We start from the raw sequence: 121,896 nt of genomic DNA on the forward strand, positions 1-121,896 counted from the left end.
CCAAAACCAAACTAAGAGAGCATTTCACACAGAAGCTTGTCAGCGATTGTTTGCTGATGAAATCACATGGAAGGAATTCAGGGCCTATGGACTATTCGTTTCATGAAATGCCTGTGAAGATTGCTTTTTAAACCAAACTAAGAGAGCATTTCACAAAGAACCTTGTCAGCAATTTTTTTTGCTGACTAGTTTACTATTGGCCAATGAGATGCAAGGATTTCAGTGGTTTTTAATAGATGTCATTGCATTGTAACTTGGTCTGGGTGCTAACCTTTGTGATAAAGTGTCCTGAGAATGTTTGTTTCTATGCCGGGGTTTCTAATCTTGGGCCTGTTTCATCAATCTTTAAAACTACAGTAATTTTGCCTTAATGATAACTACCATGGAAACCTTGATTGTGATTGGCTGCGGAGTCCTGTTACCATGGTATTTGCCATCGGTTTTAAGTTATGATAGTCGCAAGTCTTTGTGAAATATGTCCGTGCAGGCAGGTTTTACACGCCAATGTCAAGTTCTAAACGTCTGTCTTGCGATTTCTCAGAGCATCAAGATTTTGTGTTAGCTCCTTATTACACCGATTCCTTATAATGTACTTAGTGATTTTGCCTTGCAATGCATTGACTGTATATTCTCATGGAAAAAAAGGGCAATGCACAGGGTCTGTTCACTTTTATAAACATCAATGCGTTCTCACTGGGTTTTCCTGCTTGCAGGTCTGCATAGCAAGTACAGGATTTGAAAGGACCCAGGACATCAGGATGCAATAACTTTCACGTTTTTAAAACGTTAAGATTGGCTTGGCTTGAACAAGCCTGGAAAACAAGAGGAACATGCTAGCCTACCTCCTTGAAATTATTCAGACTTCATGTTGCATTTCTTTTCCAAATTATTTTCGATATTCGGTGAACAGATGGTTTGAAAGTTACCTTTGTCCTAAACTATTTATATACATGTAAAATAGGACTTGTGAATAAAGTACATAAAGTTATAAACTATGACTGTGATGTGAAAGAAGTGTATATTTCTTACTCATTGATTAAACCAAACTAAGTTTGGCAAAGTACTGTAAAAGAATTGAACAATTTGTTATATTATGATGATGCATGTGTGAACTAGGTTATTGTGCGAATATTGTCGATATCTTGTTCCGGGACAGGATTATGTTATGTTTTCTTTGTGTTTATGTTACTTTTTGAAAGTCTTGGGAGTAAGTTTATTGGAAAATGACTCTGTCATGGAGTGACATGCTGACGGTGGTTACCTATTGTCTTCACAGAAAGATGTTTATTTTCTTGTTAAATCTCAAATGTCTTATGGCAAAAGGTACGTTTCATTGTAAACGCAGAGAAATATGCATTTTGTTGATTTAACAACGATTTCAAGAATGAATTGCCATTGCAGTAATGTTCAATTTTCCCAAAGTTGTTGCAATATTTATCATAGAATAAACAAACACAACAGATGAAGGCCATGAGGTTTTTTTGTCTCAGCTGCAAAGCAAAACGAGACTATAGGTGCTGTTTTCCCCGATAATGGTGGTGTTGTCATCATTGAAATCTGCCTGAGTTTCAGGTCACATGACCAAGGTCAAAGGTCATTAAGAGTCAATGGGCCTAAACCATATTGGGGGTATTTGACATGTCATCATAACTTAAAAAGTTTATGGATTTAGTTCATGAAATTTGGACATTTCATTGTCACATGATCAAGGTGTGAAATGTCATATAGGGTCAATGAACTTATTATTTTTTATCACATGAATGGTGGTTTTTGTCTCACTGCTTCGCAGGTGAGACTATAGGCGCCGCTTTTCGACGGCGACGGCGGCGGCGTCAACATCAAATCTTACCTGAGGTTAAGTTTTTGAAATGACATCATAACTTAGAAAGTATATGGACCTAGTTAATAAAACTTGGCCATAAGGTTAATCAAGTATTACTGAACATCCTATTAGAGTTTCATGTCACATGACCAAGGTCAAAGGTCATTTAGGGTCAATGAACTTAGACCATGTTGGAGGAATCAACATCGAAATCTTAACTGAGGTTAAGTTTTTGAAATGTCATCATAACTTAGAAAATATATGGACCTAGTTCATGAAACTTGGACATAAGGTTAATCAAGTATCACTGAACATCCTGCATGAGTTTCACGTCACATGACCAAGGTCAAAGGTCATTTAGGGTCAATGAACTTTGGCCGAATTGGGGATATCGGTTGAATTCCCATCATAACTTTGAAAGTTTATGGATCTGATTCATGAAACTTGGACATAATAGTAATCAAGCATCACTGAACATTTTGTGCAAGTTTCAGGTCACATGATCAAGGTCAAAGGTCATTTAGGGTCAATGAACTTTGGCCGAATTGGGGATATCTGTTGAATTCCCATCATAACTTTGAAAGTTTATGGATCTGATTCATGAAACTTGGACATAATAGTAATCAAGCATCACTGAACATTTTGTGCAAGTTTCAGGTCTCATGATTAAGGTCAAAGGTCATTTAGGGTCAATGAACTTTGGCCGAATCGGGGTATCTGTTGAATTACCATCATAACTTTGAAAGTTTATTGGTCTAGTTCATTAAACTTGGACATTAGAGTAATCAAGTATCACTGAACATCCTGTGCGTGTTTCAGGTCACATGTCCAAGGTCAAAGGTCAATGAACTTTAGCCGAATTGGGTGTATCTGTTGAATTACCATCATAACTTTGAAAGTTTATGGATCTGATTCATGAAAACTTGTACATAAGAGTAATCAAGTATCACTGAACATCCTGTTCGAGTTTCAGGTCACATGATCAAGGTCAAAGGTCATGTAAGGTCAATGAACTTTGGCCATGTTGGGGTTTTTTGTTGAATAACCATCATATCTCTGTAAGTTTATTGGTCTAGTTCATAAAAAGAGGACATAAGAGTAACCATGTATCACTGAACATCTTGTGCGAGTTAGAGTAGTTTTCAAAGTCAGCACTGCTGCTATATTGAACCGCGTGATGCAGGTGAGACGGCCAGAGGCATTCCACTTGTTGTGAATAATTATTTTATAGAAGTTTTCAAAGTCATCACTGCTGTTACTTGTATATTGAATGGCGTAATGCAGGTGAGACTGCCAGAGGCGTTCCACTTGTTTTATGTTGGTCATATGTACATGTGATACTGTCAAGACCAGGGCGGGGGTAAATAAATTAGAGTAAGCAAGCCATCATTACCTTGTAAATACAAATGAGACTTCTACATAAAAACTCTTTAATATATTCATACTACTCTCCTTTTTGTATTTGTTACGAACAGATACTACAGGTATATGGTATAGCGTTCTTAGGAAAAGAGAAAACTTACCAATTTTCAGACTGTAAATGTAGATAATTGATACATGTATTTACATGGAGCTTGTGGGTAAAGACGCAGAAACTGCTTGCCCCTGTTTCATCAAATTTATAATAAAAAAACAAATGACATGAATAAATCAGTAATTTGTTTGCAGCCAATAAATTGCAAGATTTCAATAGCTTGTAACAACTTTTAATGTTCTAAATTTTGTGAAATAGTGGTTCAGTAACACAAAGGTCTGTGATGGACTGCAAATTGTGTGAATGAATACTTTTGATTGGTTCCTGGTCCGCCAGAATCACATGACTGGGGTGATGTATGAAGTGCTATTTTAAAGCTGAATATTCTTTTTTTTTTAGAATATGAAAAGTTTGGGCCTCCAAATAATTGTAAATTTTTGGTTACATCGAATGTATTGGCTTATTATTAAATGATTGAAAATGATAAGATTTCATGAATATATGTGTGTGATGGACATCCTAAATCTGTCATTTTCAGATTTCATTCATGATTACTGGTACTAAATTGAAACAATGATGAATTGTCTTCATAATTATTTAAAAATATATATTTTCGGCTGAAATTTCAGCTGAAAAAATTTCCATTGTTGACTTGCAAGCTGTTATTGTACAGTTGTAAAAGTAATTTTCCAAATGTTTTTTTTTCCTCAGATTATGATTTTTCTACCGAGTTAATGATATATTTTGTTCAAATTGATTTAATACCAAACTTGAATTTGTTATGCTGATTTTTTTTCCTGTGATGTTCTATTTTCTTTCATATGCTTTTTCCTTATATCTGTGTTTGCTGGTGTATATTATGGAACCTTCCTCGTGTGAAAGGAGAACAATAGAAATAGAAGGGTGGGATTTTTAAAAAGATATTTGCCCAATTCAAAGAAATTTTTCCCACCAGATTATTCAAAGCATATTTATATACCTCTTAAAGTTGAACAGAATTATGTAATCCAAAAAAAAATCGACTTAGGCAAAGTTACCCATCCCTGCTGCCATATATACGTGAAATGAACTAGTTAAAAATAACTGAATTAAAGGGTAATTTTGGCACAAGTACTATTTTTGTCACATTGACTAGTAGTATTTTCTTGTCATATGAATGACAGTCGGTTGTCCCTAACGACTGCTGGAGTTATAGGCTCGTATTCTGAACTCTGGTTTAACTATGGATAGCTAATTGGGGCACAAATCCTTACAGTACACATTCAAATTATTAACTTATTTGACACTCAAAATGTTCATAATTGTCTGGGAATGATAACTGAAGTATTTTGAAGTATTTTTCTTCATTATGAAAGCAAACAGCAAACAAAATAGTAAACATGAGAAATATACGATATAAACAGAATTTTTGAATTTTTGGCTCCCCGTAAATTTAGCACAGAGTTAGACCATGGTCTAAGATAAACCTGACTTCAGAATACAGGCCCTAGGCCTACAGTTTGTCTGACAGTCGGCATGGGGACTGCTTCTCAGCCAGTTAAAATCAAGGAAAGTTGTCAGATCTGAAAAGTTATTGGACAAAAAAAAGTTGATGAAACGCTCCACAGATCTTGTTATCTACTAAATTTTATGTTTAGAGTGTATTTCCTTTTGAAATTGTGACTCTGTATTGAGTCATTTTGACCACTTTTTTATCCAAACCAACCTCTGATGAATGCAGAGAAGCCTGAATTCAAGAGCTAAGACACATGCAATGTTGATGGGTCATTATTTATATGCGTTCATTAACAATATGATGCGAACACAATTTTGTAGAACTCTCCGAGTCTAACAATATCCTACCATTTCATTTGATTAGTCATATTAACAGGGCATTTTGGATATTTTGTACAAAACATACTTTGTTTACATCATATTGTTTTCAAATGAGAGATAATTTGTGGACTTGTTGCTATAGTATGATTAATGAGGTTATGGTTATCGGATCATGTTAATGCGTGTGGAGAGCGGATGTGCGGCACGGAGGAAATAAAGAATTATTGAAAACGTTTACAAGAAAATGTCTTGAATTTATTAATTAAAAGTCTCGTTTTTCCCTGCAACATTATTTTATTGATTGCAATAATCATTATTGATCTAGACTAGCAATTCAATTCAACATTTATTGTCCAATAATTGGAAAAGTGTTTGATTTACAAAAACTTCATATTACAAACATGAAATGAATACAAAAACGGATACAAAAAATCTACAATCATTAGTTACACAATCTGAGTTGAATTGAATTTAATTTATTGTCCAATTAAATGGAAATTAGTTGCTCGCTGGTTAACAACAAATACACAAACGATAATTGACAATATATATCCAATATTTAATAGCAAAATGGTGTAATGACTAAATAAATACTTGAATGGTTATTGAACACATTATGAATTAAATTATAAATAATAATAGTATCATGTTGTTCCCAGGAGACTAATTCCCATCTAAGATACATCAGCCTACAAGGAACTGATAATTCAGTTCACACTTTATATTTGAATGATTAAATCCAAAATATGGTGCAAAAGTTTTGAAATTGGGGAATCTTCAAATCATAAGATAAATATTTTTGTTTTTATCTTGAAAAATACATGCATCAGATCTTGATTCAGATGACACAATCGAGCAGCTCCCGTTTGCTGTGTGAGATATATTCCCAAAATGCCAATTTTCTCAGAAATTTGAAATTGGTTTTATTCATGTGAAGGATTTATATCCAGACAAATCATTTCACACCCATTTTGTTATAAAAACATTTGTATTCATCATATTTTAGTAAAAAATTATATTACATGTATAGGCCTATAACAAGGGGAGATGCTACACTGTTAGAAAATTTTATCCTTAAAATATAAGAAATTGCTGCAGCAGATTCTAGAGAACTTCTTTAATCTTAACAGATTGCATAATCTTAGTGGAAATTGGTATTTGGTGTATGGAACCTTACAAATTTCTTGTAAGAAAACACAATTTTCCCCTTTTTAAACAGACCTGTTCTGCATGTTAAATTGCAGAAAACTCCCTTTTTTTATTAATTTACAGAATGAATCTGTTATTGCTTTCTGCAAAATCTTCTGTTTTTTCTGTAACATCAAGGGTTTTTTTAACAGTGTAGCATAATTATGACGTCACAAAATAAAAACTAATAAAAAGATCAACACTTTCTTATTCTTTGATGGATATTCATCAACCTTCACCGATATTAATCTCTTATTTTCTGCTTTTGGTTAAAACCAACTTAATGTCAGGGTGAACTTACCCTGTAAACAATTGCTTTACAAGCACGCCCTCTAGGACATAATCACTAAATATTATTTGACTAGTCAATAAAAGTATTCACATCGTCACCAAATGGTTCGGCGGTAGATGGGACTTCCTTAAAGTAATTCTTACAATTCCTGACAGTTACAGTGACTGAAGAGTATTACCTGCAGTGATTGAAGATTGCCATCATATTCAACTACATGTACTACTATTAAATTAAATAATAAGTTATGTTTAATTACATGTATTTGATTTATCTCCAGATATTTACATCGAATATTTGAAAAAAGTACCATCAATATAAAATGTATCAAACAAATAACTATTTGGAGACTTGACGCTCTACACTCTACATGATAAAAAAACATCCAAGATTTGTTATGCTGAAAATTTCAAGAATTTTGAACAAATTCAATGAGCAGCCGATTTCAATGCATTAAATCTTTTTAAAAATATAATTTAAATTCAAATCCACGATGTATAAATCAAAATCTCACGTTGAGCTTATCGCTACTCAAAATCGATCTGAATTTATTATAAATCCTTGAAAATTATAGTACACGAATTAACATATTATTAAACATTGTAAACCCCCTAGTATACAAGTTATTCAAGAAGGTCTTCAGTACTTTTGTCTAGTAATTTGATACTTTCTAGTTTCAATACAGAGAGTTTTCTTTATCACTTTTCTCGGAAAATATTCCTTTCTATGATATAGAAATGGGGATTTCATTAATTATTGTTTAATTATTAATGCTCCCAACTTACCATTGTAAAATGATTCTAAAACAATGAAGGAATTCCTCAATTTGTGTTTGCAATAAACTCTCAAGAGTATGAAGCATCCGACAAGTCCTTTAATATAGAATTGTAAAATGATTCTATAACAATGAAGGAATTCCTCAATTTGTACATGTGTTTACAATAAACTCTCAAGAGTATGAAGCATCCGACAAGCCCTTTAATAGAACAGCCAGGAGCGGATGTACCAAGATAATTCTATGATGGTGGTGAGGGGGGGGGGGGGGACAAATCAACCTACAAGTGACATTCTCAATTCATTAAAGAGATATGGAAAAGCGCGTTTCACGGCGCAGACCCCTCCCCCCTTATATTCTTCTCCCTCTTCTCCTCATCCTTTTCTTTCCATACCTTTCTTTTTTCCACTACTTTAAAAAATTATCGGGAGTACTCGACCCTGCCCCCGTGGCACCGCCCCTGATATTTTGCCTGGTTTTGAATATTGATCATACAGGCCCAGGCCTTGTATACTCTTCTTTCTGCTATCCTGGTTTTTTTTTATAACTTATTAATTTATTATAGTTCTTTTCTTCTCTATATTTTTATTCATTACTTTTTTGGTTTAAAAACTATTTTCATTACTTCTTCCAGTAAATATAAACATAAACTGGACCCATAAATTTCATTACTTCGTGAATGATACATCATAATGGCTTCATGAATAATACAACATGGTACCAGTAAAATAAGCAATTCATAAAACATATACATAGATTCATAGGTTAATCCATTCATATTCTAATTAACTGAAATAAATTAGGAAATGAAATGCAGAAAATGGAAATAAAAGAACAACACGCCCGCACATCCCACAAAAAATTGAAAAATCATAGAAAAGTTGTCACCCCTATATACCCCCCCCCCCCCCTCTCCCATGGAGCCGCCTCTGATCATCTTCCTCTGGTTTTGAATATGGAATATCCCATAATATCAAAGACTTCAACTAAGGTTAGAATGCTTCCGCCAATCCACATCCCGAGGGAGCCTCCTATATCACCTAGAAAAAACAGAATGGATTTAACGAAAAATAGAAATAAAATGTATAAACCAAGAGTTAATTATATGTACTTTTCTATACCGTCAGGAAATTAATACTTGGTAATTGTGTTACATAAATGCATTATTATATCAACTTCTCCAGCAGACGGTCTAGAAAGTTTTGCCCGTAAGACCGAGAGTAGATAACTAATCTGAAAGTCATGGAATTCATTGTCGTTAAATGTGCTTTTATATCATTAGATTACGCAACCAGGCGTGATATCTTTATGCAAAACAATAAAAATGCATCGTTATGATAATATCAACTTCCCATCAGTCTACTGCAGAGGAAGGTGATTATATAACGAAGATAAACGATGTGGAAAAGTATAGTTTGCAACATTTTTTTCTCATTGAAATCAATTTGAGCACACATGTACAGAGACAATAAATCCGGTTCAAATTAAAATTCAAGCCAACGAAATCAGATTTGTATAATTGTGAATTAACACCGTCAGATTTATAATATTGTAGCAAGACCGTTTAACATTAATTTTGATATTTCCCTTGTTGATTAATTTCGCATTGGGCATTTTCAGTGTGCTGCCAGCTGCGGTCAAAATGATATTCATTTACAAGTTTTCGTTTTGTCAGATAACACGGGGGGGGGGGGTTGAGACTTACTGAGGAGGCTAACAAATGAATAAGCCTCTTGTTGTGTTGTCTTGTGTCGGATGAGCTCGGTGAAAAATATATTGATCAGACATAAGCTGTCTCTGCCAATGAAACAAAAAAAAAGAGATTGAATCATATCAATTAGAAGTCATTTGTGCATTTTTTCCTCCAATACTAATTTTATTCACAGGCAGAGGCCTATACACTCTATAGATATTGGGTAAAAGTGCTCCATGAGGGTAATTATGTGTCAAACCAACATTTTTATTCATCCAGTGTGGAAAAAAATGCCCATTCTAAAGTAATTGTTGCTTATTTTCTTAACCTTACTGGGTAATATGTTCTCACGTTGGGTAAAATACTGCCCCAAATTGGTTAGACACATAATTGCCCTCGTGGTGGTGAGACTTTTACCCAATATTTTTTATAAGATGAAAAATGATCAGCAAAATGTTTAACATCATGCTCCTAACGCGATAGAAAATACCAACAAATAATGACAATGGATAATCAGCAATTATCATTCAAAGGATTGCTATATAATATATCTCATATAACATTTGCAAAAAATTAAGTCGAAGAGACAGTCAAGTAAACGTTATCATGGCAATTCAGTTTTAGAGAGCAGATATTTACCAAACTACATGATAAAATATTAAATAGCAAGAACGTTATAATGATTAAGATGATAAGCAAAAACGCGATAACACAGAGCTCACATCCCATACATGTGCATGTGTTTATCTAAGATTAGTGAAAAGAGAACGTCACACTCAGGTTTCCCAGCCCATCAGGGAAAAATATTTTACTTTTTTCCAGTCAGGGAAAAATCAGAGTATTTGGTTTAAAAACACCTAAAATGAGGAAAATCAGGGAATTTTGATCAGCCAAGAAGTCGAAAGCATGGTAGTCACTCAGGCTCTGTTATATTTTGTTGCATATCAACAACCATTGAATGATTGGTATGGTGGTAATATTTAGTTTTACATTATTGTTTAGTGAAAATACTTGTAATTAACTGCAACAACTCAGAAAACATGCGAAACTGGGAACGGGTTTAAATAATTATCAGGGAATTTCTAAACTTCGATCATCAGGGAAAAAATCAGGGAATTTTGTTTTCTTGAAAAGCTGGAAACACTGAAGCCTTATTTCCTTACCTGAAGTTTTCTTCAGTCAAATTTAAATTCCGTGCAGCTGAAATCTGGTCCGCTAGGTATTTGCTGTAAAAATCGGAGGGATATTTGGTTTGCGAGACAGTGGCCGCGTATCTGACTTGGCGACAGGGGATAGGGCACTCACAGCGGAGGGCTGTGTCTTTGTTGAAAGTTTCTGGCAGAAATTCGATCAAAAAGTAATATATGGACAATTTAGATCAATCAAATACAATGAGATTTAACAATCCTATCACTTAACTCATTACTCCTACAAAGTTAAGAGCTTCTTCTGTATTCTTGTCTTACTTCTTCCCTTTCACGTTAATTTTTTTTTTCTGAATCACAATATGTAGCACAAAATAAAATAAAAATTCTCTCGATTTTAGCTTATTATACGCCACTTAATAACGTTTATTGTTTTGACGTCAGTGAAGATCCACCGCAATAATAGTAAAAAATAATAACGAATATGAATCATATCAACTCTATAACTGAATAAAATTTAAGAAAAGTAAATGGGCAATAGTCTTTAGAAAGTAAATGCGCTAAAGAAATAATAGCCGAACTAAATCACTATAATAATCCCGGTCTTAGCCTGCTACTTACGGAGCCTTTAAAGTGCCATCGACTTGACGACTTGGCGAGATAGTTTATCTTGCCATGTCGACATAATAACCTTATTATGTCGACATGGCGTTATCTCGCCAAGTTGACTTTTGAAAAGTTATATGTCAACATGGTGAGATGTTTTATCTTGCCAAGTCGACTGATATAAAATTTTATATGTCAACTTGGCGAGATATTTGGACTTTCGCCGGGCCTTGGACTATGGAAGCTTAAAAGTGCCACCGAGATGTTGAGATACTTATCTCGGGAAGTCGACATCTTGATAGCAAAGGATAAGATGACGAGATCCCAGATCTCATCATGTCGACATCTTTAAGAAGAGATGATGAGATGACAAGATCCTGGATCTCATCATGTCAACATCTTTAAGAAGAGATGATGAGATGACAAGATCCCGGATCTCATCATGTTGACATCTTGTAGAAGAGATGATGAGATGACAAGATCCTGGATCTCATCATGTCAACATCTTTTAGAAGAGATGTTGAGATGACAAGATCCCGGATCTCATCATGTCAACATCTTTTAGAAGAGATGATGAGATGACAAGATCTCGGATCTCATCATGTTGACATCTTTTAGAAGAGATGTTGAGATGACAAGATCCCGGGATCTCGTCATGTCGTCATCTTTTAGTAGAGATGATGAGATGACAAGATCTCGGATCTCGTCATGTCGACATCTTTTAGAAGAAATGGTCAGATGGCAAGATCTTCGATCCATGATCATGTCATCTAATCATCTCTTCTACAAGATGTCGACATGACGAGATCCGAGATCTTGTCATCTCATCATCTTACTAAAAGATGACGACATGACGAGATCCGGGATCTTGTCATCTCAACATCTCTTCTAAAAGATGTTGACATGATGAGATCCGGGATCTTGTCATCTCATCATCTCTTCTAAAAGATGTTGACATGATGAGATCCGGGATCTTGTCATCTCATCATCTCTTCTAAAAGATGTTGACATGATGAGATCCGGGATCTTGTCATCTCATCATCTCTTCTACAAGATGTCAACATGATGAGATCCGGGATCTTGTCATCTCATCATCTCTTCTACAAGATGTCAACATGATGAGATCCGGGATCTTGTCATCTCATCATCTCTTCTACAAGATGTCAACATGATGAGATCCGGGATCTTGTCATCTCATCATCTCTTCTACAAGATGTCAACATGATGAGATAGTTATCTCAACATCTCGGTGGCACTTTTAAGCTTCCATATTGGACACTTCATATCTTGCCATGTCGACATATGTGTTATAAGTCGACCTGGCAAGATAAAATATCTCGCTATGTTGACATGTTGCGTTTTATAAGTCAACTTGCCAAGATACCGTATCTCGTCATGTCGACATATATATTTTTTATAAGTCCAATTGGCGAGATAACCAGATCAATACGTATCTCGTCATGTCGACATATATTTTTTTATAAGTCGACTAGGCGAGATACCATATCTCGCCATGTCGACATAATACAGTTATTATGTCGACATGGCATGATAAAGTATCTCGCCATGTCGTCAAGTCGATGGCACTTTAATGTTCCGTAGTTACTGGTATATATTTTGATGATTAAATCACTCACTGGCAGCATCTCGAACACATATCATTTCTGGCGGATTGCACTCCCTGTCTGTTCCTATAAGCAGAAAAATGGAGGAAACATTGGAATAAGAAAAAAAATTATAAATGGGGGAGGGGTGGACGGGGCGGCACGAGGGATTCAGTGTTGTAGTTTTTTTTCTGATCGGGAAAGAACATTCTTTTTGTGTGATTGTTATTTTTAATATCATCTTAAATTAAACCTATAGTTCCCATGCACTTCACCGTCGTACAATCCGTTGCGAACGCCACAATTGGCCTTTCGTATCTGATCGCAGATATTTCTAGACAATTCATAATGTTTTACGATCAATTGCCGCCATGGTTTTGATACGAGCAGCATTGCGATAGCGTATAATCTATAGGCGGAGGCTGCATGCAGTTATTGTCTTTGCTGTTATGCTGAACGTATAAGCGATACGTCTGATCTGGCGAAGACTACGCATCATTGTGGCTGCTACAATGTATAGTCTTTGCCGGATCAGACGTATCGCTTGCGTTCAGCTTAGACACTGCAGCCTCTGCATAGATTATGGGCTAGCATTGCGAGTACTCAAGACCACCATTTTATTCGTAGAGCAAATCGTGAGAGAGAGAACTCGGTGCAAGGATCTGGTGTAACCAGTGTAGACAACGAGGTAATAATAATAATATGCATTTATATAGCGCCATCTATCTAGAAATATTCTATTCCGAGGAGCGTTGTTATTATTATTATTACCCCGGCTTTAGCTCGAGCTGCCTTTCAGCGCTCATGCATTCAAGGAATTAATCATGCCGGGTACCCATTCACCTCACCTGGGTCGAGTGCAGCACAATGTGGTAAAGGATTGTTGTGTTGTCGACGTCGTACGACATTCCCACGGTATCCCACCATTTTGTTTATGGAACAGAAGGTTCGCAACCCGGTGTGGGTTGTTAAACCCGCACTGGGCCAGACCGGGGTAGGGGTACGTGTTGCTTACCTGGCATAAAATGTGCACGACATCCGCACGATGCGATCACGAAGTCTGTTTGACACTCGAGCCGACACGAGCTTACTCGGTATACGTCGTAGTACTTGAGTGTTTTCTCTCCGCACTTACCACCGAGAGTAGGTGGTAAGTTATGGCTCTGAGAAGATATCGAAGAAACTTTTCTTAGGAGTTGTTGAAGTCTTTTCGTCTGCCGATTCATAATCATTTATGGCATCATCGGTAAATATATTCTTATTGTCATCTTCGTCATCGCAATGATCTATCATAAATCTATATTTATCTGATTATCTCAAATACCAGTCATCACATCTTCATCATCACATCATCTGCGGCAGCAGCAGCACAATGGCCATAATCATAACCACCAACATTATCATCACCACCACCACCACCACCATCATCATCACCATCATCATCACCATCATCATTACCATCATCATCGCCACCACACACCATCATCATCATCATCATCATCACATCATCATCATCACCATCATCATTACCATCATCATCATCATCATCATAACCATCATCACCATCATCATCACCATCATCATCAACAACATCACCACACCACAACACCATCATATATTTGTCATCACCAGCATCATCACCATCATCATCACCATCATCACCATCATCACCCATGGCCAACACACAAATAGGCTACCTCATAAAGACTAAGACCAATAAGGGTTCGCGTTCCTGGTCCTACAGCTATCCCGTATTCGTTGACCCGTGGGGTAGTAGTGTTACTATCAAAGACCTGGATCTGGAACCCAGATGAACCAGGAATACCTAGACCGGGTGAGTAGAAATAGTCCCACTCTCTAACATCCAACATTACTTGTAGCCCATGGGAAATCCCTAAAACGATATTTGTTTTCAACAAAAGGGAGACAAAAAAAAATGTAAATACCATGTATCTAAATTACCCTGTTATTAATACATTTCTTGACACAACATTACCTTTCATTACAATGTAAAACGCTGTTTAAAATTTAAGCGCGTTGTTTAACCCTAAAAGGACTGTGGCCATGTTGCCCCCCCCCCCACAACGTTTGGTGCGAAATTTCCAAAACGCAAAAAAAAGATAGAGCCGCAAAATTTTTATGAATTTTTTTTAAAGGTCTCGCGCAACTTTTGAGACCAATTTCACGACATACGGACGTGGCATCGCGACGCCACGTGACTTTTTATGAGACCATGTAATGCCGAAAATGACTAATTTTTATACTTATTAAAGGGCCTAATTTCATTTTTTTTCTCCAATATAATTGTATGTATTATCAAATCAATCAATGTAAAATCACAAAAATATTTAAAAGTTATCATGACATTCACGTTGATCTTAATCCCCTCCCATTCGTAACAATAATCATTACACTCATCACGCTGAATAATCGTTGAACTTGTGGATATAATGATAATACACAGCAAAATCTGTGGTGTTAACCGATGTACATAGAGGACCACACGTTATTTCACACCGGTGTTAAATTGGTGGTGTTAGTTTTACACCTATAGGTGTTATTACAACACCTATGGTTGTTACATTTACACTCTTTGGTGGTATGTTCAATCTCTAGGGTGTTATTTTAACACCTCCGGGTGTTGTCCTCTATTAACACCAATTGGTGTCAGTTTTAACACCACAGCTTTTACAGTGTAGGTAATATTTATATAGAGCTTTATAAAATGTTTCTAAGCACTGTATACCACTACTTGAGCCCGGCTACCCTGATCAGGCTCGAGCATTCAAGGAACTCTTACCGGGTACCCATTTATTACTACACATGGGTGGAAAGTGGCAAATGTAGATAAATGCCTTGCCAAAGGACGTGTGTGCCATGGTGGGATTCGAACCCCGGACCTTGTGGCTCAAGGTCCGTTGACTTATCCACTTAGCCACAAAACCTCTAAAATAGAAATTAAAACTGAGCCAGTCGAATAAGTGAAATGCTATAAACATTATACTGTACATACAACATACCGGGCGCCTGAGCTCTCAAACGATCGATCGTGTTGTAGTTAAAAGTAAAACACACCCCAAATTCAAGAAGCGAAAGAGAAAAATTTGCACTCGAAATGGCTTCATTGTCGAACGTTGCTCTGGAATTGAAATAGATAAAATAGATTATGATGTCATATTATTCTCGTCACACAGGGGCATGTAGCGACACAAAAATGCTCTGATTTGGGCGACCTAAAACTTTTTTTTTCTTACAGAAAAGGGGTAATGGGTGATTTCAAGTCGGTGTTGGTCTTGGTGTTGAAATTTGGATTCCTTCCGCTAGCTCTAAAACTTATTCAGAGTTTGTAAAACTATACTCCAGATCACATTATTGCACATCTCAACAACTAGTGAGTGACTTTTCAGGACCATCTTCATTCTGTTTGATGTTATTACCGTGTAAAAATTGACCTAACACCAACACCAAAAGGTCAACACTGAACTTGAAATCACCCATTGTATTATAGTTTTCACAAGACGAAGTAGACTCTTCTCAATATTCATCTATCTTCTTTATTCATCTTTCCACTTTTCTTTGTTTTAGTCATTTTAATCACTCAATCGCAAGGGTCCAGGTACCGCCCTGATTTAAAAATATTTTTAGCATGGTCAAGAAACGGTTCAATGTACAGGGTCGCAAATTCGGGGATGGGGTCATTTGACCCCCCCCCCTTAAAAAAGTTGCAATGAAAAAAAATGTATACAATAATGTCTACACCGGGTAAGGGTACGATTACCATATTCATTTATTTTAAATGCTTGCGAGATTTTGGGGGAGGAAAATGTCATCCAGAATCAAAATTTGAAAATGGGAGCCCCCCCCCCCCCCCCTCCAAGCATAAGAAAAATCTTGTCACGGGTTTGATGTATACCTTTGCGTGCAGCTATACGTTTCTGCTGGTTTATTCATTATACTCGGTATAAACATTTCGCATGCGATTGGATACCAAAATCATCGTTTTCTTAGTTTTAAACAGTATTACAATTTTTGAATGTTTAGTGAAAGCAAATTTTTGAAAGTTTAGTGAAAGCAAAGACCCTCTGCAAAGGTGTATAATTATTGATATGCAGGGGTAAGTGCAAATTCATCACAAAAACAAAAATGTGAATATAACCATTTACTAACAGTAATATACTGTCGAGTTGATGGGCCGCGCTCAAACTCAAGTTTGTGAAGTTCCTTGTGGTTAAGTTGCCTCTGTATGTTGAGTAATCGAACGATTGATGTCTTGCCGACAGATCTGCTACGTATTTCAGGAAATCGGCAAACTCTTTCTCATTCTTTTCCAAGTATGATTTTCTAATGATGAGATTTAAAAGGAAATAACGAATCAATGTCTATGATTTGTGATTACGATGTAAATGCACAGCATGTCCCATAAACCAACAAGAAATCTCCGAGTGGATACGGCACGCGTGCGATAACAATTTCTCTGACTGCGACTCGATTTGCGCCGATTGATGTGACATCACATCAGTACTGCCGTCTGATTGGTTAGAAGTTCGATTGATCTCCCCACGATGACCATGGGTGGTTCGGGCGAGTTGTTTCTAGTCTGCAGGCACAGACATTTGTTTTTCGCAATTCACACAGTGCATAATGCAGGGTCTGAGGTAGTGAGACTAGATTCACTATGTACTGTGGCTGGCTGTACTAAGGAAAGAGAGAGTTTGGAGTCTCGTCTTCACTCTCGACATGGTTTGGGTTAAAGTGTCAAATTTGTCGAGTCTTCACTTCTTGCAGACTACGTTGTTACTATTCATTCCACCTGTGCATGTGTGTGGAGAGGGGGGGGGGGGGGTGAGGAGGAGGGGGGGGGGATATATCAGATTAAAGTTTCCTCTCCCATCCATGCACATGGAACTGTTAATATAAGCAAAAAAAAATGCAGGACATATCCACCATTCAGCAATAATTTTTCCTTTTTTTTTTGGGGGGGGGGGGTGCATCAAATTTTAAATAGATTGTTACTAGTATATTGTTTCAATAAATAAAGTGCGCTTTTTTACACTGTTAGAAAATCTATCCTAAATAAAAGCAGTTCCTGCGGTAGAGTATCGAGAACACCTGCAATCTTACCAGATTTGTAATCTTACAGGAAACTAGTATTTGGTGTATGGAATTCTACAAATTTCCTTGAAGAAAAAACACCCTTTTCCCTTTTTTAACAGACTTGTTCTGTTAAATTGCATAAAAATTCCCGTTTTATGAATTTACAGAATGATTCTGTTATTGCTTTCTGCAAAATCTTCTTTTTTCTGTAAATTCAGGGGTTTTTAACAGTGTATGTTACCATTTAATCATAGGTGATTTTTCTGTTAGTGTGATTAATCCTACCTGTATAAATTGTAGTTACAGATTACAACAGATGGAAACACGCGATACTCGGCAAACTCGACGTCAACACGTGTGTTGATCGGTGATTTAGAGTAAATTATGCCTTGATAAATGATCTGATATAGCATAATGGCAACAGCGGTAACGAGAACCAAGCCCCATATTATCCTGAAAGAGAGTAAGAAAAAAAAGACAATGGTGATTACTATTACTACTTTACTACTACTACTACTACTACTACTACTACTATACTACTTACTACTCTGCTACTACTATACTATACTACTACTACTACTGCTACTACTTCTACTACTACTACTTCTACTACTACTACTTCTACTACTACTACTACTACTACTACTACTACTACTCTACTACTACTACTACTACTACTACTACTTCTACTACTTCTACTACTATACTATGCTACTACTACTACTACTATATACTACTACTACTACTACTATTACTACCACCACCACTACCACTACTTCTACTGAACTGAACTATTACCACTACTACTACTACTACTACTACTTCTTCTTCTACTACTACAACTACTACTAATTCTACTACTTTTACTGCTGCTTCTGCTACTACTGCAACTGCTGCTACTATACTACTACTCCTACAACAACTACTTCTACTACTACGACTAACACTACCACCACACCACCAACACCACCTACCATTACTACCACCATGGACAATGTGGAAATCTGAAAATGAATAATAATCTTGTAAATATCAACCCCAGTTTGGCGATGAAATAGTCTTTTTTTGCACATGGCAATTGCCCTATGATCTTCATTCTCAATCAGAGTAGTTCAAACCATCGGACAGTAAATAAACAATAAATTCTTAAAATAAATAACCTTGCACAAAATGGCTTCACCATTTATCAATAGAACAGATTTATCTTGTTTGCACGTGGTAATTGCCTTCTCTCCAAGATGACCCCATCAATAGTTCAAAAATATTATTGTCACCATACTTGTCCAGGGGGTGTAGGGCTGTCTCCTCTCATTCGCGCATAATTTTAATTGTACATCCCTTTTCATGACTTTCTTTCTTGCTTCGAAAGTTCGATCTTTTTCCATTTGTTTGATTTGGGGAGACAATGCGTCCCTGGCCTTTGGGGACGCAAACATTTTTCATTTTCTTATCACGTTTTAATTCATGTTTTTCTAAATGTTTAGTCTTTGTTGGGGATAAAACCGCGGTAGAAACACCTTAATTTTCTGTGCTTGCCATTTAAAAAAAAATCATTCCTGTTTTTGTTTATGTTTTTGGGGGGGGGTGGGGCGGAGGTATTTATGCTTAGGGACCGAGACCCTTTTCATCATGTTTCTTGTGAAAAAAATATATCTTCGAACTGTATCATTTTATACAAGATGAATTCAAATAAAAACACAATACAATTCAAAATACTATTATAGTTTCGGTATACCTTTATCAAATTTACATAAATTGCTCCCAAATTTCGCTACTCCAACTTTTACGAATTCCCGAATCCTCCCTTAGTATATGTTATATGGTCAAGTGGCTTTTACTATCTCAATACATATATACTCCCATTGATAATAATGATCGAAGGGCGGAGTTGTATCGGCCTAGGTAGGGGAATATATAAGGCTGGTGCGGCGCTATAGGGACAGGCGCAACCCTTATATCCTATTATTTTTCAGGTTATGAGAAGAAAGAGGAAGAGAGGAGAAACGGACGAAGAAGATACTATTATGCAATTCCCTAGTATTGGGTCACCTCACGTCCCAAGGGTTTTTTTGGTGGGGGGAGGGGAATCGCACAAGAGTTCGCCGACCCTTCCTCTATTTGCCAAGATTTTTTTTTGAATTAACATCAATTGCTTTTGAACTTTGAATCGTTTAGAAGCACTACTGACTAAACAAACTCACAGCTCGGGCCGACTGAATACCACTATGCGATCATGTAACCGCGACGTGCAAATCAGACTTTGGGGGAAAGGAGCACGATATTGGGTGAACTCCAAGTTTGACCTAAAAAATTGCAGACTGTTATAAAGTTCCAATATGGCGGGCTTATACTCGAAGTTGGGTAGAGTATCTGCGGTGTGTGCATCGTTGAGTGGTCTTTCGCTCATCGGTGCTTACTGCGTTTGTCTTCCGATATGGATGCGTCTTATAGCAGGTCAGTATTTTGTTTGAGGTATTACCTTTTTGGGTTTTTTCATCTCCAGGTTAAACAACTTAATAAGATTTACCCAATTAATAACTGGATAAAGAGGGAACGTGTGTGTTTGGGGTAAAAACATTTGGAATTACTGTGCAAAGTTTACTCCATGTTGTGTAATTTTGTTGCAATGAAACAGGTTTTTAACCACATATCCCGAATGAACATATATAATTCCTTTTAACCAGCATTGTATAGTTTTCTTTCAATCTTTCAACAGTATAATTACATAGTACATTTCACGTTTTCATGGTTTTAGGATAAGTGCACTGAGGAAGGTATAGATGGGACACTTGGTAGCTACTGTATTTCATTTTTACAGTGAGCTTTTCTATCGTGTGTCATGGGGCATTTGGGGTGCAAAATATGCAGGCAAAGACCCCGATTGAAACTTTGAACAACAAGTGGGACCTCATGCAAGACTAGCACAGTTACAACTTGCTGTTTCAAGCGACATTGCCTCCAGTGCCCAAGTCATTCAGGACCCTTAACTGGAGTGCAGGGGCCACGGAAGCGGGGGGGGGGGGCTTCAATCCCCACTTTTTTTTCCCAAAACGTGTACATAAATGTAAAAATGACCGTATGATTGTGATTTTTTTTGCATTGTCATCCCCCCCCCCACTTTGAAAACCGTTCAACTGCCCCTGGTGTGAAGGGGTTTGCACAGCAGAGTATTGTGAAATGTTGTGATACCCACTGTACTATTCAAGGTGCACGTATTTTATAGGTGGCTATAGACACAGTTATCATTACAACGTTTGTTTGTTTTGTCTTTAGAATATTTTTTGCAAAACCTTTTGCTTAATTTCAATCATAAATATGGCAACCCTTTATCTCCTTTGCATCATTAAAGTAATGATGCATTTTATCAGTCTTGTCTGCGATAATGGTAGTATCTTTACTTTTGTTGCGAATGGCAGTAAAACATGTTTGCTCCTTGTTTATTTTCATCGAATTTCGCAGGTATTTTGGGTGGAATCCTTCTCGTCCTGTCACTGGTATATGGTTGGATCTTGATCCAACGTCCCTACCCGAACCAAAGTCTCCTCGAGGTATCCATTCTTCTATTCATCTACGTCTTCATGGGTCTGAAAGGAAAGTCGGAACATGCGGAAATCATGAAGACATGCAAGAACCCGATGCGACATCAGCGGAACCTCTGGCAAGAGATACTGAACCTCAACAAGCGTACCGCGTATGCCGATGACCACGGTCTTCGGGGGATGCAGACGCTTGGGGACCTACGGAAGCGGCATCCCTTGACGAGCTACGAACGGTACCGACCGTACGTCGATCGCATGACGGAAGGCGAGGAAAACATCCTGGTGGATGGACTGCCAGACTCCTACATCCGAACAACGGGCACGACGGGGAAGCCTAAGTACATCCCGCAAAAGCAGAAGAGCAAGATGTTAATGAGAATGGGCGCGATGATGGCTTATATCTCTGATCATCATTATTCTGTCAACCCCCTGGCAAAGAGTCTCTACTTGTACGTCGCACCGAAAGTCCTCAAGACAAAATGTGGGACCGTTGTAGAGACGGCGGCCACTATGTCGGAAGATCAGGACTGGGTTTTCGCCATGTATCCTTCGCCAGCGAGCGCGTATAAGCTCGGGACGATGCACGAAGCGTTTTATCTCCAGCTTCTCTTTGCTCTCAAAGACCGCAACCTTGGTCGTGTGATCGTCGGGTTTATCCACTTCCTGGAGAGCGCTATGAAGCTTCTGGAGAAAGAATGGGAGAACCTCACCAGGGACATTGAGCAGGGCGCCCTCAACGATGACCTCAACATCCCACAAGCCATCAGGGAAGGTGCTGTCAAGGAACTAAAGACGTACGGTCCTGATCCTGATAGAGCTGCCGAGCTGCGTGCAGAGTTTCAGAAAGGCTTCGTAGGTATAATCAGAAGGATCTGGCCAAACGTACAGTGTGTTATGGGTATAGATTCGAATGGAAGCTGGCCGAGACTCTCTAAAACCTACAGCAAAGGTAAGCCCCCCCCCCCTCCGCCCGAACCTTATCGAGTTATAGCAAAAATACATTATATTACACTCTTTTGTTTAGTTTGCGAGTAAGCAAAGCGAGCGAGCAAATAGGTTGACCTATTTAAAAATGAAAATTTAATTTTGTTATGGATTTTGACATAATTTTAAAAAGGAAATACGTTTCAACTCTTTTTACTTTTTTTCTTTTTTTTCATTTCTCTTTTTTTTTCGGGGGGGGGGGGTGCCTTAAGCACCCCATCCCACTTCACACCAGTGCATTTCCTAATGCGAATGTTTGTGGAAAGAAATCGCTGACCGCCCTTAACTTCAGATTATTCTCCTGGATCCCGTTTCACAAAGGCTTTTTGTAATAAAAAAATGCACAATTTCTGTAATAAGTTTACTATCAGACTTCAGTAACGTTCAGTTATAGTATTATGACAAATTTTATGAAAACGGGTCCCTGTTTTGTATCAAAACGCAGGTTTAACCTTGCTGACTCCGTTCTACGGCTGCTCTGAATCGTGCCTTGCTATTAACCCGGGCCCGGATTTCATCAAAACGAAAGGATACATACCATTGGTCAAGTGGGCTGTCATGGAATTCATCAAGGAGCAAGAAATGTAAGCTGGTACACTTTTGAAGACGACGATGATGATGATGACCATATTTATGTAAATGGTTTTGAGGATGAGGATGTCACTCAGCTAAGATGGTGATCTTGATGGCTATTAACTAAAGTGATTATCATGGGGATGGTGACAGTAATGAACGATGATGATGATGGTGGTGGTGATGATGATGATTGTGTTGGTGGTGATGATGATGATGATGATGACGACAATCAGACGATGATGACATTTTTATGACGACGATTATGTTTATGATATTGACGACGGTGTTGACGAAAGAGAAGAAGAAGAATAATGATGATGATGATGACGGAATTGCTGATGATTACATCGATGATGATGGTGATGTTTACATATCTTTATACTGTTCATGATATATTTTCTGTGCTGTAATACATATGTATCACTTTAATTTTGTGCGTTTATGGGTCGATGTACAATATATACCTAAATAAAATTAGGATAATGGAAATAGTCAAATTATCATAATATTTGATGATAATAATTCAACAAAATAGTATCACAAATACTATCCGAGGTGATAATAAATTTTATCTGAGGAATGTAGCCCTAACAAAAACTCACTATTAAAGAGTCATTCAACATTACTGGTTAAGATGATATCAGAACATAAGACACAGGTTTTAGATTTTATATTATCTTAATGCCTGACTAAGAGGAACTTGAGAGGGAGGAAATTATAGGGGGATCCAATGGGATCCAAGGGGATATTCCAAGGGGGATCCACACTTTACAAGCTTTGCTTTTTAGTGGACCCCCTCATTTCCATTTATGTTCAATATTATAGTGTTTCTTGTTTGTTTTACGAAGTAAGAATGCTCGTCTGAAAAATTGTACTTGATTTGTATTACTTTATATTACTTTGTATTATGTTTTGAATGGAAATGGAATAAAGAATTGAATATAATTCTTATTCGAGACCCCATCGATTGTATATCCCCCTTGAAACACAGGTCTTCGTCAAACCCACAAACTTTCTTTCTACACGAACTGGAACTTGGAGAGAAATACGAGATAGTCATCACCCAGCCGTTTGGTCTTTATCGATATCGGATGGGAGATGTAATCGAGGTCATAGACTTCCATCAAGACATGCCCATCATTAATTTCTTGTACAGGTAATTATCATTGCCTACTTTTTTTATTGGAGAAGTCTTTTTTTTTGTATGACTAGCAGCGTCAATGAGCTTTTTTTTTAATTCAATTAAAAAGACGAGCTTCTGTGAGTCGCAATTTGTTTGACTGAATTTATTCATGCGGTCGACACATGATACAATATTGAACTCTGCTGCCATGCCCCTGAAGATCGTTCACAGGGGCGGCATCGGCGCTGACGCGATCACCCCTATCATGCATATGAACTTTGTAGTAGTTAAAAATGAAAATGAGAAAATGATGAAACGTTAAGAAAAGGAAGGAGGAAAAATTAAGAGTAAAAAACCCACAAATAGATAGGTATGGGTCGGACGTGTATCATGTATGTAGTCATGACAATACAGTATTCAGTTCATAAAAAAACGAAGTCATATTTCTTTTGTCATTTTCCCCATTGTTCATGGATTTTATCCGTTTGTTTGCTGTTGTTTTTAATGGATTTTTATTTGGGGGAGGAGGTGGGTGGTCAAGTACCACAAGCGCTCCCATCTACTATATATGCCAGAGAGCCTGATGGGAACGTTAAAAAACACGTTTTTGGGGTAGAATTTGGTTTTCAATTGTGATTGTATAATGTTCGAAATGTGAATGAGGGCTCTCTTACAAAGCAGGCCTCCGACTTGAATAGAACTACCACTTTTTTTTAAGAAAGCGTGAATAAATAAATGATAATTGAATAATAAATAAAAACGACAAAACCCTAATCATAGCCTATAAATAGAATGAAACGAACTTTTTTAAACAGAACAAACATGTACCTTTAATCAATTATTTGGTAAGCGTTATTTTTTCAACAACGTCATTATATTTTGATGAAAACCAAGCCTAGTTTAGGACACTAATGAAAAATAATTACCACATTTTTCTTAAAACTATCTTAGGACAGGACAGATGCTTAATGTCCGGTATGAGAAGTTAGACCAGCGGATTGTCTCTGACAGCGTACTGGCAGCTACGGCGAAGTGGGCAGACAGAACACTGGTGGAGTTTTCGGTAGCTGAGAGCACCATGATCGATGAGAACTGCTCAAGTAGGATAAACACCGGTTTTCTTTTTCACTGAAATGATGATGATGGCGGGGGAATGCTATCGTAAATAATGGTGTCGTTATAATGATGATGACGATGGCGGTAATGGTGGTGATGATGAGGATGATGATGATGTTAATGATGATGATGTTGATGACGGTAATGGTGATGATGATGTTTTTCTTGTTGTTGTTGATGATGATGATGGTGATGATGACGATGACGTGATAATGATGATGATGATGGCGATGATGACGATAATAATGTTGATGATTATTTTGGTAATGATGATGACGGTGATGATGATGTTGATGATGATAATGATGATGAAGATGATAATGATGATAATCATGATGATGGTAATGATGACGACGATGATGGTGATGATGGTAATGATTTTATGGCCATGTTAATGATAATGATGATGATGATGGCAGTACCTTTGAATCCAGATTTGAGATCTATTCCCACACAAATGAAAAACAATGTACACTCTAAAAAATGAAGTGCTAATTCAGCTCTTAAAGAGCGTGTATAGTGACTGCACTTCGGAGTGCTGATTTGTCTTGTTCAAATTTGAACGAGAAAAATCAGCACTCCGAAGTGCAGTCACTATACACGCTCTTTAAGAGCTGAATTAGCACTTCATTTTTTAGAGTGTATACAATTAGTTAACTTGACCTCTATCAAAATGATGGCAATTCTGGATTTTTCGCACTAATACAACATCGTTATCGCTTTTTCCTGTGGATACTCAGAAAGTAGCGTATTGCTCAGTGAACAATATTTGTAAATCTATCTTTCAAATTAAAAATGATTAAACAAATGATGGCAGGGCCTTGATTTGTTTGTTTATATTACCAGTCTACGAGCCGAAGGAAATGATGCCCTACTACATCTTCTTTCTTGAGATGAAAGATTCTTCTTCTGAACCGCTCTCCGAGGAGCAGAAGTCAATGGTGAGATTGAAATCTTTTAACCGTCTCCCTGCCTTATGTATAAAGCATTGATCTACACCTATTACAATAATCTCCATCCAAACGCAAACAATTACGTTGTTACACATTTAAACATGTTTAAATGTGACACCAGACTTAAATTTGAAATCTCAGTCACTGGCGTATAAAATGATAGGGGGCGCTTGTGGGCACTGGACCCTCATAACTTTCACGGGAAGGAAAATAAAAGAAAAAGAAATAAAATGAAATAAATATTACTAAAAATATATAGTCTTACTTCGATATTATCTGATGATCTATCAAAAATTAGAAATTTCATTAAAATAGTATAAATCTTTGCTCCCTCTCTTCGCTCACCCCTATTTTTTCTCAATTTTTTTTCCGTCCATCATGTTTTGCCCCTCATAATTATGGGCTTATCACGCCACTGGTCTATGTACAAATCAATGAAATCATTTTTTTCTGTATATATCACCCCCCCCTCCCCTTTAAACAATCTCCTCAGATCGACAAGGAGCTGCAGGATCGAAACAGCGATGTGAAGCGCCTTCGAGGGGAGGGGGCCATATCACACCCCCGTGTTCACCTAGTCCGTCCAGGGGCGTTTGCAGAGCTGCAACACTACATCATTACCAACACAGGGGCAACTGCTAACCAGTACAAACCACCTCGAAAACTCCGAACCCCCGCAATACTCGAGGTGATGGTTAAGAACATTGTCCAATAAAAGTCAAATAGTTCACTTTTGCATATCCTTTATTGATATAGGCCTATATACGTAACCATTCACTTTGAAAAAAAAATCATTGAAATATAGGCCTCCAGGCGGATATCCATTAGTCCGTCCTTTTGTTGAAAAAAATGTAATGATGATAATAAGGACCTTTTTTTGTTTTTATTGGTTTTCATAAAATAACAGTTACAAACAATATAGGCTGACAATAAGTTCAAGGCTATTTAAACACATTAACAAGCTAAATTATCTCAAATTAACTTAATAATCAGCCACAATGATAATAAGGACTTGATGATACTGATGGATGACGATGGTGGTGATGGTGGTAGTGGTGGTGGTGGTGATGATGATTATGGTGGTAGTTGTGATGATGATGATGATGGTGGTGGTGATGATGATGATGGCGATAGTGATGATATAGATGATGATGGTGATGACGATGACGATGATGATGATGGTGGTGGTGGTTGTGATTGGGAAAATGGTAAACTAATACCATAAAGGAAGATTTTTTTCGTAGATGGTTTAGGCCTACTATTATGCTCACCGATGAATTGTGATCATCACGATCATTTCCATTTCAGTGTCAATATCATTACTCTAATTGAAATTGGTATCCAAATAATTATGTTACTCGCTGCTCCTGCTGCGTGGTCGTATATTATCACCAGTCGAATAGTATTCGAAAAATGGACTATTGAAACGTTATACCGCTGAATATGAAGATTGAGGTCCGGAACTGCGGTGGGAAAAATATTTTTACGTACTGCACTGCTCAACTTGCGCTTGTATAATTTGATAAAAGGCTCTATCCATCCTGCTATTATTGTTATTGGCAACAGCACCAGTTAGGTAGCATCAATATGCCTCATGTTCTCTTAAAAATTATTTTCATTTAAGCTGAATGCGATGAACTAATCTCTCAAAATAACAAAGTCAAAAATTCAAAACCAGCTTTTTTATTCTCTTGTAATCAATCGGAAATCAAAGAAAGTTGATGATGCAGTGTAAATTTATTTGAGTGAGTGACAGATTATTTTTACATAATTATGTTATTTCTGAATATATTATGTAAAGTTTATAATTAATTTCTCTCATTTTGTTACTCATGTATATTTTGAAACAACTAAAGAGCATGTTTCGGCTCTTTTTAAAAATAAATTTGTTGTAGAGCTCTATGTAGTTGCTTTATATTAGTAACTTGTATCCGAATCATTGAAGCCCACGGACGTTAATAAATACGATAAGCTCATCTTAAATTTTCAGACAATCTTATTTGTTCTATGAGTTTCTGTCAAGTTTCAACCCCTCCTTCGCCCCCCGGCCCCCTCCTCATCTCTCTCTCTCTCTCTTCCCGGAACGATTTCGAAGGAAATCTAAATTATAACATGAATCAAATAACAATTTGATGGTCATTTCATGGCCCTGAGATGCATGGGTGCTGAGGAGAGTGAAACATTCCAAGATTTACCTGGGGCCCGTTGCGTAAAACTTTTTACCAGAGAAAACTCAGGTTGTTTTCACCGGAGTTTTTGCCCTGTGTTAAAGTCAATGGCAAAAATCAGATTACCCTTAGTTTTCATTTTTTTACCAGAGTTTTCTCAGGTAAAAAGTTTTATGCAACAGGCCCCAGGGGTGCTGCGTGTGTCATTTACTGTAGGCAGCACCCTCTGTAAATCTGGTGGAAAAGTGGAAATTATATTTTGCTGATAAAATTTCTCGTGACAAATATTATCTTCATTTTGTTGTGAAAACCTTTTTCTTCTTCTTCTTCATTTCATTTCATTTTCAAATTCAAGCCAGCACCCCGCCGTGTTCTTACGGTCCTGGTTTATTTTCACGCTTTATTTTTTGTTACTGAAAAGATGGGGGCTATCCTGGCAACTCGTCTTGCTACTCACCTTCTGATCTTTGCTTCCTTGCCACTGAAGACAAACTTGATTCCAGAGACACCAACGGCACCCCCGAATGACTTCGACAGGACGTTCCACCAGCTAGGTTTCTCGAGGTCGTGTCCCTGGTCTCTTGCTTGATGCGTCCATCCATCGAGGTCAGACTGTCCAGTGGCTACAGCGCCTCCTGGATCACAGGGAGACATCGAAAAGACACGGTTGTCGCACGAGGCCCCTAGAGCCATGTTCAGCTTCTTCATAGAAGTTCTAGAAGAAGGTGAAACTCGAGCCAGTTGCCTCTTGCAGTGGAGCTTTTCGTGGAAGGATTTGTCGGATGTTTTATCCGACGATTACTAAAGGTACTGTGCTTCTTAGTTAATCAACATCAAGGAAGGTGCCAGAGTCTACAACCTGGCTGTCAGACTAAATGTGTTGGAGACACGATCCTTTGCGGGCCGTTGCAGAAGAATGCCAACCCCCAAAGTCAAATGCATACAAGTTCCGAATGTGTGTTTTTATTGAGTGAAAATTAAGATGCCTTTGCTTACAACTGTCTCTTTAGACTCAAAGTAAAAATGATTGGAAAAATATTAACTTCTGCATGCTCTAAAAAAAAACATCACAAAGTTCTTGGTGTAAAAAGCGATCCTATAGCGGTGCACTTACGAACTAAAAATTCGCCTATAAAATCCGAAGGTAGATCTGTGCAGAACGTTTAAACATGTTTAAATGAAAAAGGGGCATATATCAAAATAAAGACGTTTCTAAATTTAATGTAGAAATCACTCAGATATTTGATGATAGCGTTTCGAATAACCTGTATACAGATGTAGGTGATCTGTTGGTGGGAAATTATAGCATGGGTCTATCGATCTCTTGTTTAAAGGTTTGAACAGCGTCCGATGAAAATCGCTTGGAACGAAGTCGTCAAACTTCAGGAGACTATGGAATTTTCACTTAGTTTGTGATTTTTTTACTTCAAGAGATAGTTTCTTCTCAGTTCTGTCTTAGATGGTCGGGTCCAGCACAAACTTATCTGAAGTTCGGTCTATTAACGGATGTGATGAACTCAATCCCTCCAATGATTTATTAATTTCTGCAGATATTATACTCGTCCTTACACGGGCGGAATGTTGAAGAAAAAATATCAAAGTCGGATCAAGGAAGATCATTATCATCGCGGGATACTGTTGCACTTCTATAAATCAAAATAAAAATCTTTAAAGATGGCAAACGACGAAAGCTTGCGCTGTGTTTTCTGATCTTCAAATCAGTTTACTCATTTTCAATTTACAGGAGTAGGCCTAATGACCATGATTCCCTTCCGCGACTCTGCCATCTAAGAGAAAGCAAACACTGTCGTTTTTAATTTGGCTCCACCGGTAAAGATTCGAGTTCAAAATTGGTTCAGCATGAAAAACTTTAAAAGGCCTCCGCTTTCACCGATTCCCATTAAAGTCGCGAGGATGCAGTCACACCTACAAAACAGGCCTATGACCGATCAAAATAACAACCTTATATTTTCAATGACAATATCATCGACGAATTGGTATCGGTTATCTGGGTGTGACTGCTTCATGATACTAGTGTAGAAATGTATCTCGAGTACTGTTTGCGAAAATGAATTGAGCGTTGCGTTTTCTCATTAATTAACAATAATGGGTTTCCATTGTGCTGGGCATGAAGAGTGCATCGAAATGAGACAGAGGGAGCAAATAATGTCACATGTTGTGTGCGGCCGATAGGGAAAGGGTGTGGTTGTTGTGTGAATATTTTGTGTGTGTGTGTGGAGGGGGGGGGGGGGTGCCGAGGTCATGTGCTCCAATGCCCCGTCTAAAGGCGACCGCACACCTTACGATTGGTCTGCGACCCGATTTCAGAATAAAATGTAGTAGACTTTGATGCTAATTGAGACTTGGAATATCTTTACTGCGTAATGTTCTAAACCATCGTACGAATACCTTTGTTCAAATCTGCGACTATATGCTATTATCCTTCTTAGAATAAAAGCGAATGTAATATCTAGTCGTAATGACGTCATAGCAGTCGTAAGATTGGCTACGATTTGAAACTAATTTGACCTTTACTCGAAAAAAAGGCTTGCTATCTTTCAAAATGGTTATATTAGTATACTTTCAATTAATTTCAACCTCAAATAAAATGATATGTTCCATTCACATATTCAGAAAATGAGAAAAATGCGATTTGTTCCAAAATCCGATCGCGAACAGTCGTAAGGTGTGCGGTGGCCTTTTAATGCACAAAATAAAAGTCAGAGGTTTGATTCCCTACGTAGAAATGCTAAAGGCAATGTTGATAGCAATCTTTTCGTTTAAATTTATGTGTGTGTATATGTGCGTGTGTGTATGGGAAAGAGAGGGAGAGAGAGATAGAGAGAACAGAGGAGGGGTCGAGATGAGGGTAAGAGAGCGCGAGAGAAGGAAAGAGAGAGAGAGATCGAGCGGGGGAGGGGGTGGATGTGGTAGGACTCCAACAGATGAATATAATGAAGAATTATAGTGATGGATGGAAAACGAAGAGAAGGATGGAGGATTCAGAAGAAAATTAAAAGGTGAGACGGAGGAGGAAGAAGAGGAGGAGGAGAAAATACATCAGGGTCCCACTTCATTAAAGGACAAGTCCACCCCAACAAAAAGTTGATTTGAAAAAAGAAAAGGAGAAAAATCCAACAAGCAAAACACTGAAAATTAAATCAAACTCGGATGTAAAATAAGAAAGTTAAATATGACATTTTAAAGTTTAGCTTAATTTCACAAACAGTTGTATGCACATCCCGGTCGGTATGCAAATTGGCAGACTGATGACGTCACCCACTCACTATTTCTTTGTATTTTATTATATGAAATATTCTAATTTTCTCCCCCTTGTCAAGTGAAACAAAGTTTCATTTCTCCCTGAACATGTGGAATTACCATTGTTTTAACAGTTTATGGTTAAGTTAAGTTGGTCCTTCTTGTCAAGTCTGTAAAAATTGAAAAATTGTATTATTCAAACAATAAAAAACAAAAGAAATAGTGAGTGATGAACATCATCGACTCTCTTATTTGCATATCGCTGAGTTGTGCATTTAACTATTTTGTGAAAAATAAGCGAAACTTAAAAATGTCATAACTTTCTTATTTTACATCCGATTTCGATGAACTTTGCAGCGTTATGTTTGTTTGATTTTTCTCTATCGATTCAAATCTACACTTTTCTTGGGTGGACTTGACCTTTAAGACTTGTATATAGTAACAAAATAATGAACGGTTGCTATGACAAATGTTAAAATCGGCCGATCAGATTGGAGGATTTCAGTAGCTTTTAACTGTTATTGCAAATGTGTTATTGTAACAAGTGCTCATGGCGCGAGTGCATGTAAGACTACACCAACAATTATTTTGCAATTAAAATGCATGTACACACTAATTACAAGATTACAAAAGTACACAAAATTAATACTGTTTGTCTGCATGTGCACTAGAATAACCTTCTGCCACTAATATTAATGCTTCTACATAATTATGCCTCTCACAATAGGCAACATGACAACAGAGGATCAGAAGGGCTTAACTAAAGATCATCGTCTCTGCTCGGCTAGACACACCGGAGTCAACATTAATTAATTACAAACTCCTAATTCACATTCGGCCAGTGCAACAATTAAGCGATTATTTATCCGATGATAATTAAAGCAAGTATTATGGGAATGAACATTCAGTTTATGGATTACTGTGAAGGCATGCACATGGATCACATTTTATTATTTTTTTATTTTGATTTTTTTTAATTCATTTATTTTTTACTTTACATTCCTAATGCGATCTGATCATGCTGATAGACCGAACATTCCTCTCCTCGTTCATTGGCCTCTAACTCAATCAGAGGCGACGTCACGTGTGAAACAAACAGAAAATTGCGGAGAAAAAAATATGAAAAAGGTGATGGAGAAAAAGAAGAAGGGAGGATATTACAAAAAAAAACGAGAGAAGGGTATGAGGCTATGAGCCATGAATAAGTACTCTAATTATAATTGAGGAAATTTATTATGTAGTATTTGGGTCGTATTGCCCCCGCCCAAATCCAAATATCCTCTGACCCCGCCCCTGACTATCGATTGCAAGGCCCGACAATGTAAAATATTACAAAACCAAAAATAATTGTTTGATATTTTTTAGTGGAGTAATAAGATGGCTTCTTTTTTTCAAAATTTAAAAAGTGAATTGTATTTCCATTATATTTGTAATATGCTTTCTTTCTTTCTCTACGTATTTTTATTTCGAAACAATTAATTTAGGGGACCAGATATGGCGCATCGGGCAAAATTCCAATACTGTGATAGATTTTGACAATATTCAGAAAACAATATTCACCCTTTCCTTTTTCCTTCCTTTCCTCCTTTTTTCTTGGCCGTGAAAATTTGGGGTCAATGGAACTCAGGCACTTCCTTTATAGGCCTACGAAAGTGCATGCCTTTAGTGAGCGACGATCATGAGGGGGAGGGCATGTCCACCTCAAATTTCGACTTGGAGAGAGGATCCCCGGACCCCCCCCCCCCCCGATCGAGGGGCAAAATCGAATTCTCACAATACATCGCCGCACACGATCCCCTTTATTATTTTTTTTCATATCGTCTGTACAGGGGTCGACGGTCTTTCCTTTTCCTCGTATCCCCGAGTCGGTCATCAACCGAGAGACAATTCATCACAATAACTTATTCGATTTTGACCCGGGGATTTTTACTATATTTGTTCGGTCTAATACATATCACCAGTGGGCCGGCGTAGCTAGGATTTTTTTCCTGGGGGGGGGGGGCACCGGCCATTTTTCCGGTGTGTGTTTACGTGTCACAAGGGCGGATCCGACTTTCGCCAATAAGGGACGGGGCCCGAAATTATCTTCACCTATATTTTCCCTAAACAGTCATTTCTTAGTTTTATTCTTATAAAACAAAATAAACATGAAATAATCTCAAAAGCCTCATAAAAAGTGCGAGCGCGAAGCGCGAGCCATTTTTTTTTACTTTCATGTATTTTGTCCTGAAAATTTCAATTCCAGGCAATGTTATGTGTGATCCTGAAAAAGATTTGTATGTAACTAGATGGTTAAACGAGCAGAACTTTGTATTGATTGTTCTAGCATTATCGAAAATGGACCTGTTAAGGACTGCTTACAGTTACCCACGAAGACGATATATGTTTCAATAATGCGAGCGCGAAGCGCGAGCAATTTTTTTTTGACATTCCAACCTAAGAAAATGGTTATTCTAAGCACTTTTTGTATTAATAAATGGGATAGGTATGTAACTAAACAATTGATGCAAGCGCGAAGCGCGAGAGAAAGAAAATTGAGATTTTAGACCTAAAAACAGGACACTCTATTCATATTTTGTAAATCATAAATAGGATATAGTTAATTGGGTATCATTAATAATGCGATCGTGAAGCGTGAGCAGACAATTATTGATATTCTGATGTGAAACTGGATAATTTAAGTACATTTTAAATAAAGAACATGCATGTTTTAGATTTAGACCTAGAATCTAGGCATTCTGAATACATTCGTTTAATGGAACAGTTATGGAATTCACGTAGACAATATGAACTTGGCAAATCAAACGATGTGATCACGCAGCATGAGCTTAAAATGCTGATATGTAGACCATAAAACGGACATTTTACAGAGCACTTAAATTTGTAATGAAAAAAAAAATAATGAAAGCTCGATGTCCGAGCTAAAATATGTTTTGTATATTGACTTCAAAACTTGAAGATATGAATCTCATCGAACAGGCATTTCTGGCGCGAAGTGCAAGCAAAAATTGTATATAGTAACATGAAAGATTTTTTTTAATGCAAATCTTCCCCTCACATTATTTCATTCACTCGTCTCCTCTTATTTTCCTCTTCTGTCTTTCTTCTTCTTTTCCTTTTTTCTTTTCCTCTTCTCCTTTTTTTTTGCTCTGCCAATTTTTTTCTGGGGGGGACACACCAAATCTCCGGGGGGGGGGGGGCAGGCCCCCCCTCCCCGTAGCTACGCCACTGAGTATCACAGCCGGCTAATTGTCATTTCTGCTTGTCCTTTTGATCAATCCATTTTTTTTTTATTAAGTGCAAAAAACATCAGAATTACAAAATAATATAAAACACTGCACAGAATCGAGGAAATAAAGCAATAATTGGCGATGATTATGATGATGTTGTTTTTTATGATGATGATGATGTTGTGGATGATGATGGTAATGATAATGATTGATGTTGACGATGATGATGGCGAAGACTATACGATAATTTTGATAGTGATAATGATGACAACGACGCCTGGTGATGGAGATGATGATGATGATAGGTGGTGGTGGTGATGATGACGATGGTATTGATAATGATATGATGTTGATGGTGATTATCATGAAGATTAGGAGATGATGATGAGGATGAGGACGGGATGGTGTATGATGATGATGATGATAATGTTAATTAAAATAAAAATTATGACGATAATAATTATGACAAAATAATGAATTATAATATATCAATAACATCACATCAACATCAGACAGCAAGAACATTATTTCAAGACAGTCAAGCAAAAATAACACTCCTATTACAACGCACATGGCCTGCCATACAATTTTCATGTTGCAAGATGGCATCTGACACGGACAGTAGTCTGCTCAATGAAAGTGACATAAAACTGATGAAAATCGAAGCTGATGCAGCTGTTCAGGAAGTAGCATTTGCCGTAAAACATGTGGAAATATCTTCCAAGTTACCCGCTTCAGACGATGTCGTGTACCTCAACATAGTCACCAAGGAAAATGACACGTTTTGCATCGAACTCACAGTGCAAGGCTTTCGGGTAAGTGGACTGAAGGAGTGAAGCGAGTGACAGGAATAGCCGGGCCGCTCAAGACCGCGGCAGTCGTCTGTCGAGTTCCGCTATTCGGCTTGAATTGATCGTGATTCGTTGACGTCGCGTCGTTGAGTCATCTGCACTGATCAGTAACAGTTTCAATTGCCGAATAGTAGAACTGTACAGACCCTGGTACAATTTCTGGTTTTGATTATCTCTTGTCATTTTTGTTACTTAATTATTGATGTCATGATCATCATCATGTTGTTGATTAATGATTGTCTTATTTCAACTTTCAAGATTGTTAATTATTTTAATTGATGAATTAATTAGAAAAAATTAACTTGTGTGAGTTTACGTTGGTCATTGGTGCAAGTTTATTGTGAAATTGAGGGGGTTGGGGGCTGGGGATGAACTTCAGGATTAAATATTCTCAGTTACAATTTTTTACATCCAAACTAAGTAAAAGGTAAACACAGACTGACAGAGGTCAGAAATCAGATGCAGACCTTCTTTATCAATTAGAGATCTAATTCATATCTTTACCTCTTTTTTCTTTCAAAATTTCTTTTCTTTTCCTTTTCCTCTGATTCTGTATATTTGGAAAAGTCATCCTTTCCAAAAGTTGGTCTGTAATTTTACAGCTACATGTACATACATGTAGCTATGTGACAATGCTAGATTTTGTATTTTTTAATGTGATCTCACTGTTGAAATAGGCAAATATATTTGCTCCATGACAGTAGAGGCCACTAGACTAGACTGCCTCCCCCCCCCACCGCCACTCATCGTCGAAGGTGAGTTCCCAACTAAGTCTCAAATGAATCATTTGAGACCTCATTCTCCATCACAGACAATATAGTTCCCCCAGCGGGGGTTGGGGGGATGGCATTTACATTGACGAACGGATACCATGCACGACCCAAAGAACATGTAAAAAGGATGTTGTTGTCAAGATTGGGCATGTTACGTATATAACGTAATAAGGGTATCAAAAACAATAAAATAATGAAAAAAGGGTATCTATTTTGCGAAAAAAGAAAACAAAATTGTGCAAGCCCATTCTTGCTTCCACCAACAGAGGACCATACATGTACAAGACTGCGATTGGGCAAATATTACTCTTTAAAGGGATAGTCCAGGATGAAAAGATTTATATCTAAATAAATAAGAGTAAAATTCACAGAGCAAAATGCTGAAAATTTCATCAAAATCGGATAACAAATAACAAAGTTTTTGAATTTTAAAGTTTATCAATATTTTGTGAAAATAGTTATATGCACATCATCATGAATATTCATTATGTGAGCTGATGATGTTCTGTCCCCACTTTCCATTTCCCTAATGTTATTACATAAAATCACAATTTTTTTTATTTTTTCTTTGTAGATGTTGTGTCTCCATTATGATGAAAAAAGTTGTGGCAGAAAAAAAGTAATGCACTTAATCAGTTGTCGATCCAATTTTTTCAGTTCTCGGTAGAAAAATTTTGAATAAAACTTAAAATACAAAAGAACAAGTGGAGATATGACATCTTCAGCCCAGTTAATGAATATTCATAAAGACATACCTAGCACTGTTTCACCTGAATAATGCAAATCTTTGAAATAACTTTGTTATAAATGTGTTATCCGATTTTGATCAAATTTTCTGCATTTTGCTCTGTGAATTACACTCTATTTATTGAGATATAAATATCTCCAGCCTGGACTGGTATAGAAGTCCTTGCTACGGTTAAATTGTAGCCCTGGGAGACAGGTACATGTATTTCGTGAATTTTCTGCTTATTGATGCCTCGGTCACATTTGATCTACGGTGGCCGTACAGCGAGTCGAAAACAGCCGTTTTATTGATATTAATTCAAACCACCTATATGTAGGCTACAAACATGTATACAGTCCGACCTCTCTTATCCGGACATCACTCACTCACTATTTCTTTTGTATTTTATTATATGAAATATGAAATATTTTTATTTTCTCGTCATTGTCATGTGAAATGAAGTTTCATTCCTCCCTGAACACCTGTGCTTCAGGCAAGGAGGTCCTAATCGTCAAATTCGTAAAAATTGAAATATTGTATAATTCAAACAATAAAAAAACAAAAGAAGTAGTGAGAGAGTGACATCATCGACTCTCTCATTTGGATGTAACTGGCTCGTTCATATAAATATTTTGTTGAAAATTAGCAAAACTGGTCCTACTTTGAAATGTCATAACTTTCTTACTTTACATCCGATTTTGATGAAATTTTCAGTGTTATGCTTGTTGAATTTTTCTCTTTTTATTCATATCAAGTTTTTGTTGGGGTGGACTTGTCCTTTAAGTGTTGAAATTTCAATGTGGGTGGCAAAATTGTTACAAAATGCTTAAATATATCCCTTTTATTTCCATTGACTAAAAGTGCAAGGGAAATGTATGAGAAATGATTCACAGGGTACATGTAAGTTTGATTTTGCCCTTTCCCCTTGACACAGCGTGAAAACCAGCATTTTTACGCAAACAGATTTCTGCGAGCTTTACAAAAATGGACCGTACTCACTCAAGTGCAACATTCTGTCAAAACTTTTATACTTTCATTGGATAGGTGAGACCCATCCCCAAGATTATTTGTGAAAAAATTACCCACATGTTGTATATTTTTCAATTCCCAGGGCTTTTTCAAAGTGTAAAATTTTTTTTGATATGCACTGTAGATTGAATTGAAAAAAAAATCTTGGCAAGTTTGCGTCCGGATGATAGAGAGATCCGGATAAGTGGAGGCCGGATAAAAGAGGTCGGACTGTATATGGTTTGAATTGAAATTAATAAAATGGCTGTTTTCGAATTACAGTAGAGCAAATGTCATGTGACCGAGGTATAATAAACCAACTAGTTAAATCCAAGGGTAGCGTTCCCCTCTTTGTGTGTAACTGTATGATACTATGATTGAAGTTTTATCAGTGTACAGTTCCATTGATTCACGGGCATACATATGGGGGAGGGGGGGGGGTGCTCCCCTCTCCCCCATTAAAGTTTCATGACCAAGAAAGAAAGGAGGAAAGGAAAGAAAAAGAAAGGGAGAGAGTGAGTGAAATTCTGAATATTACCTGTAATTTTAAAATCTATCAAAAAATTATATTTAATCTATTTTTGGTTCCCTTGCTTTGTTCACTCGCATCCATGTCTTCAGAACTGTAGCTCCAAATTATATTATATTTTTGTATTAAAAGAGTTCAAATTTATTTATTGATTCACTTGCTTTGCTCACTCGCATTATTTGCATGTCCTTAGTAGAACTGTTGTTCCATCCGCCATACTTGGCCCCTTAAAGTTTTTGGCTCAATTATGACACTAGTTCTATTGTACATGATTGTTACTTTAACCATCATTAGGAAAAAAAATTCTTCCCATTTGGAAGGTGAGTAATGATGACTGATGTACTTGAGAACGGTGATCAATGACTAATAGTAGAAATGAGATCATTTTATGAGCTCCGGTAATCAAGCATTTGGAGAAATGAGAACAAGTCACACATCTACCATCTGTTATGGCTTGGCCTATCCTAAAGATGGTTCCCCTGAATGGGGATGTTCATGTACATGTACACATGCTTTTGGTTTCTTTCTTGTTTTAAACTTGGTTTATGGATTATTCAATGAATTTTCTAATTGATTGATTAATTGATTGATTGATCAAATCAATTTGTATTATGTACAATGTATATTTTATTCATAAATTTCATTCATAATATTCTAGTTACAACTGTACATAATCATTGATTATAAACTGTAATTCATTTATTTAATCGATATCAAAATTTATTCATAATGAATTAATAATGCATTCATTTGTTCATTTTGAATTATATTTTTTACGCAGTTGTTTGACTTTGCAACCAAATGGCATGGTTTATACCTTGGTCACATTTGCCCTACGGCGGCCGTACGGCGAGTCGAAAACAGCCGTTTTCACATTTTACGAGCTGCATAGAGTTGGTTTGTATTAAATGAATAAAACGGCTGTTTTCGACTCGCCTTACGGCCGCCGTAGAGTAAATGTGACCATGGTATTAGTTAGCAAAGGAGATACATTAGGGAGGATAACAATTTTTTTTTTTTTGCAAATTGATTTGGATGATGCACTACTTTAGGGTTTTCTTTTTTGGTGAAAACAACTAAATATAAAGAAAATTTATTTGAGAATAGTACAATGACTCAAACATGGGTTATGGCAGAATTATTTTCTTCCCTCTTTCTACAAAATTTCTACATTCATTGTTATTCCTTTTTTTCGATAAAGAAATGGAGTATTCAGTCTGTATTGGGCTATATACCTAGCATTGTAACACAGCTTTTCATTTTCAGTCTACTGAAGTCCATGACTTGATGGGCCTCAATTCACCTTTCACTGGCCTTATAGAGTTTTCATGCCTTTAAAAAATTTATCCCATTTGTGTTGTAATATGAATGTGCCTTTATGAAAGAGGTCCTGTCCAAAGAATCATTCAAAATTGAAAGTCTTGTAAAATGCACACATGTAGTACCCAAGTTGCTATCAATAATTGCACTCACTTGGTGGTTTCAAACCACCTCGATCATAAGAATCCCTGTTAAATTACGAGATCTTTTTTAGGCTGAAAAATACCCATTAATTATTCCTGCATTCACACCGCCCCGAAACATACCCTTTGGGATAAGTTCCTGAAGTTACGAGCATGCACAGTATGGTCTGATAAGCAGGCAAGACGCGAGATTCAAAATCACTAGCCCAGCAGCCACCCACGGCACCCGCGCCCAATGACACGCTGGGCTAAAAGTTCCCGTAAATTGCTGTCACTTTGCCAAAATACCTGCGACCTTGGAAACATCCCCGCGAAAGTTCTCGTAATTTCGCCAAGTACCTACTATTTTGCGGGTACATGTATTTTCTTTCGGGGAAATTACGCATAGTTTGCTTTCACATTCCCAAAATACCTGGTATTTTCTGATCGGGGTAAATTTCCTGATCAGAGAATACCTGGAACTGACGAACTTCGAGGTGGTCTGAAACCACCCACTGATATGTATGGCATGTACATGCATGCATACTATTTTAGTTTTGCATACCGTTTTTAGTTTCACCTTTGAAGCATAAATCAAAGGGCAGTTTTGACAGTTAATGAAGCAGTAAATGCTAATGGTTGTTTTAATGAGATCTTCCAAAGCAAATATGTGTACTTACAAAACATACATACTAGTATACAGTGTATTTACATGTACACATAGAGAAAAGATCTAAGTAATGTATGAGGAGATTCAATTCAATTTCAATTCAGTTAAATACATTTTTTTTACTCTATTCTCTCAGTCTTCTCGTTGAAGGGAATCACCTGCACAAAATAAGACGTAAAATTAGAAGCATTTTCCCCATATTTCATTCTTTTTTCCCCACTTTCTAAATTACCTTATCACCTTTCACTGTTACTGGAATCTTCACACCAAAATACATAGTATTTGATTTGAATGAGAGTACTGTAGTAGGCCTACATGCTAGACAGTATCAGGAAACTGTTTTTGCCCATTGCAATTTTAATTGGAACAGCCAATGGTGCAGTCAACTCTTTCTGACAACACCATGATGTATGTCTATTGGCCCTGTTCACATTTGATTGTGGTTTGACCTACTGATCAATGCAGGAACATTTCTTTTAAATTGATAAATTGTGTGTAAATTGCAAAACAGTGAAAATTGATACTAGGTTTCCCAATCTAGACCTATGCTCAATATCAGCCAGTCAAAGCCAGAGATTTGATGGAAATCGTCAGCTGATAATTTTTATTTACTGTTGACAATTTTAAAGAAACACCCCCAGATCATAATTTGAATCTTCATCCTGAATTAATTATTGGTGACATAACATTTACTCCTGCGACAGGTGTTATTTTGTCTAGATAATAGGGTTAGGGTTGCGATAGGGTTTTATGTTAGGATTAGGGTAACGAAGGTTTAGGATAGGGTATATAGTGTTAAAACCAGGATTCAAATTAGTCATCCATTAGTGTAATTTACAGCGGAGCAATTGTCTTGGAAACTAATTATTTGGTCTGAACAGGTTGCTCATTAACAATTTTGAATGCAACTCATTTTAAAATTGATATTGGATCTCAAATGTAGTACAGTTCACTCTTCAGTCAAAAGAAAAAAAAATCATTGAAATCATCAGTGCTGGCAATTTTCATGAAATGCCTCCTTCAATTGAATCTTGATCCTATTTGGTGTGAACAGAGTACACATTTTGGTTTGCAATATATTTGAATGTAAGACATTTGAAAATTGATATTGGGTTTCTTATTACAGAGACTAATGTGGTGATGTCTTTTAAATCCTGATTGCTAAGAAAGCATGAATGCTTGTAAGCAAGCAACCATATGACCGACAGCTTAAGGTCCTCTCTGAGGGACCTGGTAATGAGGACAAATGCCTTACCACAGGACACTAGCGCACCAAGTGGGAATTGATCCTGGGTCGCCGGAATCCCCAAACCCCCCTCTACAACTGAGCTTTCCAGCCAATTAAAAAAATCGAAAGAAATGTTGATACCGAATTAATTATTTGATGTGAATAGGGTCTCATCATTCAGTGCCTGTATCTCATTACTAGAGTTGCTCCACACTACGATCTTCATCCAAACGAAAGACTACAGTACAGTGTAGATACCATGCATTGATTGGCTTTTTCATACTGGGAGGAAAGGGGGACCCTAATCACTCGGCGAATGTATCTCATTATCAGCCTCATGCTAGCTGAGTTTACATACCATACCATGCCTAGCTACAGTGGGTGTGTTCACACGAGATGATATTGTGTAATTAGAAACTTAACATGAATTTCTCTCTTTCTGTGTGTTTGTGGGTGATTGACCATTGATCGTTTCTTTTCGTTTTTACTGAGAGACTAACGGGACCCCAATCACTCAGTGAATGTACCTCATTATCAGCCTCATCCTTGAGTTTACATACCATGCCAATGTAGCTACAGTGGGTGTTTTCACGCGAGATGAAATTGTGTAATTAGAAACTTAGCATGAATTACTCTCTTTCTGTGTGTTTGTGTGTGTGATTGACCATTGATCATTTCTTTTCTTCATTTTTTTTACTGAGAGAGAAATGGGACCCCAATCACTCAGTGAACAAGGGTAGGAAATGTGTCATTAAAAATGAAAAATGAGGATTGTTATTTTGTTAATAAGGATTGTTATTTTGTTATTTAATTGAATCTCTCTTTCTTTTTGTGTTTACACGTAATTGGCCATTGGTTGTTTCTTTTTCATACCGAGAGTAAACAGGGACCCCAGTCACTCGATGATTGCATCTCATAATATGAGCCTCATGCCGTCAGAGTGGACATACCAAGTCTAGCTGTACTGAGCTCTTTCACACGAGATGAAATTGTTTCATTCAAAATGTAAAGCAGTGTGATAGTCATTACCCTCTGTACTGTGTGTATGTGTTTTGCCTCTACTTCTATTTTTTCCTCCATTTCTCTTGTCTCTGTTTTACCCCCCCCCCATATTTTCAAATCAATACAGCATAGTGAGCATACTATCTAAAGTAGATTGGAAGATATTCACTTGCTACTACTAGTACTTTGGAGACTTAAAGGACAAGTCCACCCCAACAAAACTTGATTTGAATAAAAAGAGAAAAATTCAACAAGCATAACACTGAAAATTTCATCAAAATCAGATGTAAAATAAGAAAGTTATGGCATTTTAAAGTTTCGCTTATTTTCAACAAAATAGTTATATGAACGAGCCAGTTACATCCAAATGAGAGAGTTGATGACATCACTCACTCACTATTTCTTTTGTATTTTATTATATGAAATATGAAATATTTTCATTTTCTCATCATTGTCATGTGAAATGAAGTTTCATTCCTCCCTGAACACGTGGAATTCCATTATTTTAACATTTTGTGATTCAGGCAATGAGGTCCTAATCATCAAATTCGTAAAAATTGAAATATTGTATAATTCAAACAATAAAAAACAAAAGAAATAGTGAGTGAGTGACGTCATCGACTCTCTCATTTGGATGTAACTGGCTCGTTCATATAACTATTTTGTTGAAAATAAGCGAAACTTTGAAATGTCATAACTTTCTTATTTTACATCCAATTTTGATGAAATTTTCAGCATTGTGCTTGTCTGATTTTTCTCTATTGATTTAAATCAACATTTTTCTGAGGTGGACTTGACCTTTAATATCTCCATGAGATTTTTTGCACATGTACTTTTTGGCTACTAACCCAATTTGCTACTACGCTATGTAATAGCTCATATTGAACTTATGGAATTTTTTTTCAGGGGGACGTGCTCAACACTAGTAAAGACAGGCCTGAGTATAGAGAGCATTTTCCCTTTATAATTAGAATGACAAGAAAGACAATAGGTGAATAGGCCATAGAAAATGGTACACAGTATGCTCTATTTGCCCCAATCAGTGGCATATAGATTAGGGGGTGCTTGGTGGCATTTGCCCCCCCCCCAAAAAAAAAAAAAAAAAATCCGACCAAGAATAATAGAAATAAAAGGAAAGAGACTAGAGTGAAGTATATTTTTTCTAAATATGTCAAAATATATCACAAATAAGAATTTTTATGATGAAAAAATACAATTTTTTTTCTAGCTTGCTTGCAACTTTTTATAAATTTTGCCTGATACGCCATATCTGGCCCCCTCAACATTTTTGGCTCATTACGCCACTTCCCTCCATGATCAAATAGCAGTACAATAAACTTCCCCTTGAACATGGGTCATATTTGTGTCATAAGAGGGTACAGTGTCCTGCTGTGAAAAATTATTTCAACATCATTCTTCAAATACTATGTCACCCGTATGGGACAACAGCTGACTGTGAGGAGGTGACTGTACTCTTTTGAGCACTTGGGAAACTTTAAAATATAAAAGGATTGTGTTTTGTGAGAACTTTTTATGTAATTACATGTACATGTATGTTTATGAAACTTTGCTGTTATAAAATGCCAATGATGCCTTGGTTTTTTGTTGGTTGTATAGTCATGTTACCATGGTAACTTCCAATACAGTAGAAACTGTATATCGGACCAACAGCTTTCGCCTAATACAGAAATGTTGTTAATCTGGTCATCGATTTTTGGCTTGCCTGCATTCAATGTATGCACTTTCTCCACTCCCTGGGGGACATTTCCTGCAAGTCTTTCCGTCTCAAGTTTAATGACCTCTTAAGTTGGCTTTATGTTTGATCTGTTAGGTTTCAATTTCAATGAACATTTTTTGTTGTTGTGGCAAGCTTGTGCGTTGGCTCAGTTGGTACTTTTGGTAGAGCGTCCGTCTCACTACCAGGAGGTCGGGGGTTCAAACCCCAGCTGTGTAAGACCTAAAGACGTTAAAAGATGGGAGTGGCTGCTACCCTGTTTGCCGTTCAACGATTAAAGGGATAGAGCCTTGTTGGTCTGGTGCTGCACAACGGCTGCCGGGCCCATGAATCATTGGGCAAAGCAGATTTTCACAGTAGTTTATTTCATGTTTATTTCGAACAATATAATATGGATTTTCATCATTTTCATCATGATGTATTTCAAACCATCGGCGTTATCAGCATCACAGACTGTAAAAAGAATCCCACAATCTGAAAAGTTGTTTTTCATCTCTCATTTCTTTTCCAGATTATGCAATGAATGCATGCACTTTCTCCATTCCCTGGATAGCATACCAACAAGAGTTACAATTACATGTACTTGTACATGTATGAACCCCTCTGAAATTAAAGTGTTTTGATTAATGGCAATCCCTTGTTCTCAAAATCATTTCTCATTTCTCAATTTCTCTTTCAGTTCATTGGACGTGAATTCATAAAAAAAAATTCATGTGATTTTATATGAAATACAGATGTATTTGAAGTGAATTAAATTTGTGAACCTTTTGTGACATCTGGAGTCTTAAGTAATTACAATGTGGAGTATTGTGGCCCAGTTGATAAGTCTTCTGACTTTGAAACACAGGGTCGTGGGTTCAAATCCCAGCATTGTTCTGCACTCAACGCAGGTGAGGTGAATGGCTGTTCTGGAAGGAATTTATTCCCTGAAATGCCACCACATTGTAAAAGGCTGTGGGGCTAAAGCCAGGGTAATGATATTAAATGGAGCGCATAGGGACGCACTTGGCAGTGATATGCGCTATATGTTGTTATCATTATTACAGTTATTACAATTCCATGTATCACATTTTCTTTCTATCTCATTTCTCATTTTTCCTAGATTATTGGACATGAATACGACACCATCTCCAAGGACATCACAGCCCCATACTTTGAGACCATCTATTCCCTCTTGGACCATTACAGCCCCAAGTATAGACTGACGTTTGGACAGGCTTTAGCCGATAAGCTCTCAGAACTCCAGGAAACGGACATAGATAACCATGAGAAGGAGGAGAATTAAAGATGGAACATTCTATTCAATACTTCCAAGAGGAAGGCACAGACAATCTTGAATTTCACGGAAGCCAAAGAGAAATAAAATTAGTCCTCAATTCCGGGCTTAGAGAGGAGAAAGAAACTGGTGATGAGGCAACGGAGAGGACAAGAAGGTTCAAGTTCATTAAAGAATTTCAGGATCTGGAGGGTTTAAGCAAATTTTGATAAAAGCTAGGAAGAGAAATTTTCCCATTCCAGAAAACTCGTGAGGTGAATGCATGCTCCAATTCAAGAAGGTCAAGGTTTAGAGGATTGCCAGATATATTCTGAGAATACTGAGATGGGTTGTGTGTAGGACAAGAAGTCTCCCATTCCAGGATTTGAAGAGAGATGGAGATGATTAGAACAAGGCAAGTCATGAGAAGGATGTTCCAGTTCAAGAAGATCAAGGTTCAGAAATTGCAGGAGATATACAGAGAATTTAGAGGAGCTGTGTGTAGGACAAGAAGTCTCCCATTCCCGGATTTGAAGAGGGATGGAGAGGGTTAATAGTACAAGGAAAGTCGTGAGGACGTTCTTGTTCAAGAAGATCAAGGTTCAAAAATTGCAGGAGATATACAGAGAATTTAGAGGAGCTGTGTGTAGGATGAGAAGTCTCCCGTTTCAGGATTTGAAAAGAGATTGACAGGATAAGGAGAACTCCAAGAGACAGAGGATTCTGAGATAAGCTAGGGAGGGAATCCTGTTTCTAGCATATATACATGTTCATCATGTGGATGTGATTGCATTTACCAATATTCCAGTTTCAGCAAAGATAAATTATGCAGTAAGAGAAAGTTCTTTTTAAATGTGAATGATAATTATCCGGTAAAAAAAAATAATTTCATTATTTTCGAGGGCTACTTTTCACAACTTATTGCCTAATTCTGAGGTAAATGCTCTTTTGAGCATTTCGGGGCAAAATTGCCCCCAGCCTCATGTATTTTTTTACTGATATTTTTTTGTTATTCTTTCTATATCAAGTCTTCCAGTGGATCTTCCAATGAAAGAAAGGCTACCGGTACAAGACTATGTAACACAAACCTTTGCGATTGTTTAGAGAGCAAATTTTTAGGAATGATTGCATTGACCATGATGTCATAGAAATCAATCACATGATCAGTTCTTAAACTGTAGTCATCCCAGTTTAGATTGGAAGAACTGGGGTCTGTTGCAGAAAGAGTTGTGTGTTTAAACGCAAGTCAAATAATCAATCCCAAGTCCCAAATGCACGCTGTTGATTGGTTGAAAATCAAGTTGCGCATGATTTTTAATGTTGCAATTGATTGCAACTCTTTCTGCAATGGGCCCCTGCTTAAAGGGATTACTTCTTCAAGGTTCAAGGTTATGGGACCCTGGACTGAGAGGAGATAATGATTCAATGAAAAACCCTGGTGAGGAATGATATTGGAAACCTGACTCCTAGATAGGGGCTAAACATAGGTGACGGAAGCGGGGGGACGGGGGGTTCTGTCCCCCCTAAATTTGAGGTCGCCCCCTAAATTTTTTGGCTTCTGCCGTCAATGGGCTAATAGGTATTTTCCTGGTTTTTCTCTGAAAGTTAAAGAGAGAAAAGTAACACCATTCCCAGTATTAAGCTAGATTATATTTTGGCCCAAATACAGATAAGTTTATTAATGATTCGTTACACACCTGCGTATTTCAAGTCAAACCTAAAAAAAAAATAGTTTAAAGTAAAAACTAATGTGAACCCAAAATGGCATGCCATACTCCTCCCCACTTTTATTTCATTTTACAAACAGCTTTATTAAACACCCTGCATTAGTCTTTAGGAAGGAGAGTTGGGAAATCAAAAAGTGCATATAAGATGGAAAAAAATGTATGTATTCGTGGATTATTTTACATGAATATTGCCAAGTATTGGATTTGTATGAACAATTGCGTGCATGCCTTCTGATAGTAGTACTATCAGTCTGTGTAAATATTTTTCTTGTAAAGATTGAAGTTTGTAAATTACCATGGTGACGAGTATGTGATGATGGCAATGTTACATGCATGTTTGAGATGATGATGATGATGATGATGGCAGCCCTGGATGATGGTGATGATGATGGTGATGATGATGAGGATGATGATGATGATGGTGATGATAATGATGATGATGACATTGATGGTGATGTTGATGTTAATCGTTTTTATGACGATGATAAAGATGATTATCGTGACAATGACGATGACAGCAACTACATGTGTGACATTGATGATGGTAATGATGATGAAGAACATTAAGCAGAAAGCAGCATTTATTTGTCTGAAGCATTCACAGGCATTCACGATCACGATGATATTGTTAATTAGGTTGTGTTTTCAGAAATTCATTCAGATGCATAGTGTGTACACATATACATATGTGTATGATATGAATGAGATAGTCGATTTTGATACAAATACTTCTCTCTAGAATGTTCAACTCAGTTTTTATGTGAATTCAATTAAATGACATTCATGTTCTCTGATTCAAACATTTCAAAGTGGCTTTTCATTATACATGCATGTTCAATCAACCATGTCTTCTCTAAAAGTATTGATGACTATTGCTGCATTAATGTTGACACATTTTGTACTAGTAAATGGTCACATTTGTAGATATGTATTTCATTTTTGTATGATGCATACATGTATGAAGAAAGGAAAAGCATCTTCCCGTACATATGCAACCACATATTTCTTGAATCTTGATTTGTATTTTGTGGTATTTATAGTTTGTCGAATCAGTACTGATCTTCCATTTGATACAGTACACTTATCCAGGCTGAATATATGTCAATTTTTTTTTGTTTGCTTATCCCATTTCTTGCCTCCAAGTCCAGCTTGAGTTTTCTGGTCGAACAACGGATCAAAATTGTTTCACAGTACATTAGTACAGTATACGTTTGTTAATTTGTAATTATGAAATGATCGTGTGGACAATCTGTTGGAACCTTATTGTTGTTATAAAATATGATGAATACATAATTATCAAAGAAAGACATATAATTAAGCATTCATGTAGTTCAAAGTTAAAGTTTACTAGTCCACCCCAACCAAAACTTGATTTGAATAAAAAGAGAAAAATTCAACAAGCATAACACTGAAAATTTCATCAAAATCGGATGTAAAATAAGAAAGTTATGGCATTTTAAAGTTTCGCTTCATTTCACAAAACAGTTAAATGCACATCTCGGTCGGTATGCAAATGAGGAACTGATGACATCACTCACTATTTCTTTTGTATTTTATTATATGAAATATGAAATATTCTTATTTTCTCGTCATTGTCATGTGAAATGAAGTTTCATTCCTCCCTAAACGTGGAATTCCATTATTTTAACATTTTGTGCTTCAGGCAAGGAGGTCCTAATCGTCAAATTCGTAAAAATTGAAATATTGTATAATTCAAACAATAAAAAACAAAAGAAATAGTGAGTGACATCATCGACTCTCTCATTTGGATGTAACTGGCTCGTTCATATAACTATTTTGTTGAAAATAAGCGAAACTTTGAAATGTCATAACTTTCTTATTTTACATCCAATTTTGATGAAATTTTCAGCATTGTGCTTGTCTGATTTTTCTCTATTGATTCAAATCAACATTTTTCTGAGGTGGACTTGGCCTTTAAAGTTTACTATTAAGCCTTCTAATGTCAAGATATAGCCTATGTAATTTTCCTTTCAATCATCAAATACAACTATATTGCTGTGATGTTTTTGCTCTTGTTTATAGTGAATAAATAATGATAAATATGAATTTTATGATAATAATAATAATATAGGTGTATTTACCCAGGGTAGCCACTTAAGTTTTGAAAACTGTTCTACCAGCGGGCCCTGCTATTATTATTACCCCGGCTTTAGCTTTTGCACATTTATGAAAATGCCTGTACATGCACTGCATTGAACAGTTAAATTTCTCATATAATCAGGAAAAAAAACATTTAAAATATTGCATTGAAAGAATAAGAAAAATTATTTAACATTTGTACCGCTCCCCCTATTTTTTGTTATCTAAATACACGGGATTCCTAGCACTTGAATAGATTTTCAGTCATAATGTAATCATACTTGATCAATTCATCTTTAACCCTTGGGTCGATTTAGGGGATGTTATTAGAGAATGATTTACAATCGATTGTTAGAGTATGATTGATTATCTGATCTAAGATCGATCTACATTTAATTGTAAACTTCTTGCCACACCCCCATAATCTTTACATGTTGTTTAGCAAGTTAAAGGCAATATGGCTGTTATTGAAAAAATGCATTTATAAAAAAAATTTCTGACAGGTTATTGAAAGCCCTTTTTAGTGATGTCTTCAAAATTAACAGAATCACATTATTTTTTGTAGGAATTTGAATATGTAACAAAGATAGGGCAAATTGACTCAAATGCTAATTTTGGCTAAAGGAAGGGCAGTATAACTATAAATTGCACCTGTCATTATTGATTTTTGATAAATAATATCTTATCCATTTTTTTTGCAAATGATTGTTTTATGCTTCATGATAGATGATGTATCAATGTAGACAATGGCTTGAAATTGGACAGTCAAAATATGGATTCAAAATGTGTCTTCAATTGTCTTCTATCAATGAATGTCAGTACTGTGATATTTAAATGTATGAACAGGGAATGTCTTCATAATTATGCACTTGTTTTCATTTCTGTGTCAGGAACATTCAATAATTAAAAGTACTCTTTCATGCAAATTGATATTAGCATTGGAGTTTGCCTACTTTGTACATATGGAATGGTGTGTGTTGACTATGGTGACACGACAATTGCTCCTGCGACAATTACTCTGGTCTTGAGACCTCAGAGGGCATAGATTTATAGGATTATAATAGAGTTATAGAGGATTGTAATAGAATTGGGCGCGTCGTGGTCTAGTGTTTCTGACTCTCGTCTTTAAAACAGAGGGTCGTGGGTTCGAATCCTAGCCATGGCGTTTTTTCCTTCAAGAAATTCATCCACACTGTGCTGCACTCGACCCAGATGAGGCTAATGGGTACCCGGCAGGATTAATTCCTTGAATACACCAAGCCGCGGCGCCTTTAGCAGCTGGAGCCACAGCCGGGGTAATATATAGTGTGCCACTGAATAGACAACTAGATAGATCGGCGCCTCATAAATGCTATATATTAATAGTTTTTGGTTCAGAATAATGTAAATTTAAGGATTATGGTTTAAATTTTGGAGGTTCAGTTTTATGTTTGGCTTCATGTGCAGACTTTCCATCAGAGCAATTGTCGCCAGAGCAAATGTCATGGAACCGTTGACTATTGTAGGGTAGCCATGAATAGAAAGAATGAAAATCTCTGCAGAGATAATTGTTTAGCCAAGTAGAGCCAAAGAATGCTGAAAAGGAATGAATTGTACCTTTTCTGAACAATAGCGAATGAAAAACATGAAGAGAGGAGAGAGAGACTAGACTTTTAACCCGGCTCACACTGCGATTCGTTGCAATCCAAGTTTCAAACAAATTGCAATAAAATTTGATCTAGACATACCGACCAATAAAATCTTAGTGATCAATATCTTAGAAATCGAAATTGAGTCTAGTTAAAGTTCCAACCTCCCTGTATGATAAAAAACAAATTCAAATCCAAATAATGACGTCATCATTGGCTGCGACTTGAAGCCGATTTGGACTTTACTCTGACCACAGGGCATGCTGCGAAGCAAAATTATGTTTTGATTATTCCTAATATGCCGAACTTAAAATGAAATAATCTTACTTCTTGGAACTTTCGCATTTAATGCAAAAATCATTAAATCGCTTCGTGTTGCATAGCATGCACTGGCCATTAGAAGGGAAGTGGGAGGGGGGGGGTAATCAGTATAGAGGAGTAGAATGAGAGAGTAGAAGGGAGAGAAAAAGGAAGAGTGGAGGGTATATATAGCAATTCAACATAATTTACACATGTCCAATGTGACACAAAAAATGTGTAAAGACAAAGAAAGACTTGAGTACATTGTAGAAAAGGAGAGAGTGAGAGAAAGAGGGGGGGGGCAATTATGATCAGAATGAGTGATGGGTTGCAATCAAATGAGGACAAGGTCCATATTCTCAAAAGAGTCTTCACTTGTACCATGGTACAACACCAAGAACAAAGCACATTTCTGCTACATAATTACGCTTATTTCATTGTGTCCGCTATTAAAGAAAAATCCAATTACACAAGCATGTTTTTTGTAAAGCGCACTAAAATACACGACTGAATGGAGCTGATAGTAACAAAAAATTTGCATGGTACAATTGAAATTTTTATTGAGAATATGGGTCTAAGAGATCAAAACACCAATAATTCAGACAGTTACAGTGCACTGTGAAGTATTCTCTTTATATTTACAGATATATTTCATACCTCCTGAAACACATAATATGCACTGATCAAGTGCATATACCAGTACGCACATGCATGTATCATAGATTCATATATTAGTTTCTCCCTTTCCTTTATCCTTTTATACAATAATTTCAAATTCATGTCAGTCGATACTGAAAATATTCTTTAATAATTTATATTGTTTATAGGCTGATGCTACAATATCTCCAACAATAATCAAGAGTAAAAATAAATGATAAAACTAAACTGATGTGTGTTTTGATTCATCATGGAAGAAAGTCAAATTACGAAAGAGAAAATAAACCTATTCATCTGGACTTACTTTCATGAAGCAGAGAAAAGTTTCATATTGGATCCTGGACCCTTCTTTAGCTTGTCTGAATTGGCGGGAAATTGTCGCTGACATTATTCCCGCCAATTCAGATGAGCTGAAGAAGCGTCCCAATGGGACGTAAAACTGTTCTCTGTTTCATAAAAGTCCAGGTAAGTGTTTCTTAAAGCTGTAAAATTACCCACAACTTTACGCCAGACTGGAACATATTTTAAGGTCATAAATCAATTCTGTAGGGATATCACTTAGCCCAAGAAAGGATCACCAGTCATGCCTAAAGTCATTTGTATCTTACAAACTGCTTTATGAAACACCCACAGATGGAGTATCTATTTTCTACTTCGTAAATAATACTAAAAAACATATGTAACCTTCAGATGTATATTCAATCAAAGGACAAGTTTACAGAATATTAACCATCATATTAAAATTAACATTTTAAAAACAGAAAAAATGCTAAACGTGCTAGCATCACTGCATACATTTGCATAAATAAAATGAGTTGCTTTATCCATGGACGTATCAAACTGCTCCAGAACCCCCCCCCCCTTCCTAAAACAAAATCCCCATTCGAAGTAGATTGCATTTTGAATGAATTCAAAGTACTCTTACAAAATTCCTACAGCATTCTAAACATATTGAACACATTGTGAGAGCTGAATAGCGGGGGGAAACTTGACCAGCTGATGATTGTACAACAGTCATTCCAATTTTGCTTGATTCAGAATAAATGTGATGGGGCCTTAAGTATTTTTTTTCATAACTATTATAATTCTGTTCTAACCAACTAGCTCCAAATAGTAAACATCAACCCCATAGAGATGCGATTCATTTGGCACATCAAGAGTTAAAGGTAAATGCCAGTTTTGGTAACGATATCAAAATGAGTTTGTACAAAATCCAATGAAATGACCACCAAAGTGTCTGTTTGTATAAATAAAGAATATGTGCCAAAGGATTCTGGAAGAAATTGTGTAATTGCTGAGAAATTAGCGAACAAGCACGGGATTCGGGTCAAGTGTCGGGCACGACATTCAAAGCAATAATAATACACTGTCCCACGTGCGCTTATCTGTGTCGCTGATCTTCAGTGTGAATATTTTGCAGCGTAGATTTCAAGATTTCACAAAGTTCAGTTTATGTGACTGTACCAGATCTAGATCCTCGATGATATACTGACAATTAAGACTTCAACTTTTGCTTCAACCATCCCAATGTTTTTTAAAATAATTTGAAACATCAACAAAATTCATGTTACAACGCTGAATCCTTTATTCTTATTTTCCTAAGTGTACCAAAGCTGTGAAAAAACAGAGTTTCCATTTTCAGGCAACCTTAAATAAATATCACATCTAAAATGACAGGATTTGAACATATTCATCACCCCTACACACTTATAGTATTTCATATTGCATAATAAGTACACATTTATAAGACGGGGGAGCATTTCATGGGGTGAAGTTTGCTTTCTGCCGATCAGATGCAAGGTTTTCCATAGCTTTTAACAGCATCAGACAAAATCAAAAACCTATCACTTCATGAAATGCTCCCCATTTCTGACATCCAACGACAAAAAGGAAATAAGAGCAGATCATGAAACTCCATAGTTATTTTGGTCTTGATTTTAAATAAAAAAATATTTTTCGTTACTCCTGTAACACAATGCTTATCAACATGGAATTCTCAATTAGAGTAGGCATGGGCGCCTTTGGGTGGTGTATCGTCAAATTTCGAAAATTTAACAGTCATAAGGGAGAGGGTTTTGTCAAGCTAGAGAGACGGAGAGTGTTATATCACTGCTGCCTATGATAGCAAGGTGATTGGTCTTCACTGAGGAAATAGTGAAAGTCTATTCTTGTAATTTTTGGACTTTCATTTGGATGATATATTGTAATGAACCTATCAAATAAAAGGCATGGTCACACCGCCCGAGCATTGTTGGAGCGGTCGTGGAGTGGAGAGAAAAAAATCATCACCGCTCGCTACCGTTCACCATTTTCGATTTCGATTGTTTTTTTCATTTTTGTTTTCGATTTTTTTCCCCAAATTTTATGACCGAAATTCGACCCTCTCTTCCTACTGCTCCAACAACTCTCGGGCGGTGTGACCAGGCCTTAATGACCCTTGCACAAAACTCTCTACAAATATGGTACTACATGGATTAAATTTTTACCACAAAATAGATCAATGTCACTTATCAATTACTGTGCATCTCTTTGGTATCATTGTATTTGAATGATTTCAATATCATTGGGGATTTACATCATAACTTAATCTAGTTTGGACATGCTCCTAGAGTCAGTAGCATGTCCGAATCCTTTACCCAGCGACCACTGTGGACTCAGAAAAGTTCCCCCATATTCGCCTCTCAATAAATAGATTTGGAAATGACTTCTACCTTCCCTTGTAACAAATAAAATTTTAAAAGAATTATTTTTGATGAACCTATCCAGTGGAATAGCATACCAGCAATCATCAAAAAATTATAAATCTCTGCAACATCTACTGTCTGGCTCTGTGCTGTCTTGTGCTGTACGTGTAAGTTACTTGAGATGTAATGTGTTGTATTGTGACCCTGTGTTGTCTCATAAGATACATATACCTTTTCATGGAGATGTATGATACTATAGGACTATTATTAATATGTTATATTCAATACATAAATACAAAATAAAAATCTCTCTGCAACATCTTGAAGGTTTATTCAAGGCTCATTTTCGTGACCATTGCAATGTTTCCTAATTCAACATAATCTTCCCAAATATTTTTCCTTCCTAATCTTTTCTTGTGTCCTATCTATAGCTTTCATTATTCTCTACTCAATAGCACCTTGTGTGTATCACTTATGTAGTGTAAATGTTAAGTATTTTAGGGGGTGTCATCACTGAACAGCAAAGAGCATATTGGGACGACCCTACATCCTCAATAATCATGTTGATGTCGATACAATGTCAACATATACAATGTCAACATATTTGTTTTTCAAATGTGAACAAAAAATCAAAATGTCCCTCTTCACAGGCTCAAAAACAAACTCTGACAAGGGCATTTGAGGAACTGCGAGGGAATACTCAGACTATTTGTTAAGTGGCGACCCCATGCCAGAAATCAGCATCAGAATAGGCAGGTGGGATCATATGCTACAGCTCTGGAGGAATTCTGTGCAAGACAGAGGAAAGGACATGGTGGCGTTATGGTAAAAATACATGGATGCGAAACTGACTCATCAGTTAATGTGAGGATTCAGTGACGACGAAGTCTGTTCCCGTCTAACCCGTATGAGGCCAAGGAAAATGGCCTTCAGTGCACTTAAGAAGTGAGGATAATGGACCGAGCAGTGTGAAACCTTGGTGGTGAAGCTAGACGATTGGTCCTTAATGACCCTCCTCATAAGCAAACACGAAAAAGAGCATTAAAGGAATTGCAGTAGGAATACTCAGACCACTATTAAAGCGGCGACCCCAAGGCAGAATTCAATGCCACATCTCAGCATCAGCATGAGCAGGTGGGTCCATATGCCATTGCATGCTCTGGAAGGCATTCTGTGCACGATAGAGGAAAGGACTTATAGAGGCATTATGGTAAAAGACATTCTTCCAATAAAGTATTGTCGCAATCACATACCTGACCTGTGTTTGACCTGACATGTCATATAGTTAGGCAGATGTAACATTTTGACCACCAGATAATAAGTAGGGCCTCTATTTCCACTGACCAGAGGAAGTGGTCCGATACATAAATTTGTCTGGGAAATGACAGGCCCAAGGTACATGAATGTCTTACATTGTATGTGATGACAAAAACATGTTTCCAGGGGTGGTCGAGTTTTGACCATCACCAGGGTATATAATGGGGTGACATTGATTGGAAGAGAGAGTTATTCTTCGATATGAGAAACTTCTCTGGATAGTTTGATCTGATTAAAATGAACCAAATGAACCTGCACATACGCCTGTAGTCTACATTTTGTATGAGTTCGTAGCAGACTTAACAGTGTAGTAGCGGCTGCCTTGGGGGCCGGGGTTCAGATATTCTCGGAGGACTTCGTGAAGACTCGGCGGGGTTTCCGACCTGTGACCCGAGGTCGCGGGTCGTATACTCTCCATGGCTCACATGTGTCGGGACCTTTGAACTGAAAGCATAATTTTGCCGAAACTCCTGAAAGAGCTGTTTCTTGTTTTGATACCAAGCTGGGCAGACTTAAGTACAGGTAAGTGGATTCTTTATTTGAACTTAGGACCTGCGCGGCTTCATTGGCGTCACGGATTGGACCTGTGAAATTTTGGGCCAAACCTAGCTCAAGAAAATTAGGTTAGGTTATGCACCAATTTGTATAGTACCCGTTTATATTTGAATTGCTTTTCTGCGATAGTGCTGTGATTTATTATTGATTTGTTGTTCCGATTATTGTGTTAATTGCATTGTGTAGCGTGTGGACCCACCTACTCATTTTAGTGGGGAGTCCGTTGATCTTTAATAATTGCTAGTCTGTGTGCCAGACTCGGTTTGACAAATTTTGCCGGTTAGTCTGGGTTTCAGACTTATTGTTGTTTATACTGCTTTAATCAGCGATTAACGTTTGGATAATACTGGATATATCTATATAGGAATATAGAAGCCATATACATACATTCAGCTGCAATTGTAGCTGTGTATAATTAATTTGCTACCCTTTCTTTTTAAGGGTGATAAGTATTGGCTTATTTCCAGTACATTGATGAGAATAATTCCGATCAGTTTGTTATTGAAATTAGGGGGAGGTTACGTCTTCTGCGATTTCTCGTTAGCATACTGTGCAGGAGCCATCACAAGGGCGGTGGTGGATCGACTACCGGGCACTTAATTCGGTGACCCGGAAAGATGTATATCCTCTGCCTAATATAGAGTAGTGCCTGGATACTTTGGCTGGGAATTCGTGGTTCTCCAAACTCGATGCCAATTCGGCATATTATCAAGTTAAGATCAAGCCGGAGGACTGTAATAATATAATTAGAGAATAATCAGAGACGGGAGCTGCTATTGGAACAACTCAAAGGCAGTACGAGACTACCTCTTAGTCGATCTTTTCGATTTTGGAATAATTTACCGTATTTTATTAAAACATGCCAAACCCTCAATTCTTTCAAACGTTACTACAAATTACATCTTCCAAGTTTGTATTCTTCATTTGCTTGTATAACTACGCTATATATTTTGAAATTGTGTGTTAATATCTGTTTTCATTTATGTTATCTGTTTTTGTAATATTTATCGATTTTGTCTTATCGTTGTTGGCTCAAGAAGGCTGCTCCTTTTTGTTGGCCCCTCATTCTCATTAATATGTTTTTTGTATGTTGTGACAATGTTTTACTTATGAACCTTAGGTATGTTTTTAATGTTTTTATTTGAAGTATTAATAAATTGAATTGAATTGAATACACAAACTTCCATTTGCTACAGCAATACATGAAACCAGTATTTCTTCTGGAGATTCTTCTTCTTCAGCAGAGGCTCATTCAGAGAGTGAGACATCAGCCATCCTTGGCAGTTTCACTTCAAATTCGTATAGTTCTGCTGTGTCTTCTTCTGCTTACATGTCTACCTCTGCTTCACCTTCTGCTTCAACTTCTGCTGTGCCTTTTACTTCCTCTTCAAGTCCTGCTGTGATTTCTTCTACTAGGTCTATTTCGGCTGGCACTGAGCCAAGTTCTTCAAGAAGAGTGGTAACTACCTCGACAGAAACAGTTGGTGACTATTATAACTACTGTCGAGAAAATTGTGATTGGGTCATCACCAACAAATTGGACTGCATTCCCCCCTTTGGTGGACTTGGTCTGACTGTTGAGATCGACATATCAAAGTTTGGTAAACGCAAGTACCATCGAGGGCGTGCCGTTGAAGGGCAGTGGGTGTTTGGAGGCATCTGCAGAGAGACGAGGGACATTTTCTTGGTTCCTTTAAAAGATAACAAGAGGGACAGAACAACTCTTGAACCACTCACTTTACAGCACATCAAAGCTGGTAGTACCATAATCAGTGACTGCTGGAAGGCATACGACCAACTTGGACTTCAAGGATTTAATCATTCCACAGTCAACTATTCGTTACATTTCGTCGACCCGCAGACAAACGAACACACAAGGTCTATGGTGTGAGGTGAAGAGGCAGTTGAGCGAAATGTACGCAAGACAAGGAAATTGGCATCTTCATCTGTTACAATATATGTGAAGGCAGCACAACCGAGACAAAGATTTTTTTGAAAAGTTTCTGAAGGATGCAGCAGAACTGTACAACCCCAACAAGTAAATAAATGGTAAGTGAACTCGATTACATTAATTATCTTGATATATAGTACACGGTTCAAATGTAATGAAACATTTTGTCCATGCTTCTGCTTCAACTTCTGCTGTATCTTCTATTTTTTCTTCAAGTCATGCTATGCCTTCTACTTATACTAGTTCTACTTCTGCTGGTTCTGAGCCAAGTTCTTCAAGAAGAGTGGTAACTACCTTGACAGAAACAGTCAGTGACTACTATAATTACTGTTGAGAAGTTTGTGAGTGGGTTATCACCAACAAATTGAACTGGAATCACCCCCATTGGTGGACCTGGTCTGACTGTTGAGATCGACGAATCGAAGTTTGGTAAACGCAAGTACCATCGAGGGCTTGTCGTTGAAGGGCAGTGGGTGTTTGGAGTCATCTGCAGAGACATTAGGGACATTTTCTTGGTTCCTTTAAAAGATAACAAGAGGGACAGAACAACTCTTAAACCACTCATTTTACAGCACATCAAATCTGGTAGCACCATAATCAGCGACTGCTGGAAGGCATACGATCAACTTGGACTTCAAGGATTTAATCATTTCACAGTCGACCATTCCTTATGTTTCGTCGACCCGCAAACGAACGAACACACAAACAACATTGAAGGCCTATCTATGGTGGCAGGTGAAGAACACAGGACGAGGAAATTGGCATCTTCACCTGGTGGAATATATGTGGAGGCAGGTTCTGGTGGAAGATGTCGGGGGTGCACCCGCATGCCCTGTTGGCCCGTTGGCTTGTGGAATGGGCTCAGTCACGACAACTGTTACACCCCAACTTCCTGGTGAAAGCTGGGAAACTCCATTCCTTGGAGTTTTGTCTAGAACTGGCTGATAGCCAGTATATGCTGGCACGCGAAGCTGGCGACGCTATCTGGGTGGAGTGTCTCCAGGACAGGGACAGGGAACCAAATTGGCAGAAATGCGAGAAGAATTATTTAATTGAAGTAATAGCAGACAGGATCCACATAATCAATAACAAGGCTACAAATCACACTACAAATTCAAGGAAAATCAATGCATGGAAAGAGATTTATCAACAATTTGTTAATAAGTATGGACAGAAGTGGAGTCTGACTCAAATGAAAGAGCAGTGGAAGAGGTGCAGTGTCACTGCGAAAAAGGAGTATGGGGCATACACCAGGGTGACAAGAAAAACTGGGGGTGGGCCTCCACCATAGGCCCCCTCCCAGATGACCTAGTTCATAAAGGACATTCGTCCCAATAATTTCATCCAATTGAACAATCGTTTTGATGACGACGCCGATCAGGACAACGACGCAATATCGGCGTCGGAGTTTATCTAATTTTCTAATTTTGTAATTCAGTTTTTAATGTGGGCTACACACAAAATGCATGTGAAAGTGCGAATTCTGCAATATGGACACGTCTTCCAAAAGAAACCTTTGTTTCCAACACTGTATTCAAGAAAGGAGTTGCAATGGGTGTGGTGACTTTCAACGATGGACAGTGAGGAATAGCATCTATTCTGCTGGAACTGGGCATCAAAGCAGGAGCACACTCAATACAAGCCTACCACGCAATGGACTGGAAACGCGTACAACAGAGTGAAAAACGTGCCAAAGAAGAAGAGAATAGCGGTAAGACAAGCACATAAATCAAGGGAAGAAACGTTTATTGAGGAAGGGGGAGTTACTTATGAGGCTGGTGCCTTCTAAGATAGTAAATTAACCACTTTAAACTGTATGAATGAAGTCCAAATTTCACTTGAATTGTAATTTTTCCCAAATATCTCCTGTCTAATTTTCGTCATATTTGAACTACTTGACTTATATTGCGATTTTCTCAAAATACATATTTAAACACAAAAATTCAAATTTCTCAGTAACTGTTTACACAAATCCAAATTACTTCATATTTGGCACTTTGGTTCATTTTGACATGACCTATGTCTCTACAGAGCCATTTTTGCATTATGTTCCCCTTAATTTGAGAAAATGAATTAGGCATTTACTGCCAAAACTGATTGTGGAGGGTCAAAAAGAGTACTAGATGGGTAAAAAAAGATGAAAAATGGCTCTGTACGGACATTCGGGATGCTTTTACCTTCAGATTACAAAAAAAATTGCAGCAAAACAAAGTTTAGTTTTCTCTAGATTTGTGTTTTTCTAGGTATCTATGTATTCTATTGTTTTGCGGTTGCCATGGTAACCGCGAAAGTGAATGCGGAAAAAAACAGTGTTAAGTTACAATGCCTCTGAGAGACCATTTTATAGTGGTTTTGAGTGTAAAAAAAATCAGGATTAAGAAAATAGCTTTCTTAGAAATGAGTCCCCTTAATAATCATGGAGGATACAGGAATTAAGAAGGACAGAAAACCAAATTGGCAGAATTGTGAGAAGAATTATTTAATTGAATTAATTGCAGATAGGATCCACATAATCAATAATAAGGCTACAAATCATACAACAAATTCAAGGAAAATCAGTGCATGGAAGGAGATTAATCAACAATTCGTAACTAAGTATGGAGAGAAATGGAGCTTGGCTCACATGAAAGATCAATGGAAGAGGTGCAGAGTCGCTGCAAAAAAGGAGTATGGCCTTTACACTAGAGAAATCAGGAAAACTGGAGGTGGGCCTCCACCAAAGACCCCCTCCCAGATGACTCAATTGATAAAGGACATTTGATTTCACTCAATTATCCAATCCCTTCGATGACGACGCCGATCAGGACAATGACGCAATATCGGCGTTGGAGTTTATCTAATTTTCTAATTTTGTAATTCTGATAGTTTTTAATGTGGAATATGAAATGAAATAAAATGAAAGTACAATTCCTGGAATGAAGTTGGCCTAGCTCAAGTGGTAAAAGCTGCAACTCAATTTGAGTCAATTGAAAAACAGTAAAGAGGCATATTTGCGCTTGATACAGTTCAAGTCTGTCAACACTGCATGACAAGGATCAATTTTCTACCAGAGAGGGGTGATGTAATGGCCAATGTGGACACACCCATTTCTTCAGTCGGGCACAAGAATCACACGTCTAGTCAAAAACAGAGTCTCTTCTAACTTCATTTTCTAAAAGGAAACCAGATCAGACAGAATCTGAAATTCCAGTTGGGGGGATACAAATCATCATATCTGTCATGGATATTTCAACACAAAAGTCACATACGGTAATGCATATGATATTGGATACATGTACTATGACACCCAGCTGTTGATACAAATAATTTGCCATTATGGTGTGTGGAACCAAACAGACAGATTCCAGATCTGCATCTATCAAGGTAGAAAATAATTTTCACTTTTAGGAAACCAAATCATGACCCTCATCAGTTGGAACGTTGAGAAGCGTGGACTGCACATTTGCCACCCACAATAATGACATGCAAGAACTTTGCGAAGTGTTCACTGCACATTTGCCGACAATGATGACAACATATGTGCAGAGTGTAGAACTCCAACCATCCAAAGTCTACGAAATAGAATAACTTGACATCAAGAAGAACAGCATCATGAGCTTACTGCCACCCTCTAAAAAAAACGCAGGTACATGGGACTAACAGAGAGCACTTTTTGTAAGATGGGGCCCTGAAACTCTTTCAAGGCACTCATCAGTTGGAATGTTGACAAGTGTGCACTGCAAATTTGTCACACACAATAATGACAACATATGAGCACAGTGTCGTACAATTCCAACCATCCAAATTCTACAAAAAAGAATAACATCGCTTTCTGCCACCCTCTTAAAAAAAATGCAGATTTATGGGACTAACAGAGAGCACTTTTTGTTAGACGGGGTCCTGAAATCAATTCATGGCCTTCATCAGTTGGAACGTTGAGAAGCGTGGACTGCACATTTGCGGCACACACTGATGACGGCATGCAAGAGGTGTTAACATCATTACCAAAATAATTGTTGAAGCACAAGGTCTACTAAAAAAAAGGAACCACCTGTTGTGGTAGAACAAGCCTAGGAGGGGATGTGCAACTGGACAATGAAAAGGCTTACTCAATCAAGGACCACACGGTCAACAGCAAGAGAAAGGGATAAAGGAATAAAAATCATCCCAATGATCGAGACGGATTGAGTGTTCCCATGGTGTTGAGGTCAAAATTTTGATATGACCTAGAATTGAAGAGAGTGGGACCAGAACGGAATCAATGTTGTGCCAGTATTGACTGGAATATAAAATGCATGTGGACAGAAGCAAGTGCAAATAAAATACTATGTAAAGTAAGGTATGAAAAGTAAATGGCCCCAATGCTAATATTTTGTTTAAACACAGTTAATTTCAAGGCAGAAATAAACAACACGGTGTATATGTTAACTTTTCAGATTTAGTCACCAACGATATTTACTCTACATACAGCAACCCATTTCTCTTAAAAATAATCTCAGCCGCACTTTTTCTTTTCTTCTTTCCTGTCCTTTCTTATGCCATTTGTATTTTTAAGATGTATTATGTTTTATGCATTACGTACTCTTCTGAATGTTATTTTAGGCTATCCAAACAAGCCTGATGAGCTTTCGCTTGGTCCACTCCTATTTTAAAATATATTTGTATATTGCTTTGTATATATTTAATTTTGCGAAAATAAATGAAATGAGATATGTTAGATGTTGATTAAAACGTTGCAAAAGTGAGTTGTCTATGGTTCTTTGATTAATTTTCTCATAAATATTGGAAACCGATATACAAGCCAAGGCATGGCAGAGTTTCAGGAAAGAAAATTTGACAGTGTTACATTGATGTCAGTGTATAGATCAAAGATATATTTAACACTTTTGCAGGAAATTTCATATTTGACTCTTTGTTTCCTTTTACCGTTGGATGTATTAGAGTTGAAATGCTATCACTGAAAAGCATGTTTAGGTGGGATACTACATTGACCTTACTGAACATGTATGTAGATGAAAGGCGCATTTTACAGTTTCGCAGGAATTCTACACTTTTGCTTCCATTCATCGTTGGATGTAGTTGAGACACCATCATTGACAGCATCTCTTATAAAAGAAAGAGGGCGCTCTGAGTTGTTATGCCCCTCTATACTTCCTCAGCCAAATCAGATTTAAATCTTCAGAAATAAGAAATCACACGTAATATCTCTGTATCACATTGAATGATTTTTTCCAAAAAATGTCAAGGAACATTTTTGCAGGAGATTTTACATTTGTCTCTTGTTCTTTTTGTCGTTGGATGTAGATAACATGGAAATGCCGTCACTGACAACATTGCATCACATTGATGTCGGTGAATATAGATTACAGATACATTCTATCGTTTAATGTAGCTGAGATGCAGTCATTGATAACATGGCATCACATAGCCTTTTGACAAGGTCTTGTGACTTGGATATATTCCTCGTCAAGTATTTGCCGAAATGAGATCAGCAGTCGACGAAGAGAGTTAGCGGGACCCGGGTGAGCGCTTCGTCGAGCGACCCAAAGCTTTGAGCGACTAGTCACTTGGTCTCTGATACACGAGTCACATCAGACACAAGGTCTTGTCTAAAGGCTTGACATCAGCGCACATAAATTACAGATACATTTTATCGTTGGATGTAGTTCAGATGCCGTCAATGACAAACATAGCATCACATTGATGTCAGTGTATATAGATTACAAATACATTATATCATTGGATGCCGTTGGGATACCGTCATTGAAGGAAGTCTACCACTTCATCAAGTTCTCTCCTTCTGGCTTCCTGGTGAGCCCATCTCTCCTCCGCTACCTTCGGGGTGATGTTCCACTTGTCGTGATAGATTCGTTTCCCACAAGATGGACACTTCTTGCCTCCTGTTAGAAACAATAAGAGATTGTCATTCATAAAATAAGAAGCTATCTCATGTTATAGGTAACACTACATAAGTGGAATTTCTTGGAACCCAAGAAATATGTTAGATTTCGTGTGACCTTGAGGTTGATAACTCATAAGGCATGTCTTGAATAATTTGGTCTGAAATTGTTTTGAATATACAGATGATTATTTGCAGACTTACGAAGACTTTTGCAGACTTATCTCTACTTTCGAGAAATTATCATCCGTAATGCAGGATTATGAATCATTGAATGTGATAAAGCAAATCTTTCAGACCTTTCTGTGATCATTCAAAAGTAATGTGCAATGCTTCAAAGGTCAGGACATATTTTTAATTTTTTGAGAGATGAGATGACATCTTTTCATTTGATATGAAATTCTTATACTTTCCATTGATTTATCAATTTTCACACGAAATGAAATGCCAAATATGAACCTAATTGCAACCCTTGTACAAAAGTCAATGAGGAAACATCATCAGTCCAAAACTGTTTGTGAAATAAATAATAGCAATTGAAATATTCAGAATTATAAATAAAATGACAGGATATCATTTACTTTCTCATATTTCTTAATTCACGCAATTGGGTGGGTAATACAACACTTGATCCTGCGACAATTCCTCCAGGCTTTATTTACCATTGGGTGATCCATGCCTGGAATTTCACATTACGTCAAAACCTCGTTACAGAACGACCGCACTAGCTCATGGAATTTATTGCTGTCGTATACCCCGATAATAAAATCCTCATTGGAGGAACCAAGATATTTCATTTCCAAGCGCTATCAACTCTGAATCGCCCGATAATCCCTCTTATGTAACACTTCTCCGCAGCAGGCGCAAGCCCAAGGGTTAGACCATAAATATCAGCTGTGATATTATGTAAGAGCAGCTCTGCCTCTCGTAGGCCTTTCGGAATTAAATCATTGTATTTGATATTTAATCAAGTTTTCAAAGGCATGTATTTTAAAATTCAATGTTAATTTGTTTTCAATTTCGAATGAAGAAAATTGGCCCCGAAATAAGGAAACTATTAAAGAGAAATAAAAATGAATGCATGCGATGGCGAGCGATTTTGCTCGAATCGGGGCACTGCATATGTAATTGCGGTTTAGTTTTTTTCGGACCCATTAAGGTCAAGAAACACATGTCTAGATACTGAAATAACTGGCGCGGGGTGATTTAGGTTTTTCATGGTTCGTAACGATGGTTTTGCCTTATGAGCAGAAAAAGCATGATAGTATGAGAAGAAATAGCCTGATAGTATGAGAATAAATCTTTCAAAGCTCTCCAGTGTTAGACTCACCTGTAAATGGAGGCGTCTTGAAGAATTCATCGAGACATCCTTTATGGAATATATGACCACAATACACCCACACTACAAACCGCCCATGCGTCTCATCTTTGACGGCATGCTGGGAAAAGAAAGGAAAGTGTTCAAGGTCAGTGTTTGTATACATAAACAGAGTTGTCAACTTAATGGACAAGTCCACCCCAACAAAAAGTTGATTGAACAAATACAGAGAAATTCCAAGTAGCATTACACTGAAAATTTCATCAAAATTAGATGTAAAATAGGAAAGTTATGACATTTAAAGATTTGCTAAATTTCGCATTTTTTCATTTGATATGAAATTCTTATACCTTTTATTCATTTATCAATATTTACAGGAAATGAAGTGCAAACCCTTGAAAAAGTCAATGGGGCAACAGTAGTCAGATATTCATTTGTCAAAAATATTTGTGAAATTTCTATATTGATTCAAATCAACATTTTTCTGGGGTGGACTTGACCTTTAAATATTTCATTCAGGTGTTGGGCACGTCGCAGTCTAGTGGTTCTGACTCTCGCCTTTCAAACAGAGGGTTGTGGGTTCGATTCCCAGCTGTGTTTTTCTTCAGCAAGAAATTTATCCACACTATACTGCACTCAACCCAGGTGAGGTGAATGGGTACCCAGCAGGATTAATTGCTTGAATGAACTGAGCACCGGTGATGTATATACACAAACTTAACTGTTGCAAGAGCAAAGGTCCTTGTTTTACTACCTTGTAACATGACTATTGTAGTATAAACAGTATTGAGTAGTGGATTGGTGTGTTGCCATTCAAGTGGGTCTATATAACAAGACTATACAGGTCAGAATGTTGCATTATGGGTAACAAACCTGGCCAGATGCAAGTATCTGAGGACTTGAGATGGTGCTATATAAACATGGCTGCTAGTTCGTATGCCCTTTAAAGGGGGAAGTTCACCCTGAAGAAAAGCTTGTTGTAAATTAGCAGAATACCATAAAATATTGGTGAAAGTTTGAGGAAAATCCATTAAAGATTAAGAAATTTATTCGATTTTTTAGTTTGGGATTTGTAACGTTATAAACAAGCAGCTGCCCCATATTCATTTAATATAAAATGCATAAATTTCAATTTTTTACGGTTCTTGATGTCTTGTATTTCTTTTTAGGAAAGGGAGCGAAATGATTGACTATTGATATACTAAATGTACAGTAAATCCATTTTCTATCTTCTGATAAAATGACAAAAGGTAGAGTAAAAACTATTTTCAATTTTTTGAGAAAATGACATTTCTATGATTTTCAAAAATGCAATATGTAGGAAAGCTGCTCGCATGTGGTACCACAAATCGAATAATTAAAATTCTAATAACTTTTTTAGTCTTGGATAGAAGGGTTTTTCTCAAACCTAAGTCAGCAATATTTTTTATCATTTTTTTCCCTCCTATTTCAACAATAAACTTTTTGCCAGGGTGGAATTCCCCTTTAACTTTATTCAGACTAAATTACCTCAGGATTGGGTGTAAATGCTCTTTCTCTACAGATAGGGCAGATGGATCCTGGGTACGTCCGTAAACAGTCAATTAGATAGACCGCTACTTTCTTCAGGGAAGGTGATGGCTCAAATGGAGGATCCCTGAAAATAAAATAATAATACACAGCAATAAATCTAAATGATTTCTGCAGGTTTCATATATTAACACATTTTATTTGGAAATTGCCTTTTGTAAGATACAAAACGCATAACAATTATGATAATATAGGATTTGTATAGCTCAAGGCACTCCTATATTACCCCGGCTAAGCTAGTCTACCGATTCTGGTGCGCACAGCTTTTTGAGGAATTACTTCCTGCCAGTACCCATTTACCTCACCTGGGTCGAACATAAAACAAGAAAATGGGGGGGGGGTCTACAAAAATCGAAAAACTAATGAAATATAACAGTCAAGTTACAATAAGTAAAAGACAGGATTCTCTGTAATAAGCTAGGATAGCAATTTGGGCTTCATAGGACAAAACTTACGACTTGACTTAATTTATCTGAAAGAGTCCACAGTTTTAAATCCGTTTTGACTAGGGGTGACCGGATCCACCTAACAATCGCATCAAACATTCTCACCCCTCCTCCACCTTGCACAATTCAGTACATCCTCAATTCAACACTCCTACATACTCTCTGCCTCCAATTGCTTCTTCTATGTCTTCTTTAGCCATCCCCTCCTCTTCGTACTATCAACCCCAAAAATACAAACCCTTTCTTATTTGGAAAAACGACGCCTTGTGGCATTTTTCTAACCAAATTGACAACATGGCCTTTATTGTGAAATTTGGTTTAACTTAAGCTATGGTCTAACTGTGCTAAAATCAGTGTTGTAGTGCCTTGATGCTCGGCCTTGGCCTTAAGGCGCCTTAAGGCCTATTTTTTCAAAGCCTTGGCCTTGAACATTCAGGCCTTGGCCTTGAGAGGGCCTTGGCCTTGAGGATTTTGAGCCTTGAAATTTCAAGGCATTTTCAAGGCTTTTTCAAGGCATTTTGTATTTTGTACTTTCATTTGTTTTATACAAGTAATTATAAATGTTTCAATTGTTCTGTACATCTAATGACACTAAATACTACCAGTCAGCAGCAGCAGAAGCAGTAAGTGTACTTAGCAGTGCCATCAATTGCAATTATCATCACATAATTATGTAACAAAGAGAAGTGATGAAAATTAATATTATTTATTGGTAATATGATGTAATCATGACTAATAAGGATAATGACAATATCAATAATAATGATAATAATTATGATTAGGATTATAGTCAGTGGCGTAACTACAGGGGGGAATGGGGGCACGTGCCCCCCCCCCCCCATCGGCTGACTAAAAAAAAAGGAGGAAAAGAGGGAGAAAGGAAGAGAAATGTAGTGGGAAAGAAGACATTTATGTTCATTATAATGTTATAATTATGTTATGTTACATTACATAAGAAACTTTTTTTTCATATAAATGAAACATAATTTGCTCAGGGCATATGTCTTCATTGTTCCTGGTGCTCCCATTGTCTGTTTACCGAGATATATAATCCTGTTATACTAAAACCTCCTGTTTTCAAGTCAATAATAATAATAATAATAGAGGATACTTATTAAGCGCATAATAACTGGTCTAGTTCTCTATGCGCTTACCACCAAACAAATATACACAAATAAACTACCAAATATATTTGCTCGCACTTCGAGTTATTCTTTTACATGTACAATAGTATGCTTCTTTTTCATGAATACTTTAAGTGATTGTCCCATTTTAAGGTCTTAATATAAAACATTTCCTGTCCGTGCTTACGTTCGCAGTAGTGGATTTCTGAAAGATGTCTGCTCTCCATCAATTCCTAGAATGAGTCCTTAAAATGTCCCTTTTCTGTTTTCTGATCTGAATATCAAAAATTTTCAGCTCGCGCTTTGCGCTCGCATCATTTGGTTAGTGAACTACGTAATGTCTTCTTGAATTCCTACAAACAAGCCTTAAAATGCCCCTCTTCAGATCTGAATTTCCTAAATTTTCAGCTCGCGCTTCGCGCTCGCAAGATTTGATTAGTGAGATGGGTATGTTAATCATGATTACAAGCGCTTTATGTGCATGTTTAGATGTAATTCTAACAAAATCAGCAAGCGCTTATTGGCACTCCCATTAGATGACTATGGTGAGATGTGTATAATCTTAATAGATAAAAGATTCCTAAAATATAGTCCTTAAAATCTTCCTGTTTGGGGTCAATATTTACAAAAATTTATTATTTAGCGAGACAGGTACGTATCATGATTACAAAAGATTGATTGTAATGTCCCTTTTTAGGTTTGAATATCAAAAATTTTAAGCTCGCGCTTCGCGTTCGCATTATTTGACAAGTGAGATACACTGTACATGTCCGTTTATTGGCACTGTCCTTATAAAAATATCTCTATTAGGTCAGTATACCTGGCAACTGGGCGCGCTTCGCGCGCTCATAGGCAATTCCAAGTTTTTGCTGGTGCCCCCCAATGCCGTGACCCACGGTACGCCACTGATTATAGTGATTTTATGACAGGAATAATTCTGACAGATTTGACTGCAATTTTGACAACAATTTTCATACTTTAAAAATAGCTTACTCTAAAGAATGATAACAAGGTTGATTTCTATTCCATTAGGTTTTCCTTGTATTATTTTCTTTGACCAACAAGAATGTTTAAGTCTTAAATTCTGAAAAGATTCGGTAAACTTAAACACAAACTTCAATTTCGTCATTTCCAAATGGGCTATGGCATCAATGGCATGATGAGCCCAACAATTTTGAGGGCCAAGCATGGCATACAGAGCAAAATTTTAGGTTTCAAAATCAACAAATTTTGGATTGTGCTTGCATAAATTATTGTAAAGTAAGGTTCGCATTCAATTTACAAAAAAAAAATGCTTAGAATGTCTAGTTTTAAGGTCGGAATATTACAAATTTTTGAGCTCGCGCTTTGCGCTCGCATTATTTGATTGGTGAGTTATGTATCCTATTTATGAGTCACTAAATGCAGTCCAGAACAGCCTCCTCTTCTGGTCAGTAAAAATTTCAGCTTGTGTTTTGTGCTCGCGTTAATTTGTTTAGTAAGATGCACACCTTTTTCATGATTACAAAAACAGCTCGAAATATTCAAATTTCATTTCTTATTACATCTTATTACAACATCTCGCAAGGATGCCCTTTTAACAGTGATTAGCACCATAATTGACCCAAAATCGAGTTTTACAACTTCAAAATTGATTTTTTTTTCAAAACCACTTGCTCGCTATGCTTTCTATAGCGGGAAATTAAAGCCTAAATCAAAATATATGTCTTATCAATTAGAAATCACTTAAAAAAGCTTTGCTGAACTGCACCAAAATTCTCATTTTGACTTATACTGTAAGTGCATTTTTGGCTTTGACCTCCCCCCCCCAAAAAAAAAAAATACATTCTGCCTCCCCTGTCCCAGGTAGAGGAGAAAGACATATGTTGAGAATGGGCATGCCAGGATCAGATCACCTTGGTAATAATTATTGCAATGTGAATCGCCTAGAACAATAATTAAATGTACAAAGGTAACTACATATTTATCTTAATTTTATGGCTAAATCTACATGATCTATCATGAAATTATTTTCGTTTTAAATGTACAAGGGTAAAAAATTTTGCTCGCTCACACCTTTTATACATTTGGTCCTGTGTGTCATGTATGCCGCCTAAGCATTGTTGTCTAATTTTTTTTCTCCATATATTGTACAATTGAAATGCCTTGGCCTTGGCCTTGAGGTTTTCAGGCCTTGGCCTTGGCCTTGGGTTTCCATGCCTTGGCCTCAGCCTTGGTTATTGAAGCCTTGGCCTTGGGTATTAAAGCCTTGGCCTTGGCCTTGGCCTTGGAGGTTTGAGCCTTGACTACAACACTGGCTAAAATTATGGGAAGCAAAAATAAATCTTTTTTTTAGATTGTATGTTTTTTTGTATTCACTATACTCTTTCAACATGCTATAATGAAAAAATAGACTTATTGATCCCGGACAGTTATGAATGATCTGAGTAACAGACGAGTTGATAAAATAGAATTTATATTAATCTCTATTTGTTTCACAAATGGCTGTCCATAGTTAAACCAAAACTTTAAACCAGAGTTACAATCAAACCCGAATTGAGAATAGGGGTCCCAAGTCTTACTTAGGTTTCCTTTTTAGTGGAGGTTGAACGCATCGTCTTGCCATCTCCTCCGTCTGAGCTAAGAACATCTTGTGAAATAATTCAGGAAAGTTGTTTTCCACGTTCTCTAGCCTAAAGAAAAAAAAATCATCAAAAATGGACATAAAATTTGGAAAGTTTTAACACTTACAGTTTTGCTGATGTGGTTTACGGTACACCATGTGGAGTGTTATAGAAACAGTGGATAGAAGAAGTGGATAGGCGAGAAAGTGGAGAAGACGGACAGTCAACCCGTCCGAAACGTCGAGTCTCTCTACTACTCATCATCTCTACTCGCCGACTCAAGCCAGCATCTCCTCATCAGCTCTACTACTCAAGCTGTTCTCACTCAACATTCCTTCTGGTTTACAGTCCTTTTCAGGACTATTTTCAAGAAAGAATACTCTACTCTCAAATCTCCACTTTCTCGCCTATCCACTTCTTCTCTTCTTCTATCCACTGTTTCTATAACACTCCACATGGTGTACCGTAAGCCACATCAGTAATTGTACATGCCACCATGCAAACCTTCAAACAACAACTTACAGTTTTGTTTGGGTTCTCAAAACAGTAATATGCACAACACAATATACAAAAGGGAGCTTAGATGCTGTCACATACTATTTCTTTTTGCATCTTAATCACACATTGTCTCACTTGTTTGTACATTTGATAACAAGAGATGCCCTTACAAAATGTTCTACCATGACACATACCAGATTTATCAACTTCTTTATCAAATGAAGTAAAATATATAATTCAATTATTTAATATGAAATTAACTACAGTATAACATTCAGCATTACAATGTACGGTTCCACAACATTAGCTCCAGCGACAATTGCTCCACTGTAAATTCCACACACTATCAGAATGATCAACTTCAACCCTAAATATATACGATACCCTCTCCTAAATCTAGCCCTAAACCTAACAAAACCCTTTTGCAACCCCAACCATATATGTATATCTTACATGAAATAAAGCCAGGAGCAATTGTTTCTGAAGCAAATATTGTGTCACCCAAAAATACCATAAATTTACCTTTTACATGGGGGCGGGGTGGGGGTACTCTTTACCATTATTACTTTTTTGCCCGGGGGGGCCACTTACATTGACGAGTGGATACCATGCGCGACCAAAAAACACGTAAAAAGGATGTCCTTTTCATGATAGGGCACGTTACGTACGTAACGTGATAAGGGTGTCAAAAACACAAAAATAATGAAAAAAGGGTATCTATTTCGCTAGGAAAATTACGTGTTTAGGGTCGAATATGCGGGGATGATAAAACAAAATTAAAATGTTTTATAAAGGATGTCCTTTTGCCCCAATACTACGTGTTTAGAGTCCTATTTGCGCGAGGTGTAGAATGTGAGGTCGTACTAAACCAAATAAGGTAAAGCCGACGACCGAAGGACCCGTAACAATAAAACATTCCTGTACTTGTTTAGGGGTTCATTTCAGGAAATATTTTGTTTCCAATACTTAATAAGGGTAGTGTTTCACACGCCAATACTTGTTAAGGGGTGCATTTTGAGAATATGGAAATTACGTGTTTAGGGTGCTTTTCGAGACCCCATGGTCGCGCATGGTATCCACTCGTGAATGGAAGTGGGCCCCCCGGGCTTTTTTGTTTACTCACACTATCTGTTGTTCTGGATATAGATCAGGAACCTTTAATCTGAACTTCATGAAGTATTCTGCTTCTCGTATCGTGATAACGATGACTCCCGACTTCTGCTTCATCTTTATCTCGTCTTTCTCCGTGATCAGTTCTCGTTTGATGAACGACACTTCTTCGCTGCATACACTGAAAGGGTTGTCAGCCAGGAACTGTTGAACAAACTTCACAACATGAAGGATCTGAATATTTAGAGAAAGAAAGTATGAGATTTTATTAAACATTAAAAGTGTACATAATCATGTTTTCAAGAGTGATACACTCTTTAAGAAAGTCACTTAAAACTATGTTTGATATGAAGTTGCACTACAAATGCCCGAAATCCCTAAATTGATGCAGGCCTTAAATTTTTGCTATTTTTAGGGTAAGGCCGCTTTTCAAAAGGTCACATGTATCAGAAATATTTATGAAGGGCAGAAACAATATCCAAGACCAATGAAAAGGGCACTGAGGCCAGTCAGCAGGGCATCCACTGCCATAGCCTTGGATCAATTTTAAAGAGAAATGCCAGTAGTTGCAGTAAACACTGATTTCATGAGAAAGTCTGTAAAACAAGGCTTAATTGTCAGTATATCATCGAGATCTAGATCTGGTACAGTTACATTAACTGAACTTTGTGAATCTTGAAATCTACGCTGAAAAATGTTCACACCGAAGATCCCTAACATAGATAAGTGCACGTGGGACAATGTATAATTATTGCTTAGAGCGTCAGGCCCGACGCTCTACCCGAATCCTGTGCTTATTTGCTGATTTCTCAGCAATTACACAATTTCTTCCAAAATCCTTTGGCACATGCGTTTTATTTATACAAACAGACACTTTGTTGGTCATTTCATTGGATTCTGTATGAACTCATTTTGATATCATTACCAAAACTACATGTAGCATTTACCTTTAAAACCTGTTATGTGCGGTATCCCTTGTGATATAAATACGGATAAGTATAAACATGCTTTGCATTGGACCGGTAGTCTCTTAATTTTGCAGGAGAAAATGGTGCTGGGACAAATTTCACAAGATGAAGGTGTTGAGCTTGCAGTTATCAATAATTTGTTTTGCATCATGTTTACAAACATAGGCCTACAGAACAGGTTTGGAACTGGGAGAGGCAATCTGAATTGTACTTCCAACATCAAGCACAAACACCAAACTTTAAAACAACATATTCAACACAAACACCAGCACCAACACTAAACTTGAAATCACCCTATGTCCTTTAGTTCTTACCTGAGGTTTTCCAAGGAGTTTCTTGGCTTGTTCATAACAGATCTTAGTCAAGTCCTCTCTCAGTTTGTTTGGAAGTTTCTTACTCTTTATCTTGGTGCTAACGAAGGCAATCTGAATTTTGTTTCAAACACCAACACCCACACTGAACTTGAAAACACCCAATGACCTTCAGTTCTTCCCTAATGTTTTCCAAGAAGACTCATGGTTTGGTCATCATAGATCTTAGTTAAGTTCTAAGTTTGTCTGAGAGTGACCTACAATATCTTGGTGCTAACAAAGGGTCATTTTCAAACAAAAGTGGACATGGGGGTGAAAATTAAAACTTGCTAGAAATCATTAGGCTTCAATGTTTTTTGAAACTAGACATCTTAAAGTATATTTTTCCATTTCATTTACATAAAATTATTAATTATTTCTTGAGATACAGTGAATTTTATGCAAGGGAAATTAAATGTTACAAAATGTTGATTTTTGCATTAAAATTCACATATTGCCTATCACAATATAAAATTTGTATTAGAAGCACATTTGTTGGCAAGATACAAGCTGTGTATTGTATCTAACTCCTAAATAGCAAAAAAAATTCTGTGAAGTGTTTTTCTGAAAAAAATTGGGTTTTGAAGTTTTCAAAACTGGTTGTCGTGTCACTCACGTTTTAAATGCAAAAAGTTTTCTAGAGCTGTGTATTCTGAAAATTAATTTATCCCAGTACTGGAGCAAATACAGTTTATCTGTACCTTATTGTATATAAAGTAACTTGGTCCAATGTGTTAAGGTAAAGCTAAAATTAACTGTTAAAGTTGTGTCGTGTCACTCACAATGTCGTGTCACTCACGGTATTATATTGTGTATAAAAAAGGACATCCAGTAATTTTTGAAGCGTTTTACCAGGGATACAGTCAAAATGTTGTTCCTGACATCATTTAGGCCTATTTTAGGCTAATAATTTCCTCCATCTTCCTAATTTTACTCCTTTTTATGGAAATATTGAATTTGACATTGAGTTCATCTATTTTCTCTCCTCTCCATGGTTGCCTTGGTTTAAAAAATCCTGACAATTTTCCATTGGTGTGAAGACTCGGATCCTAATTCATATTTTGGTGAATGTACTGTGATTAAGAATATAACAACATAATCAACACAAAATTATGAATGTATCAAGAAAAAAACGCTATACATGTACTTTAGCAATGGACATATTTACAATGCATAAAGGGTTGGTGATGGTGATGGTCCAAGTCATACCTAGGTATTACTCGAATACTCTCTGTCTCCATTTACAGAAATGAGCAGAAAGTTCACCTTTCTTTTGAGCAATATGTTATTTCTTTGTTATACTCATAGCTAGAAAATTCAGGGATCCTTTTTTGATATTTGCAGGAATTTAGTGGTAAAGTAGTGTGAGATATAAGAGATCACCATGAACACCAAACATTTTTTTCAAATTCGGAAAAAAAAATTCTTTTCCTTCTGATTGATTAAATCAACCTTTTCATTTGCCATAAAACTTGTATTCCAGGACATGAAATAAACAAATTTGCAAGAAAACATAAACATTTCAGGTGAGAATGTACTGAGATTTGATGGAAAATTTTGGATATTACTTGAAGCAGCTACATGCCAAGTTCAAAATCATTATTTGTTCGGCAACCATTCATACCGCTAGTGATTAACTACATGTAGGGTCTGAACAGCTAACTACCGTAAGCGGGCCGATGTGTGTTCAGAGCAGATTTGCATTTACACATATTCATTACAACAAAATGATGCATGTTCATGTAGGTCCCAACAAGTCCCAACCGAGACCGCATTTTGATTTGAGCAACTTTGGATGGGTTGCCATGTACCAGTAAATCAATTTTTTTTGGGGGGGGGGTACCCTGATAAGAACAGAGCTGGACCTCGAGGGGAAAAAGCTATTGAGGTATAAAGGGAGCCTGGTTGGGATGCTGAATTGGATTTTAGTGTGACATCCAAGGGCTTAGAAAAGGAAAGGCTAATGACTTGTAGTTGTTATGTAATAGTAGCAGACTGCAAGAATCAGGTACTGACTGCGTCTTTCACCTTGTGGCTTTCCCTGGATTCCTGTGGTACATGTATATGGTATATGATCAAATAATTAGCAATGAAAAGGCGCTTACAAGATTCCAGCTAAATTCATAGCTCTGAATTTTGGTAGAGTGCCTTGGGAGGGTCCACATACAAGCAGTGTTCAGGAGAAAACCTATGCTTGTTGAGTTGAATTCCCAAGTTTCTCAAGGATTTGCTGATAGTCCATCTGAAGTGTGCAGCAATGTGATTGTGGTTTGGTACCAAAAAAGACATTGAAACTGCCATGTCCTATTTGGACAATGCCTAAAATATTAAAGGAGGATAATATTGTAATCCAATATTTCAAGAAAAAGGAGTCATACATGTACATGACATCATTGGCTACCAGACCATGCCAGATGATGTGAGTGACTATTGAGAATACCTTTCTTACAAGGAAAAATTATTCCATCCGTTGTGGATGCTGAATTGTATAAGCCTGTAAACTTTCATATACAAATAGGGAGAAAGAGTTAAAGTTTTGAATGATATCAGGCCACAAAAAGAATGTTTGAGTTGATGTCAATGCCAAGACCTCATAACACCTCCTTCAAGTGCCCCCTCCTCCTCTAAAGAGGAGAGTGGTAGAAGCCCTAGTGTGACAATGGTATGGTATAGGGAATGTGAGTTGATGGGCAAATATGACCATAAACCAAGAATAAAACATCAGGATGACATATTATGAACTTTAAAGAAAGCAGTTATTATGTAATTAAGCTTGTTTTTTGGTTAATGGTATTTTTCTCTTCTACATCATGCAAAAAATACTTTGAATGTTGAGATAAATGTTGTATTTTTGCACTTGTCGTGTCACTCACGTTTTGGATGTCGTGTCACTCACGGTATATAGGAGGGTACCATTTTCCATAGAGAAGGTTTGATTGATTTTGACTATATGTGTTGGATAGGTACACTATTTATGTCCATTTACTGGTACTCACAGTACTCCATGACAACTACTTGGGCACGAATCCAACCATATGTGTTAGTGGTCAGAAACCCATGTCCAAAATTTGTCGTGTCACTCACGCACCGTTTTTTAATCATATCTACTAAACGAATTGTTGAATTCAAATCAAACTCGTAGTGGCCCATGCCAGTCCTATATTGTATATAATATAGTAGTCATGATTGATTCATAACCTTTAAGTTTGAAGATATGAGCCCTTAAACCTCTCCGATTGTCGTGTCACTCACGTTTGAAAATGACCAAAGGCAATCTTAATTGTGCTTCTAACACCAACACCAGTTTAACACTGAACTTGAAATCACCTTAAGTCTTTCAGTTCTTACCTGAGGTTTTCCAAGGAGAGTCTTGGCTTGTTCATCACAGATCTTAGTCAAGCCTTCCCTAAGTTTGTCTGGAATTGTCTTACTCTTTATCTCAATTATTATTGCTTCATCAGGATACTTCCCTTGAAACTGCATGCAAACTTCCAACTTCTTGTATTTTGTTCTCCTATATCCAAGAAAAAAAAACAATTGGTTACTCATATTTATCAACTATTTCTTACATTGTTCAAACATCTGTATAAAGGAACTGGTTTCACTTTCCTTCTTCACATACAAAAATATACCCCCAAAAAGGTGTACATTTCAAATAATGACAGAGTGTGTGATGGCATCATTTGCATATTACATATTCTGTGCATAAATCTGTTGAATTAGTATGAAATGTATAACATTCTTGTTGTATATTTGATTTGATGAAATTTGAAGATACATGCTTGTTTGATTTTTTTTACTTTTATTCAATTCAATTGACAGTGGATTTGACATAAATCAGATTATTCATAAAGATTAATCAAGATTCACAGGATGTATAATCTTCTTTTGCTCCTAAATGGGCAAATTCCTGAATTTTCTTTTTACTATGGAAATAATAAACATATGAACGTGTGTAGAAAAAAACGATAATATGCATTTTTAAAGTGATTAAATTGAAAGTAACAGATAATGGCTATCACTTGTATCAAAATTAATGATAAAAGGAGACAGTGATTTTGTTGCATTGCCAATTTGAAGTGTATAATGATTGGCTCAAGTTTAACAGCTTATCATTCAGGAACGTACACGATCCTTATCCTGACGGCAGCAGGATGGCAAGCTACAATCTCGGACCCAGGAACTTCATCAACACATCGTTTTCTAACGTCCTCCAATTCCTTATTGATGAAATCCATGTTGGAAAGCATGATTGCTGCAAGATAACTGAAATGAAAGGAAAGAAAGAACAATCTCAATTTCCTGCTTATTAAGCCATTTGTTAAAATAATGCATAATGGTTTAATCTGTTCGGCTCAGGTCGCTGAGGGCCAATCTGCCAAGATGCTTGTGCTCAAGACCAAAGTTGTGCTTTGCCTTTATGTTATTCTGCCATACGCAGAAAAACCACTGCCAGAGTAAAATCACACTAACAACTCTAGTAGATCTAACTTACGGTGAGACAGAGTGCCTAGCCCTGGCCCAGTTTCTGCCCATACTCAATCTCCGAATCTCGAATTTGACTCACTTGTCTAAAGTCATGTCTAACACCAGACCTGCCAAGCTCTGGGAATGAAAAATTGTATTCTGTGATAAAACTAGCACATAAATGATGTGGAGCTCATCCGGCATCTCGCAACACAATTTTAATTTCAGCCCAGTTGACACTGTAGTGAATTATATTGGTGACATAAATTGAGGATATAGAATTGAAATTGATGAAGAAATGACATAGAAGCATTTTTAGTGATCTATGAATAAATTTCATAAGAATTAAGTATTAATTATTATCTAGTCAAAGTTTCTTAACTCTGTGTAGAACCTTGGTGAACCTAAAGTAGCTCTCAGATGGAACAAAAATAACCAAAATCAATCAACAAATAAGTAAGCAATTTTTGTGAGTTTTGAAAATATATGAATAAATAGCAGATTCAATGAGTTTCAAAATTCTATGTTTAAATTTTGTATCACCACCTCGAGCTATCATATAAAGCAAACAAAACTGAAATTGATCAACAAATGAAGAAGAAAAAACATTTTTTGTGATTTATGAATAAATTTTTCATAAATTAGAATAAATAATTTTCCAGACAAAATTTCAAAATTTTGTGTACAAGTTTGGTGAACCTCATGCAGCTCTACCAGATGGAAGAAAAAATCGAAATCTGTAAACAAGTAAAGAGGAATATTTCTCTGATTTATGAATACATTTCGCATAAATTAGCATAAATAATTTTCTACTGAAAAATTTTCAAAATTCTGTGTAGAAGTTTGGTGGGCCTCAAAAGCCTCATGAACTTCTACCGGATGGAAGAAAAATATCAAAATCTGTCAACAAATTAAGAAGAAGAGACATTTTCTGTGATTTCTGAATAAATTTTGCATAAATTAGCAAAAGTAATTTTCTACTGAAAATTTCAAAAATCTGTGTAGAAGTTTGGTGAACCTCATAAAGTTCTACAAGATGGAAGAAGAAAAAAAGTAAAAATCGGTCAACTGAAGAAGAAAAAGCATTTTATGTGAAATTTTAAAAATATGAATTTCGAATAAATTAGCATAAAAATTGTTCTAGTCCAAATTTCAAAATTCTGTGTACAAGATTGGTGAACCTCATGAAGCTCTACCAGATGGAAGAAAAAAAAATCAAAATCGGTCAACAAATAAAGAAGCATTTTATGTGAATTTTTTAAAATATGCATAAATTAATTTCAAATAATAATTACAAATATAAGCGCCACCAACAGGCTTCCTTTTTATTTCTGTAGTCTAGAAGAGACATGCAAAGTCACTTTCCAGCATGTCCAGGCCAAGGTAAGCTGATTTGCTGTTTTGACTTTGTATGATTTTGATTTATGAATTCAAAACTAAAATTACGATTGTATGGCCAGTAGAGGCCCACGGCCAATATTGGAGACTGTCTCCAATGTGGGAGATAATCAGAGATTATCTCCAATATCAGAGACTTTTATAAAGAATTTGGGTATCCAATTTCAGAGACAGTCTCCAGTTTTGGAGACTAATTTCCTTTGTTTACATTTGCGGCAAAAGGATTACCTTGGCGGCAAATAAAAATGTGATAAGCAGCACTCACACATTGTACGAGGTTAGTATGTACTAACCTCGTACAATAGACCGTGTTTGACCCTGGATTTCGAAGTAGTCGGCAAACATCGCTTCATTGCTGAAGTAATATTTGCCGAAGCTCCTTCTCGCTACGCACCGGGGCTCTTGCCGGTAAGTAGCAAGAGTTTGTTGAATATAAAATAATAATAAAATAATAATCCGATAAAAAAAGCACATTTTGCTTACCTCGGCCTCGAAAGTGACTTCGCTTGTCTCTTCCACGGTAATACAAGGAAGCCCGTTGGTGGCGCTAATAATTTCACAACCTTGATTCAGCTCCTCGGTAATTTTATAACTGTATCTAAATTCTTTGAATGCGCAATCCTCATGATTAATTTACTAATTATGGGCACCAATTAATGAAATGCCTTCAAAAAACATAATTAATGATTATTATTGGTGATGATAACACTCATTTGCATTAATTTAAAAAGATGACTGATAAAAAAAAAATGAAAATAATATAAGTGCCTGGAAAGAAACCAGCAGTACAAGCTTTGACGAACGTCAATAATACGTATACGGTGTACCAAAGTCTATACAATGAAAAGATTGGACACTTCACGGACTTTGCGTAATGCCTTGCGTCGATATGCGTGTAAAATAGTGTAGGTGCCTATTCTTTCCCTTGTCGTGTCTTTGATATGAATATAAATCGCGCGCCCTCTTCAGGAGAAAATTGATATCAACGCTGACTGATTTCTATCTCCGTAAAATCTTCACTAAAGATCAAGAAAATATACATATTTTTAGAAAGAAACTTCAAGGAGAAGTCACGGAAGGATCTAAATGATTCGGTAAGTGTCATAGCAGGATGTGGAATGTTTATTTAAACATATTTTATGTGGGCAAAAGCCCACTGTATTTTCGAAGTGTACTGGTGTGTCGCGTGCGTATGACTGATAATCCTTCACTCGCGAGACGATATGAACCCATGGGTGCATAAGCAGATTCCTCATGAAAATTTACACCTTTTCACCGTCTACTTTAAAAATTCACCGTCTACTTTTGTTTTGATAAGGATTTTTGTTGTCATCCACACACAAAACAAATGGGCTTCTGACCTCAGCGAGACAAACTTTTGAGTGGTAAAAATTGTGCTTTTGTTGGTGTTGTTTCTTTTGTCCTTTTGCAAAGCAAGTCTCCAATGTGAGAGATTGTCTCCCCTATTGGAGAGAGTCTCCCATATTGGCCGTGCGCCTCTACTGATGGCTCAGCGTTGGTATGGCTACTCACCGGAAAGAGCCCCGCCCCCAGTGAGTAGCGAGAATGATTTTTTTCAAAAAAAAATAAGAAAATAAATTCTTCTGCAAATGCAATGTGAATGCCGAGCGATGTTTGCCGACTACTTTCTTACTTAAAATTAGATCTAGAAATCCAGGGCCATATAGATCCTACGCGGTTATGACTGAGGTTATACTAACCTCGCAATGCGTTGAATCGCAATACCTGTGAGTGGTCTAAATCTAACACAACGAGCTGGCATCTAACGTCTATATTATAGTCGTGTACAACAACAACAGACGGTTTCTTGCTATCTATAAATATCTGCCAGTGGCAGTCTTGTCTTGTAAAAAAAAACACAACGCGAAAAAGGGTGAGTGGGACTGAGACAAAGATTACAATGTACCCAGTGACGTGACAAACTATCAAAAAATCACCACCTAACTAATCGATTATGATGAAAATTATTATCCCTCTAAAAAACAGACTTCGATGTCGCTAAATGAAATATCAAAAGAAGTATATTTCACGGGATTCCTCCGAAAATGTGATTAATAATCAGAAAATAAGAAGGTACCTTTTTTGTTCTGTGTGAGACTGAACTACGATTTTAATAGTGCACTGAGCTAGCTTGGTGTGCAATATATTCACATACGTACATTATGAAGTCGATCGACACAGTACGAAGAAATGACAACAATCTTTACCACTGCATGCGCACACATTACACGGACGTAAATTGGCCTTTCCGATTGTCGTGATCGTGCGAATCTCTGTCGTGTGATTTCATCTCCAAAAGTCTAACAAATATCTTTAAAATGGGAAGAAAGGTGGTTTTAGCTACCTGTACACTCAACCAGTGGGCTATGGACTTTGAAGGCAACTATGAGCGAATTTTAAAAAGTAAGCCTGTTTGATTTTTGTCTCGTTTCAATTTTGATGCATGTTCTAATTTGCACCTCTATTTCTTCTCTCTCTATCAATTGCAGCTAGCTAGTGCATTGCGCTCCGCTGAGTTCCCCACCCCCGGCCCCCCGGGCTCCCGGGGCCGAGCTCGGTGTCGTGATAGAGCTTCAAAGTTTTAGCCGGTGTCAGTTCGGCGCCAGTGCAGTTTCACATCCTGTCGCAAATATTCTCATTTTTGTCTCACCTGCGAAGCAAAGCGAGACTATAGGCGCCGCTTTTCCGACGGCGGCGGCGGCGTCAACATCAAATCTTAACCTGAGGTTAAGTTTTTGAAATGACATAACTTATTTATATGGACCTAGTTCATGAAACTTGGCCATAAGGTTAATCAAGTATTACTGAACATCCTATTAGAGTTTCATGTCACATGACCAAGGTCAAAGGTCATTTTGGGTCAATGAACTTAGACCATGTTGGAGGAATCAACATCGAAATCTTAACCTGAGGTTAAGTTTTTGAAATGTCATCATAACTTACAAAATATATGGACCTAGTTCATGAAACTTGCATGACTTGGACATAAGGTTAATCAAGTATCACTGAACATCCTGCATGAGTTTCACGTCACATGACCAAGGTCAAAGGTCATTTAGGGTCAATGAACTTTGTCTGAATTGGGGATATCTGTTGAATTCCCATCATAACTTTGAAAGTTTATGGATCTGATTCATGAAACTTGGACATAATAGTAATCAAGCATCACTGAAAATTTTGTGCAAGTTTCAGGTCTCATGATTAAGGTCAAAGGTCATTTAGGGTCAATGAACTTTGGCCGAATGGGGGGTATCTGTTGAATTACCATCATAATTTTGAAAGTTTATTGGTCTAGTTCATTAAACTTGGACATTAGAGTAATCAAGTATCACTGAACATCCTGTGCACGTTTCAGGTCACATGACCAAGGTCAAAGGTCAATGAACTTTGGCCGAATTGGGTGTATCTGTTGAATTACCATCATAACTTTGAAAGTTTATGGATCTGATTCATGAAACTTGTACATAAGAGTAATCAAGTATCACTGAACATCCTGTTCGAGTTTCAGGTGACATGATCAAGGTCAAAGGTCATGTAAGGTCAATGAACTTTGGCCATGTTGGGGTTTTTTGTTGAATAACCATCATATCTCTGTAAGTTTATTGGTCTTGTTCATAAAAAGTGGACATAAGAGTAACCATGTATCACTGAACATCTTGTGCGAGTTAGAGAAGTATTCAAAGTCAGCACTGCTGCTACATTGAACCGCGTGATGCAGGTGAGATGGCCAGAGGCATTCCACTTGTTTTCTATATATAGTCACTATCAGCTCAAAAGGAAGAAGATAGTTTTTTATTGATGATGCCGATGGTGATATATCAAACTCAAAGATGAGCATGATGATGAGAACTGATATTAGACCTAACAACATGATGAATGACAATATTTGATTTGAATTGTCTGCCTTAGCCGTACGGCGTAGGATCGGGATATTTGGATAGTTCATAGTTGTTAGTTACTATTTTTTTACCATGTGTCTTGCTCGTTCATGTTGACAAATATCTTTACAATGTAAGATGATGAATGGTGAAGGCTGAAGTAGGTGATAGAGTATGTAAATTAGTATTAAGGCGGAAGAAGAAGTCGATGGTGGTGATGATGAAGATGATATTGATAATAATACAGGTGCTTTATGACCAATGATGACGGAGGTGATGATGATGAGGATGATGATGATGATGGTGATGATGATGAGGATGATGATGCATCATGCATGCATCTCGGCCTCGGTGATATCTGCTTAATGATGATGAGTGAATGATTGTGAATTAATGATGGATCAATGATGATGATTGTGTTGATAATGATGAAGATGTGGATGTTAATGATCATAGACATAGGATATGAAGGACATTTCCCAAGAAACTGTTTATTGCTTATGTTTACTTTAAGGCATTATTTGTACGCCAGTTAAACTGTAGTCAAAAATAAGATCTAAGAGTAATGTTTGATCAGTGCAAGTGTTAGAAATTGGACAAAGCTACTGCTGATGATGATGAGGTGATACATTATCTTGGTGATATCTGCTTTGTCTTTGAGTGAATGATTGGGAAATTGATGAATTAATGATTGTGTTGATTGATGATGATAGTAATGATGTTAATGATGTATGGACACTGCAAGTTATATAGGATGTTTCCTAAGAAAATGTTCAGTGCTTTATGTTTCTTAAATAAGGCATAATTTTAAGCCAGGTAAAATGCAGTTAAGACTGCAAATAAGACTCTAGAATGATGTTTGACCAGTGCAAGTGTTAGATATCGGACAAAGCTCGGAATTAAAAAGAAATTGATACAACTGGTATAATTAAATCTGAGCGTAAGTCCCAATCCCTAAAAGCGTTTGTTGAAACTGTACTAAATTACTTTTTGAGTCTTAAAGTTGAGAAAGACATTGTCTGTTTTTACATAATTTCTTTCTATGAGACTCTAGAGCAAATGCTTTTGATATACAGCTAGAATGTAATTGTAAGATCCTTAATTTTGTACATAGCTGACATTCAAGCAAAATTTGGTCATAAATGTCTGAAACATGTAAAATACAAACATTGAATGGGTATCATGAGGCGAGACTTGCCGCTTTTGGGGTGATTTGTAAAAAAGTTGTAAAACACTGCTGATCGAACACGTACTTTGGATATCCTCTTGATAGTGTTGTTGAAAGAGAGCTTGAAAATATTCCATCTCTTTTTTTCAGTCTTAAAAGAGAGAAGAGAAGGTAATTACATTTGTAATAGACCATTTCCTTGTAAACTTAGAATGACTCAGCTCTTTGAAAAAGAAGGAAAAAATGTCCTATTATTTTTCTTTTGTTCCTGCACACTATATACATTACATCATTGCTGTTGGCTTGCAGCTAAAAACCCAACTGAGAAATTAGCTGCCTTTTGCACCAATTTTGTAATTGAATTATAGGAGGATGTTAATTAAGTGTGTTGCATCAAGCGGGCAGTAGAGTAATGCTGCCTGCCAGTGGTGCTCAATATATTCAGTGAACCCTAAATTAGTACTTCCAGGTTAAAGGTAAACTCAAGTAGTCACATCAAACAATCAGAAAATCTTTTTTTCAGTTGTCACCATATATCATCTTTGATGCAGATCACATGACAAGAATACATGTACCATACTTATTTTGCTTTTTTTTCTCAGTTGTATGTATTTTTACAGTAATTTGGCACATACATTTGAATGTTTATTTTATTGGCTACTCACACCATTTAAAGACCTATCTACATTCATATCGACCATCACAATCTACATTGGTCATGCAACTTTTCCTGTCCTAGACTAGTCTGCTGTGCAAACCTCTCACTGAGGTTAAAGGGTCTAAATGTGCAGCCTACAATAACTTTTGTTCTGAAGACCCTTTGCTTTGTCCTAGTCTTGCATGAAGACCCACTTGTTGATCAAAGTTTCAATCAGGGTCTGTGCCTGCAGACTAGTCCTAGGCCCTGCCTTACAAAGAGTTGCAAGATCCAAATAAACTATTTGTGATTGATCTAGATTGGTATGGCAGGGCTCCACACTAACCCATTTTTTCTACTGGTCCAACCTGTTCATGTCGGACCAGTAGATACCCAGTTTTTCAAATTTTTACTGGTCCGAACCTAAAATCTACTGGTCCCAAAAAGTAAAGAAAACATTAAAAAAAGGCGCAAGTTTATTTTTCTAGCCTTTCGTGACCCCCCCCCCCCCCCGTAAAACGAAGGAATGAAGGACAAAAAGAAAGCAATACAGAAACGAAGAGAGTAAGAAAGAAGGAAGGAAGGAAAGTCAGAAAGAAAGAAAGGATGGAAGGAAAGAAGGAAGGAAAGAAGTAAGGAAAGAAGGAAGGAAAGAAGGAAGGAAAGTAAGAAAGAAAGGATGGAAGGAAGGAAGGAAAGTAAGAAAGAAAGGATGGAAGGAAGGAAGGAGGGAGGAAGGAAGGGAGGAAAGAAGGGAGGAAAGAAGGAAGGAAAGAAGGAAGGAAAGTAAGAAAGGATGGAAGGAAAGAAGGAAGGAAAGGAGGAAGGAAGGAAGGAAGGAAGGAAGGAAAGAAGGAAGGAAGGAAAGAAAGAAGGAAGGAAAGAAGGAAGGAAAGTCAGAAAGAAAGGATGGAAGGAAGGAAGAAAAGAAGGAAGAAAGGATGGAAGGAAGGAAAGAAGGAAGGAAGGAAAGTAAGAAAGAAAGAAAGGATGGAAGGAAGGAAGGAGGGAGGAAGGAAGGGAGGAAAGAAGGGAGGAAAGAAGGAAGGAAAGTAAGAAAGAAAGGATGGAAAGAAGGAAGGAAAGAAGGAAGGAAAGAAGGGAGGAAAGGAGGAAGGAAGGAAGGAAAGAAGGAAGGAAAGAAGGAAGGAAGGAAAGAAGGAAGGAAAGTAAGAAAGAAAGAAAGGATGGAAGGAAGGAAGGAGGAAGGAAGGGAGGAAAGAAGGGAGGAAAGTAAGAAAGGATGGAAGGAAAGAAGGAAAGAAAGAAGGAAGGAAAGGAGGAAGGAAGGAAGGAAAGAAGGAAGGAAAGAAGGAAGGAAGGAAAGAAGGAAGGAAAGAAGGAAAGAAGGAAGGAAGGAAAGAAGGAAAGAAGGAAGGAAGGAAAGAAATAGAGAAAAAAAATTAAAAGAAAGATTGAAAAGAAAGAAGGAAAGAAAACAGGAAGAAAACAGAGGAAGAAAGCTAAAACTATTTTCATAAATAATTTATGTTTCTTTTTTGGCTCAATAAAAATAGCTATGAAAGAAAGTCAGAAACCAAGTGTATCAACACACACATAAATGCATATGTGGGGCTAATATGTATTCAGACGATACCACCCGAGACCCGATCTGTTTGAACCAAACAGAAGTGAAAATTTACCCTTTTACTGCTTACAGATGACAGAGTTACTCCAATTTTTAGGAAATATGGACATTATAAGAGCCTTTCAGGAGTATGAACCGTGAATTTTGACAGTTCTGTGAGAGATTTCTGCCAGAGTTTAGCCAGGCTTTGTTCGTGCGGCCAGTGGAGAATTCACCGTGTGGATTGTGTGGCTGACTACATGTACACTGTATGCATGCTGTATAGTACTCTAGTAACACGTGCGATTCATTCTGTGTGTATTCTGTGTGTGAATTGCAGAATTTAACGGGGGAAATGGTTTGCTGTGAATTTGACCATTTCTGGAAAAGTTATTGGCCCAACAATGGTTTTTATTACTGGTCATGTCGGACCCTTAAATCTTGCTATTTTTGGAAAAATTACTGGCCCGACAATGATATTTTTTACTGGTCATGTCGGACCAGTAAATCTTCCAATTTCTGAAAATCTACTGGCCCAACAGCGATTTTTACCGGTCTGGGACCGTCGGACCGCCGCTACCCTATTGACTCGCCCATTCATTGGATTTTTGGTGCTCTTTTCTATTTTCCCATTTTTCGCTGTAATAATAATGTTACAAATGTGCCCTACAATCATGTAGCCTCCCTCTGGAAGTATCAAAACTAAGGCCTGGCATTAGTCGTTAGATATCAAAGGACAACTCCACCGTAACAAAGAGTTAATTTCATTTTGAATAAAAGGAGAAAAATCCAACTTGCATAACAATGAAAATTCCATCAAAATCGGATACTTGTAAATTAAGAAAGTTATGGCATTTAAAGTTTTGCTTAATTTCACAAAACAATATGCACATCCTGGTTTGTATGCAAATGAGCAGACAGATGACATCACCCACTCACTATTTATTTTGTATTTATCATATGAAATATTAAAATTCTATTTTTTTCTACATTCTCATGTGAAACAAAATGTTATTCCTCCCTGAACATGTGGAATTATCATTATTTCAAGAGTTCATTGTTAAGTAAAGTTGGTAGTTGGTACTTATTGTCAAATCTGTAAAAATTGAAATATTGTATAATTCAAACAATAAATGAGTGAGGGACATCATCGACTCTCTCATTTGCATGTCACTGAGTTGTGCATACATTTCAACTGTTTTGTGAAAATTAAGCGAAACTTTGAAATGTCATAACTTTCTTATTTTACATCCGATTTTGATGAAATTTTCAGTGTTATGCTTGTTTGATTTTTCTCTTTTGATTCAAATCAACAATTTTCTGGGGTGGACTTGACCTTTAAGTTTGATGTCTTTGTTTCAAATTCTGATATGATGCCTTTGTTGTTTATTTTGTTGTAGGTATAGCCATAGCCAAGGAAAAGGGAGCCAGATACAGATTAGGACCCGAACTCGAAATCACGTAAGTGTCATTTACTAAAATATGTAATGTGCAAACACAGGTCTGTGCAATGTACATGTACAATCATCAAAATTAGGGACTGAAATATTATCAGTTCCTGAGTGAGTTATGTCAGTTATTTTGTAAACCAAGTTGAACCATCTTACTGTGCTCAATTTTCAGTTCTGTGTTTGAAGGAAAAATCTCTGACAACTTTTTGAAAATGCTTAGCAGCATTCCTGTAGGGCTTCCGCAGCATCTTGTGATAGATACATGTTGGAATTATTCATCACTAGCTTTATGTAGTCAGCTGATGAAGCAAAGATTTTTATCTCTTCTCAAGTCTAAAAACAACATACAGCAACCAGATATTCAAGGACTGCGCTGACTACTTTCCTCCAAAAATATTTTCTATCAATGATATTAGCAATTAAAAAGCCCATGTTTGAGGAAAAGTTTGACAGGCAGGATATCCTGCAAAACCGTTTATTACAATTTACAGTGATGGTAATGTTAACAAATGTCAGTACAAGTTTCTGTAATGTTTGACATGAGAAGCACAATATGCATATTTTTGATGGTCTTTAAACCTAATACTAAGCTCTCCATTTTCTCTAATTCTCTGTTATTTTTTCATTGATATATTGTTTAATGTATAATGGTAAAAATTGTTAAATATCATCTTTTAACCATCACTGCCAACACCACACTCGTCATCAACATCTCCAATCATCTTGAAACTTAAGTGAAAATTTTCCAAAAAATAGAGTATTAAGTTGCTTGCTAGTGTTGTGATTTTTTTAATTACTATTTTTTATTTTTAACAGAGGTTATGGGTGCAATGATCATTTCTATGAATCTGACACCAACCTGCACTCATGGCAGATCTTGGCCAAGCTTCTTGAAGCACCGGAGACACAGGATATCATATGCGATGTGGGAATGTAAGTATATGTAGTAGAGGACTAGAGACACAGATGAGTTCTGCATTTCGACTTCCCATAACTCTAAGGCCGTGTTTATGCTTCCACTTTTCAGGCCAGAATCAGCGTTTCCATAAAACATGGTTGCGTCCATGCTTACATTCAATTAAACGACGTTTCAAAACACTGATCGTAAACTCACAAAAAGGTGCGTTTTTAAACGTTGTTTGACTAGAATCAGGTTTTCTGGGGAAGTATAAACAGAACCACGATAGTAAACATGTTTAAATGACGTCATTTGGTACATGTCAGGTGAGATGAAAATCTGTTGGCAAATACAGTCGCATTGCTCCATGGTTGCATGTTACCTCCACGGAATTACCTCTCATCTCCCTTGTTTTGCATGTGTAGTAGTACTATTACTAGTATTACTCTTCCAATTTGTCATCACGATGAACGTTGAGGGATTTACAAAAAACCTGGAAAATGAGTTATAATAAGGAGACATCGCCAGATGCCCCATTAGCCTAAACAAATATGCTACTGGGGCATGTTTTATTATTTTATTATGTATATTCTAATATTTATTTTTTTCACTGCTATCCTCACCATGGTAGAAATTACATGGCTATGTAAAATAGCTCCATGCAGTGACTAAAATATCGGCTTTTTTCCAATTGTATATTATTTGTACATATAGATCAGGGGAAAAGCCCCTTCGCTCTACAGAATGAGTTTTAGGGTTCAATTCCCAATGTTGCAGCATTGTTATCCTTTCATTCATTAATGTACTTTATTAAAATCTCGTGCAGGTTCTTAACTTTTGCTTTTGTCTTTTTTTGTGTGTTTGTTACAGGCCAGTAATGCACAAGAATGTCCGCTACAATTGCCGAGTTATCTTCCTTAACAAGTAAGACTTCATTCCTGATTTCCTGCCCCTTTCTTGGTAGACTATATACCTATAAACCCAAATTGGATTTTCCCATTTTTCCCACCACAAACATGATGGTCAGCAATAGATGTTGACAAATCTTTTGTGATATACAGGTCAGCTCAATCCTGTGCACATGCTAAACAAAGGAAAATGATAGAATTATTAAAATACTTCCCTCTTTTGCAAAAAATGGAGCCATGAAAAATATGGAGCCATGAAAAATAACAGACTTATGAAATGTTGTTCTCTATGCTGTAAAGTGATACCATTATATTAAAATGGTTACTTCAGAATTCATTGTCTTCATTATCTTGACTGAAACGCTCTCATTTCATTGGTATCCTATAAAGGGGAAAATCTCCCTGGAGTCGAATAGGTTGTTATTAAAGCAGGAAGGTATTATTAGATGTACTTATGTGTGATGTGCAAGGCTGATGTTAGCCTTGAGGAGTACTACAATATTATAAATGTTTTTCCAAAATTATTCGAATAGTTTTTCTTTGTTGTTGAATATTTGTAGCTTCATCAATTAACTCTTTGCCCGCCACGGACGACTTGCGGCACATACAGCGGACTGCCAACGACGACTCAAGTCACAGTTCGCACACAATGCATACTGCACCCCAAAATTAATGTGGCGCAGGGGGGATAGTGTACGTGGCAGGCAAAGAGCTGCATCAAGAGCTTCTTTACACTTGTCTTGTTTTTAGGAAAATAATCTTGATCAAGCCAAAGACTGACATGGCTAACAATGGCAACTACAGAGAGCTTAGATGGTTTACTGGATGGGCTAAACTCAGGACCGTTGAACAGCATTTTCTCCCACGTATGATCTCAGATATCACCAATCAGGTAATGAAAGTTATTTGTATCACAGAATGAGTATTGAAAACCCCACAGTCTTATTGGTCGGTGGCTGCAAATATAATTTTACTGGGCAGACAGTAATTTTGAACATGCCTAAGACTGACATAGTTAAAGAGAAATAAATTGCAGTAAAAACTGATTTCATGAGAAAGTCTGTAAAACCAGGCTTAATTGTCAGTATATCGTCGATGATCTAGAACTGGTACGGTTACATAAACTGAACTTTGTGAAATCTTGAAATCTATACGCTGAAAAATGTTCACTCTGAAGATCACCAACACAGATAAGCGCACGTGGGACAGTGTATTATTATTGCTGGAATAAAGACCCAACGGAAGTGACCGAATCCGCGCTTATTTTACTTATTTCTCAGCAATTAAACAATTTCTTCCAGAATCCTTTGGCACATATTTTTTATTCATAGAAACAGACACTTGGGTGGTCATTATATTAGATTCTGTAAAAAGTCATTTTGAGATCATTACCAGAACTGGAAATTATCTTTAACAATGGGGACTATAGAGACTTAAGATAGTTTACTGGACCCCGTTGTACAAAGAGTTACGATTGATCCAATCAATCGTAACTATGGACCACCAGCAAAGTCAACAAATGAAATGCATGTTTGTTAAAAAAAATTCTAGATATGAATCCATATCCATAAATTCATTGATTTCTTGACAATATGGGGTGTTCTCCTTTGATTACAAAGGACATTTTGCAAATTTCCTGTAGAAAAAATTATGACACTGATGGATTTCCATAGAGTTACGATTGATCGGATCTATGGTAACTCTTTGTACAACGGGGCCCTCGTTGGTTAAATCTCAGGACTGTAGAACAATACTTCCTCCTGTAGACGTGTGGTGTGAAAAATCCCCAATCAGGTATTGTTTCCAATGTGGAATATAAAGCAAATAATCATTTCTCAAGTTCTTCTTTTCCCTTTATGATTTTTTGTATGCATTATAGACAACAGTCCCAATTGGTGATGCTGTGATAGCCACAAGAGATACATGTATTGGGACTGAAGTTTGCGAAGGACTCTGGACTGCAAACAGGTAAATAAAGAAATTCAAATCATCTACTTTCAGTGAGATTAGTGATTTGTGATTAGGGGTTGGAATTCAGGAGGATGCCATCTTTCGTGGGGAGTGAATTATTTGCTGACCCCCAGACTTTGTGAAGAGCATTGGAAATGTCTGTAAGAGAGACATCTTTGAGGGAAAGCAAACTCGGGGACACGACATTTGCTCTGGGCTCTGCTTTGTGTAGTATATAGGGTTAGCGTTTCAATAGGGTTTCATGTTAGGTTTATGATGGGGTAAGTCCAGGGGAGCATTTCATCAATATTTTTATCCGACAAGTTGTCAGATCTGACATCTTTCCATGATTTTGATTGGCTTAGAGGTTCCTATGGTAACTGTCGGATAAAATGGGACTTGTCGGATAAACTGAAATCTTATCTTTTCTAACAGTATTAGTTATTGGCACTTTGACACTCATCCAAACTTTCTCATTCTTTCTTTTCTTGTGCGCCTCGGAATAGAATATTTCTAGATAGATGGCGCTATATAAATGCCTATTATTATTATTATTATTATAAAACGTCTGACAAGGTCCTTTCATGAAACTCCCCCTGGGTTGAAGTTGTTATTTCGATTAATATGTGGAATTTAGAGCTGAGTTATTGTTGCCGGAGCAATTGTCATGGAACTTTGGAAACTTGGTGTACTTTCGAGAAATTCCTCGGCCAAGAATGCTTATCCTTTCCATAGGCTTTATTACATGAAGCAGCTACAAAAACACCTATAAAACAGCAAATTTTGTCCCTTTTGCACAGATTTTGTTACACCCTTTCTCCCATAATGTTCTTTCTAAATATCATGAAAAAATGTTACAGCTCCCAACGATTATTTCCATCTTTACCATAACTTTTGTTTATCTTTAGTTTAAGCACTAAACTTTTTCTTGAATCTTACCTAGCCCCCATATAGCGATGAGTCTTGACGGTGTAGAGATAGTCACTAACGGCAGTGGAAGTCTTCATCACCTTAGGAAAGGCCACCGTCTTGTGGATCTTATAAAGAATGCTACACTCAAGGTTAGATGAATATTGAAGCCTCAGGAATGCTATATTTTGTGTGTGAAGAAGAACTTCTTCATTCATAATTATTGCCAGCCTAGTGCATTGGAAAATGCAGTGAAAATGTGATTTGATTTTTCCATATGCAAATTATCATTTCAATAAATTTATATTTTCATTCATTTTGTTTAGGCTATATTGATATTTTCTTCAAACCCAAAACATTGCAACTGTAGTGTTTGAATGAGGTTTCTAATCACTTTGAAAGAGATTCAGCGTGACTAATGCAAGGTGATCAGTTCACTGTTTTCAACAAATCTGTCAGGATTAATGTGTTGGAGTGACCTCACTGTAAGTGGAAGCTCATTAACCTATAGGGCTGAATAATGAGCTGACATGAATCAAAAGTTTAAGATTGGAAATCGAAATGGTTATCCGTGACAAGTGGTAACGAAATTCAATTCTCATGCAATTTTGCTTTATCTTATAAAGTATTCATTGGGAATACATGTCATTTATGCAAATGAGTATCATGATAACTAAAATCATCACCATCATCATCATACTATACATGTAGTCCTTGACTCCTTGATGTCATCATTGTTGTCGTTATCATCATCATCATCGTCACCGCCTTCATCCCCACCATCATCATTATCATCATCATTATCACCATCATCATTATCATCATCATCATCACCACCATCATCATCACCACCATCATCATTATCATCATCACCACCATCATCATTATCACCATCATCATCACCACCATCATCATCACCATCATCATCATCACCATCATCATCACCATCATCATCATCACCATCATCACCATCATCATCACCACCATCATCACCATCATCATCACCATCATCATCATCACCATCATCATCATCATCACCATACTATGCATGTAGTCCTTGACTCCTTGCTGTCATCATTGTTGTCATTGTCATCATCATCACCACCATCATCTTCACCACCACCAATAATACTGGTAATCATCATTATTATTATCACTAACAAATTTTATATTTCCTTCTTGATTCATGATAGTGTGGAGGGATCTACATGTATTCCAATCTACGTGGCTGTGATGGAGAGAGGGTTTACTACTACGGCGGCTCTATGATTGCTGTGAACGGTGATGTCGTTGTTAGAGGAGAGGAGTTCGCACTTACTGAAGTTGTACGTTGACCATATTTTATGAATTTGCCCGAAACCTTGTTCAATGATTATTTTATGAACACTTTTAAATGAATAAAAATGAAGCCATTTGAATGAACATGCATGATTTTTTTTCAATGACTGCATGTATCCTTGTCCAGTGCAAAATGGTTGATTGTTATTAATATCAAAAATATATTTTAATTACAACTCTGATATTTCTTTTTTTTTACTGAGTTTATGAACTATTCAAGCCATTATAATTTTTACAATATGAAGATTTATCATATGACCTGAAAAGAAACAGATTATTTGGAGGAAAAAAACAATCAGTTCATTTACTGGTAGATAAATAGTTTGTCAGAGCTATTTCAAACAATATTCATCAAGTGTTATATTAACAATATTTTTGACACACAGGAAGTAACAACAGCGACCCTTGACCTCGAGGATGTGAGGTCATACAGGGCCCAGGCATCCAGCTCATCCATGGCTGTGAGTCTCTTTATTTTTTTTACATCATTGTGTGTACTACAGTTAAGTTCCAGCAGTGTTGGTAATGATCTTAAAATGTGTCAGTATCCAGTAAATGTTGAGATGTTCAAATAAAAATTATGTGTCATATGATTTTGTTATTAATTTGTAATTGCTGAGATATTGTTTTGAGACACCATTCCATTTATCAATCTCTATATGAAAGCAGAGTAGTATTTCTATAGTGGAATTATTTGTCAATAAATTGACTTCTCTCGCAGAGAAACTGCGATGAATATTCATAACTAATTAAAACTATTACTATCAGTATAAAGTTTTGTTGTATTATTATAACATATATTATATATAACTGGACATGGCTCGGTGGTAGAGTGTCCGCCTCATGAACAGGAGGTCGTGGGTTCGATCATCGGCCGAGTCATACCAAAGACTTATAAAAATTGGACCTTCTGCCTTCTTGCTAGGCGCTCAGCATTTAGATTGGAGAAGGGTAATAATAACATATAATGTTATGCAGGTCCCGCTGGTAGAGCAGTTTCCTAACTGAAGTGGCTACCCTGGGTAAATAAAACATTATTATTATTATTACTATTACAGGCTACACGATCAGAGGCTTTCCCTCGCATTCAAGTTGACTTTTCACTTTCCAATGACCGAGACGCAGAAGCGACACCACCGGTGCGCGACCAAATCAAGATGTATACTCCTGAAGAGGAAATAGCCTTGTCTCCAGCCTGCTGGTTGTGGGATTATCTTCGGAGAAGTAAACAAGTGAGTTTTTCGGAGGATGAAAACCTGACAGCTGATGATTTGAAGAGATTTATAAAACACGCACATCATTGGTCTTAATACACAAAGATTAGTGATCGATTGCATGCTTGATTTTTCATGATTGATTGTACATTGTAGTCAATGCAATCAATCGTAAGGAAATGTGTCAGTATTCAGTAAATGTTGATGTGTTTGAATAAAAAATATGTGTCATATGTAATTCACTACTGTAATTCACTCCTATACGCCATTACTGTTAAAGACATGAAAAAATTGCAGACCATTCAAAATAGATCAGCTAGACTTATTTTTAAGGTAAATCGTAGGGAATATACTTCACCATTATTACAGCAGTTGCATTGGCTTCCAGTCTCTGAACGCATTGTTTTTAAGATTCTTGCTCTTGTTTTTAAAGCACATATGGGGGAAGCTCCTGGTTATCTATCAGACATAATCAGTAATTATATTTATATGGGCAATACTAGATTCCTTAGATCACATGCTGACCAATACCTCCTTAAACACAGATGAAGTTTTAGTTCATATGGTGATAAAGAATTTGCTAATTTTTTGCCCAAATTATGGAATAAACTGCCTGTAACAGTAAGATCTGCTGACAAGTTAAAACTTTTAAATCTCTGCTTAAAACACACTTCTTTGCTCATTGATTATTTTTTTCTCCTTGTATGATTTTTTGTGTAACTACAGGTTTAAATATTCATGTTTAGTTTTCTTTCGTAAGTTGTTTCTTTGTTAGGGTTTAGCTTAGGCCTAGTGTTTTTAGAGCCCTTATGAGTTATGTACCTGCCAGATTGCCTTCTGGGCAAGTTCCTTAAACTGCAGGTGAACAGGGCATTAAGATCAGGCACCAGTCCCGTAGATATATTTTAAGTGTTTAATGTAATTATTATTATTATTAGTTATTTATTGTAAAGCGCTTTGATCATATTTTTGGTAAAGCGCTATATAAGTACCTGTTATGTATGTATGTAAGGAAATTGCTGAACAATCCTCGCCTGTTATATGGCCTTGGCCTTCTCTGGGTCCTTGCTTTGGTCTTGGACGTCTGAATTCATTGTCCCTAGGCATTTCCCCTTGGCCTTGACCGTGGAGAGTCTTGACTTGGTCTTGGCCTCTGATTACTGGCCCTGCCCACAAAACTTTAAATCATTGTTAACATGCTAAATTGAGAAGGATGGTTAATTAAGTGCAACTGGATAAATGTTAAAATATTTTCTTTTTTATGAAAACAAAAGTAAACATGTGTATTGTTTTCTATTTCTTTTATCTTGACAGGGTGGTTTTTTCATTCCATTGAGTGGCGGTATTGATAGCTCATCAGTTGCTTGCATCGTTCACTCCATGTGTAGACTCGTTTGCCAAACTGTTTCCGATGGAGGTAATGATGATGATGGTGATGGTGATGAAGATGATGGTGATGGTGATGATGATGATGATGATGATGATGATGATGATGATGGTGATGAAGATGATGGTGATGGTGATGATGAGGATGTGATGATGATGATAATGATGATGGTGATGATGATGATGATGATGATGATGATGATGGTGATGATGATTATGATGATGATGATGATGATGATGATGGTGATGATGATGATGGTGATGATGATGGTGATGATGATGATGATCATGATGATGGTGATCATGATGATGAGGATGATGGTGATGATGATGATGATGATGATGATGATGATGGTGATGATGATGATGATGATGGTGATGGTGATGATGATGATGATGATGATGATGATGGTGATGATGATGATGATGATGATGATGATGATGATGGTGATGATGATGATGATGATGTGATGATGATGATGATGATGGTGATGATGGTGATCATGATGATGGTGATGGTGATGATGATGATGATGATGATGATGATGATGATGATGATGATGATGGTGATCATGATGATGATGATGATGATGATGATGATGATGATGATAAAAACGACGAAGATGATGGTGGTGGTGATGATGAGGATGAGGATGGTGATGATGATGATGATGATGCTAATTATGATGATATTGGTAGTTTTGGTGGGAACTAATAAAAAGCTTGTTATCTTTTTTACACGCCTACAAAAATTTTCAAGAGAGGACTTTATTATTCATTCAACAGATGAGAAGGTGCTAGCGGATGTGAGGTCGTTGACCCATGACCCCGAGTACACGCCCACTGACCCCAGGGAACTTTGTAGTCGTCTCCTGGTGACCTGTTACATGGGAACGGTCAACTCTTCGAAGGAAACAAGGGAGAGGGCTGAGGACTTGGCACACCAGATAGGAAGGTGTGTATTTTCAAAAGAGTTGTTTCATATGCACGTGAAGTCATAATGTCATAGCGCCCTCCCTCAGAGGATATAGGAATACATGTGAACAAATTTTCAGAGTTGCGCTAGCTGCAGATCACCAACGCATTCTAGAAAAATGACCAATCTTTGACCATGATATATATACATGCATTATGAGATTTTTTATTTTTATGTTTCATCTTTGCAGCCACCATAAGTCCATCACCATAGATGATGCAGTGAAGGCATCGGTTGGAATCTTTGAGAGTGCGACAGGTACCCAACCTAAATTCAAGGCACTAGGTGGATCCCAGAGAGAAAACCTTGCACTGCAAAATATTCAGGTAATCATCACATGTCATCATCAACATCATCATCATTGACAACATCTTCGGCATCGTCATTTTCGCTGCCATCATTATCCTAATTCTCACCATTATCATAATCATCACTGTCATGTTCAACATCAGCATCATCATATTCAACATAGCAATCATCCCCATCATCATCATCATCACCATTGTCATCATCATCCTCGTCATCATTATCTTAATTGCAACCATTATCATAAGAATCATCATTGTCATATTCAACATCAGCATCATCATAATCAACATCACCATCATCTCCATCATCATCAACAAAATTAAGCATTGACATAAGGCCAAGAAGCAGTAACCCTCTCCTGCTAATCTGTGAATATAATCTTTATCACCTAATGCCTGTCCCTTTCCTTCATCAATATTTGAGCCATTCTTGTATATCTCTCGAAACAGTCAATTTGCTGTTTATCCTTATTGCCATTATTTATTTTTATTTCAATGACCACCTTTGTCGAAGGACCACGAGGCTATAAATATAAAGGGCACAAGTTTGGTTTCCCTTTGATCATGTTCCTCATTAAAACTGTATCAAAGGAACTTGTTCTTAATATATATATGGTCATTTTCAAACGTGAGTGACACGACAATCGGAGAGGTTTAAGGGCTCATATCTTCAAACTTAAAGGTTATGAATCAATCATGACTACTATATTATATACAATGTAGGACTGGCATGGGCCACTACGAGTTTGATTTGAATTCAACAATTCGTTTAGAAGATATGATTAAAAAACGGTGCGTGAGTGACACGACAAATTTTGGACATGGGTTTCTGACCACTAACACATATGGTTGGATTCGTGCCCAAGTAGTTGTCATGGAGTACTGTGAGTACCAGTAAATGGACATAAATAGTGTACCTATCTAACACATATAGTCAAAATCAATCAAACCTTCTCTATGGAAAATGGTACCCTCCTATATACCGTGAGTGACACGACATCCAAAACGTGAGTGACACGACAAGTGCAAAAATACAACATTTATCTCAACATTGAAAGTATTTTTTGCATGATGTAGAAGAGTAAAATACCATTAACCAAAAACAATCTTAATTACATAATAACTGCTTTCTTTTAAGTTCATAATATGTCATCCTGATGTTTTTTTGGTTTATGGTCATATTTGCCCATCAACTCACATTCCCTATACCATACCACATTGTCACACTAGGGCTTCTACCACTCTCCTCTTTAGAGGAGGTGGGGGCACTTGAAGGAGGTGTTATGAGGTCTTGGCATTGACATCAACTCGAACATTTTTGTGGCCTGATATCATTCAAAACTTTAACTCTTTCTCCCTATCTGTATATGAAAGTTTTATACAGGTTTATACAATTCAGCATCCACAACGGATGGAATAATTTTTCCTTGTAAGAAAGGTATTCTCAATAGTCACTCACATCATCTGGCATGGTCTGGTAGCCAATGATGTCATGTATGACTCCCTTTTCTTGAAATATTGGATTACAATATTATTCTCCTTTAATATTTTTATAGGCATTGTCCAAATAGGACATGGCAGTTTAAATGTCTTTTTTGGTACCAAACCACAATCACGTTGCTGCACACTTCTGATGGACTATCAGCAAATCGCCTTGAGAAAATTGGAAATTCAACTCAACAAGCATAGGTTTTCTCCTGAACACTGCTTGTATGTGGACCCTCCCAAGTCAGTACATGTAGGCACTGTACCAAAATTCAGAGCTATGCTTTTTGCTGGAATTTGTAAGCGCCTTTTCTAATTATTTGATCATATACCATACCCTGGGAATCCAGGGAAAGCCACAAGGTGAAAGACGCAGTCAGTACCTGATTCTTGCAGTCTGCTACTATTACATAACAACTACAAGTCATTAGCCTTTCCTTTTCTAAGCCCTTGGATGTCACACTAAAATCCAATTCAGCATCCCAACCAGGCTCCCTTTATACCTCAATAGCTTTTTCCCCTGGAGGTCCAGCTCTGTTCTTATAAAAAAAAATTGATCTACTGGTACATGGCAACCCATCCAAAGTTGCTGAAATCAAAATGCGGTCTCGGTTGGGACTTGTTGGGACCTACATGAACATGCATCATTTTGTTGTAATGAATATGTGTAAATGCAAATCTGCTCTGAACACACATCGGCCCACTTGCGGTAGTTTGCTGTTCAGACCCTACATGTAGTTAATCACTAGCGGTATGAATGGTGGCCGAACAAATAATGATTTTGAACTTGGCATGTAGCTGCTTCAAGCAATATCCAAAATGTTTGTTTTCTTGCAAATTTGTTTATTTCATGTCCTGGAATACAAGCTTTATGGCAAATGAAAAGGTTGATTTAATCAATCAGAAGGAAAAGAAAAGTATTTTCTTTTCTGAATTTGAAAAAATGTTTGGTGTTCATGGTGATCTCTTATATCTCATGTACACTACTTTACCACTAAAATTTCTGCAAATTTCAAAAAAGGATCCGTGACTTTTCTAGCTGAGTATTATAACAAAGAAATAACATTACTCAAAAGAAAGGTGAACTTTCTGCTTATTTCTGTAAATGGAGACAGAGAATGTTTGAGTAATACCTAGGTATATTGAACCATTACCATCACCAACCCTTAATGCATTGTAAATATGTCCATTGCTTAAGTATAGTGGTTTTTCTCTTGATACATTCTAAATTTTGTGTTGATTATGTTGTTATATTCTTAATCACAGTTCATTCACCAAAATATGAATTAGGATCTGAGTCTTCACGCCAATGGAAAATTGTCAGGATTTTTTAAACCAAGGCAACCACGGAGAGGAGAGAAAATAGATGAACTCAATGTCAAATTCAATATTTCCATAAAAAGGAGTAAAATTAGGAAAATGGAGGAAATTATTAGCCTAAAATAGGCCTAAATGATGTCAGGAACAACATTTTGACTGTATCCCTGGTAAAACGCTTCAAAAATTACTTGATGTCCTTTTTTATACACAATATAATACCGTGAGTGACACGACATTTCGTGAGTGACACGACATTGTGAGTGACACGACACAACTTTGACAGTTAATTTTAGCTTTACCTTAACACATTGGACCAAGTTACTTTATATACAATAAGGTACAGATAAACTGTATTTGCTCCAGTACTGGGACAAATTAATTTTCAGAATACACAGCTCTAGAAAACTTTTTGCATTTAAAATGTGAGTGACACGACAACCAGTTTTGAAAACTTCGAAACCCAATTTTTTTCAGAAAAACACTTCACAGAAATTTTTTTGCTTTTTATGAGTTAGATACAATACACAGCTTGTATCTTGCCAACAAATGTGCTTCTAATACAAATTTTATATTGTGATAGGCAATATGTGAATTTTAATGCAAAAATCAACATTTTGTAACATTTAATTTCCCTTGCATTAAATTCACTGTATCTCAAGACATAATTAATAATTTTATGTAAATGAAATGGAAAAATATACTTTAAGATGTCTAGTTTAAAAAAACATTGAAGCCTAATGATTTCTAGCAAGTTTTAATTTTCACCCCCATGTCCACTTTTGTTTGAAAATGACCATATATATTGTAAGTATTGTTCTTAAAAAAAATATATATATATATATATATATATTTGGGTTATTATGATACTTCATAGGTACATGTACCTCATTATAGTTATTTTCTAATATTTATTTTCTCAGGCAAGAACTCGGATGGTCCTTTCGTACCTGTTTGCTCAGCTCTCTCTCTGGAGTTTAGATAGACCAGGTGGTTTGCTGGTTCTAGGAACAGCTAATGTTGATGAGAGGTAAGAACAAATATCAGTTTACAAGTTCAAGTGTTAGGACTAAGAACTAGATGCTAAGTAGGTCCCATGCCATTCACTGTGAAGGTCTCATTGGTGATCTTTGTTAGACCAGGTAGTTTGTTGGTTCTAGAAACAGCTAATTTAGATGAGAGGTAAGAACCAATTCACTTTACAGGTCCAAATGATAGGACTAAGAACTTGATGCTAAGAAGGTCCTGTTCCAACTCTACTAAAGATCTTGTTGTGGATCTTTAATAGACCAGTTGGCTTACTGGTCAAGGGAACAGCTTGGGGTAAATGGACATATCAATTTACAAGGTCTGATGATAAGAACTAATTAAATGGGCTCTATGAGCCCCCTTAACCTTGCCACACTCATCTGTACACCCTTGTCATGAAGACAGTGAGATGTGGCCATCAAGATAACTATAAGGTAACTAGGTCCTAAGCAGGTCCTGTTTAATTCACTTTGTTGATCTTGAATAGACCAGTTGGCTTACTGGTCCTGGGAATAGCTTGGGGTATGGACATATCACTTTACAAGTTCTAATGATAAGAACTAGATGCTGAGTCGGTCCTAATTCTTTTTTTAAGATCTCATTGTGGACCTGTCTATGAATATTAGATTTTTTGGTCATTGTATGTTAATTTGACTGTCTTTTCTTTCTATTTCTTTAGTTTGAGAGGGTACTATACCAAGTATGACTGTTCCAGTGCTGATCTCAATCCGATAGGTGGTATTAGCAAGACTGATCTCAGGAGCTTCATCATCTATGCAATGAAGACATTCAACCTGCCTGCACTGCAAGGGTAAGTATATATGGTAATATGATTAACACTATTTGAATTGTTATTCATATATTATTGATCTAAACTTATTTTAAGATTGTGGCAAATGCTAGAAAAGAATTAGGGAGAGAAAATCTGTATGGTTTGCTTTTTTTTGAAGTGAAGAACTCTTGCTCCTGCTGGTGGTCCCTCTGCATGGTTCATTAATTATCGTCTTTGAAGAAAAGACATTGCGATTTTGAATTCTGATACTAGTATTACAGCTATTAGTAATACTAATTTTGAAAATTAAAAAGCCAATACCGATAAATTGCTAGATGGCATGGTTTTTTAAAATGTTTAACTTCATTTCATGATAATATGGAGAAATAGGATTACTTCACGTCACTTTTATATCAAAAGCAATCAAATTGATAGTCCTGGTTCCCGTAACACAAAGGTTTTCGATTGATCGCTAATTTCAAAGAATAGTTCTGATTGGTTCATAGTCAGTCTACTTAGCAAAATGCGCATGCAACGAGGATCTTGATTGGTCATTTCATTTAGCGATTAATCGCTAACCTTTGTGTTACGGCGTCCTGATTACCTTTTTTTAAAATTGTATTAGATAAATCTCATACGGACAGGAATTGCATTACAATAAGTGGTATTTGCACAGTGTATGGTCAATTTCAAATGACATCAGTTTCCCTCAGTCGACATGAGATACTTTATTCACAAACCAAAGTCATGACCAGAATTTTGCTTAAAGGAGAATGAAACCTTTGGAACAGGATAGCTTGTGTGAAAACAGAAAAATCAAAGAAACAGATCACCAAAAGTTTTAGAAAAATTGGATAAATAATGAGAAAGTTATGAGCATTTGAATATTGCGATCACTAATGCTATGGAGATAGCAAATTGACAATGAGACAAAGATGTGTGATGTCACTTTTGAACAACTCTCCCTATTACTTTAGTATATATTTCACTTGAATTGCCTCTTTTATCACATCTATCCATAGATCATGTGTTCTTTCTACATGAGGGCATGTAATACATATTTTTTAAGAATACATCATGGATAAAGAGTTTGTATCATCATAAGAAAAAGCAAAAAGAGACATTTTGAGGGTATTTTATAGTCCACCAAAGGGAAAGTTGTTCATCAGTGACATCACAAATCCTTGTCGCATTGCCAATGGGAGGATCTCCATGGCATTAGTGATTGCAATATTCAAATGCTCATAACTTTCTCATTATTTGTCCGATTTTTCTCAAACTTTCTTTATTCTTATTCTTTGATTTTTCTGTTTTTACACAGGCCTATTTGTTCCAAAGGTTTCATTCCCCTTTAATGTTTATTGATCTATAGGATTATGGATGCCCCACCTACAGCTGAACTGGAACCCTTAGAGGCAGGCAAGGTTTCACAAACAGATGAGGTAAGATGTCACCATGTTACTTGTGTTTTGGATATTCAATTCATTTCAATTCAATTCAACTGTATTTCATTCCATATGAAAATAATAACATCAACGTGCATACATACAGTATATCCAATAAAAGAATCTTGAATATATATTGCTCAGAATGCCATGGATGCAGTCGAGTTGGGTACTTCTGAGCCAAGAGGCCGCTGTAGAAAACCTGCCATAGACTTTGTACACTTGGCTCGGCCCGAGGCCGGCTTCAACTACATCCCTGCAAAATATAAAAAAAATAAAGATAACGTGACTCGGGTAAACTTGGCTGTTGTACTTGATCAAGGGCTTGACAAAACTTAAACTCATGAAAAATCCTGATGAGAGCTTCTTGCGTTGCAATGAGCATAAAAAATTCCAAGGAATGGGGGAAGGGGTAAGTTTATACCCCCTCCCACCCACCCACACACACACCAGGCAACATATAACAAAACCCACACAATTTCCAAATGAGTTCCAGTATCCTTATCAAAGATTTGACTTTTTGTTTAATATTTCATTCATACTTTCAGGTTGATATGGGTATGACATACAATGAGTTGTCAATATTTGGTCGTCTTAGGAAGGTTAGCCTCTGTGGTCCGTACAGTATGTTCATGAAGCTTGTTAATGAATGGAAAGAGTCTTGCTCACCAACACAAGTAGGTTGAAACACATTTTTCATTATTGCTGTATTTATTATTATTGTTGTTGTTATTATTATTGTTATTGCTGTTTTTGTTACTATTAATGATTATGTATTTCTTGTTGTATTTATCATGATTATTTGATTTTGAATTAGGACATTCACCATGGAAATGATTATACAATTTCTTAACACTGTACCCCAGATAATGCTATTATACTATGAGAAAGATATATATGTGTTTTTTTTAACAATTCTACACACAGTTTCCAAGAATCTGTATGTCATTTTCATTTATTTGAATGTAGGATAAAAGAGCACTGTCGATTAAATGCCTTGCTCATGGCCATAAAGTGTCTTGGCCGGAAATTGAACCCCAGACTTTTATGTGTCTAGTCAAGTGCATTAGACCACTTGGCTACCACACCTGTACAGTAACAAAGGTATTTGTTGTTGCTATTGTTTTTTATAGGTTGCTGATAAGGTGAAGCACTTCTTCCGCTCCTACTCAATCAATCGCCACAAGATGACCACCTTGACACCATCTTGCCATGCCGAGTCCTACAGCCCGGATGACAATCGATTTGATCTCAGACAGTTCCTTTACAATGCAAGATGGCCGTGGCAGTTCAAGTGCATTGATCAGGAGGTATGTTTTTGAAGGACAGATGATGATGATGGTGGTGGTGATGATGATGATGATGATGACTATGACGACAATGACGATGGTATTGATGATGATGATGATGGTGATGATGGTGATGATGATGATGATGATGATGGTGGTTGTGATGGCGATGGATGTGATGATATTGTTGGTGATGATAATGATGTAAATGGAGATGATGATGATGACGATGATGATGATGTTGATGGTGGTGAGGATGTTGTTGGTGATGGTGGTGATTATGATGATAAAAGTGGTTCTGAAGAATGATTTTGACAGTGATGATGTCGTCAGTTAAGGAGCAGAGGAAGAAAACTAAGATGATATCATTTTACACCATTTTTTTTAAAATTTCATATCAACAGGCAGCACGTCTTCAAGATAAAGTCGATGCCAAGGTCTCTTCCAGTGATGTCACGGCACCATCCACCAATCAGAACAAAGCTACCAATCATGTGACCACCATCACCAGTGTAGCCACCAGACGACGCTCCAGCGACGACACAGAGAAACCCATGGATGGCGAAGCTCTGGAGAAGCAGACAGATGTCAGCCCCCCACAGAGAATGACCCGTAAGAGGTCAAGTGAGGTCACAGAAGGGGTCAGCCAATCAAAAAGGGCCAGGTCACCAAACTCCAATTCAAATAACTCAAATGAGGATCAGTCATCACCGTTGAAACGCATGGGTAATTGGATTAGAGAGAGCATTGGAACTGTGTGAAACTGAATTGAGTATTGAATTCTATTAGGCACAAATTCAAATAGAATTTTAAAACCCAATGGCTTGGGACTGTAAGATTTGCATTTCGCACCCTACCCCGTTTATGACAATCATGGATTGGTTGTTTTTGCACATAGATATCATATTTTCCGTTCGAATTATACTAAATCCACTCAAATCATGCACACAGGGACTGTTTCATGAAGGTTGTTAACATTGACAAGCTATAGTGCAATAGTTTCCATAGCAACAGTCAGATTCCTTTGTTTTTCATCCAATCAGAAATGAGGAAAGCTGTCCGATCTGAGAACTTTTCAGAGGGTAACAATTTTGATCCTTCCATGTAAGCAAAAAATAGTCAAGAAGCAACCCAGTGATCAGTGTGGCTACTTCAATTCCTCTTCTTATGTTTTTAAATATTTTAAAACCCTTTTTCCTCTTTGAAAAAATAAATCCTGCATGTAGCCTTTAATTGTGCAAGACAACATGAAGGATGACTTGGTATATAGTAGATTTTTTTTTACAATAATACAAAATGATTTATGAATATATTGTTTGAATATCAAATACTTCAAATCTATAACTTCCTTATTTTTCACAAAATCCTGTGTTATTGGATTGAGGTGCCACTTTTAGGTGACAGATTTTATTTGTTTTCTAGATACCTGTTAGTTTATATGTTCATTGCCAGAGAAAAGTTATGTAAAATGTTGATGCAAATCTTTCATAAGGTGCAATATTTGTGTTGTGCTCTTTATTGTACAAAAGAGACAAAATGTAGGATTGGACAATGTGTGTTTTCATTCATAGTGATATTTGAGTGTTTGTATAGGAACAGCATGAATTCTTATTTTGTGATATGGAGCGTTGTGGCCCAGTGTATTAGTCTCCGGAGTTTGAAACAGAGGGTCGTGGGTTCAAATCCCAGCCATGGCGTAGTTTCCTTCAGCAAGAAATTTATCCACATTGTGCTGCACTCAACCCAGGTGAGGTGAATGGGTACCTGGCAGGATTTTTTTCCTTGAAATGCCACAGCGCTGTAAAGGCTGCGGGGCTAAAGCCAGGGTAATAATATCCAAGTCCTTTGGAAGCGCATAGAGACGTTATTCATAATGTGTTATGCGCTATACAAGAACTGACTATTATTATATGTTGCATGAAAGTTATGGCATTTGTAAGGTTTTGTTATTTATGTTTTTATCATGTCTATGGAGTGTTTCTTGAACAATGAGATTGCCTGACATTGTAACCATCTATGGCAAGCCGTTCATGAAAGAGTTTAAAATTATTTTGTCTCAAATCTGCAGTATTTGCATGGTGGTAGATGAAAAATGAAGAATTTACAAGAAAACTTATACAAAATTTTGAAACATAAGAAAGAGATATTTATATCAACATTTATTAATTTGATAATGTTACTAACATTGATAACATAATAGTAGTATGATGGTGGTGATAACAGTAATAATGATGAATGATGATAGTGATGATGATGATGATGATGATGATGATACCGATAATTAATAACAAGTTTTTTTTTTTAGAATTACACAATACAATGCATTTCATGAATTTGCATCCATGTGTTTAGATGAGCATATTATTCATTTTTTACATGTGCATTTATCAAAATGGTCATATAGATGAACAATTTAAAATGCAAATTATATAATTCGCTACTTATAGATTCACTACACAAAAATCCCACCACTACATACTACAATGCATTTAGGGAATTGGAGTAACATACTGCATTATTTTTGTGTACAATCACTCAGTATATCCCGTTGCATTGCTATATTCGTTGATAACATTAAACACTATGCAAAAGCATTTGTCATGAAAAATGTATTCAAAATAAGTGTGTGGAAACAAGTATTCAGGTGATCGGGTTTCCTGTTTATATTTGACTGACACACATGTTATGTTTAATCTCTTTCTTTGCTGAGGTGAAGGTCTTCTTTTTATATGTGTCCTGATATATTTTTTTCAGATTATAGAATTTTTGTGATTTTTTTCACAAATGATTTTTAATTTTCTTCTCTTGATAATGTAATGTGTGTGATTTTGAATTATTCATGGATTAATCATATCTCTGAGTTTGGATTATTTACTGAGTTAGTTATATATCTTTAAGGAAGGAAAGGATATCTCTTCTTAATTTATTACCTTAAATTGCTTGAAATTCTAGGTTAATAACTTTAATATCCTTGATATCTAACATCTGAAAGTTTCCACTTATGTGTATTTCATTACAGGGGCCGTGGAAACTGTGTACAAAATCGTAAAAAATACCATATGATTGTCATTTTGTGTTATCAGCCCCCCACTTTCAAAAACCGTTGTGAATGCAGATGAAGTCATAAATCGGGGGGGGGGGGAACCTATTTGCTAAAATATTGATTTCTTCAGAATAATGATTGTGGAAGATAAGGTCATGGCAATCTTATTCAAGACCTGGGCCCCGTCTTACAAAGAGTTGCAACTGATCCAATCACCCAAAACTATGGAAAGCCTGCAATGTCAACATATCAAATACATGTACATTCAAAATGTTTTCTAGTTATGATGTGTATTCATACATTCCTTGCTGTCTTCACAATTCAGTTTGCTCCTCTTTGTTTACAAAAGGACATTGTTCGATTGTTCTGTCTGAAAATTTTCATTGTCATTATTTGTTTGGTGTCACCTGTGCCTGGGAGGCAAAAGCGAACCAATCACTATGACCCTCAAGTCTCTCCTCCCGATATAACTGATTGGGGGGAGTGCAGGTGGACCACTACACCGGGGTTTCCCCCTACTCTTATGCAAATAGTGCAGTGGGTTCTTAACATGCAAAGGTGGTGACTCTCCTCTTCACAGGGCCTTCATTTAATGTCCTATCAGAGGGACGGATTATGGCAATGAAGTATTTCTGTACACTAGTAGTTGGGGATGATTAGATCAATCACAACTGTAAGACGGGAACCAGGGGAGCGTTTCATGAAAGGACTTGTCAGACGTTTTATCCGACAAGTCCCATTTTATCCGACAGTTGCTATAATAACAGTGCCTCTCAGCCAATCAGAATCAAGGAAAGATGTCAGATCTGACAACTTGTCAGACAGAAATGTTGATGAAATGGTCCCCAGGTCATAGCTTTGTGTGATATATGAAGTATATCCCCCAAAGTAACTTGTGTGTGTCTTCAAACATGCCAAAAATCAGAGGAAATATATTAGTCACTTGTGCCTTTAATCAGCTTTTGAAGATCTTAGTGTATATTTTGCATTGTTTGGACAGATCAGAGTTATCTTTTATTTTCCTGTTTCATGTAAATATTGTTTACATTTTGTTAAAATAGCAGTAAACTTAAGATATGTTTTATTGTAAAGCCATTTGTTTGATTATGGATATTCATATAATTGTTATATGATTTACATGTACATAGGCATATTAGAAGAGTATTACACTACTTTGTAAATTGCAAATTGCATAATGAAATTATTATTCTTTTAATGCAAGTTCCCTCTATTATGGTCACAGATAATAAAGATTTATAAAGGGAAATCTGTCACAAATATTGATTATGTTTCAGGTGTCTCTTTATTTCTGTTTTGTTTGTTGAGTGAGTGAGTGGGTTGAGTGACTGTTTAATGAAGGGGGGGAGATTTTGCTGAAAAAAAGTCTTTGCTGTTGCAAAATAATTGACAAGAAAAAAAAACCTGGAAAAAATGTGATTGATAACAAAAGAGTAGTTTCTAAAAAAAATCTGACTGCCCCCCCCAAAAAAGAACTTAATTCTAATAAGTGTGGTAAGAGGGGAAAAAGAAGAGGTAGTTGATGATCTCGGCGGAGCTGCCGTTTTATCTTTGCTGTTACACTTATCTTAAGTGATAGACATCTGATGCGGAAAACTGCACAGTGCTTCACATCCACTGTTCGCAGTCTTCTAAAGGCCACCGCACACCTTACGACTGTTCGCGATCCAATTTTGGAACAAATCACAATTTGCTCATTTTCTGAAAATGTGAATGGAACAAGTCATATTATTTGAGGTTTATTAATTGAAAGAATACTAATACAACCATTTTGAAAGATTGCAAACCTTTATTTTGGAGTAAAGGCCAAATTAATTTCAAATCGTAGCCATATCGTACGACTGCTATGACGTCATTACAACTAGATATTAAATTCGCTTTTATTCTGAGAAGGATGATAGCATAGTCACAGATTTCAACATAGGTATTCGTACGATGATTTAGAACATGAAAGTCTCAATGTAAGCATCAAATTCTACATTTTATTCTCAAATCGGGTCGCAGACCAATCGTAAGGTGTGCGGTTGCCTTAAATCAGACATATATCGCTTACATTTCAGACTCATAAAAGCAGTTCAAGGGGAAGTTCACCCTGATGAAAAGTTTGTTGTAGAAATAGGAGAAAAAATAATGAAAATTATTGGTGAAGGGTTAAGAAAATCCATTGAATATAAAAGTTATCAAGATTTCAAGTTTTTGATTTGTGACGTCGTAAACAAGCAGCAGCCCATATGCTATGTAACATGAAATGCATAAATTATCTATTTTTTCTTTTCTTTTATAGGAGTGGGTGGGAAATCTATTCTACATACTGAAGGCCTGATAAAAAAACGTTTTCATTTTTTGGGGAAAATGACATTTCATTGATTATTTACCATACGATATGTAGGAAAGCTGCTTGCAAATGACGTCACAAATCAAATGATTAAAATTCTAGTAACTTATTTATTGTTTGATGGATTTTCCTAAAACCTTTGCCATTATTTTTCATTATTTTTTTTCTGCTGTTTTTACGATAAACTTTTTGTCAGGGTGAACATTCCCTTTAAAGGCACTAGCTGTCTCTTCAAAGATGATAGGCCGAAGAAGAAGGAGCAGAATTTGATGAACAGGAAGATGGAGGAGAAGGATGGGGTAGAGACCCGGATGGAGAAGGAAAGGATGAGGAATATAAGAAAATCTCAGTGGAACTCAGCATTAATTGGAAAAATATGTACCGGTATGATTATGTCGCCCTCTAGCGAGAGACAGTTTCGTTATCTTTGACAAAACACACGTGAACGCTATCTTCACGAAGCGGGAACGATTTTGCATTGTTTGTTCTTATTTCATCGATCAGATCTAAGCTGTGAAAATGGCGTATAAAGGGCAGAAGGTCCAGAAAGTGATGGTCCAACCGATTGTATCCTTTTAAATAACTAATACATGCACCTTTTCTTGTTTTAATGTGTCTTAATGTGTGTTTGTTTTCTGTTGAAAATGAAATTGCCCACACTCAACACTAATGTGTGGGACTGAGTGACGATAAATTGTGGTTGCAACTGCTGTGCGCGAAAAACAAAAGCCTGCCCTCAGACTCGGAGGTCGGAATAACTTGTTAATAAGACTAAAATGTAAAAAAAGAATTCCTTTTTACACAGCATTTTTACCCCAAAACATTGATCAGTATTTTAGTAGGGTCTAACTTCATGAATTCGGACTGGCCAACATCAACAACAAATATATTTAATAACGGTGCGGGTCAATAGGTGTCTGGAGAAAAAAATTATTTTTCTTATTTCAAGAAAATATCCCATTTTCTTTGCAAATTTGAAGAGAAATTACCTTCAGACTGACAAAAATGTAACATTTTTGAAAAAATTCCAATTATTGGCTGCAAAAAAGAAGAATGAAATTAGGTCAATTTTCAGCATTTCTCTGCCATAGACTGTGTAGTTAAGAAATGGGACACACACAAATCCAAATTTTCAGCTTCCGAGAGCTGTTATAAATTTATTATTAATGCCAAAAACTTGTCCATAAAGTGTCCAATAGAATTTTTTATGCTCTTTCTGATGGTATGATTTTTATAAAGATTTGGAAACCAGATCACAATGAAAAATTGCGACAAAGTGAAAAAAATTGTGCAAAACAGAAATTTCATTTTCCCATAGAAAACGCATGGGGAAATAACAATCTCAAAACACACACAAATAAGGGTTTGCAATTTATCTCTAAATCCTTATTTCAAATAATCCTATAAACTTGTCCTTACTGTCAAAAGAAGCCCCTGAATTTTCTCTTTCCATACATGCCAAACACAAGTTAATAATCAATTCAGATCACATTTTTCTAGCAGCCTGAACTTCCCGAAAAAAATGTGCCATATTTCCCCCTAAATCAGCCTGTTTTATGCTGACACTTCTCAGTGTGGCTTCGGACACCCAATAATTGAAAATCATGAAAATGGGGAATAGAATTAGAAATGTCGGTGAGTCGTGACGTGACGACTGTGTTTGCTTATTGCTTTGACTTTGCAAGTTCCACTAAGTTACATTGTTAGAAAATTCTATCGACATCATCAATGTCTTATGATCTTGTCATTGTGTTAATGCCCACAATGATTATTATCGAATCTTTATATTGTGATTCCTCATGAAATTCCCTTTCTCTTTGCGTCAGCCCTCCGTCCATCCTCGTGCTTGTCAAAAGATAACGTTGATTCATTTAATCAATTATGAAGTAGATTTATGTAATTTTACAATTCATTTTTTGTAACAAAAAATGTAGCATGTAACTGTGGGTCTCAAAATTTGAAAAATATAGAGGGAGGCACATTTTTTGAGTTAGGAGAGTGTCTGCCATCACAATACTAACCCACATCCATAACTCATTTGATTTTACTTAATTGGCGCTGTGAGCAGGGTCAAATGAAGAGTTTGGGAGCTCTTCATGGAATGAAAAGAGTGCAAAATGTTCAATCAATTCAATTCATTTATTTAATACTTTCATAAAAAACATATATAAAGACATAATAACATAGACAATATATCATAAAAATAATTATGACATTAATAATAAGCAAAACGATACAAAGAAAAACAAGAATGAAAAATTACTTTACTCAGATAGAAATTAAAGTATAAGGAGTGGCAGAAAGGCTGAGCCTTATATAAAAGCCAAGCTCCAAACATGATTATAAACCAAAGTATGTATAACCGACTAAAACAAAAGATAAAATTTAAAAGGTACGTGCATACATGCAATCATCAACACCTATTTACAATAAAATGGACAGACACTTTTTTTTTTCAACATGTTTTTATTAGGATTTCATTCAAATGAATTACATAAAATGCAGGTAAATTCCAAAAAAAATACAAAGTACAAATCTTCATTTCATATCAACAAGGATATGCAAAAAAAAGTGCATAGGCTATATATTTACCAAAAACTGAAGCAAATAAGGACGGAATGAAACTCCATAAAATTATTCTTTTATATCTGAAGAATTAATGTATTACTTGTATTGATCATCACTGTAGCATGATTGTTATATGTATTTTCATATGCACAGGGCTCTCTCCAAAAGCAGTTTTTATGCACTGAAAGACGCACCCTGTCTAAAGAAAACAAACAAGTAAATGATAAATAAACCTTTTTTAAAAAGAAATTGGAAATGCATCATATTTTCTTCAGGCACATTTGCATTTTTCCTGACACATATTGCAACATTTGCACATCTTGCAATTGCACTTCTTGGTGCATTTTTTTTTCTTGAACATCTTTGTGGTGGAATAAATAAAAACGAAGCTGTCGATAAGTGTTTGTCTGTCACTCTCTCCAAAAGTACTAGAATACAACCTAATCAAACCTAAAGAAGGAATATCGGAGGGAAGACAAACCATTAAATCAAACAAGAGATGTGAAGCAATACTAAGTGTACGACAAAAAACATCATATTCTTAGCTATGATGTAAAGTCATAGTTATTTTAGTAAAAAGGGTGTGAAAGATTTGCGTGCACCAGGTGCATATGAATCCTTCACACACGAGACGATTTGAAACCATGAGTGGGTCAAATGAAGAGTTTGGGAGCTCTTCATGGAATGAAAAGAGTGCAAAATGTTCATTCAATTCATTTATTTAATACTTTCATAAAAAAACATATATAAAGACATAATAACATAGACAATATATAATAGAAATAATTATGACATTAATAGTAAGCAAAACGATACAAAGAAAAACAAGAATGAAAAATTACTTTACTCAGATAGAAATTAAAGTATAAGGAGTGGCAGAAAGGCTGAGCCTTATTTCAAAGCCAAGCTCCAAACATGATTAAAAACCAAAGTATGTATAACCGATTTAAACAAAATATAAAATTTAAAAGGTACGTGCATACATGCAACCATCAACACCTATTTACAATAAAATGGACAGACACACACACAAACACACCCTCACACACACCCACACATACACCACACACACATCTTATAGAGTGAAATCATTGCACCTGTGAATAGTTTTGAAGTAAATAAAATTTCATTTTCCTTTTGAAACTATTTAGCGATGGGCTTAATTTTATATCTAATGGTATGCTATTCCAGATTTTAAGACCTCTGAAAAAAATATTATTTTGAGAAACTGATGTTCTTACTATGGGAATGTGAAAATTTGCTGCATATGTGGTTTGATATCCTTGGATATCTTTATTCAACTGAAAATATTATAAAAGAGAACTTGGTAAGATTGACTTTGCACTCTAAAGAAAAAAAGTTACACGCACAAAAAGGTAGAGTTAAGAAACAAAGTGAAAGTGAGAGTCAAGACAGGAAAAGGAGGAAATTAAGTTATACTTACAAAAATGTAGATGACACACAAGACATAGCCGGCGCTGGTGGACATCAAGGAACAAACAGTCAATAATATACAGTCACAGTGTGGAACAGGTTGAGTACTTGCACAACACGTTGGATGAGGTATGGATTGGAAAATCCCCGAATCCGGAGCAGCTAGTGATGATGGTGGTCTCCAATTGTTGCTGCCCAGATCCGAGAATGGCGGATCCTGGCCGATACGCGGTATAAGGGCTGCAGGGGTCGCACGCAATACGCGCGTGTGCAAACGTGTGCACACGCACACGTAAGTGAAACCCGTCAGCCCGAAGAGAATGGATATCAAAGAGATGACACAAATTCGCAACAATCAGTCAATTCATTTAATCATTCATGAAATACATTTATTCAATTTTACAATTCGTTTTTTGTAACAAAAAATGTAGCATGTAACTGTGAGTCTCAAAATTGGAAAAATATGGAGGGAGGCACTTTTGAGTTGGGAGAGTGAAAATAAAATGTTAAACTAGTCTGGAGACTGATGCCAATCTCCGGGTGAGTAACAACATTTTTCAAATGAATGGTCCTGAACTCCTGATAGCTTCAGTCTCTGGTGATTGGTAAGGTAATCTTGAGAGACAGGAAACCTGGCTATACGACAATGCCAAAGTTCCATGTAGCTCACAATCTCAGGTAGTGTCTCAAGTAGTCTCTGGTATAATCTCAAGTATAGTCTCTAGCATGGCCTGGCATGGCAGCTCTTTTATACATGGCTGCCAGGCCTACAGTTGACTGGGCAGCAAGGGCTGTTGAATGGGGGGAATCAGGGGCAGGGTCTCCTACCCTACATAGTAATCTTACCAATTACTCTAGTCAGTTCTGCTGGACTATGTGATGTCATTTAGGGAGAAAAAAAAGGAGAGAGAGGAGAAACCAAAGAAGTAAAGTAAGAGGAGATACAAATAAGTAAAAAAAATATATTTTAAAACTTCTGCAAACGGACAAATATCAGCTGTCTAGATCGTGACGTTAGAAATTGATAAATTCAAGCAAAAAATGTCAGAAATCATGTCATCTTTCCATAGTTTTGATTTTCCTTATTTAATAAGGTTCAAAACTGAGTGCAATTTTGATGTGAATAGTGAAATTGATTGGATCTAAACCCATCTAAATCTTCCATTTGATTTTCAATGGTGCACCAGGTTTTGATTGGCTCAACACTGCTGGGATCCGTTTTTCATGAATTACAATGACCCAATGCTAATTGTAAAGTTGTTTTTTATTTCAATGTGTAACTTTTTAGATGCAGTTAGCAGATCAATATTGTGGGACGTAAAAAATTACATTATTTGATTTTACTTCTTGTTCTTTGTGCCCCCTATCGGATCCTAAGGGCTAAATCTTGCCAAGATTTGCTATGGATCTAGCAAAAAAATATTGATTTAGGTGTTCCGATCTTGACCCATGCCTTCTTGCTTGCCATTGAAATTAATTTGTCAAATCATTTTCCTTGACAGACTATTTTCTAACTTTTATTCCCACAGAATTTAATTTTCAGATATCTTCAGAATGTAAGTACAGTCCAGTGTCTTTTCTTTTTTATTCCAGATGGGATAGAAATATTGAATTCACAACAATGGCGTAACCAAACACGACCATTTTCTAGAGCACTTTCATATACCCCTCGTTTATTTATTTTTTCCTCAGGCGGTTAAAATTTGGGATAAACAAGAATATTAGAGGGAGGAAGGGGAGAGAAAGAAGGTTTTATTATAAACTGTGCCGTGCAACTACAAGTAGGCCAATATAATACCTGCATTTGGCCATCTTGACCTAGCCCTTGAAGCATCATAATAAAGGCAAGCACTTCATCAAATTAACCACATTCATATGAAATTGTTTTTTCAATTATTGCACTGTAATATAGCATTGAAAAATTATGTGGTGTTAGGATCGTTTTTCGCCCCCGAATTCTCAAAAGAGCCCAAGTGGAAAATAAACGAAAGAGCCATGGAAAATGAGAATTCACTGCGATGTTAAACCTTATATGTTGCAGTTTCATGCAGGAAGTTTTGAAAAGTGGTGCCTAATTATTTTATTTCAATATTTTTTTCTCCTGGTATTTAGCACAAATTTTCATCTCCAAAATATCTTAAAGTCACAATGAATTTAATTAATAAGGCCTAAAATCGCTGACATCTGACACCCTAAATTGGGTAGCTTCTACAAAAGATTTCTCTCTGTTTTCTAGTTCATTTGATAGGTTGTGATGCTCTGAAGTATATCATGGCTTTACAAGTTCATGAGGAGAATGGGGGAAAATATGGGGTCAAATCTAAGATGTATGAACAGATGGGTTATTTGGGGGGAATTGCCCCATGTAATTTTGATTATGTGAATGATCGTGATAACATTCCCCCTTTAATTTTTATTCTGCGTCTCCAGAGGTCAAGAGTTCAGATCTGGTTGTACGACCAATCAAATCTCAGGATCGAAGGGCATATCATTGTAAGTATTGTCACTCTTACTTGGCACATACTACTTTTTAGACTAGCTATTTCATTATATTTCATTAATCCAAACAAACTGAATAAGATTAGAATTGCATGTTGACAATACTTGCCACCCTTTCGCACGGTAAAATAAATTGTTATTTGCATGGGCGGAAATCTGTCTCCAAAGGTAGGGGGACCAGGGCCTGGAAAATTTGACAAGCAAAAAAAAAATGGGGGTTTTCACCCAAAATGTCATTTAGTCCAAAATATGTGTATTATTTCGATTGTGAAGTTATGTATTTTTCTCCATCATTAAAGACCAAAAATGGTAGGGGGACATTTGATATTGTGTCCCCCTACTATTTTAGGTAGGGGGACACGTCCACCCCCCCCCCCTGGGATTTCCGCCCATGGTAATTTGATGATGATTCCAGTGAAAAATAAGGCTAGTGACGAATTTACAGCACGTGTGAAACCAAACTAGAACATGATTAGAATCACAAACGCCTACAATCATCATAACAATGAAGATTCACGTGTGAAAAGGCCCTAAGTAATGTAACACTATAGTGGTGAGGGAGAGAGAAAGAACTGGAATTTAATCGTAATTTTGTGGCTTTATCTTTCTAGGGGAATTCTGAATTTGGTTGTGTGATAATAGAATACTATCAAAAGTAGCATGTTGAAATTTGAAAGAAATCAGCCAAGAAAGATAAACCTATTTTGGGAACTGATTGCCAAGATTATTTACATGTTAAATTGGCAGAGTGAATTGTGGTATAAAGGGGTAGAGATTCCCATTTCTTGTGTACTTAATTATCTTGAATGTGTATTTTCTCTCTCCATCATACCATTTTCTTTACGAATGCAACATAGCTACCGTATCGATGTATGGGTCCTAATAGAAACCTCCATCTCACCAACCCCAAGTTATTTAAAGGTCAAGTCCACCTCAGAAAAATGTTGATTTGAATCAATAGAGAAAAATCAGACAAGCACAATGCTGAAAATTTCATCAAAATCGGATGTAAAATAAGAAAGTTATGACATTTCAAAGTTTCGCTTATTTTCAACAAAATAGTTATATGAACGAGCCAGTTTCATACAAATGAGAGAGTCGATGATGTCACTCACTCACTATTTCTTTTTTTTTTATTGTTTGAATTATACAATATTTCAATTTTTACGAATTTGACGATTAGGACCTCCTTGCCTGAAGCACAAAATGTTAAAATAATGGAATTCCAAGTGTTCAGGGAGGAATGAAACTTCATTTCACATGACAATTATGAGAAAATAACAATATTTCATATAATGAAATACAAAAGAAATAGTGAGTGAGTGATGTCATCAAATCTTTCATTTGGATGTAACTGGCTCGTTCATATAGCTATTTTGTTGAAAATAAGCAAAACTTTAAAATGCCATAATTTTCTTATTTTACATCCGATTTTGATAAAATTTTCAGTGTTATGCTTGTTGAATTTTTCTCTTTTTATTCAAATCAACGTTTTGTTGGGGTGGACTTGTCCTTTAATAACTCATAAATCAATTCTACATTATGGTCCTGATATTTGGAACAATTTTCCAGACAGTATTAAGTTATATTTAAAAATATACTCATTGAAATGTGTAATTTCTCTCTCAATCATACTATTTTCTTTGCGAATGCAACATAGCTACCGTATTGATGTATAGGTCCTAATAGAAACCTCCATCACACCAACCCCAAGTTATTTAATAACTCATATAACAATTCTACATTATGGTCCTGATATTTGGAACAACTTTCCAGACAGTATTAAGTCATTAGTCATATTTGAAAATATACTCATTGAAATGTGTATTTTCTCTCTCAATCATACTATTTTCATAGCGAATGCAACATTGCTAGCTATCGATGTGTATGTCCTAATAGAAAATTTAAAAAAATCATTGTTGGGGGAAAAAGTTATGAGGATAAAATGATATAATTTTTAGCCGTGACACATACTCTGTATCATTGAATATCTCTGCCGGGTCCCTATTACCCTCAGCTGGGTTGAGTGCATCTGAAAAAAGAAATTTACACATCGGAGAAAGCTATGAAGATTTTGATGTGTTTTAATTCTTATTTTGTTTTTCCCTCAGGGTTTTGATGAATACATGAATGTAGTACTAGATGATGCAGAGGAGTATCACAAGAAGAACAAGACAAGAAAACCACTTGGTAATTCAAAGACTTCTCAACTATTTTGAAATTGGAGGAAAGAATATTTTTAACATTCTGAGCTGAGTAAGAGCTGAATTCAAGTAATGGCATTTGGCAAAGTGCAGTCATTTGGCAGAGATGGGGCTCATTCAATTGTTATGAAGTAAACAGAAGTCTAGTAAATTTTCAGATAGTTTACATTAACATGGAGAAGGTTTAAGGGTAGGAAATACAGGCAGAAAGATTGAAATTGAAAGACGAGAAAGGGTGAAAAGAGGAAATTGGAAGTATTCTTTTTTTGAAAGTGAGTGAAGTCCTGAAAGGACTAAACCAGAGGAGATGAGCTGAATATGGCTTGAGTAGCGATGGTTTGAGTCATGGCAGGATGAAGTTTACATAGACCAAATGCACAATGATAGATTAAGAGTGAAACAAGAGTGCTAAAATTTGCAAAAGTATACATAGGCAAATGATGTATTAATGGCTTATCAGAATTTCAGTTTCTTTTTTAAATTGCCGTGGCCAAGTAGTCTAAGGAGCCTGACTTGACATGAAAGTGGGGTTCATCCCCTGGCCACGGTACCTCTGCTCTTGCATGTTATCAACAGGGCTTTTTGTCCATCACTACAAAACATGGAAATGCAATGGGCATAAGTGTCTCATTTAAAGCAAATAAGAACCAATAGTGCTATCTCGAGTCCTCGACTTCTCAAACCTGTCCAGTTTCCTGACCCATAATGCTAGTGTAGTCCCACTTGAATTATAACATGCTGATTAATTACTCAAATTTATACTGCAATAATTATGTTACCAAGTAGCAATACTATTACCTCTCAAAACATTTTAGTTTTCTATACAAATACAATCATAGGTCAATTTATTCTCTGTAGTATTAGTAGATATCTGAAAACGTATATTTTAAGACTATGTATTTATAACACACAGTCAATGAGAGACCACGCACAGTTCACTCCCCCTTTAATAGTGTTATGACATTATGTATGACTTGTGAAAATTGCGCTTTAATACGTTGTCTAGACAGCATTATATGCCAGTAAATTTGTGTTTTAAAGTTGATGGTGTCACAATCAGTTTGTTCCTGTCCCTTCTTTTGCCCCGCAGGACGGATATTACTGAAAGGGGACAACATCACATTGATTCAGAATGTCCAGCAGGCTGCGTAGTAGTACCTCAACAGTGTCACCTTGTATATTATACCATTATGGAACGAATCATTCCTGTCCTGTCTTGTAACTTCAACATTTATTGATGAACCAGGGCCCCCCTTACAAAGAGTTTTGATTGTTCCGATCAACCCAAACTATGTAAAGCCAGCGATGCCAAAATCTCACAAGCATGTTTGTGTAAAATTTCTTTTTAGATATGGTGTATACTCATACATTCATTGTTCTGATGATTCAGTGTGCTTCTCTTTGTTTGCGAATGACAGTCTGTTGTGGGGAAAAAATTATGACAATGATGGATTTCCATATAGTTGAGGTTGGTTTGATCAATCTTAACTCTTTGTAAGACGGGACCCAGAAGTTAGCAGTCCGCT

The 121,896-nt window shown here is 36.6% G+C and overlaps 7 protein-coding genes across 7 annotated transcripts in view; 5 read left to right on the plus strand and 2 right to left on the minus strand.

Annotated features, from left to right (window-relative positions):
• The window catches only part of LOC121405661 (bcl-2 homologous antagonist/killer-like), a 15,110-nt gene extending 14,306 nt beyond the window's left edge, over positions 1-804 (plus strand). The window contains exon 5 of the mRNA XM_041596558.1: positions 1-804. This exon is cut by the window's left edge and continues 452 nt beyond it. The gene's annotated coding sequence lies outside the window, so the exon portion shown is untranslated.
• A 7,208-nt stretch (positions 805-8,012) lies between these two features.
• Positions 8,013-29,823, minus strand: LOC121406158 (acid-sensing ion channel 4-A-like). The gene is made up of 10 exons (XM_041597175.1): positions 28,422-29,823; positions 17,791-17,958; positions 16,579-16,752; positions 15,432-15,550; positions 14,109-14,305; positions 13,427-13,574; positions 12,445-12,498; positions 10,220-10,391; positions 9,069-9,160; positions 8,013-8,403 (listed from the first exon to the last, which is right to left on the minus strand). The coding sequence occupies exons 1-10, from the start codon at positions 28,670-28,672 to the stop codon at positions 8,297-8,299; spliced, it is 1,482 nt and encodes a 493-aa protein (XP_041453109.1). The 5' UTR covers positions 28,673-29,823; the 3' UTR covers positions 8,013-8,296.
• LOC121406156 (jasmonoyl--L-amino acid synthetase JAR4-like) lies at positions 19,714-26,885 on the plus strand. Its single transcript, XM_041597174.1, has 7 exons — positions 19,714-19,959; positions 20,965-21,993; positions 22,474-22,612; positions 23,596-23,760; positions 24,679-24,827; positions 25,690-25,784; positions 26,290-26,885. The coding sequence occupies exons 1-7, from the start codon at positions 19,842-19,844 to the stop codon at positions 26,509-26,511; spliced, it is 1,917 nt and encodes a 638-aa protein (XP_041453108.1). The 5' UTR covers positions 19,714-19,841; the 3' UTR covers positions 26,512-26,885.
• Positions 29,824-35,029: 5,206 nt separating the features above from the next.
• On the plus strand, positions 35,030-46,903 carry LOC121406179 (GSK3B-interacting protein-like). Its single transcript, XM_041597201.1, has 2 exons — positions 35,030-35,270; positions 45,523-46,903. Exons 1-2 carry the CDS (start codon positions 35,058-35,060, stop codon positions 45,703-45,705), a joined length of 396 nt encoding a protein of 131 aa, XP_041453135.1. The 5' UTR covers positions 35,030-35,057; the 3' UTR covers positions 45,706-46,903.
• Positions 46,904-62,400: 15,497 nt separating this feature from the next.
• On the minus strand, positions 62,401-82,469 carry LOC121405854. The gene is made up of 8 exons (XM_041596829.1): positions 82,422-82,469; positions 78,587-78,724; positions 77,807-77,972; positions 73,154-73,374; positions 71,491-71,601; positions 67,300-67,426; positions 65,803-65,911; positions 62,401-64,473 (listed from the first exon to the last, which is right to left on the minus strand). Exons 2-8 carry the CDS (start codon positions 78,706-78,708, stop codon positions 64,334-64,336), a joined length of 996 nt encoding a protein of 331 aa, XP_041452763.1. The 5' UTR covers positions 78,709-78,724; positions 82,422-82,469; the 3' UTR covers positions 62,401-64,333.
• Positions 82,470-82,576: 107 nt separating this feature from the next.
• Positions 82,577-107,941, plus strand: LOC121405961 (glutamine-dependent NAD(+) synthetase-like). Its single transcript, XM_041596958.1, has 19 exons — positions 82,577-82,747; positions 88,995-89,055; positions 89,862-89,978; positions 90,814-90,867; positions 91,602-91,743; positions 92,731-92,819; positions 93,745-93,862; positions 94,904-95,035; positions 95,435-95,509; positions 96,107-96,280; positions 97,577-97,679; positions 98,435-98,603; positions 98,815-98,950; positions 102,658-102,764; positions 103,443-103,574; positions 104,908-104,977; positions 105,529-105,657; positions 106,114-106,290; positions 106,674-107,941. The coding sequence occupies exons 1-19, from the start codon at positions 82,663-82,665 to the stop codon at positions 107,028-107,030; spliced, it is 2,427 nt and encodes an 808-aa protein (XP_041452892.1). The 5' UTR covers positions 82,577-82,662; the 3' UTR covers positions 107,031-107,941.
• A 4,130-nt stretch (positions 107,942-112,071) lies between these two features.
• LOC121405842 (small nuclear ribonucleoprotein E-like) lies at positions 112,072-121,645 on the plus strand. Its single transcript, XM_041596811.1, has 5 exons — positions 112,072-112,232; positions 117,197-117,223; positions 118,098-118,160; positions 120,278-120,356; positions 121,461-121,645. Exons 1-5 carry the CDS (start codon positions 112,185-112,187, stop codon positions 121,520-121,522), a joined length of 279 nt encoding a protein of 92 aa, XP_041452745.1. The 5' UTR covers positions 112,072-112,184; the 3' UTR covers positions 121,523-121,645.
• The last annotated feature ends 251 nt before the right edge of the window (positions 121,646-121,896 follow it).

This window comes from Lytechinus variegatus, chromosome 19 (assembly GCF_018143015.1).
Source record: "Lytechinus variegatus isolate NC3 chromosome 19, Lvar_3.0, whole genome shotgun sequence".
Lineage (NCBI taxonomy): Eukaryota > Metazoa > Echinodermata > Echinoidea > Temnopleuroida > Toxopneustidae > Lytechinus > Lytechinus variegatus.

Coding starts and splice junctions, on each gene's coding strand:
- LOC121406156 (XM_041597174.1), top strand. CDS start 19,842: ATGGCGGGCTTATACTCGAAGTTGGGTAGAGTATCTGCGGTGTGTGCA. Junction 19,960..20,964: donor ATGGATGCGTCTTATAGCAG/GTCAGTATTTTG, acceptor CGAATTTCGCAG/GTATTTTGGGTGGAATCCTT. Junction 23,761..24,678: donor ATCATTAATTTCTTGTACAG/GTAATTATCATT, acceptor AAACTATCTTAG/GACAGGACAGATGCTTAATG.
- LOC121406158 (XM_041597175.1), bottom strand. CDS start 28,672: ATGAAGAAGCTGAACATGGCTCTAGGGGCCTCGTGCGACAACCGTGTC. Junction 17,959..28,421: donor AAGGAAGCAAAGATCAGAAG/GTGAGTAGCAAG, acceptor ACTCTCTTTCAG/GATAATATGGGGCTTGGTTC. Junction 15,551..16,578: donor CAACTCGACAGTATATTACT/GTTAGTAAATGG, acceptor TTTCAATTCCAG/AGCAACGTTCGACAATGAAG.
- LOC121406179 (XM_041597201.1), top strand. CDS start 35,058: ATGGCATCTGACACGGACAGTAGTCTGCTCAATGAAAGTGACATAAAA. Junction 35,271..45,522: donor TCACAGTGCAAGGCTTTCGG/GTAAGTGGACTG, acceptor CATTTTTCCTAG/ATTATTGGACATGAATACGA.
- LOC121405854 (XM_041596829.1), bottom strand. CDS start 78,708: ATGCTTTCCAACATGGATTTCATCAATAAGGAATTGGAGGACGTTAGA. Junction 73,375..77,806: donor CTCTCCTTGGAAAACCTCAG/GTAAGAACTGAA, acceptor CTAAATATTCAG/ATCCTTCATGTTGTGAAGTT. Junction 64,474..65,802: donor CAAGACGCCTCCATTTACAG/GTGAGTCTAACA, acceptor TGTTTCTAACAG/GAGGCAAGAAGTGTCCATCT.
- LOC121405961 (XM_041596958.1), top strand. CDS start 82,663: ATGGGAAGAAAGGTGGTTTTAGCTACCTGTACACTCAACCAGTGGGCT. Junction 89,056..89,861: donor GGACCCGAACTCGAAATCAC/GTAAGTGTCATT, acceptor TATTTTTAACAG/AGGTTATGGGTGCAATGATC. Junction 89,979..90,813: donor ATCATATGCGATGTGGGAAT/GTAAGTATATGT, acceptor TGTTTGTTACAG/GCCAGTAATGCACAAGAATG.
- LOC121405842 (XM_041596811.1), top strand. CDS start 112,185: ATGGCGTATAAAGGGCAGAAGGTCCAGAAAGTGATGGTCCAACCGATT. Junction 118,161..120,277: donor GGATCGAAGGGCATATCATT/GTAAGTATTGTC, acceptor TTTTTCCCTCAG/GGTTTTGATGAATACATGAA. Junction 120,357..121,460: donor CAAGACAAGAAAACCACTTG/GTAATTCAAAGA, acceptor TTTGCCCCGCAG/GACGGATATTACTGAAAGGG.